The sequence below is a fragment of the Leuciscus leuciscus genome (genome assembly GCF_965113295.1).
Source record: "Leuciscus leuciscus genome assembly, chromosome: 24".
Taxonomy (NCBI): Eukaryota; Metazoa; Chordata; class Actinopteri; order Cypriniformes; family Leuciscidae; genus Leuciscus; species Leuciscus leuciscus.
The window spans coordinates 14,083,034-14,227,212 of NC_138723.1; the positions used below are offsets into that span (position 1 = coordinate 14,083,034).

General features: G+C 40.0%; 1 protein-coding gene across 1 annotated transcript; it reads right to left on the reverse strand.

Annotated features, from left to right (window-relative positions):
• Nucleotides 1-26,146: 26,146 nt before the first annotated feature.
• On the reverse strand, nt 26,147-102,437 carry pcdh1a (protocadherin 1a). Its single transcript, XM_082158178.1, has 5 exons — nt 101,818-102,437; nt 96,933-97,751; nt 94,149-96,335; nt 51,663-51,882; nt 26,147-30,094 (listed from the first exon to the last, which is right to left on the reverse strand). Exons 2-5 carry the CDS (start codon nt 97,722-97,724, stop codon nt 29,721-29,723), a joined length of 3,573 nt encoding a protein of 1,190 aa, XP_082014304.1. The 5' UTR covers nt 97,725-97,751; nt 101,818-102,437; the 3' UTR covers nt 26,147-29,720.
• Nucleotides 102,438-144,179: the final 41,742 nt, after the last annotated feature.

Genomic DNA, 144,179 nt, shown 5'->3' on the forward strand with positions numbered 1-144,179 from the left:
ATTTCATGTTACGCCAAAAACACACCCATTACTCATTAAAAGAATGGTCTAAACCCTTTTAGACCATGCGCCGGACGCGCCGACCATTACCCCCGTCGTTAAACTAGCAAAAGTGGATTCGGACACTCACTAAGTGCACTTGCGCCTCGCGCTTTAGACCATGTCAAGTCAAGTCAAGTCACCCTGTATTTATATAGTGCTTTTTACAATACAGATTGTATCAAAGCAGCTTCACAGTGATAACATGACAATAATACAACAAAGTTTGTTTCTAGAAGAAAATTGCATCATCGTCCACCTTAAGTAAGGCAGATCAATAATATTGTTGAATATTAAATGTCCCCAACTAAGCAAGCCAAAAGCCAAGGCAACAGTGGCAAGGAACCAAAACTCCATCAGTTGACAGAATGGAGAAAAAAAACTTAGATGTGCTTAGATCGTTAAAATAGGGCCCAATATGTTATTATTGCATACTGTTTTATAATGTACTAAAATACTGAGGTGCAAATAGTATCTAACTACTATTTACACTTGTTGCATAGAAAATACTGCTATTTTTACATGGTGTAAAATATAATCTATCGCTATTTTCGCTTAGTGTAAATAGCATATCTCTAAGAAAATACTGCTATTTTCACTTAGTGTATAGCATATATCGCTAAGAAAATATGCTAAGTGAATATAGCCGCTGCCTAAAAATAAAGGTTCTTTATTGGCATCGATGGTTCCACGAAGAACATCCAACAAACCTTTTCATTCTACAAAAGGTTTTTCATAGTGGAAAAAAGTTCTTTCGATTTTTTAAATGATCTTCACACTAAAGCCGGGTTCTAACTACACGTTATCAGCCTGATTTTGTCACGATCCGTTTGACGTAGCAGGGTGTCGTGGTGATTCGTAAATGACAATGGGCGTCGAGACACAAGAATCGATATTTTCATCTCGTATAGTGTAGTGGACGACAACTGACGCTGCATCTACGTCGCTTCACAACATCACGACAGAAAGACTTAGGGGTGCTTCTCAATACTCAAATTGATGCTTTCTCTTTCCTCACTCCTACGTCCTCCAGGCCATGACCCGGAAACTGATCGAACTCAGCCATCTTGAAGGACATCTAAGTTCTCTAATTGCACCGCAATGAGGCGAGGAACAAGGAGTGAGGACGCTTGTGAGGAGTCATGAGCAAGGAAACACAGGTGTATCCTTCCCTCGCATCCTAAGGGGGTGGAGCTAAGACGCAAGGAAAGGGAGCAAGGAAAGGAAATGAAAATTCAAAAAGAAGAAATGAGAAGCACCCTAGTATGTTTAATATATTTTTGGTCCTCCATGACAGGTTCTGAATCCGTCTGTGATGCTAACCAATAGGAGCATAGAGGCTCTTTTGTGCACAGCTTTCAAACATGGTGAAACGAAAACGAGACGATGTTATTGGTAATGCTTGGTGGAATTATGCAACGGAGGAACTCCTACCTATATGATGTTTCCTCAAGGGACCATCACAACTGTGAAAAAGAACAATAGCAAGCACTTCAGCAACCTGGTGAGTACTGGAAGTAGCATTAGGCTAGTACAATCGTTGTTTGTTTACGCTCTTGTGAAGTCAGTCGCTAGTTCCACCTTCTTGATGACATCATGCACGTTGTTAAAGGCGGCTAGCGATGATTGGTCGGGAAGCAACATGGGTCAAGCAATAAGCAATATGTTTTTTGTCCACGACACAAGGAGTCAAAATCACATAATCTGACATTGACTATCGTAACAGACACAAATATTGTGTAGTTTGAACCTAGCATAAGAACAAACCTGATCACTGAAAGGTTCTTTGGGAACCGAAAATTGTTATTCTATGGAATTGCTGTAAGAAAACCTTTTGGAATCTTTTTTAAAAGTGAATGAGAAATAAGGCAGCGATTGCAAGATAAAATGTTATATTGTAAGACAAAGTCACACTGTGAAATGTAAAGTTACACACTGATTCACTATTGTCAAATATAAAGTTGCAATTTCTGGCATCGTTTGTGTACAGATGCTATTTGGTTTGATATTTTGTTATCTTATATAATGAAATTTGTGCATTTTACAAAAGGCTTAAGTGTCCAAATACAGGCCACTGTATATTCCTATGAGCTTATGGAGCAAACAAACACTGGCAAACCAATAAATATTCATCCCACTGTTTAATCCAAAATATTTATATAATCAGGAGAATATCCAAGAAACTCACCAAATTTATCCAACAATCTATGAAATGATCATAGGAAGGTTCAGTAAACTGGAGCAGTGTTTGTCAAAGCTGCTCCTGGAGGAGCCTCAACACTGCGCTCTCTTATCTAACGCCTGATTCTGCTCATTAGCTGGTTTGAAGAGCCTCAATTACCTAAATAGGGGAACATCCAAAATAACCAGAAACACTGAACTATAGGCTAGAAGTGGTAAAAATAAGCTATAAACTCATGTTAAATGTGCCTTATAAGCGGTGAGAAGAATCCTCTCAGTCATGCACATCTGTTACCATGGTGACAGAGTCCTGCTGGGCTTATCGATACATGCAACATGTGTTTGACACACACTGCCATGACCACAATGAGCGCAATTTACATGCAGAGATGCTTAAGTACAGTAGTTGCAATGAGTGGTTTATGTGAATGTATTAATTTGTGTACAGTACACATATGCACTGTGTTGGGAAGGTTACTTTGGAAATGTAATTGGATACAGATTACAAGTGACCCTATTTTAAATGTAATAAGTAGTGTAACTATTTCAATTACTTTCTTAAAGTAATGTAACTGATTAGATTTGATTACTTTTCAAAATTTCTAACGAATGGTTTTAACTGTTAATCATTTTCAAGCATTTTCACCAGGCAGGGTTAACCTTACTCAACACTGATAATGTCAGACTTTCAAAATCATTAATTACTTGAATTAAGATTATAATAATTTAATTTTAAGCACAGACACACAAAATCAGACTTAAGCACCTCGTTTTACTTTGAGATCGGGTTGAGGTTAAATACAGATTTCTTGATGAAATAATCTTTTTATTTTCAGCACTGGAACGCATTTTTATCACAACTCTTTGGGAAATGTTGCTGAGCGATGTTGCTTGGTCACTTTCTCATTGAGATTAGGCAACAGATTTATATCTGGATACTTTAGATCGGTCGTGGGCAACTTTTTGATATCCTCCAATCAGAATGCTAGCAGTCGATAACAGTGGCGGATACAGAATGTCATTAATAGGTGGGCCTGGTGAATATACGGGGGGGCCTCGGATTTTTAAGCTTATATACACGCCCAGTGGCGTAACTTTGCTAAATTAGATATATGTACATTGTACAATAACATTACGATGTCCAGCAATCGATTTAAATAGTAGGCTACATGGTGTTTAATTTGTCGTTTAATGAGATGTAGCCTTATATATTTTGTCAGTGCTGACAATTTTTGTGTGACTAAAATACATAGATTCGCCTATTCAAACAACGTACACCTAAATGGTCCAGTGGTAGAACTTTCGCCAGCAGTGTCAGAGGTTGTGGGATCTAATCCGCACCAGTTTAGTTTTTTTTCTCATCAAAACTGATTATGTTCATCAGTGGTTGTATATCAAGGAGGGACATGTGTGCATTATGATGTGTGATTTCACCAGAACGAATAGAGTATCCGCAACGGATTGAAGCGCGCGTCCGGATTGAAGCACGAGCCACACGAGAGAACACTGTATCAGCGCCACTGATCGCAGCGGCAACGAGCACTTTCATCACTTGATTTAAAAAACACAGTTCAGCGCTAGATCGTCTCTTATTTAACAAACGAACGAAATGAATGCTCTGCTGGTTAACTGGAGATGTTTAATGTATTTGTAGAATTGGTACATTAGTGCCGCGAGATGTTTAAAAAAGTGGTGGGGACATGTCCCTCGCCCCACCCGCAAATTACGACTATGTAACACGCCTGATAAATATGTCAACTATAGCAGATCAGTACTTAGGTAGTGAATTTAACTACCTTGTACTCATGTCAGTCAGCCCTCCCGGCTGCTTTAAACCTGAAGTTCATCTGTCTGTTATGCGACTCGCATGTAGACTATCACAACGTTAAGTCAGTGCGCGCACAGAGAGCGGTGTTGCGTGATAGCATCACTGGACTGACACATGATATGCCGACATAATATTTTTCTTTTGTAGCTATTTTTCGTAGCTATTGTACATAAATGTCCTCAGGAAACTATTACAATGACATTATTTATTAATTCATTATTATTATTATTATTAAAATTAAAAATTAAAATTGTTTTTATTAATCTGATTGGGCGGGCCACCGGTCAATCTGGGTGGGCACGTGCCCACCCAGGCCCACCCATAAATCCGCGCCTGGTCGATAATGTGACTGGCTTGGAGAATTAAGAAAATGTTATATATATATAGGGCTGTAACGATTCCTCGATTTAAGTCGAGTACTCGATTTAAAAAAATCCTCGATTGCAATTTACCCGTGTCGAGTAACCGGCAAAATACCGGAAGTGGCGCATTCCACAGACGAGAGTCCATGAACCGCATTATTACACAGTTTTCTAAGGCTACGCGATATATTTAACTGTTTACAATCATGATATCGTGAAATCACAAAGGCTAAGATTAAGTTAAATAAATATGTGCGCTGTTTTTTTTCTCCCACAGAGAAAGCATGACGGTTTAATTATTTGCATGCGTGCAGATTGTGTTAAAAGTACCTCAGCTCCGTTCACAGTAAACGCTGCTCCAAACATACTCAGTCTCTGCATGTGCTGTTTGTTTAAGTTTCCAATAATGTGCATTTGGGAACGCAAAACCCCGGATGCGTGTTTCATAGTAACTTAGTGTCATTTTATATGCGTGGAGCGTCTCGGGTTTCTCAAACTCCATCTTTGCGTGCTTTGAGTTTGTGCGGCTTATAACGTTCATCTGCACGCAGTCTGCGCAGTTTCACAAGATTCGTAACGCAGCTCATTTATAAATCTTCGCCAACACAGGAGAATACATAAGTATGTTTCTGAATATATTCAGAAATATATTCGCAATCGCATATATTCTCATGTGCGAATTGTTGTTCATCGCGATTTCAAAATAAAAGTTTAACCCTTCCACTGCTTGCATGTTTTGACGTGCACATGTTCTTTTCAAGAAATTACGACAGCTGTTGCATTTCTATCGTACATAAGTGACCAAATATGAAAGATTAAGTTGACATTTGAATTAAATGTTATGTTTATTAGTTATCATATATTTTACATGGTGTATTTTAACAGCGTTGTTCAATAAAACCCATATGATTACTTTGATACTTTATTTGAACCAATAATTTTTTGCTTGTTATTGTTATTTGGGTAACACTAGAATAAGGCTCATTAGTCAACATTAATGTATTAATCGACATGAACTAACATTGAACAATAGCTACATCTGTAACTAACATTTGTTCATATAAATACAGCTGTTCATTGTTTGTTCATGTTAGTTCATTACAAATAATGTTAACAAATACAACCTTTAATTTTAATAATGTATCAGCAAATGTTGAAATTAACATGAACTAAGATTAATAAATGCTGTAGAAATCAATATTGTTCATTCTTAGTAACTAATGAACCATATTGTAAAGAGTTACCTATTTGTCTTTAAGTAATTTTAAAGGCTGTTGTTCACTTGGATCTATTTTTATTACCACAATTTTTTATCCGATTACTCGATTAATCGATGGAATAATCCGTAGAATACTCGATTACTAAAATAATCGATAGCTACAGCCCTATATATATATATATGACATTTCATAACAACAATGTAATTTAAACTATTGAGTCATTAGTAGTGATGCTCCGATTGATCGGCCGCCGATCATGATCGGCCGATATTGGCAAAAAATAGCTTGATCGGCAACCCCCAAAAGCGCCGATCAAAAAAGCCGATCACGTGACGTAAATAACTCGTGCAACTTTTCCGCATGCGCGGCAACACAACAGCAGAGCAGAGCTTGCCTAACAGTGGCAAAATGAGTTCTCCTATGACGGCAATTCAATGGCAATTATAAACGAGCGCACAACTGATGCTGGCGCGCGCGGTAAATGACATTCGCGAGAGGATAACAGATCTACGCGCGAGGAAACGGGAACTCGCGAGCTCATTCAAACCCTGCGCGGGCGCATGACATCTCTGCCCTCGCGCGCGCGCATGATCATTCCCCACACTCTCGCGCTTGATCTCCTCTCGCCTGCTGATTTTGCTCGCTCGAACACTTTTATTTTTGGCAGTCGAGGGGCGGGACTTACTGTTTTAATAACCTCAAATGTCATTGTCATTATTTTATTTTTTGGATCTGATGTAGTTAGTTCCTCAACTACATCCATTGTAGTCTGCCTGACCCCTCTTTGTTTAGAAAAATTATACTGTGCCTTATTTGGAAAAGGTGGCCTACAGTAGCCTTATGTTATCTTGTTTTCTAACTACAATTAAATAAATATTGGTGGTTCTTCAAGATTTTCTTGACTCTATCATATTTCCATTCTGTGATCGGCAGTGATTGGCAATCGGCAGATCATGATTTTGGTGATCGGTAATCGGTGATCGGCCCCAAAAATGCTGATCGGAGCATCACTAGTCATTAGTCATATGCTATATAGTCTAGCATTTTGAAAGAAAAAAAAAAGAAAAAAAAAGATGGAATGTATGCATGTAATATGAATTAATTTATGTAATAAAAATGGCAAATTATAAGTGATACTTATAATTGTTGAAGAAGCCAAGGCAACAGTGACAGCTACAAAAGTTTCAGCATCCATCTTTGGGGTGTCCGTCTCCATGGCAATAGATTTGCTCCTCTCTGATTGGCTACTGCCAACTGTCCGTTGCCCTAATTAGATGCCCTGTGTCTCACCTGGTTGCCCGTTGACAGCAACATTGCCCGGCAACATTGCTCAAAAAGTTGCCCCGTGTATCATTCCCTTAAAACAGGTTGTAGCCTAAAGCATTCAGCAGCAATGTGAATTGATTGGCAGACGGGGTGCGCTGCAAATTCAAACAAGAACAAATCAAAGGCATCAGAATAGCATCGCTTTACTAAACGGCCTTTAAAGGGGTCATGAACTGAGAAATAAAATTTTCCGTGAGCTTTTGACAAACTGAAAACGTCCTTGTTAGTCCAAAAACAGCTCCTATTATAACAAAGCCCAGAGAATGACTTATTGTGGAATGTGCCTTTAGATAGGTGAAAGAAAATCAAGGCCTACTTCATCACTGCAACTTTGGCCCTGCCCACTTGGTGAGATGACAAGGAGAGAACAGACATACAGGATCACTGGACTAAAATAACATTAACTTCCAGAGGATCCTAATGCTAGAAATTTGGTTATTTATTTTCAACAATGTGAATGTCTCAGTTGAGCATTATTTATTTGTATTCAGTACATTTCACTGTGGATACTTTGGTAAATCAGTCGCAATTTCGGCGCAGGCTTTGCAAACAGACTTTTATGAAATGGACTCAACAGGAATCCGACAACATGTAAGTCACTGGGTTAATTCTAATGCCGGATCTGTGACCAGTGATTTCTGATATGTAATGATGTAATGTCTGTGTCAGTAAATCATACTAGTGACTAAAAAGACAACTTTTCATTGTTTCTATAAGTAGGATGAAAATAATCTGTTATTTAAACTAATTCAATTATATATAGAAAGCGTTCAAAGAACGTTCCCTTTACACTTCAATGCTTCCAAAACTTCCGTTATAATCAATGAATCTCTTGTTTACGTCATGTTTGCGCTGTTAGTTATGATGAAAGCATTCGTAAATGTGCAGAAATCGATTTGCTATGACGAGATCACTGCATTCATGCACTCAACAACCTGCAACTTTTCATGCCACGATCTAAATATAATGCTAAAATCAAAACTTTTTTATGAGTAGTTAACCTTGAGATCTGTAATAGTAAAAATGTGCTAAAAGTTTTCGAGAGAATTCCACATGTAATATTTAGCTATTGCATATGCTAAGATGTTAGCCAATCACAGCAGTGGGTGTTTACACTGAAGTCTCACAGCAGACACGCCCCTTAAAAATAAGCATTCACAAAAGCCTTTTATTTCTAAATTATGACCATTTTTGATGTAAAAGTCATACTAACATTATAAGTGCACCACAGGAAACATGATAAACCAATAAACCAATGCAGTTCATGACTTATTTAAATGGCAGGAGGCATTGTGCACATCAAAAACAGGCAAAGCAACAAATTAATATTCTATCCTCCTAGCTTTTTACAGAAAATATTTAGATGTAATTCTCTTTGTAATCGTATAGATTTTCATAAGTAACTCGTATAGATAAGTCATAAGAAAAGGGAACATAATATTATTTTAAAATGTAGTGCCAAAACAAGTGCCAAGATCTTATAAATGTGCTTTTATTATGTTGGTTTTAAATGGTTTGTAAAAAGTTTAAGAAATTCGCAGAAATTTGCATCGTTTTCAAGAAAAAAAGAATAACATATTTTCCTTACACCTTGAATATGTGAGAGTTCACATCTTTGTATTAAAAGTTTTTTGTAACTATATTTAAAAAAAAATATATATAATAAAATAAACAGTTATAAAATAATTATAAAAAACATCATTATTATTAGTATTATTATAATTAAGGAATAATAATTAAATATATATATGTGAGGTATACGATTTTCTTCATTATGACATTAGGACAGTTTTATAACTTTATTTTTTACTTTATGCCTCACAAAAAAGTATTCTGTGTTATAAAAAAATAAAAAAATCCACACTAAAACATGTACCTGTTTTAATTTGATGTAAGTTACTACATGCGTATTTGTGCACACTGAAGTTTGTGTGTCCGAATGCGTCGCTGCATACAGAAGTGTGTGTGTGTGTGTGTGTGTTGCGGCAGGAGTGGCTTTGACGTGCTCATCCATCAGCACAGCGAGCTGAGGTCTCCGTCAGAGCGGCAGGGATACAGTGGGCCGCAGGGAGGGGAGGTGTCACTCTTAAACAGGATATATGGCCTCTCACTGAGACACAAATTACAGAGTAAATACATTATGGTGCTGCAGGACTTCCCCACTGCAACATCTCTTTACTTGCTGCGGCCCAGCGAATGCACACAGTCCCGCATTAGACGGCTCCACACCGCATACGCAATCACATTAGAACGGCCTGCCAACACCCCATACAGTCACATTACACAGTCTCGGGAACTGTCATGCAATCACCGCCGGAATAAAATGAACTCGCTGGATCTAAATGTTGATCGACCCACCACACAGCGAACAAATTTAAGCACCGCATTCAGCTCCCAAAGCATACCGGATTCAAGATGGTCTCCAACTAGAATATATCCCAGTGATGGCTTTCAAGGATACAGTGTGATCCATCATAATCCACCCGGCCTCTGCACTTTGAGGGAAAATTGCCCTGTCTGCTGTATTTTTTCTCCTTTTTTTCCCTAATTAAAAGAATTGCTGGATTCAATAAAATTCAATCGGCAGCATTTGTGGCATAATGCTGATTACCACAAAAAAATTATTCACACTCATCCCCCCTTACTTGAAAAAAAAGAGAAAGACATCTGGGTTACAGTGAGGCACTTACAGTGGAAGTGAAGGGGGCCAATATTTTGGTGTGAAAAACATGATTTTAGTGTGAAAAACATAATTTGCTTACCTTACCATTCAAAAGCTTGGTGTCCGGAAGCCTTTTGCTCACATTTATGTGATCAAAAACACAGCCAAAAACAGTAATTGTGTGACATGTTATTACAATTTAAAATAAGTGTTTTCTATGTGAATATATTTTAAAATGAAATATATTCCTGTGATGCAAAGCTGAATTTTCAGCACCATTACTCCAGTCTTCAGTGTTCCTTCAGAAATCATTCTAATATGATGAATTGATGCTCAAGAAACATTTATTATTATCAATGTTAAAAAACATGTTTTTGTGGAAACTGTGACTTTTCCCCCCTCAGGATTATTTGATGAATAGAAAGCTAAAAAAAGAACAGAATTTATTTGAGGTAGAAATCTTTTGTGACATTATAAATGTCTTTTGATCAGTTTAATGCATCCTTGCGGAGTAACATATTGTTAGTGCTTTTATAAAATACACTTTTCTGATAAAAAACAAAACAAAAAACTATTTACTTCCACTGTGAGGGCCAAGTAATGCTACAAATTATGCATCAAATGCTGTTAAGAACCTGGAATATTCCTTTAAAACAACAACAAACTCCTGTGCGATATCAATTCTGCTGGCCACCAACGTAAATGAACCAGTGTGGCGGTCAGTGCAATCCATTCATCAAAAGCCCACAAGCGCTTCATGTTTTCACCATCTAATAAAGACTGATGTCCAACAAGAGGCTCAGGATTTCACAACCACCTTAAAAAGAAAAAAAGAAAAAAAAGAAAGAATACTACTGTATCATTTGCAGACTGTCAAAACAGAGCGTCTTCCTCGACAATCAGTAAACAATTCTCCATCTATAAAATATGATTTTTTAACTTGGGGAGCAGTTTGACATGAATTATGCCCCGTTTGTTTGAAGCACAGCTATAATTTTCATAACTACACCCACTGATAATAAAGTGCCACGGGTGGCTGTCTGTCACCTTGCTGGCATTCTGTGACAGATGACATCCTGCTTGGTTTATTCCCAGCTCTCTGCTCTCGTCTCATGCCCTCAGCGAATCACAGCAGCGCCCCGCAAAAGCACAAACATGCTCGACGTGAAATTAAGCTTCTTTTTTTTTGCCTCCGCCGCTGTCAGATAATGCGGCAAGGATGACGGTGACTTGTTTTACGACCTCATTTCTCGTTTTCAAACCTGCAGCTTCACTCTGTATTTTCCTTTGTGACTTCGCCTATGAGAACAGACAGGGCAGGGTGTGCAGAACGTACGTAAACAAATGGGCTCTCACTTTCGTGTTTATAGATACCAGAGAGAAACAAAGATGACCAATGAGAAAGAGGGGAATAGGTCAAGCGGAATCTTTAATTGGAGCACCAAAGGAATTCATTTAAAGTTGCGTAAAATATCATTGTATATTATTTGGGAATTACTGCTGACAGGCCACTGTTTGTGTGCAGGTTTTTCTGAGGCAAGGAGCACAGTCCAGGGTGAGCGGACAATTAGATCCAGATAGGCTGATCTGTGCTGAGTTTTCCTCCAATTATCTCTGGTGTAAACCACAGGGAGGGGGTGGGATGATCCTAGCCCTTAGCGAATAATGATGTACAAATGAGTGCAGGGAGGGGAAGGGGGCAGGAATGAGAGAAGAGTCCACGGCGGCTCCATGTGTGAGGCCGGTCTGTATATAGGAAGGGAAAGATCTCTTCCCTCTCAATGGTTTCTCCTAGACAATTACACAATAAATAGTGAGCAAATGGAAACTTCTGCTGACATCTCTCAGATGTGCTGTCTGGGGAAGACAACTCTCAACATCAAAAACTGTGTTCAGATTTGCCAAGATAAGGAAATCTAATTTTTTTTGACGTGAACTCAAACATTTCTCATTAAAATTTACTAAATGGCAAAGCTGTTCACATGTCATTTTTTTCTCTGTTTTGTTGAAACCTAGCTAAGAACGCCATTAAAGGTGCCATATAGTTAACATTAGTTAAAGCATTATCTAACATGAACTAACAATGAGCAATATTTGTTATAGTATTTTTTTTTATCTTTGTTAACATTAGTTAGGCTTAAATTAGGCATTATAGTGTAATAAAACAGATACAACTTTTTTTTATTTTAATAATATATTAGTAAATGTTGACATTAACAAGATTAAGAAATGATTTAGAATTGTTAACTATGTTAACTTAAACGTAATCGTGAAACATACTCCTTAAAATTTATTTGATATACAATATGGAATGATTACATATTCATATTTAACTCTTTCCCAGACAGCGTTTTTTTTTAAAGTTGCCAGCAATCATTTTCACGAAACTTTCCTGGCCCTCAGAATATTTAGTTGTATGAATCTCTGAACATGCATTATATAAAAAGAAAGAACAGAGCCTCTGCTTAAAAAAAAGCATGCATTCTTTTTAAGTTTCATTAAAAAAAAGCAACATTTTGAACAAAAAGCTGAGAAAAACGTGTTTCTTTAAATACTACAAGGTTTTATCGCTTGTTTCTGCTGCTTCTTCTGTGTTTTGATCCGAAGATTATGCACTCTTTCAGAAGATTTGTAATAGCACCCTCTACCGTATAACAGTGAAAACACAGAAAGCCGGAAAATTTCCGTCAATGGAATAACCGACTTCAATGGTGCTGCCTTCATGTCATGTAAGAAATATAACAGCTCCTCAAATTCAGTTAACAAATTCGTTGGTTGGCATAACTTCAGGTATTTCTCACATGACGAACCACAAGTGTGTTCTAGATCAACTTTGGAACACACTTGAAAGCAACTTTCACTCGCAATTGATTGACAGATTAACTGTGTTGTTGTTAACGTCCACCTGTAGTCAATAATTGTATCCCTTAACTCATGTTTGATCACCAAAATTACATATTTAAAAGTTTTTCCCTTGAAAAAACATTATTCATGCCTCAAAATAGCTTGAATGTAACGCTACACCCTTGCCTCGTTTAGTTTATGTAGTTCTATGAATATGCAAATTAGCCTCGCCTCCACTCACTTACACCAGCTCAGAGATCACTGCAGTTTTAAGGAGAAAATACTTAGCAATGGTGTTGACATGAATTTGTACATGGTTTGTCTTAAAGCATATAAAAAAAAACACACATAGACATATAAACAACATTAAAAGCTTGATTTTCACCACAGGGGGACTTTAAATATTTATATATGAATGCCTCATTATATCTGTATACACCTTTTTTCCCACCTTGTGAAAGAATTATAAGCATAGGCCTATATTAAAATTATGGCATCTTTGAACATTTTATCTGGTCATAAGATGATTGAGGCTCTGTATTTGCAATATGGAGAGTAATAGACTCCGTTCATAATTCATTTTTAGGTTTGAATTTTATGGGTGAAAATAGACGAAGCAGGTTATCTCACAGAAAGCCTTTCATTTATGCAGGCCTATAAAATGATGAATTCATCTCATCCCCAAACCCGAAGCTTAAGTGGGTTTTTTCCCTCAAGATCACCTCTTTATAAAGCCGCTGGGAGAGGGTTAGCACTGGACCATTTTCTCTCTGCGCTGTAAGGTAAGAGAGTGTTTCGTTCATGATATGAATCTCATTTGAAGCAGCCGGAAACATTGCTTTGCATGAGTGGCCCTATTGCACGACTGACGCGAGGAACGCAGCGATTTGTCACCCGCTTCCCTTGCTTCTGCAAAAGAGCTCGCGAGTAAACGCTCCGTAACCGCCACAAAACAGCCTGAACCACAACAGGCCATTAAAGTTACCTCACCATGAAGAGAGATTACACCCCCTTCTGAGGAATAAAGGTGAGAGAGATTTCTGCCTTAACTGAAACCTTTCAGTAATATGGCCTCATGCAAGGTAGACGGCTAGACGCCATGTTTAATCTTGTTCTACTGTCTTACAGTGTGTCTGATTTTCAATCTCTAAAATGGTTCACATCACTTTTGTCCAATTTGGAGATACATGGCTCAACAGTGAGGTTTCTTTTTCTGCTTGCCTATCAAAATGATTATTACTAATGTATATATATATATATATTAATGCTGTCAAAACGATTAATCACGATTAATCTCATCTAACATAAAATATGTCTGTAAATATCTATATGCACAGACACACACAGCCACAAACTTTTGTGTCAGATTAATCGCGATTAATCGATTTTTTTACACACACAATATATATATAAAAGGAAGCTATAAAAGGATGCCGGATCACAACAGCATGTCAGCTTTCTGGTCTTCAGCTAGCGTTCTGTGTGACTGTATTGTCTTATTTGGTGTTGTCTGTCTGTTTTCACAAAATCACTCATATTATCATGGCGAGTAGAGAGAAGCAATATATACAGTGTGCGTCCCCTTGCCCTCGCTATTTGAGCGAGGGTGACACACACTCGCTCTGTGTTGTTTGTCTGGGAGCGGAGCATGCACGGGCAGCGCTCGAGGGTGCTGTCTCTGCAAACTGTGATTTGCTGCTTCTCAGGACGCTCCGCTCCCGCCTGGCTTTGTTCGATGAATCAGGCCAGGCTCGCGCTCCCCGTGGGTCGGGACCCGCGTCTGTTGAGTCCGCTTGGGCCCTTTCTCAGCAATCAGCAGCCAGCTCCATTGGTCCTGTTCAAGAGTCGGAAGCCCGCTCTTCATCCGCCCAAGACGAGGACCCGATGCTCGAACTATCTGGCTCTGAGGAGTTAGATATTTTGGGCATCGAGGCAGGAGAGGACTCGCCATCTCATTCTCCTGCCTTCGAGGAACTGCTGGAGGTTGTGACCAGGGAATTAAATGTTGAATGGGCATCAGAGAAGCAGGAAGCGGCCAGAAAAAGCAAACTAGATGAACGCTTCCTGCAAACCTGGTCGCAGCCTTCGTGCCGGAGCCTCCCTTTCTTCACCGATCTCCACACCGAGGTGTCGGTGTCCACGTATATTCCTCCATTGTGGGCTCGAAAGAGAACAGCTATGGGGTGATGCCGTGGGTGGAAGAGACACTCACTTCCTATCTTTCACCCGACGCTGCATCATCCCTGAGAGCTCCGGCGCTCCCCTCCAAGCCCTGCCGTACTACATCGGCCTTGGTGGGGAAGGCATATATGGCGGCGGGTCGGGCTGGTGGATGCCTGCATACAATGGGGTTATTACAGGCATACCAGGCCGATCTCCTCAAAGAGGTGGATGACAGCGGGGAGGTCGCCCTTAACGATATTACTGAACTTCATCAAGTGGTTGACTTGTCTCTCCATGCTACTGAGGAGACGGCCCACGCCATCGACCGCTCCATGGCAGCACTAGTAGCTACGGAGAGACACCTGTGGCTGAACCTGTCGGACATTGGCGAGAAGGACAGGGCCTTCGTCCTCGATGCCCCACTTTTGCCTTCTACTCTTTCGGCGACAATACTGTCGTCGAGAGGTTTCAGGAGGCGAAGCGACAGTCAGCTGCATTTAAACAGCTTATCCCCCACCGTCGTTCTAGATCGAGCCAGCCGCTAGCTCCTTGCACCTGCAGCAGCAGAAGGAGAGTGTTGCCTCTCGTGCTCCCCCACAAAAGGCCTGGGGCCAGAGACAACACTCTTAACCGAAGTCCTCCAAACCGAAGGTAGATCTGAGGACTGTCATTCAGGCGAGGAAGGCTTCGGCGAAGAGAGGCCCTGACGCGATGCGCAGGCCTCTGAGGGCGGTCTCCCCCGCGAGCATCAACATCGCGGAGCCCTCAGGAAATGGATGTTTGCTTCCCGCCGCCGCCAGTGTTTCGGGACGCATTGGTTTCCAGCGAACGCAAATCGCAGTGTCCGCCCGAAAACATTGTGGACCTGTCGAGTTTGCTTCCTCTCAGGAGGCCTGCAGAAAATATGAATCGGTTCATTCCTGCCAGTCAATTGCTTCAGGTCACCGAAATCATTCAAAACTTAGCACCCGAGGCCAGTCCCGAGAGACTGGTCCCCCTAATAGTGTATTTAAACACCTGGAAAGGTCTTCAAAATATATCTCAGTGGGTCCTGCGCACAGTGGAAAAAGGGTACAGAATTCAGTTCGAGTTTTGTTCACCGAAATTCAGCGGGGTGGTTCACACGCTTGTCAGCCCCGAGCAGGGTCGGGGTCATGGAACAAGACGTTCAGTCCCTCTTAGCGAAGGAAGCCATAGAGCAGGTTCCTCTTCAAGAAATGGAATCCGGGTTCTACAGCCGGTACTTCATAGTTCCCAAAAAGGATGGGGGGTTACATCCTATAATAGATCTCATGGTGTTGAATTGGTCTCTGAGGAGATTCAGATTAAAAGTGCCAACCATACCTATTATCGTGAGTCAGATCAGGTCCGAGGACTGGTTTGTCACGATAGATCTAAAAGACGCGTATTTCCACATATCCATCCTTCCCCATCACAGGAAGTTTCTGAGGTTCGCTTTTGTTGGAAAAGCGTATCAATACTGAGTTCTTCCTTTCGGGAGCATTGTCACCTCCCACCTTCACGAAATGCATGGATGCTGCTCTAGCTCCACTGAGACTTCAGGGCATTCGTATTCTCAATTACATTGATGACTGGCTCATTCTGGCACAGTCAGAGGAGATGGCGGATCAACATCGAGATGTTGTTCTGAGCCATCTGAGGTGCTTGCGGTTGAGACTCAGTGTTAAGAAAAGTTCACTAATTCCTCTTCAGAGAATGACATTCCTGGGGGTAGTGTGGGATTCAGTTATGATGCGGGCACAGTTGTCTCCTGCTCATATAAATACCATCTTGACTACAGTCACGAGTATAAAGCTAGGCCAGGCCATCACTGTCAAACATTTTCAAAGGGTTCTGGGTCTACTGGCAGCAGCGTCCAATGTAATACCATTTGGCCTGCTGTATATGAGGGCCCTGCAGTGGTGGCTCAGGACCAGAGGGTTTTCCCTGAGGGGGAACCCATTTTGCACGACCAAAGTAACGCGCAGATGCCATTGTTCTTTGGTCATGTGGAAGAAACCATGGTTCCTGTCCCAAGGCTCTGTGTTGGGAGCACTGTATCAGAGAAAAATAGTGATCACGGATGCGTCCCTCACAGGCTGGGGAGCGGTTATGGAGTGCCGCTACACCAGGGGTCCATGGAAGGACCACCATCTCTCGTGGCACATCAATTGCCTGGAGATGTTGGCAGTATTTCTGGCTCTCAGACATTTCCTTCCGGACCTCAGAGGCCATCATGTTCTAGTACGAACAAACAATATGTCGGTGGTCTCATACATAAATCGACAAGGGGGCTTGAGATCGCGCCCTCTATGCAGACTGGCGCACCAGGTTCTTCTGTGGTCACTGGGCAAACTACTCTAAATCAGAGCAATGTTTATTCCCGGGGACAAAATGTGGGGGCAGACAGGAGGCTGAGGCCCGGGGAATGGAGACTCCACCCCGAGATGATGGAGTTGAAATGGAGGAAGTTCGGTCAGGCGGAAGTGGATCTGTTCGCCTCTCACGAGAACACACACTGTCCGGTCTGGTTTGCTGTTATGCATCCAGCTCCCCTGGGACTGGATGCCATGGTGCAGGCGTGGCCGAGGCTACGCCTGTACACATTTCCCCCGATCGCTCTGCTCCCAGGGGTTCTAGAGAAGGTCCCCAATGTGTTGATTCTCGACGCAGGGAATGTCTCGTTCTGCATCCCTCGGCCACACTTCCTGCGCTCCTGAGAATGACTTGCTTCGACCTATCAGAAGCTGACGCTGTTGTGATCCGGCGCCCTTTTATAGCTTCCGCATCACCGTCACATGCGCCGTCATTAGTTACGTAATGACGCAACACCAATCGAGATTGGACTAGTTCCATACAGGCTTCAGACGCATCACGCTGAAGGCGTTCCCCAATGTGTCGATTCTCGACGCAGCGTCTGAGAAGGGAATGAGGGTTACAATCGTAACCCGAGACGTTTTCACACATATAAATGCTTTTCAGCACAGATTAGTGTACTTTGCAAATAAAATCTTCAATAATAGCTGGAAATTACACAGTTATTATAATTACACACTGGCCAGCAGGTCATGCTTATTGCAAAGCCCTGATAAACATGAAATATAATTATGTATGTTAATTTTACTTCTGTTTCGATTCTCCTTGCCTCTCTGCTTTGAACAGGCTTGGTGAAATCACAAGCAGTGGAATAAAAATATTCATAATTTTGCATTGCTGAAAATACAGAATAGTATTAAACACAGCTCTTTGTACATGGTCCCTTATTGTGTACTTCTAAAAATGTATATAAAATATATATAAACAAAAAATGTTGTGTGTTCTTGTGAAAACATTTTCTCTCTGTTGTGAAAATCACAAAGCTCACAATTTGACCTCCATTCTGTTGCTTTCAATGGCAAGTCCATCTCTGATCGAAACAAAATTACAACCCATTGACCAGACTGTCGATCTTATCCCTCACAGTATCGTTTTCATTTGCGAAAATGAAATATGGTGTCTCTCCTGAATAAGGACCATCGCTATTATCTTGTTCTCTGTCAAAACCTCTGCTTTTTTCTTGCAGAATTATACCAACGCAAACAACAGCAATTGACTGTGGATGTAGCTGCTTTATTCATTTTAATTTTCTGACTCTGTCTGAGAAACCTGGCCGCACTCGTCAGCTTCACTTCAGACACATTCACAATGATGAGAAAGAGAGAGAGAGAGTAGAGCTCCACTGGCATCCTCCATCTCACAAGAACAAAAAGGAAATACAAGTTTAGTCAAGTGTGAAGGGAGTACTCATTATAAAAGTGAAACATGTCAGTTTTGGTGTAAGAAATACATTTAAAATGCATTTGACTTCCTGGTTCTCTCCAGACAATGGAGCACTTACATTACATAATTAGTGTTGCTTGGAAAAAAGGGGCTCATTTTCACACTTTAAAACTCTTTATGAAGTCAACATATCCTCTGGAGAATATTCTCCATTCCATCATGAAATCTTTGGGAGTTCAGCTGAGAGGTTATCAAGTCTCACTTTTCCCCCAATTTCCTCCCCAGAACAAAAGACTTTCTGTCTCCTGGCAACAAAAGAACAAATTTATGGAGAGTGGAAGAGAAGAAATGTGACAGCATGTGGGACCCAAAACATATGCTTTATTTTTTTTTTTACCGAGACTATTCAAAGTCCCTCAACCGTTTCTTCAAAAAACACATCATGCACTGAATAATGGCTTTGAGACTCGCCATTATCTTGAATTCAATGTGTTGTTGTTTTGAGGCACAATCTGCACTATCGTAATTGGACAGCCAGGGCCTAGTGTGTAGTTCTTGTCTGAAAACACAGCAAGTCAGACCTGTGAGTTAGTGAACTGGGAGAGATACTTCTCCTGGGAGAAACGGGGACAGTGGAAGAAAACTAGCCGAAAAAAGTGACTCTGCACTCTGGGTTTCGAGATGGAACCTCCAATTCCACATGGCTTTAGAAGATCCAGTCTGAGAAGCAACAAAGTAGATGGGCTGAAATTGGCTGGATGCCGAGGGAGAGAGGTGTATTGTTAGGGCTACGGCGAAGCCTCGCTGCCTGAGGAGGGAGACAATGATCTTCAATTACCAACAACTCTCAGTCCAATTTACAGCGGACATGAGAAGAGGAAGGACGAAAGAATTGTCTTCAGAGGAGAGCTTCGGGTTCTAGACGATGAAACTTTCGAGAGAGAGCTGCAAACTGAGAAAAAGGTGAGATTTTTTTGTGTGCGGCTAAGTGGATCGACATATAGAAAAGTGAATGGGAGCCTGTTAATTAGATGACGGACGCAGAGAAAGGGTGGTTTTAATTAGGAGGGAATCGATTGCGAAAGGAAGAAAGTTTTATTCAAAAGGGAGAGTGGAGGAAAAAATGTGAGCTTTAATGAGACTACAAGATCAGAGCTTGAGCGAGAGGGAGGATAGCACGTTTTTTTGTTAAACCGAGGTAGATGGGAAACGACATTGGGAAGTGCCTGTCATTAATGGCTGTGGCTGTCATTAAAGCTGTAATGTATTTTATATCTCTTTCACTATAGGTCAAGAGGCACATGCTGGAAGTCGAACTTCAGCAGATCTGAGAAGGAAAAAAAAAATCAAAGAGTGCGCTTCACAAACAAAACATTGTAAGGCTTCATTGGTGGAGTAAATCAAAAGCGATTTGCATTATCCACGAGACCCACTCGCTTTTCTCCCTAAATCACGTGCATCCAACCTAAGATATAACCGCAGACTTAGGCTACGTCTACATTAATCCGGATACATTTGAAGTTTTAGTTTTAAAAACGCTCTCCGTCCACACTAGCGGTTTCAGGCAAAATGCTAAATTCACCTTACTGCGCATGCGTAAAACCCTTACAAAAGCTCACTGAGATGATACAGACGGAAAAATAAATAAAAAAGTTATTGCGCAAAATATCTCACCATTCACTGACGCATCCTGGTCGCTCACGGTCACCATATGTTTGGTATAAAAAATTCTGCAACTGCTGTCATGTTTTGCAGCAGGACAGCAAATGTGAGTACATTTTCTGTCATCTTTGCAGGACTGTGATATGGAGAGTGTGCAAAGTAACATTTTAGCAACAGTGTGAAAGTGAATAGCACATAACAGGCACAATGAATATCTATTGGTGCTGCAATATGCTTCACTACTAAATTTACAGTACCTAATCGTTTTTTAAATACCTATGTTTTGACAGTCCACACCACAACGTGGAAAATGGCGTTTTCAAATTTATCCACTTTGGAGAGCGTTTTCAAAAAGCTTTGTTTTCATGAATAAAAACGCTGTCTCAGTGTGGACGGAAGGCCAAAACGGAGAGAAAAAGATGCGTTTTCAAATGAAAACGTATTAGTCCAACAGAACGGCAATTATACTTTGATATGGAAGGATTGAAAGAGCAGAAAATGAGTGACTGGGGTTGATCAGAGTCTCCCATGGCTAAGATCAGCTGATGCCACTCAGCCACCCAGGTGTGTGCTTAATCAACACACTTCTCCTTTAGGTTTCACGTCGGACAGAAGGAGCAGGTCCGCCGGGAGACCGCCTGTCAGTATTCATCTTCTAAATGAGAGCCCTCTTCCCCACTCCATCATGTAGCCTGTCTCTTCTTCTCTGGGATCTGCCAGTTCTGCTCTCCCAGCAGCTACAACATTTCTCAACAAAACGCCGTGTTTTCCAACTGTACCCTGACTGTCTTTACAAAGCCATCAAGCAAGTGCAGGAGAGCCGCCTCTGCACCCTTAGAGGAAGAGGAAGAACTAGCTCACAGTGCCTGTAGGGCTCATTCAGGTGCATAACAATATCCGACAAACCTCCAGAATAAATGCAAACAATGTTGCCGCACAAAACGGCATCGAAGTAATCCGGCCCTACTCGCGCAAGATAAATATGTAAAAGCGGCTCTGATTAGGCTCTCAACTGAACTCCTTCCCAAATAAAGCACTTCTCTCTACCATTAGCGGCATGTTTTGTGTACTAACTCCGTATGGCATTCAATAAAATCGTTCGGAGCAGCTGTACACATGATGTTTAATTGCACCCCCTGTGTTTACAACAAAAAGATCCATCTTTTCTTTGCTCTCCGTTTCCTTGCCTTTACCATCGTACCTCATGAGCATCTGCTTCTATCCACTTTGTCTGAGTAAGTTTCTCATGGGAGAATCTTCATGTTGCAATATCGAATCTTCTCTTAATTTGAAAAGTTTTTATTTTCTCTAACTTTCCTTTTAGGTTTCAGTTGCATACTGAAGAAAAAAAAATTTTATTGCCTGACTGGACCCTTTTCCCATAGGATTTGAGGAAAAAAACAAAGGCTGCCCACAAGTGTAGATGCAACGGAGGAGCCATAGATGCAGAAATACACAATGTGCTTCTGGAGAAGAAAGGTGTTATCAAACACCAACTATCGTCTAAATCATTTTTTTTTTTTTTTTTTTTTATAAAAAGGATACGTCCTTCGAGATTTGAGTTTGTTTCCTCTTTTTTCAGATTAGAAAGGAAATCTGTAAGTGTAAAGGAATTTTCCACTAAAATGGCAAAAAAAATATCAGAGGAGGGTAACGATGTGATAAATGACATAAAGTAAGTCAAATAAGAAATAAACATCAGTTTGCAAATAAAAGCCAAGGTGTAAATTGTGATTCATTAAAATTAATTAACACCTGTAAGCAAAGCATTTTTTTGTCATGCTTAATGCGATGTGTCACAAGTGCGATGTAGTAAACATAAACAGCTATCATATTTGCTAACCTGTCTAAATGCCAGGATATTTTAAATCAATTTCTGCCACACGATAAAAAGTGTTTATTGCATAGTTCAGTTTTGTTTTCTACAGGGTGTCAAGGCTTTGCAGACGCTAACCAGACCTTTTAATGCAAAACGTCAGACAAGCATCATGATACTATATGCTATACATTAGTCTAAATCATGATGATCAGCTGGAGTGGAATAATTAATATGGCTGCACTGTGAGGTGATTGAAAGTGCCATGATAGTTTCTAGGAAAACTTAATGGAGAATGGAAAAGCATAATGCACCCAGATGGTGTAGTTACCATGCCTACCAGTAGGGGCTAACCTAACAAGCCAAACCTTCAACCTTTGTTAAAATTCCACAAGATTGTCGGGCATTTGTGGATTTCCATCATAATCAGTGGATTAATTTGACACAAATTATGGTTGTTCACGGAGACAGACAGCATCACTTCCATAATTGGCCGCATTGCCCCTAGCTGGTGTCAGTAGATGTGCATCACTTTCAGTCATCACAAGCCTGAACAAGTGACAAATACATGACCAGGACCCAGTCTCATCATTACTACAGCACAAACTGCCTCCTTGTGAAAGGATATGCAAATGATGTTTTTATTGAGGAGCATGGTCTGATAATCTACCCAATCAGTGTGAGAGGAAGCTTATATATATAGAGCTGATTTACCTCTATTCCACGACAGTTTTTCCAGCATCCCTCCTCCACCTCAATTCCTCACTCTCGATTATTCCAATCCCAGCTCTGGGGGAGTGTTCTGTCGGACCAAATTTCAAGCTCGGAGCCCTCTTCTTGGACAGCACGCCAAATACACATATTTTATACTATATCTGATTATATGTAAGTCTGAACTCGTGAAGTAAAATTCATGCAGTACTAAGTTGTATTTATTTTGAATGTAGTAAATGTTACAATCAAAGCCGTTAAATCATATCAAGATACAATATTATTAGACTATGTGGTGATGTGTCTTTAAATGGATATTTCACCCAATTTTTTTTATTTTGTCATAATTTACACACCCTCATGTCATTTACAAACCTGTCCAAAGCAACATTAGACTCCCATGTGTACTGTATGTATTTTTTTGAAATATCTTCTATGTTCAACAGAACAAAGAAAATCATACTGGTTTAAATGACATGAAGGTGATGACAGATTTTTTAAAAATTGTTATCATTTTACATTTGTATTTATATACTGTACAAAACACCATCCCCCGGATTCACCAACAAGGCTTAAGTCTAGTCCCTGACTAAAATGCATGTTTGAGCTGTTTTAACAAAGAAACTATCCTGAAATATGTCACTGCCATTGTTTTGTCTCAAGATGCACACCAGTAATGTTTTTTTTTCTAAGGTAAGGTCTAATCCTGGTTTATCTAAGCTCTGTCTGTGAAACCAGGCCTAAATATTTTTAGGATGCATTTTAGGATGTTAATTGGAACATAGTGATTTGAAATAAACATCATCATCATCATCATAATTGTTTTTATGTTGTGTATTTAAATACCTTTTGCACATCTGACATATTTAAATACTGAATAAAGTAGAAACTTTTTTTTTGTCTGACAAAAACTTAGATTATCAGTGTCACAATCAGTGTCACTTTACAATAACCGTAACAATTACACACATTATATAATGCAATATAACAGGTAGCTTTTGTGTGATGTCACAGTTTCATAGATAATAAATTAGAGTTTGCAAGGTGCAAAATGTTGTTAGAAATCTGTGACTATCAACACAGACATATTTTTTTTCATATAGACATAAGAGCTAAAACCTTGAGGTACAGAACATAAATATTCATACATGCATATAAATACGTGCAGCAGGTGACTCAGACATTGTTGAATGCGTGTATGCCAGTGGATTGAAAAGCTGTTTTAATTCCATTTGGCCAGAGACTTGCAGTAAATTAGATTAATGTTAAAGTGTCATGTTTCCAGGATTAGAAAATGAATTCAAACGAGTCTCTAGGTGTGATGCTCAGCAGGTGGGCTGGGAAAGTGTTGAGCTACCTCTCTTGACGCCACCGTTGATTCGCCGCTCTCCGCCGTGTCTTTGCGATTTCAATAATCCCGTTTTAACAACCCGACAAACACGCGTCAATAAAATATGACTTTTAATAGTAGCTCCTGTTGGACTACTCCACAAATGTGACTCTTATAGTACACTATAACTCTCTCTCGCTGCCAGGCATAAGCTATTGGCCGTTTTTATCAAGCAGAAAACCACAGACGAGGCTGTGAACGAGTGCGAGAAGGACAAGTAGTTATTCAGAAAGTGATTTTCCACTTGAACATACAGGAGAAGCCTCCTGAGGCCTAAGCAACTGTGGAAAGGGGGCGTTTAGGCCCAATGAATGGGTGAGGAGGAGGCACTACTATGAGGTGTGGCGTACGGTCGCTGTGTTTGTCAGGGCTGATGGATGACTCTAGGCTGTTTCGGGATCATAGATGATTGGAAGATTGAATCCAGGTGGGACGTAATCGGGTGTTAAATGAGACAAAGAGACGTTTTATTGACACAATTGTGCAACAAAGGAGTATAGTAGCCTACCTTGCGCAGACAAAAACGGTCGTGCATGTGTGATGATGCTGTTTTGATGTGCACTGTTGCATGTGCCCACGGTTCCCAAACATTTCCACTGTGCTTATTGACTTAGCACATAAACCTTTTTAATGATGATGCTGTTTAAATTGCGCCATTGATTTTAATGCGCCAATTACATCTATAGTGTATCAGAGTCGATATGTAGGACAGCAGTACAAATAGCTGAATATGAGAGGGCTTTAGTCCAGCAATTTTCTATGAGTCTTAAGTGCCTGCGATCTGTGAAACGCCTCACTTTCCTGAAAAAAATCTGCAATCAATACTGTGGAGAAAACCTTTTTAAGGCTCGCAGCTACATGTGTTTTCTGCTGAATGAAAAAATAATCAAGTTTTTTAAGCGCCTGCAGGAAAAACACGACGCCTTTAGCATCATTATGGAAAAGGCCGTGAATCCGCGCGCCATAGATCTACGCGCCTGCTTATTTTGGCACGATTGTAAGTATCTTTTCGTTTAGAGGCGCGAATGTGTCGTGTGATAGGAGGGGACGGCGGGAGGCGGCGGGTTGAGATACGGCATTATTTGACAGTGTTTAATTGGAGAGTACATTTGAGAAGCAGCCGTCCCCGCCGCTGGCTTTGCTTCTAATTGCCAGCAGCACTGCGCTTAACGAAGCGAGCGAAAACGAGCGTGGGTGAGGGAGAGAGCGGGGAACAGAAAGAGAGAGGGGCCAGGTTTCCACGGCAACAGCAGATCAACAGTAGGCAGTAGCCGAGGGGGTAGTTTCATCTTGAAGAAAGACCCTCTCTACTTAGACTCCCTCTTCAACAGGAAACAAATGCCCCAGCCTCACGTAAACAAAACACCAGCGAAACGGCTCCTTTTAAAGCTCAGCCTGCAGAGAGCGAGGCGAAGCGAAAAAACCTATCCATTAGAAGGAGATTAATGAAAAAAACTCAGTGGGTGCTCCCTTCGCAGCCTCGGTTAAATAAGCCGCTACGAGGATCCCTGTCTGCGAAATGTGCTTCTATGTGGTCAAGAACCACTATCATCCCTGATCTCAATTATTATTCATGCAGCTTTGCTCGTTTCATCCGCCGTCCTCGGGAACGTGTACACTGTAGGTGATGTCAACAAGAAGCTGAAGAACACCAGCAATCTGATTCATTAATCCTGACTGTTGAGTATCTGGTATTAAATGCTAATCCTTCGCCTTGGTGTAGTTCTCCTGAAGACCATTAGAGGGCAGTTTGGCCTTCTAAACTATCCTGATCTTACGCTTGCTTGACAGTGTAACGTGTTTTCCCACAGTTGTCTCTTTACTCACAAATACTTGCTCTTGAGTATTTACCTCACTTTCCATCTTGTACGTTTGATATTCTTTTTAATTTGTTTATGACTCTCGCTTTTTCCCAGCGTTTGTTCGCTGGCTCACATCCATTTATTTTTATCTGTGAAAGCTATCATTTCAGAGATGCGCGAATTACGTCGTGGCATATCTATAAAGACAGTGCACCAAATGAAAGCCGGATTGATTTATTGTCTTTCATCTCAGCGTTATCATCTTTATGGCTTCGTCTTTATTGTGCTGTCGAGTACTGGGAGGTCTTGGGTAACGGTTTAACTCCTTGTAGAGGAGAGAATTAGGTTTCAGAGACTGAGAAAATTCAGGGTCTTGAGTTTTTTTGATCATTAATATTGATGGACAGCTTTTTGTGAAGTGAGAGCTTCACATTACTAGATCTCACATTCGCTATTCTGTTCTATTAAGTTCCTGTCAGTCTGGCGGAACTGTAACCTTTTCCTCTTTCTCTGTTTACACAGGCGAAGAGACCCAGAGAGAAAAAAAAAAAAAGAGTCTTATATCTTTGTCAGATCAATTTGCTTTATTAATGAAAAAGCTTTATGGAGAGATCACAGTCCCTAGATTCATTCTTAAACAATGACTCACCAAGCAAATGTATTTCTTTGTTTTTTTTCTTCACTCATTTTATTACAAACTTTGCAAGGACTTATTACAAGGGGTTTGTTTTCAACATGCGGAAACGGAACAAAACGAAACACATGGGAATCAAACAAACAAGTCGGATCGGACAACCCACTGTTCACAATAAACATAAAATCTGATAAAGCCCTCGGTGACAGGAGCCAGTGAATGACTACGGTGCAGGCATACGACGGCCACATTCACACTGACTCGGCAAAAAAGATCGATCCATCCAAGGCATGATGTGCACATCTCAATAAACACTTTACGATTTTTATATGCCATCGGCTTTTGTTGTAAGATTTAAAAAGCTTCACTTGCATGTACATAAAACTGTACAAAAACAGATCATCACAAGCATTTTTATTCCTATATAAATATAACCAACAGTTAAGGATAACAAGTTTTGAACTCTCCTGCAAAAGACATACTTTCAAGGCAGCTGTCTTCAGTTTGGGGTGAATGGTGAAGATGAGTTTTGTGCAGTGAACGTCGCTTTTGTTCTCTTTTGAATCGGCACTAACATTTCAGCAAGAACAGTAAACGGTTTCTACCAATTATCTTTGGAATTCATGCTCAACTCGTCGCCTGCTTGACACCACACACGGGGGGATGTGGAGAGCTATGTACAGAACGCTTTCTAAGAGATGTTTACCACAAACACCAGTTTTCGTTATTCTATGAAGAAAAGTCTCGCTCTAAGGACGAAGAAAAGACTCCCTCGTTCGATACGGTCGTCTCGTCACATCCAGACATCTAACAGCAAAGAGCACAAATCTAAACACCAGATTAAAAAACAACCACGAGAAGTGGACATTCCTCCGTCCGTCCTCCGGCATTTTGGCCGGAAGGATTCTAGGAGACTAGCCTTAGAATTACTAGGAATAAAAAAAAGCCAGAGGAGTCGAAACCTGCAATTCAGACTATCTGACTCAGGCTGGCATCGGAGTGGAGGAAGGTCAAAGCCTGCTTCACTCAGAGTTTGAATAGATGAAAGCCTTTAAGTGGTGGTAGAGTTTTGTGGTCATCTCTATCTTTTAGCCGTGTTAAGTCCAGGTCAGCGATCTCACACGTTCGCCTGGGCAGAGCGTGGTTTGCAGTGGAGAGGAGGGAAAGCGAAGCTGGGCTAATTACGCTATATCATGACTCTCGTTGGATTTTTTTTTCCTCCCCTATCAGAGTCACTAAATGGCTTCGAAAACAGCATAATGTGCTTTCTTTCCTTAGGGCGGGATAATCATTCGCCTTATTTAATCATGGCTACGTCCAGTAATTTCCATACGTTTCAGCCTTAATTATTCGGCGAGATGTGCTGAAGGCATTCGCGATGAGGTAAGTGCAGTGAAAAAATGCGACTCGCTTAAACAATTGAAGCGTTTGGACTGGGATCTTTTCCGTGATCTGTGCTTCCTTTGGGGGGGGGCTGGAGTATTCGCATATGCCAACTGCACTACACTCATTACTCACCCCAATTAAGGAAATGCCCATTGCAGTACACCTCTTCAACCCTCCCGGCAGACACACGCGCTCGCCCGAGCACCGGGATCTGGGCAGGGACAGTGCTGCAGCAGGTGAGGAAAAAGTAGCGATGTCGAGGCGATGCACTGTGATGCAGTAGTAATGATAATGTCCATCAGATAGATGGTCCTTGAGCACAATAGATAGTCATTGTCAAAATGGTCCCCCAGAGATTCTCTCAAACATGGAGGGAGACACAGCTTTAGAGCAGGTTAGATAGTCAGCACAGTGTCAAAGAAAAAAGAAAAAAAAGCCCCAAAAAGCAACCAACCCGAAGAAATACCCAATTGATGGTGGACAGAACATTTATGTGAAAAAAGACAAAAAAAGAAAAGTGGCTGAAAAGATGGTGATGTGATCGTTTGTAACATTTGTCTTTTTTTTTTTTTTGATCGTGGAAAAAAAACATGCACAATTGACATGCGAAAGACAAGACAGGATTATCAGTCTAATTTGTCCATTGTGATTGTTATATACAACTGTTTTAAGGCATTAATACATTTGTTCATCAAACAAAGTCTAAATAGGACACAAAGGTTTCATTTAAAACGGTAAAAACTATGTAAACCAAGGACTGTGAATATGCAATTTGATGGAGATGAGGCGCGTCTGTGGACTTCACATACCATTGAGTTAACGAAACGATACTGATAATTTGAGGGGAGGCAGGTGGTCTCCTCCTCGCTGAGGCTGTGCTGTGTGAGCCGTAGGCGTCTCCGCGAGTGCCAGGCAGCGTTTGCGCTACACCGTGGGAGTTCAGGGGAGATTCACAGTGCCAAAAAAACACAAGTTCTGCCACATGACACAAAAGTATGCACGCAGATTCTCATCTGTTGAATAGCGTGTTAATGTGCCAGAAGCCACATGTGTTACTTTTCGTGACAGTAGGTCCCCTGACGCACAAACGCACACACCGGCATATGCTAAGGTCTGTCATAGCGAGTTAATCGCTGTTAAACCCACCGCCCTCCCTCGCCAAACGCACACTTACACACAAACTATACACCGGTTTCAGTGTGCACATGGACACACAGCACCGCAGGTGAGGATCTGGGTCCTAGTCGGGCACACCGTCAGGAAATCTTCCAATCCAACTCGTCTAATCACGTTCCCATCTGGCCATTACAAACGTTCAGACCCTCAAAAGCAGCAGTAAACACACACTTCAGGTGTTCAGGCTGATTTAGATGTAACTTTTGACCTTTTTTATTGTATTTTTTTTTTTTACTATTTTTCAACTCAAGCCGGATAGTAATATTCATATATACACCATACAAATGTATTTACAGCGTTTTACATGTATAAAGACTGCTCTCCTCTGAGGACAGGATCAAGTAAAGAGTGTTAGACACTCTATGTGGCTCAAGATCCTTTTACAGCAGTATCTCCTGCCCACTACAGCACTTGGTAATCTAGTAAAAGAACCCATGAACATTCCGTAGGCTAGCGAAGCTAAAAGTCGGTTAGTCACGTAAAAGTATTTATCGGTTGTTTTGAATGGTATGCAAAAAAAACAGTACAAATAGTTACAAAAGAAATAACGTGTTAAAAGTGATAATAAATAGATGGATGAATGAATGAATGAATAAATAAATAATAAAATAAATAAATAAATCTACTCTGATGACAATAGCGTATTTTTCCACTATTCAATTGATATTTTATCCTGTCGCAGATCCGATGTTCTCTTTTTGCAACCGTGTCTCTGTAACTTCTGATGTGTGTCAATCACAGATGGTGGGTGTGGTTATCTCACAGGTATATCTCTCTTTTCGAGGCGTGATTGGAGGGGGGGCTGGTAGGCGGGAACTCTGATGTCACCCTCAGAGGAACCTCCTCTAGTGGGGCGTGGTCACTGGGGGTGTGGTCACTACTGGAGTAGGCACTACGGGAAGGTGGGAGGCGTGGCCTGTTCTCCTCTCCTCCCAACCTCACGCTCCCATTGGCCAGGCGTCCCAGGCTCCCCCTCTCCTGATAAGGCACAAACGTGGACAGTTTAGGGGGGTTGCGTGTCTTGCGGACGGGCGAAGGCTGACCGGGCATCCAACAGGCATCTGAGTGACCAAGCTCGCTGCACTCCTGGCTGCAGTTTCCCGTCATGGCAACGTCAGGCAATGAGCGAATATCTGCAAGAGGAAGGCACACACAAAAAAAGCAGTCTTTAATGATCACAGTAAATTATTTTAAAGAACAACAAATCAAAACTTGTTTTGATACGCTTGAGTTCATCTCTACTGGGTGAGTCACAGAGACACTGCAGTTCACCTAGCGTCAAATGCAAGCAACTAACAGGGAATACACAAAGAGCTGCCAGTGGTTGCTATGCACTGTGGTGTGGTTGCTATGTGAGAGACAGTTGTTGCTATGCACAGTGCTGTTGTTATGTACTGCACACTGGGATTTCTTCAGTGGCTACTGTGGGTCAGATTCGTCTGGGTTGATGTGAATGAAAATGGTTTCTTCAAAGTGTTGGTATGTCGATTGACGGCTGCTACTCTGTGTGAAATTATTTTCATGATATGTCATCACAACTTTTTTCTTTTGTCAAATCAACTTAGATAAATTATGTGGTTCAGATAAAATAATATTTTGAGTTTCTGTTAATTAAACCAATCTCCTTCGTATTACCTAAAAAAAATTATTTCAAAGAACTCAAAATTTGAAGGTATGCCCACATACATAAATGGAAGGGTGAAAGTGTGAAAGTGCAATTAACTTTTCACTGCATTTACGCCCCTTAGACTGCAAACCCCTGATATACATGTCTTGAATATTTATGTACTTATACACATACAGGCACGCCTGCATTCGGTATCCTATTTCAACGCTAAATGAGACCCACCAAGGCCCCTGAAGGAAAATTCAGTGCTAAGGCTTATTGATTGGCAGGTCTGAAATTAGTGAGCCTCTGATTGCTATTCATTTTCCATTCCACTGTTCCCTAATTAATTAAATAGGGCCGAGACCCAGTGACCTCATTCCCAGTGACAGAGCCACACACAGAGCTACATTAACACACACACCCTGTAATCCACCAACCACATGCGCTCTTTCTCAGGAGCCGTTCGCTCTGTGTACATGTTCCTCACCCCTGTGCTTTCACACCAGAGGTTCTCAACCTCACAGTCTTTATTTTATTATTCTGTAATTGTTTCTCTAATATCAGGAGAGTTTAATATTACCGCGACAGGTAGAGATCCATCCGTGTTAGATATAGATTTGTGTCGCTAAAGACCCGAATATGTAATAATGATTGGCGAAACATTCATGCATTTAAGGGATAAAGATAATATTTCAGATTTTTGTTTGTATTTTCAATTTCTTTGGATAAAAATCATTTATTTTTGTTCAATAAATCTACTGTCATTTAGACTGCTTGAAGGAGATCCCATAATAATTTAAAATGGCTTTACACTAGTAACCAAAAATATTACATTTTATTATATGATTAATATAAAAAGATTCATTTTAGAAAAATATTTATTTTTTAATTATCTCTAAGGGGGACAACTAACTTAAAATTGTATTGATCATCTAAATCTAAATATGGAAAATGGAAAAGACAGATCACTATTTATTATAATGCCAATTATTGTGCCTTTCCACTTTCATATTGATATATTTCCACATTCATAGTGAAACACGGATGTGTATGAAAGTGCTGCGTAGAGTTGATCTAGTGGTTTAGAGGTAGCACTATATTTTACAGTCCTGTTCCCCATGTACATAACTGGGTAATAACTAGATCCTAACCCGGAACCTGCCCCTAAACCTAACATTAATGTCACAGTGTCTGGTTTGTGTATTCCTGGTGTCCACTAGAGGTCCTCTTCCCCACGGTGTCATCCACATTATGAACTGCATTCCCCACTATCCTTGTCTGTACCAATCACTGTTCATTGCACTCAGCTGTTCCCCGTCATCATTGTTCCCAGCTGTTCCCTGTTTCATTGTTAGTTCTGTGTACATATATATACCCTGGTTGTTTCAGTGTTTGTCATGGAGTCCTTGTCTATTATCACACCACTTCCGAGTTCTGCCTTGTTGCCTGTTTTGTATTGTTTCGTGTTTTGGATTGCTTCGTGTTTTGGATTGCTTCGTGTTTTGGATTGCTTCTTTGGTTTTGACCCCTGCCTGGACTGGATTTACGATTACGAACTACCCTAATAAATGCACTTGGATCTTACCTGTTTCCCGTGTGTGGATCGTGACAATTAACCCATGTAGTTACCTTATATTAACCAGTACTTTCTTAGGTAAGTATACTGTAAGTACACACAAATGTGCGTACTTAAAAATAAAGTGCAACCAGTTTAGATGAGAATAAAATCAAATGTGCCTTTTTCTCCAATCTGCCTTTAGCACAGTTGTATCCTAAAATTAAGGTCAGTTATTGAATTGCATTACAACACCTCTAAAAAGTGAAAACTAAAACATCAATTGGGAATCAAATTGCATATCTTATTTATTTACAAATATTTATCGTTTATGAAAGCAGAATCCTTGAGAAGCCTCAGAATCGCTAAATTATATATGGTTCCCATCCCTATTCACACATATTTTGGTTGAAAAAATAGGTTGCGGAACGTTGAGAACCTCTGATCTGCACACTCCTGCCTGCCATGTTACCTATCTTGCCACTTTGGATTCATTCTCGCCACAGCTCCAAACTACTTCATCTTCCAGAGACAGAGAAAATAAAGAGAAAAGTAGTGGAGACCCTTAAATGTGCAAGAGATCTACAGATGGCAGCCCTGAGGCAGACGTTGGAGCCCAGGGGACGTACCTCCACTGGCCTTGAACATCTATGCAGCTTTAATGCACTCATTAAAAAGAGCTCTGTAAGGCTCCACAGGCACAACATAACTGACAGTTCTCTCCGCACGAAAACACAGCACTGACCCCACCAAAGAGAGCGTGCCGCACAAACGTAGGCTTCAAAAAAACTCCCAATAAGCAGGAGCCGACATGGTCAATACATCAAAGAGGTCTGGAATGGTGTAAAAGAGGGCGTTTACTGGAGGAGGAAAGAGGCTTTATATCTCACCAAGCGGAATAGATCAACTCGCCCCTCTGGAACAAACACATTAGAGTCCTGCAGTCCTGTTTGTGTGTGTGTGTGTGTGTGAGGGCTGAAGTGTGTGGGAGAAAAAGTGTGTGGTGAACTCGGAGAATAATCAAGTGTGTGTGTTAGAGGCGCAACGTTTGTGTGTGCGCGTGCGAGGGATAGGAAATGCGTAGGATCGTGTGCATGTGTGTTAAATGGCGCTACTGTCTGTAAAGTAAAAGTGTGTGTGCATGTGTTTGTGCAATAGAGATGTGTGTGCTACAGATGGTGTTTGAAAGGTGAGGCGTTGTGTGAAATGTGTGCGTGTGATGTTCTTGTAGGCAGGTGTGAAAACAGTTTTTCTTTCATCTTATTTCTTCCAATTATTATTATTAAAATTGTAGAATAGCCAATCACTTGTTTATAAATGCAGATTTAATTTTCTAATCTTTCTGTAGTTCTGAAAAGTGGAAAAGAAAGCATGAATTTCTCGTAGATGTGAGCATGTTAAAGACGACATGGAATCAAAACTTTCCTAAATGTATCTGTTCTTATCGTGCATGATTGATCAGTACACATCTTTAAAGACATTTCTTTGACTATTTCATCAAAACAGCATAATACTGTAGCTTTATCTTTCTTCAAGTTGGCAGGGAAAAATAACCAATAGTATTATATTTCATGATCCAACCCTGCCCTTCTTGCTTTCATTTGGAAAATGTTAAATTAAAGAAGTATCTTTTATAAAACAAGTTCTGATTGGATGAGCCACATTTGAAGTTAAACGTTCATACAAAACCTACAAATCAGGTAATTAATATGCTACAGTACATTAGGTATTGCACTAATTTTCATCATTCGGAATAAATCCAATCTGATTTCAGATTCTGAAAGTTCTGTTTATGAACCATAAATGCTGCAATCCAATTCACATATTTGTTTACATGTGGATTACATGTATTCCGACATAAAACTTAAAACGGCATGTTTGAAACATCACAATAATGCTTCCGGAGCTACCGTGACTATAATTGTTGTTTTTGCATTAATTACACATCTAAAAAGAAAGCAGACATATTTGTCAGAAGAGGTTTTTGTTGTTGTTGTTGTTGTTGTTGCAAATATGCAGTCTCCTCCAATGACCAAGGCATGAGTGAATAAACATACAGGTTTGTAACCTTGTCTACACCGATTCACTGATATGTAGGCTATCTTAATTTAATATCTTAATAGCCTACTTACAGGACCATATAGCCTACTGTTTTATTTAGGTTTAATGGGCATAGTAATAATAATAATAATAATAAATAAAGACACAATCAGTGAATGGATTTAAAAGGCAGTGGATGGATAAAAATGTTTTCTTGTAGGCCTATATTATTTTTGTTCTTATATATTCTTACTTATGATACAATCAGCAAGTATGTTTACATGTACTTTACAGGTTTTATTCAGCTGGACTAAAGCAATAATTATTATTTTTTTAAATGTCAAATAAATGCTTCAGTCAGACTGAAAATTACAACTCACAGACCTAGATTATGTGATTGAAGCTTGACTTTGGCATTAATTGTGAGATGATGACTGTAGCTCGATTATTATAACTGCCCTTCAAAGTGTACTTACTGTAATGCAAAGCTTCAACTAGTTCAATTGTTACTGCTTATATAGCTTACTGAAATGACATTCATAAATGTCATTTCACATCTTAAAGTGGTGTGTGTTTTGATGTTTACTGTGGTTGGCATTGCGTATGGGGTTTGGACCACACTTTGGTATTCTCTCTATGCAACAAAAGCTTAAAACCATCCAGGTTTACAGCCTTAATCACAGCACACAACCTGGAAGAGACCAAAGGAAAAGCAGAAAAAAGGAAAGATGAAAGAGCACAAAAATGGTAAACTGCGCGCTACAGGCGCTTCGCCGTGACCACCTTAACATGCAAAACTTGCCCGTCCTTTCATATTAAGACGTATGTAAGGGTGGGTTTGCAGTGTTCTTGCATCAGGGAACCAGTGGGATGACTGGTCCCGTGGATCTGTGGCAGGTTTCCTCTCTGTCTGATCTCCAGCCGAGGGGTAGTGGGGAGGGGAAACGGGCATGTTGCTCTTCCTGAGATTTCACAGAACACCTCCTGTTTGATCCAGCATGCACACTTTCTAACGTACCCTCAGCCTTTTGCCCTCTCTCTGTCTCTCTGATCCTCTTTTTTTTCCCAGTGCTTTTGCCCAATGACTCTACCTTGCTTTTCTCCTTTTATTCTCCCACCCCTTCCCTTTCTCTTTTACTTTCTCTCCAATCTGCCACATTTTTCTCTCCTTTCGTTACCCTCCCTCCATCCTCTACCTGCTGCTTCTGAGTGCGCCGCTGTGCTCTAATCAGCTGGAAATTACAGTCCAGTTCACGGAAAAGCAGGGCAGATGAAAAGAATCTGCCTGACTCCCAGATTGTCCACGGTTTTAATCAAATGTGCAAAATTCTCAGGTAATTATAAGAATCTATTATCAGAAATCAGGTGCCCTGCGGTTAACCACGAAAGAAACAATGATGTCTGTATTTCTGTAATAATTTGTGGCAGCCGTCTTCTTGCCGAGGGAAAATGACACAGCTTGGTTTTGCCTGACATGCTGAGGTTATTATCAGACACAGAAGCTCCTCTAACAAGCTGGCACTGCTGAGTATATCATGTTCCTCTCTGGAGCAACCAGGAAAGACAAAAGAAAATGAGAGAAATCAGCCGAGAAAATAACACAAAATAAGACAGATCTTTCACGTAATGGCAAAGGCATTCCAGGAAGGATCCGTATTTAAGAAGCAATGATGGCAAATTTTCAGGTGCTGAAACCTTATGGATGTCTTTTATCCCAGTTTTGTTTCAGTGACAAGGACATTTCTGTTTCTCCATGACGGTTTAGGTCATTTCTCAGTTACACAACTCTTCGTATTTAGAGCGAGAGGGGCTTTTGAGGGCACAGCAAGTTGCATTTCAACCAACTGATCATGTCTACCCACCCTTCAATCTCTACCGCCTCAGCGTGGGGCTTTTGTTAAGCTAATCTCGGCCTCTAAATTTTTCACTCCAGAAAGTGCAAAAAAAGATTTCAAGGAAGATTTGATTCATTATTGAACACAGCACTACTCTATTTTTGTACTTGTAAGAAAAGTGTGTTGATTGCAGCTCGGAGCGTTCGGGTTCCAGTTGTATTCGGTCTCTGTTTTCCTCCTCTAGTGTTCGGTGTGCCGTGACAAACCTTTCCGTTTGAGAATGAATAGAATGGATGAGAAGATTCTTTTAGAAGATCCTTTAAAGAGAAAAGAAAGAGAGAGAGGTTGGGAAGTGGTGCGGCCATTTTGATGAACTGATTAGCAACTCGCTTCTGCCAGGTCCTCCTGGTGGGCAGCAATTTTTGGGCTAGGGATCATTTTCCTCTTGGCGCCGGAGCGGCGCTGCTTGGCTGTAGCATGTCCTGGGTTTTATTATGGTGATTGCTGGCATTTGTATGGTCGTATCTGGCTTTGATGCAACCCACTTTGGCACTATCAGTTTGCTGTTGGATTATGGGGTAACAATTAAAGTCTGGCTTTCTGATGTGTGACTGTATAATCACAAAGCATTAGAGCATGGAGCGAATGGGCATTGGTGTGTATGGCCACATCAGTAAGTGCGAGGGGAAGCGAGCGTGTTTTTTTTTTCTGCGGATTTACGACATATGTTTGACTGCAAGGACCGTGTTGCCTTCGGCTTGCTGGTGAAGATGGAGAGCGGCCGCAGTGGACTTGCTCCTCTCAGCACTGCTGAAAATAAGGAAGTACATGTCAGAGCCACACAGCTCCGCTCCCTCTAGTGCCATCCATCATGGCAGGCCAGTTCAGTAGTTAGAGAGCGCTTCGCTGGCTCTCTGTATGTATGTGTGTGTGTGTGTGAGATGGAGGTATGAGCCCCAGGGCCTTTTTTGCCTGTATGAGCAGCCCAACTGGGGTGGAAGAGGATTTGGCCGCAAGCCAGCAGTCTCTCAAAAGTGCCCTTTGCTCTACCTGCTCTAAGAGAGCTTTTCTGGGCAAGGCATTGCGGTGCAGAGGTGCGGCATGGGTTTCGATGGCGCCTAACCCCTTCTTGATCATCTAATGCAGTGCTTCTCAAACCTGTCCTGGGGACACCATTGCACATTTTGGATGTCTCTCCCATCAGACACACCCAATTCAAGTCTTGCAGTCTACTAATGGGCCCTATTTTAACGATCTAAGCGCCTGGTCTAAAGCGGCGCACTTAGGGCGTGTCCGAATCCACTTTTGCTAGTTTAACGACGGGAAAAATGGTCTAAAAGGGTTGTCCCTATTCTCTTAATGAGTAATGGGTGTGTTTTGGGTGTAACGTGCAATAAACCCATCAAAGTCTCATCTCCCATTCCCTTTAAAAGCCAGTTGCGCTCGCGCCATGGTGGATTCGCTATTTACATGGCGGAATTTGCAAGCGGAAAGACTGAATGCGTTTCCAGAGAGGAAATGGATCTGCTCGTGCGCGAGGTTAAATCGCGCAAGCAGACCATCTGCGGGACAAGCCGGATTCCAATATATCTTTATGTACACAATAATAATCTTTTACATTGTAATCCTTTTATTTTTAATATTTGGCATGTTTGTGTGGTGCTGCGCGTCCCTGTGTGTGTAACAAGCAGAGTGTACGCGCGTTGTGCACCCGCCTATAGGCGCATATTACTAATGCGCCCTTTAAATAACAACATAAATATTGCGCCATTGACTTTAGGCCAGGTTTTTGTTGGTCAATGGCGCAGTCTATTTCAGTTTCCTCAAAGTAGTGACGCGCCAACAATGCGCCTGAACACACCTCGTTTTCAGACCAGCACACCCATGGGCGCACAAATGGGCGGAAATGCATTTGCTATTTAAACAACGTGGCGCAGGACGTGAAAATAAGAAATGCATTGGGCTTAATCTAGCAAAACACACTTGTGTCGCGCCTGGCGCCACATTGCACCGGGTGTAGGATAGGGCCCAATGAGCTGATGAGCTGAATCAGATGTGTTAGATGAGGGAGACATGTAAAATGTGCAGTGGTGGGGAGTCACCAGGACAAGTTTGAGAAGCACAGATCTAATGGACCATTTTCACATTTCACTGGGTTCTCAAAAGAAGAAATCGTCATAGTTGGGTAAACTTCCATGGTGGTGAACGGAAGCTACTGCAAATATAATTCTTGAGTTCCCATTTACTGAAATAGCAAAAGAGAACATTTATGATGGCGTTTCTCTGACTTTACAAAACAGGTAAAAAATATTGAGAGATTGATTGCATTGGTCAGAAGAGAAAAATACATAAAATTTCGCACAGCAGCATTAACCATTTTTTCTGTAATTTAAAAGGATAATTCACCCAAAAATGACTGTAATCACATCACTCACCCTAATGTCATTCCAAACCCATAGGACTTTAGTTAATCTTATAAACACAAATCAAGATATTTTAAATGAAACATTTCTGTCCCTCCTTCAGGTAACCAAAACTTCCAAAGATCCAAAAAGGTCATAAAGGTGTCGTTAAACAAATCCATATGAATTGAGAGGTTTAATCAAAGTCTTGTGAATAGATACAATCACTTTATTTGATGAAAAGATTTCATTTTTATGTGTGTGTGTGTGTTTTGGTTACTTGGACTTTTTAAATGGAGAGATCAAAACTCCTCAGGCTTCATTAAAACATATCTTAATTTGAATCTAGAAGATTAACATAAGTGTAAATGATGACAAATTTTCATTTTTGGGTGAACTATCCCTTTAAAGCCAGGGTAACACAGCACAATTGTAGTGTTATAAATGAAGATTATTTTATTTTAAAATTGCTAGGGGTAATTGCATAATCACAGCCTGTGAAAAGGGTCCATTGGTTTTGGACTTTGGACTAACCCACTAACAGCGACTGCGGAGCTCAGATATGTTGTTCTTTCCTCTTTGTTTCGAGCTAATCCTCTTTCACCTCATCACATCCCATCGGCCAGTGTCCTGCAACGTCAGTCTCTACAACTGTGCATATACAAAAACTGTTGAGTATTTTATGAGCTTTCTTAAAATTATCCCCCGCGTCTCTATAATGTCTAACAGTTCCCCTCACTCTTCTATATTGTCAACTTCCCCAACTTTGCGTGTTATTTATTGGGTTATGCTGTGCTATGTGTATTGTAATGTTCTCCATCTGTCAGATCATCAAAGGTGTTTATTGTGTGAGCAATCCACATGGCAGTATAATAAGTTTCACTTCTGATTAGCATACAGGCACACACACACTCACAAGAATACATCCTAATGTTCCCAGAGAGCACGCTCAAATCGACCGCCCACAAAAAGAATATTGAATCTATTGAAACTCGCAAAAAACTAAAAAAAAAAACTATTGAAGCACCAACATTTCAGCTTTACTGATGTTTATAAATTAACTCATATCTCACACCCATTAAATAAATCATAACGGAATGATATATTATTGAACTTTCACGCTGGATTAAACAACTTCTGGCTGGGCCACATGAGCAGATCAAGATGAAATTTGGATCAGAGATGAATTATATGTAGCATAAAGATGAGGAATCTTGCCGCAGTGAAAGTGTGCTTTGTAACACCATAGTTCGATATACAACATCCAGCCAGGCCTGTCAGTCCACATGATGTAACTTAAGGGAAAAATTGGGCGTTATTTGCAGGAAAATGAGCGAGGAGCAGGCGAGAGGTTTGAAAGGGCTTATTTGTGCTTTATTGTAATGTGACATGATGAGGGTATAATCAGTTTCATTGAGGCGCAAAACGAAGGCTGATGTTGACGTTCCGTGAAGGCGATAATCATCTAATTTTTATCTATGATCAGCTCACATTGCCGAGACCCCATCAAGCCCTGAACCCACCGCTGTACTTTGAATGATCCACTTTGTCCTAATGACAGATGTTATCTGCACCACTTGGGCCAATCGCCTCGTAGTCATTATAGACAATCCTGGGTAAACGTCGCAGCGATGTGTAAAGGGAGGGCTGAGTCAAAAACGGACGCTTGGAGAGGAGGAATAGAGAAGATGCACCTGAATATATAACGCACATCAGATTGGACCACAGATGCTCACTGTTTATTTTAGAAAATAAACAGCTAAATAAAATTGAAATAAATTACTTTGTTGAAGTCATTCATATCTACATCTTGGAGTATTCCTTTTATTCCGTTACGAGCTGAAACAAAGTTGTATTGAGCTGGAAGATGCCCTTTGGTTTGGTTTTTAATGCGTTGAGCTTTCAGAATAAAAGCTTTAGAAGAGGAAAACTGATTAAATAAAGCAAACATTTCTTTATTTTTTAAAATGAAAAACATGTTGAAAAGTTAGTCTTCAAACAATTCCACCTACATGTACAATAAACTAATAAAAAAACTAAAAGAAAACAGCAGTGAATACAAGCATTTCTTACCAAGCAATGGTAAGAAAATGTGCATATCTGCAACAGACTTTTCAGTCCTATAAATACCTATTCATAATCTACTGCAGATATGCATGTTTAGATGAGTGTCTTATCAAGTGTATTCATGACTTTCTGTTTAGCTATTTTATTCAATTTGATCTATGGCTTTCTTTTGAATGTAAGAAATGTAAGTTCTTGTTCCATGGAGTATGCAGTGATTAAAATAAAATATCATATTGGCACCTCATGCCAACTGGTTACCAACTGCTGGTCTAGAACCAACACAGAGCATGAACCATTTATGAACATGTTCATTTGCATTGTGCAGAGATGAGTTCCAAGTTAAGCTGAATTAATATACTATAATGGCATGCTCATTATAACAGAAAATCATTTAGACTTTTCTGTTAAAAGATAATATAAAATTATTACTATGAATAATAATTAACAAAACTACAGATACAGCCACAGTTACATGACATTGGTGTGATAGAATAACTAACCAATTTTCTGTGTAAAGTTCAAATCCAATCTTTTAACTAATGTCATGACCACACAAGGCTGGAAAACCCTGCGCTTTCCCATAAAGGCCCGTTCACACCAAGGATAACTATAACAATATAACTCTAACTGTTACATTTGAATCACTGCTCTAATTCTATGAGAATAATGAAGTCCACACCACAGCTATAACGATAATGACACAGAGAAACAATATCAGTGGAATCATTTTCAGAACGATTTTTTTTTTTCAGCTGATGAATGATAAAAAACATTCAATCAGAATCCATCACATTTTAAAGACTTTGAGCATTTAAAGTGGCAGATGTGCGTTTTCATTATAGTAATCTTTATAGTTACAACCTTTAGTGTAGGATACTATAAAATTACTTTACACAAAGAAAAATTCTTATATAAAAATAACTAGATCTGCCTAGAACAGCAGTCTCAATTGTTAAAATTGTTAAAATGTGTTTTAAACATGGTCTGCACATTTTTGCGTTTAATCACATCACAGCCTCATTCACTTTTCCTTAAAAAAAAGTGATGAGTTGAAACTATTTTTTTAACCAGAACACTCCTTTAACCCTTAAATGCAAGAATGTTTCGAAAATCCGCGACCCGGATCTATATCTAACACGGATGGATCCGTATTCGCAATCTCAAACATATTCTCAAAACTATCATTTTCAACATCTTCAAAATCAATATTTTGTTTGCTGACAGCTTCTTCACCAGATCCACCATCAAGTGACAGTGACACTAATATTTGATCGTGTTCAGTTCTTGCTCTGCAATAAATCGCTGGACCATTTCAAGTTTTGCTGATGATGCTTCCTATTCTTTTGTTTTCTGCCTGCGGTAACTATGAGTGAAACGTCACTTCATCATTGTGTATCAGACATTGCCACCTTGTGGAAAAAAGGTGAATTGCACGTATTCAGTCATCAAAGATTCAATTATTGTTGTGCAGGAAAAAAAAAACATACTTACACTTTTACACACCTCAGGTCGTTAGCGACCCTATACAATTTGTAAAAAAAAAAAAAAAAAAAAAGGGAAAACTGGCATTCTTTTATAATTGTATATATTTTTTCTTGTTATATTGTTTATTTGAGTAATACTGAGAAGGTTGATGTCTAACTTTAAAAAAAATTATGAGGAGGAGGGTAGTGAATGACGTCCCGGGTCACTAAATACCCGAGATATGCGTTTAAGTATTAAACTGTGCGTGACCCACTCTCTCGATCTTTCTGCAGCCTGTTTGCATTCATCCAAAACTCTGCAACATAGATACATCTGATCCCTGGTTGGATATTTTTTTCCTGCCACAGCACTGTAACTGTAAACGGCGTGGTACAGAACAATAAAGAGGGTAGAATTGAATGATAGCACAATGAGCACAATAGCTGTGCTGGAACCTACTGGCATTAAGGCCAGCGAGCCACTGACAGCTCACCTCTGGAGGGTAAACAGAACCAGGACACATTGTTTCACCCCTCCCCCCTCCACCTGAAACAACCACCAGAAAAAAAAAAGAAAGAAATACTGTCCGAAAAATCCAGAGCATCACATGCGCCTCTCTCGTGGGGAAGGTTGAGCATAGAGCAGAGAGCAGAGAGGCTGGCTCGGGCCTCTGCAATCAATTCTACTAACAGGCAGGGACTCTGACAAGGCCCAACGCCATCTGTCTGAACAGAGCCGTGCCCCGCGTCGTCACGCCACGCTGGCACCCGGGCAACAGCCCAAGCTGGCACCCACAAGACAAACAAGCCCCCTCAGACTAACACTCTGTTCTTCAGTCTGTCCCTCTCACTTCCTCTCTTTCAACACACACATTGTCACATACAGAACAAACAAAGACATGTCATCTTTGGTACACCCAACAAACTAGCGAACGATCACACATAAACACAAATCACTCACAAAACAAGACCGACCGCCACAGCGGCGCGAGATCTGAATGCGTCGTGCGATTGAACGTGCGAAAAATGAGCTCGGGACACAATGAAAAATGATTTCATTAAAATCCAGCGCTTGAAACTAAGAGAGAAGCTGTCAGCGGAGTTCAAAAGACATGTTACATTATTAGGACTTCATAAGGCACTGAAACATCACAGGAACAAAGAAGAAAGAAAAAAAAAAAATCACACAGCATTGCTAAAGTTCCTCATCATTATGCAAATGCCATTTTATTCCATTTTATCTCTGTCTCTTTTTCCACTCTGGCCATATGTGCTGTGGCTCATGTTGGGGCTTCAAACGGAGGCTCAGCCAGGCCACATGCAAATACCCCCATCTGGGGATCAAACAACCCAACCTGATCGTTCGACACGCTGTGGGCCCTGAGATCTGGTCAAACGTCACCGTTGACCTGTGTAAAACTCCCAGCGAGCTCTCGGGGAGGAAACCTGTGCACTTTACTCTCCCTTTGGGACCGTACACTTGGCGAGTGAGTGCTTGTCTTAAAGAGTACAAAAGCAATCTAACACAAGTAGGACCCAATATCAGTGCCTTAGAGACCCACCGTTCTGACAATCGTGTCTAATGAGCCTTTAAAAGCGTTTCTGAGAGTCAAATTATTCCAGACGCACGCAAGACTGGATTGTCGTTAGAAAACTGCGATGTTCGATACAAAAAAAAAAACATGCTTGATAGTTCCTTCATAAATCAAAATTAGCAGCCCTAATCAGAGTCAAACAACCACTTATCAGGAAGGAATGATTCATCAGCATCAATCCCTCCTCTTTTTCCTTCTCTCTCGAGTGGAGGAAGTGAATTGGAAGCTGCAATAAAGAGAAAATCAGCATTCGCGAGCATGTCATTGTTCGCTGGCTGTCACTCAGATTGCCTACATAAATGAGTTCTGTACACCTGGCTCGTCCAATCAAACGAGTCCAATTAAGAGAGAAGATTAAAACTCTGAACCTGTTATGGAAGACGTCCTCACCGCTAGCGCTGCCAGTCTCGAAAAATCAAAATCAAGCCTTTCAGAACTGGGTGCGCCTGTACGCATTAGTCCAGAAATCAGTATTTTGGGTGGCCTCTATGTTGCCATACTAATAATACAGAATAGCATCTAGAGTAAAGCACAAGCTGTTATAGTACACTGAAATTGTGTTGTCGCCACTGTGGTTTCTATACAGGCGAGTTCATTTGTAATGAATTTACTGTAACTCAAGCAGATGGGGCCACATACGAACACACTAACAGCTGAAAACAACCACTGATGAGATCTGCAAGGAAAAAGTGTCCCGTCGGATTCTGTAGACTTTTGATTTCATGTTCATTTTTCATCATAATGCTAATATGATACTAATAAGCATTAGCCAGCACTTTAACTAATGATGCTCATCAATTCTAATAATGTCCACGATGATGACAGATTTATTGAAAGATTGCATTCAATACAACTAAAAAGGCTGACAATCATTCAGTCCAAGGGAAGTGACGACTTTTTCCTGTTTATTAACTATGGAGTCTTAAATGATTTGTAATTAACATTAATCTAATTATTATACAGCACTGTATCATTCATCTGCCTACATATGGTGATACAGCAATGCAAATTACTCATCGCTACATAAATATGTATGGCTGCTTGGGCAAATGTTCATTTAACAAAATCAATGCTTTTCTACAGAGTTGGTTAATGGGAAGTCTTTAGCCAGGCTCTGAAGCAGGGCACAGCAAAAAAAAAAAGTAAAAATACATTTGCACCAAATATTTCTTAGTGTACTTCACCTCAAGTGACTCTTTAAAATGTTCAAAACAGTTGCTGTGATCAATTGCAAATGTATGCAAACATATCCCTTACCATCTGCCTTCTGTAACTCCTCTGGTTCTACTTGCACCGTCCACAACGAGCGGGATTCGAACCGGTGTTTCCGGCATGGGAGGCAGGCATGCTAAAAAGAACCCTAAAGACTCTAGCCTCAGTTGCTAGTGTGCCTCTTGAGGCCAAGGGAGTGAGGTTTACTCACACAGCTCTTACTAGCTGGCCTCCGTTACACTCACCTCCCTAACCTCACTCCCATCCGGGTCACGGCACCAATTTAACCCCTCAGGTTCTACTTGCACTGTCCGCTCCGAGCAGGATTTGAGGCGTTGTTTCCGGTTTGGGAGGCAGGAGCGCTAATAAGGACGCTAAAGACCGCAGGCTCTAGCGTCAGTCTCTAGTGTGCCTCTTGAGGCCAGGGAAGTTTACTCGCACAACACTTACTAGCTGGCCTCCGTTACACCCCCCCCCCCTCACTAACTCACTAACATCCTGGTCACAGCATTAGGTGTTTCCGCCATGGAAGACATGAGCGTTAAAAAGTAGTTTTGTAAATAATGCATAATGTATGGTAACACTTTTTTTTACAGTGTCCTTGTTACATATTTTAAATGTACTTACCATAATAGATACAACAGTATATTATGCATAATTATATGCCACTTACTAACCCTAAACAAAATCCTAAAAACCTAACCATAAGTACACATTGCTAATTAATATTATTCAGTACTTGAATGTATAATTACACTGTAACAAGGACACCTTAAAATAAAGTGTAAGCTAATCTATTTTAAGCCTCATTTAAATAGCAATGAGTTGTGTTTACATAGAAAAAGAAGTATGTTTCTTTATTTAAATACAGTGCCGTGCTAGTTTAGCGCCTAGTTAAACTGGTTAGCGGGTGGTTAAAGGGATAGTTCACCCAAAATGATGTTGTGTTTGGCTGAAAGAAGAAAGTCATATACACCTAGGATGGCTTGAGGGTGAGTAAATGATGGGCGAACGAACCCTTTAATGCAGGTTTTTGCACTTAAATAGTGTGCACCAAAGTTTTTTTTTGTTTTTTTTTGTGGATTTGCACCACAGTACTTTAATATAAGGAAGATCAGGGAAACATAGTACAGAACAAAAAGCAAGTGCAACCTAAAAACCAGAGCTAATGTTAACGCCAAAATGAGAACTATAGAAATCAATAGTAAAAGATCATGTTACATGAAAATCAAATTGTGTATCACAGATCTCAGGAAGCCCGTCTGAGCCTTCTCTCTAAGGAGAAAAGCCTTGAGCAAAAGAGAGAGCCAGATTGAAAGAGAAGAGAGACAAAAACGAGATCCAACAAGGGGAAGACAGAGAGCGATAGAGAGACAGAAAAAGATACACAGACTCAGCGAGACAGGTAGACAGACAGAAAAAGGGAGGGGGAGGGGGAGAAAGAGAGAACAAAACAGAAAACATTTTCCTTAAACTAAATCACTGAATCCCAGAATTTAAGACCATCACCCCTTCTCTCCCCCACCATATACCACCAAATTACATCATACACTTCAATCTGATCCAGGATCAAAGGGGAATTGCGCGGGTGCCATGGAAACACACTTCAAAGACTTCCTCTTCCAGCATCCAGTGTAAACCTCTGCAACTGACTGGTGTTCGCACAGAATAGACGGCGGGTTTTGTTGACTTCTTAAGAATAAGAATATGTCTGACAACTGCCTGAGCTCAAATTTGATATTTACTGATGGAACGATATAACTCTGCTGCAAACTGCATAATGAGAACTGTCAAAAGTGTAAATTCTTGAATTACGTTGATGTTAGAGAGAAGTGTGTTTTCTCTAGCACAAAATAAGACTTGATTAGCATGGCATAGCACTGTTATAATTCACAGAAGTGCTGGTTGTGATGTCACAAAATGGCGTCGGCTTGTCTCGTGAATATGAATTAGGTTATGCACAAACAATTTAACATAATCTTGTACTGTTTTAAAGTGGTCCACTCACCTCGCCACATATTTAATCTGATCTGCCACTGTCGTTCCTGGGATTTTGCAGGTCAGTGGATAAGTGCAATGATCAGCAACTGAACAATAACTGACTTTATGGTCCAGTATTCTAACTGTGAGTTCTAATCCACACTAATACAACTTTTTATATCAGGACTGGGTTGACATTTGTTTGCATTTTCTCTTGTGATGTCACTAGAATGGATGTAGCGGTTCGCTGAAAAGCAACATATTAGAGTGTGAGAGGTGTATGCTGGAGAGAAAATGCTGCTGTCACTTTCCACAACTGATAAGAAACACAACCAACATACAGCAGTAAAAATAACAAATTCCAGCACCGTATTGCCGCTCATTACAACACACACTAACCAAACAAATCCATACTGAAGAAATTGGAGATGTGTTAGATACATCCCTGCCACAAGCTTTCATAAAGTTGTGGAAACATTCAAAAATCGGCATTGCTTGGAAAATGGAAAAACAAAGCAAAATGCAAACCGCATAAATTATCTCTGTTGTTTATTAAAGCTATAAACCCTGTGAAGATGTGGTTTACAGTGAATTTAGAACAGCTAAGGGACGTTGTTAGGTGCGAGAATAAGCGGAATGGCTGCCAAGAAACACACAAGTGCAGTGGCGCAGTAATACTGATGTAATGAGGTCACATGTGTATGTTTGTAAAGTAATATTCAATGACTCTGAGCCCCAATGGCATCCAATCAGCATCAAGGACCGGAACTATCCGTTTTATTATATTTTTTTTATATTTTTTTATACTGCATTAAAGGAATGTTACAGCTTAAATAAGTTACTCTAAAAAATACTGGGTTGTTTTAACCCATGTTTGGATCAAATATGGATAAACCCAACCGTTGGTTTACATTTTTTAATTACATTTTACCAATGGTTGGGTTTATCCATATTTGACCCAAACATGGGTTGAAACAACCCAGCATTTCTTTTATTAACAGCATGTATAATTTTATTTTTAATTATAATATATTCTAATATTATATATTTTGATTCAGATCATGTCAACTAGTGATTATACGGAGGATATAATGCGAAATTACCCATAAAATCTGATTATTGTTTCTGACTGGCTGATTATCAGTGATTTAGTGACACCTTGTGTTAATTCCATTTTCATTTAGATTAACTAAAATAACTAAAACTAAAAACTAAAATGTAATAAAAAAAAACGTACAACTAAAACAACAAAAGTACAACTTAAAATAAAAATGAAAATGAAAACAGAAAATATAAAAATAAAATCTAATTCAAAATATTAACAAAAACTATAATTATTACGTATATAATATATAAATAACATGTATAACACTGCTTTGTTGCTGGATAGTGCAAAGTTTACTTTATTTTGTAGTATTTTGCTACGGGACAATTCAAATATTTAAAGTATTATATTAATGACAATATAAAAAAAAATACTACTATTATATTATTATAATTCAGTATACATTAGTACATAATATACTGGTCACCCCACTCCTGAAAAAAATAAAAAAAATAAAAAATAAATCTGTCGACCAATAACGTCAAACTGTGTGATCGAAGGTTTGTAGCTGTTGTGTTGAAAGCAATGCACTGTATATGCATATTATAAATCACTAGGCTCTCCTATGTGCTGTGTAACACTGTCAAGATGACACCGATCAATCATTAGTCGATTGACAGATGAGAGGTGTAGTGACAGGCTGAAACATTAGCGGAGCTCTTGGTACGTCAGTTTGCGGTCTTATGGATGGATTAGAGGTATCATGTATTTTGCACTCTGTATTGATAGCAGCTAACAATGGTTGTTGTGTCAAATATCCCGTGAAGGGCATGTGAAATATTACATCTGCCATTTGCTCAGCCTGAGAGATGGACGATATTCGACACGTTGTCCAGGGCTGGAGAAACGATATGTTTAGAGTTGCAGACAGTCGTTCACTGAATTGGTCACAGGCTGCAGGTGTTCACTGTATATCTAAAATAGGCAAGAGAACAATGCATTGTGTTCCAGGACTGTCATTGAGAATTGAGAATCTACAGAGGCGGTAACAAAGGTCAGAGCAAATCATAAAACACCATCGTTTCCTGCATGAAGGGGCCAACATCAGCAACATAAAAAAAGGAGACTTTTTATAACCAAAGGCCAAACTGCTTCTGGGATCCGCAGTGTCATTTCTGTTGTGGGCCACAGACGCACAGGAACGGTGTGTGTGTGAAGTTCACATATTGCTTTTCATCTAGCTTAAACGGAGTGACACACCGAGCACTCCACCCCCCTCACCCCAACCCCCCACCTGTCAATCAGCCCAACGGCAGCGAACAAAACCCTCCACCAGCCCTGCTTGTCACCCTGTCACTCAAATCCCACCGCAAAAATAAATAGGGGGCAGGAAGCAGCACCGTACGGTAGATGGCTCGAGGGGTGGGGGGAGCGGGAACAACAGCCTTTTTAAAATCATTTTCTCCTCCGTAATCTCCCTGAGGTGAGAATCACATTTTAATTAGGTCTACCTCTGGTTAACAGTTCCCCTCCCTGCCTGATCAGTGTACGTGGCCACCCGCCGGTGCTGTCAGACTCGCTCACTCTCAGATCAAACTGGATCAAATCAAAGATGCCAACAATCCTCAGTCCTTCTCACTCTCGTGACACTACCCCAAAACACAACGCAAGTTTGTGCCACGTTAGTCTTTAAAGGAGTTTAAAAAACATAAACATTTTGTGATTTTCTTACTCACCCTTATGCTTTTGTTGTTGCGCCACAGAATACACACAAAAAGCGTATTCTGTGTATATACTATATATATATAAATATATATATATATATATATATATATATATAAATAAATGTATATATATATATATATATATATATATATATATATATATATATATATAAATAAATTTATATATATATATATATATATATATATACATTTTCTTTCATTTTTATTATATATATATATATTATTAAAATTAGTAATAATAATAACAATTATATAAAAATAACTATATTAATATTTATCATAATTTTTTTGGGGGGTGATTTTCCTTTTATTGTGACAGGACAGTAGAGAGATGACAGGAAACAAGGTGGGAGAGAGACGGGGAATGGGATCAGGAAAGGTCCACGAGCCGGGACTCGAACTCGGGCCGCCCGAGCGCAAAGGCGCTGCATGTCGGCGCACTGACCACGAGGCCATTGGCGCTGACAATATTTATCATTATTATTGTTGTTGAATAATCATATTCTATGGGTTCCATTAGAAAAGTGGCCTGAAGAATTGAGATTTAAACTTGATTTTAACTCCACATTTTAAAGCTCTAGGGGTCACATCTTTGTCACCTTTTGCATCTCTGAGTTTGCATCCCTGACTGATAATGCTTCTTATTTGATTTGAGACCCACGGTGTAGATGAAGATTATCAGTGAATAATGACTTACATTTCTGTTCATCATACAAACCTATTGAATGGCTTCAGAAGTTTGATAGTGCAAAAGTTTTATGGTAATTTCAGTTCTTTTCAGCCCTATAAAAAAGTCTCAGGTTACGTACAGTATGTAACACGGTTCCCTGACAGCAAAATTAGGTCATTAGCTCATCACCATTCGAAAGGGAATCTCAGTTTTAAAAATACCAGAATACAGATTTTGAACAACATGAGGGTGAGGGAATAATCAAATAATATATATATATATATATATATATATATATATATATATATATATATATATATATATATATATATATATATATATATATATATTTATTTATTTTATAATTCATATTCTGATTCTTATATTGTTTGGGGTGGAATATTCCTTTCAAAGGGCCTTTATTCACATATTCCCGAAGATATTGGCCAAAAACCATCATGCAAAATCATGCATAACACATCAGACATAGGTGAGACCCACAAGGCAATGTACAAACAGAAGGTCATGTGTTCATTTGCCGTAGGATTTTCTCTGCAGAACACAGAGCCAGTCACATGCGGTGCTGACATTTCACTTCCTAAACGGTTCCCCTAGAATCCGATGCATGTCTGTGGGTCTGGCAGACACCCCCTACACGTGGAGTAGGTTCCCATTGTGATATCAACAGGACGTTGTGTTTCACAGAGCATGTTAAAACACTGATGTGAGAAGACTGAAGTACATTTCACAGCTAAAATGTTAACACAAGCTCACAGAGGCATCCAGAGGAATATCAGCATGTTAATTCAGAACAACAGCCCAAATAGAGAAAAACTCTGAAGGAGATAGGTGCGAAAAAGTGGTATTATGGAAGCATTGCTGTTGTAATGAAGATTAAATTGAACAGGGACAAATTTGCGAGGGCAACATTTAAAATGGCAGCTGCTGAGAGGATGTTTCTGGTTATGAGAACGACAATATAAATGAATTACAGACAGCATGTCTAGTACATCTCCTGCGGAATTTAGTAATGGCTGAGCGGTATTGACGTTAGACTATCCTGCTTAGTCCTTGCGTTTTCTTTTTTTGGTTTCGCTTTCCGTCTTATTGTTTTATGACCCCAGCAGCTGCTGCGAGAGCAGTTTGGCTTCAGCAAAGAAGCTGTTTACAATCAGCACACTGTTGTCTGGGCAGACGTCAAAGTGCAGATTTATTTGGAGACCAAAAGCTCCATTAGTCTGAGTTTTTAATTAGCACACTTGTGTGAGAGGGTCATTAAGAATGATTTGCTGTTGTGATTGAGGGCTTGCTGATGGGCAAGACACAGACCCTGCTGAGTCTGCTTCTGACCCCAAACGCATAGATCTAAATGCGGCCAAAACAAAGCAGTGTTGACGAAAAAAAAAAAAAAAAACACTCGGACTTTGCACTGGATCCAGTGCTACCCTGCTAAATGAGATGTAACAGAAGTCTAAGATCCTACCAGTTTCTGGGTGTTCCATCTCTCCGATGCTGCCATCAGGGGTGGTCCGTTCGTAGTGGTCCTCAGGCAGGGCGAGGGGGCCGATACGGGGTCCTGAAGAGCTCTTGCTGCTGGGGGTCTCGGACTCCTCCAAGCCACTGTCATAGTAACTTTGCTGAGAGGAGTCGTGCTGATCTTGCACGGGATTGGCTGTGGAGAACGTCACTCTGCGATGCGGGAGCTGCAATCGAGAGGAAAGAGGGGCCTTCAGTCACACAACAATCTAATTATAACTTTAGGCCCCAAAACTAGGCTAATTGACCACTAAATTTGTAATATCACACTTCAGCAGACGGGCATTTTCAATATGTAATTTCCAGAGGGGCGGCTAATGAGGAAACGTTTTGTTCAAATTGAGGGGAAATGGTAAAGAGGGAATCACTTATTATTAGTATCTCTTGGCAGAGGGGGGAAGCATTATAATTCTCCTTTGATATCACTGCTTAGGTGACCACATTGTTTTTCACAAGGCCAATGAGGGCAAACACTCGGGCTGAAATACAGAAGCGCAGAGCTCATAAAACAGTGGAAATCACAGAATCCTGCAGAAAAAGCCTCCATTCCCAATTCCGTGTGAGCTCAAAGCTCAACAACTGCAGGGACGGATCGATAGTGCCAGGCTGCACACACGTACAAACACACACTCAGACTGGCAAACAGAACCATTTTAGAGTAGGAATTAGGGCCATTAAGAGAGCAATTTCAGTTCATATAAAAAGCCCATTAACAAGGCCATTTAAAACATATAGAGAGGCCATTATTAAGGCTATGTACTTCACATCCCAAAGTTGTGAGGCTTTCTTTTCCCCCTTCTAATTCAGCATGTTTATTTATAAGCATTCATCAATTTGTATGCACATTATTTTCTTGACTTCTCCCGAAAACTAATGTCCAAATTGTTTAGAAGTGCATTGCACATACAAATATTGTTAATCTGTACATTTGCATAGCAAGTCATGCAAGGTATTGCTCATTTACATTCATGACAGGGTTGCGCAGTATATCCGCAGCACAATTCTAAAAATCCAACACCAAGAAGAAAACGACATACTCTCCAAACAGTGTCACTGATGTTCACTTCAAGTATAGACAGATTTGTTAATTATAATGGGAGTGATTTTGTTTGGATGTGTTGCATTGAGCTGCATGCATCAGGTGTAACTGTATATATATATATATATATATATATATATATATATATATATATATATATATATAGGCTACATAAAAATATGCACACACAAACACACATTAATGTTGTATGTAACATATTAATGTTGTGATATATATTATAATACATACAGTATATATATATATATATATATATATATATATATATATATATATATATATATATATATATACATTTAGGGGTTGGATTTCCAGCAACATTAACTATATTGTGATATACTGTATACTATTACCATGATATACAATTACTTGTACTGTGATACAAGGTCTTGGTCATTCGGCCCATCCCAAATCTATTCACTTAAATACACATCCCCTCATTTCATCATACATGCACTTCCACTGAATATTTGTACTTTGTGCTCACTCTTTACTCTCTCATGCTCATGTGAGTTGTAGGCCTGTTCTTCGTGTGCTCCCTTGTGCCCTGGTATTTACGGTTAGTGAGGCACTGAAGTGCGTAGACGAAAATCCTCACTGCACAGTAATTACTTCGACTTCCTTAGCAAACTCAGACATGGACTCGCAGCATGAGTCCCTCTGTTGTCAAAGCTTTCATTCAATGAGTGTGTGCGTGTGTGGAAGAGAGAAAGAGATACAAAGGAGAACCATGGGTCTTTTTGTCTTGGGGCAGAAACTTTTTAATGTATTTCCTTTTTTAATTTTCTTATTAATTTGTAGTCTTTGATGTGCAAGGGACTGCATGCACACCATTCTTTGGGTGGCACATGTTTTAGTCACTGTTTTATCTTTTGTAAAATGTGCTTATCGTGCTTTGTAGAAAATGCAAATGGAACTGCTTGATCACTGTAAAGGGATGTAGTGATTACAAGGCCACATGTAGTATGCAAATTGTAGTGTTTGATCTACAGTAAGGGACTTTGAAAAGAAAAATCCTCAAGTGCGGTTTTATTAGGGAAAGCACATTATAATGGTTATGATATTTTAATTGCTAATATCATTGCCATCCCAGGTACCATCCTGGAATAATTCCATTCTCGGTGACTGGAATTGTACTTCAGACACGTTGCTATTTAAACCTAAGAGAGGCATTTAGTTATTTAAATATGGATTCTTGCTTAAACTGCTCCTACAGGCATTGCTTGCGAGTCAGCAGTTTTATCCCCCCTTAGCGCTGGAAGCTGCAGCTCTGCAGTTCTGCAGATGGGATATAGTCTTAGCACCAAGTCCAGTCTCTCTCCCTCCAGGGGGAGCACTGCAGATCTGGGAGGGGGGTTGTTGTAGTAGGGGTCTCAGCAAAGCAGGACCAAGATAAAGTAACAGAACATTGGCTCTCAATGCAAGAAGGCCAATCTCCAATCTAGCTGGCTTGAGTTTTGCACTGATGCCTGGAGTAAAGTGATCCCTGATTAGAATCGACCTGCATGGATTCTGATGACTGTGAATTGGATAAGTGGAGTTTGGTACTTTGGAGAGAGAGGGTCTCATAATAGAATGGATTGGAAGAAGAGCTGGAGAGAGAATCTTAAGATGGTAGAGGGACCTGGAGTGGGTAGAGTCTTGGATTGGAGAGTGAGTGCCTTGGACTGGGCAGAGAATTTTGGACAGGACAGAGAGTCTTGGATTGAAGATGGTCCTGGTTTGGAGAGAGGGACTTGGACCAGGCAGAGAGTCTTGCTTTGGAGAGACATCCTATAACTAGGCAGGGAGTCTTGGATTGGAAAGGGTTTTGAATTAGAGAGAGAAGTTTGGACCAGGCATACAGTCTTGCTTTGGAGAAAGAGGCAAGAATTAAGCAGGGAGCATAGGATTGGAGAGGGTCTTGGACAGGAGACTGTAACTGGAGAAGGTGAGTGCTAATCTGCTGTCTCCAGGACAGATATTGAGAATTGTTAAAAGGGTTACTGGGACTGGCTGTTAAACTGGACTTGAAACCAAAGAAAGGTTAAATTACCTTTTGCAAAAATGACCCAACAAAGTAGAAAAGAAAGACAACGAGGCCTTGAAGGAATTTGAATTTAAAAAAAAATGGGAAAATGGAATAATAAAAACATGCAAAACTGAATATAGACTGAATATAGAAGAATATAATCCCCGCACAGATATGACATCAAAATGAAGTCCAATGGACAGAGACAGAGGGATAAAATGGCGTTGCGGGGCTTGGGTGTTGTGCCTCTGAGCGGATAATGGAGTGCGACCTGATTTCTGTCTTTTCATCATGCACAAGGTGTGGTTTTAGGTGAAATACTCCACAAATGTATAGCCAATACACAGGGTGGTTTAAGCTGCAGGCAGGGCGGCGAGGCTGAGCTTTTCCTACCAGTGATTCATTCAGCCTATTACTCCTGCATGCTGTCATACCAAATGGCGTGAACTATGAGATTTGTCATTAGAAGTGGCAGCTCGATCCCCTGTACTCTGCGTTCGGCCAATGCAGGCTTTTACTGTGTCAGTGCTGTTGCAGCTTCAAACCCTGTACCAGTTTTAAACATTCTGCTTTAGTAGTGCGGCTTTCTAGGCAGGGAGGGAGATCTATCGAGGGAGAAGCTCTCATGTCTCTAATGCACAGAGGGGTTTGTATCTACCGAGCTTTGCTGGTGCAATTAGCCACTAGTGAATGCTAAACAAGTATGACAATAGCTTTCTCCTGCCTTCTCTCATTTCAATCACCTGCTCTTCTTCTTTTTCTTGGTTCATGTCTTGACTTTTTTCCTCTTTTTCGCAACTACCCCCTCCATTCTGTTTTATTCTCCAACACATTTCCAGAGTGCCCCCTCCCCAACTCAACATTTCTCCCTCCCTGTGTCTCTTTGATAAGTCTGGACTCTTTGAAGACCCTCGTGTCACACTTCTTGCCTCCAAGCTATTGCACCTACAAAAAAAGAGAAAGAAACACAACTCTAAAAGATGGAAGAGGAAAGAGCCAAGGAGGTGAGAGTCGGATGGAAAATAAGAACGGATCCTTATGTGCCTAACACCCCCCCCGCTCTCTGTGATTTTATGCTGGCTGCATCTCTTCCGAGGTGCACTCCTTCATTGTCATGTTTGTTTGCGCAGCTCATTTTTCCTCTGCTCTACATGCCTTCTGAAGCAGCGGCTCATTGATCCTCGCACACGCCTGCAGCCCTGCAGCCTGAACGCTCGCTCAGATCCCCTTTGACTAACGCATGGCGGCAAGAGTTCACCCACCGACTTTAACCAAGCGAGAGCACAGAGGTTCACACTACATCTCCTACTCAGTGTGGGTGCACAAGGGCAGGAAAGATCTCTAAATTAACCATAGGACAGCAGCTGAGAAAACAACCTTCAATAGCTACCACATAATATATCACAGCAGACAGCACAACAAACCTTTCCAGACACGTCATTGAAAATCCTATACAAATAGTTGGTTTTAATGCCTGAAAAAATGACAAAAATAAAACTACAAAAAGTCAAATAAAAACAGCAGTACTTCAATGGTCTAGGGCAAAAGTTTTAAACCAGGGACCACTATTCTACCAAATAATGGAAACAAAATTTCAGCAGATAAAATCACTCATGTTTGGAGTGATTAGGAGGAGATAACACAATATTATACAAAAACCTCTACAATCACTACGCTATGCAATGAGTGTGTGAAGTGAATGAGTATAAACTCTGAAAGTAATGAGCGCAAATCAAACAGCTGTGGCCAAGCTTGGCAAGAGTAATATAATCTAAAATACTTAAAATACTAATCTTATACATTTTCTACTATTTCATACAATATGTCTATTTAAACGATTTAAACCTTGTATGATATGATATGATACACGAATGAATGAAACAAGCATAGCATGATCACAAATCAAATTGCATTGCTTTGCCATCTCTGCGGATCTCTCAGAAACCAGCTCTTGGTCAAGAGTAATATCAACTAAGATACTGAATCATACACATTTCTACTTGCTACTTGATATGTCTATTTAAACATTTTAAACCTTGTACAATATGATAGGCTACATGATATTTATCGTCTCACTCTCTCTCGGAGATGGCAAGCATTTATTGTATTCTTTATCATTTGTTCTAATTTGCATTTGTTTGCATCTTCCATGTCCTGTATGTATTCTGCAGAACACAAAATAAGATATTTTGAAGAACTTTCGGGTGAATGTGCTTAAATAGTACATTAATTAACTTGTTATTTCTAGTCTTATTCACAAAACTCAGCTCTATTTGAACTGCACTATTACCTCCCACAGAAAGGCAGGTTGGAAACATAATTTTATGACAAAGAAACGTTAGTGCACATTTTCTATTGATCATGGCAGCAGTTGTTAATCAATGATGATCACATTATAAAGAGAATGATGCCTTTATGCTTTACATAATTCTTAAGTGAATTGACCACTAAAAGAAGACAGCACGGGCAATTAAATGGCGCTAAAAACAGACACAATATATTCTTAGTGAATTTTCCTGGTGTTAATTTTTTTTCTTTTGCATAATGACAACATGATGATTAAAATACTTTAATATACAAATACTGTTGATAAAACCAGGACAAGAAAACAAAAAAACATTGCAAGATATTATTGGACTTGAAATGTTTTTGAGAAAGAAAGAAAATAATTTTTAACGGATATTTATGTCTAAAGGCAAAAACTGACAGCTAAAAAAAGCTATAAAAATCGTATACATTATATAATGTAGCAAGGTCTTAATTAAATTGTTCTTAAACAAATTAGTCTACCTTTTTTATAGTGTGTCTCTGGGATGAAAGAGTCTATGTGAGGGATTTGCAATGTTTTAAAAGCAATGGTCTAGACCAACTTTGGAATGTCATTGTTGACCTTGCTGTGAACCCATAACCTTTCAAACTCTTCGGCCTCCTGTCTATCAGTGAGACGAGATATAAAACAAACACTCCAATCTTCACACCTTATAACACTCTCCCATCTCACCTTTACTTTCTTCACACCATCTACATTTTAACCTTTCTCTACTCCCAGTTCCTTCACACCCTCTATATTTTACCTTTCTCTCCTCCCTTTTCTCACCTGGCATCTGTCACTCCCTTTCTGCCTCCCTCACAATCTCTCTATCTCTCCCCCAGCCCACCTCTCTGGAACTGTAGGCCGCCATTTGGGATTTGGAGGAAATTGAATTGAATTATGAAGGAATTTCTCTGCAGTTCGATTGGCATCATTTCCCCCCTCACAATAGAACATCATTCTCATATCTCTTCGTGTGAGAGAATGAAAATAGGCCCGGGCACCATTCTCTCTCTCATCCTATTAAATTGAATTTTTCATATCAGAGGGCACCCGAGACATCTGCCGATTCTTTTAATGCTGGGGAGAAAAACCCATTTCATAACATATGAGAGGTATATACCTGCGATTTTCAATGTAAAAATCAGACTTCCTGCGAGAAGAGTGCGGATCCTTCACAGGATAACATAAAATAATAACACCGGTCTCTTTTACAACATTAGAAGCGGAGCTCTGTCAGTGGTGCGTAAGTGTCAAGTTTTCTGAATATTACCATTTAATCCGGGTGGATCAGGCAGCTGCATTTCTGCAATAAGTCTTTATCCAGAGGGATGCACTGGTCGGCCCTACTGCAAGTGTTTGCATTCAGAGGTAGGCAAACACTTGGGCTTGGTTTCCTAAATTGCATTTCATTTGGGCTGTGTTCTGAAAGTCCTTGTTTTGAAAATATTGAGTGACAGTGGGAGAGGCAGTCGGAATATTAAACCACGATATGGAGGTTGAATGGAAAGGAGAGAGGCACAAAAAAGAGGGAGAAAAGCACTCGAGAAATTAATCCTCAGTATCCACTCCCAAGTGGACACCTTTTTCCTTCTTAAACCTCCATTTCAGAGTTAATATCTCAGTCCCTAAAGCTCCTGGCTGGAAGGCATGCATGGAGCTCAGCCTTAAATTGCTTTAAGGACCTGATATATAATGGGATTGTGGGGAGAGATGACAAAGCTCTCAAGCTTGCGCTAGACTTTAGGAGTTCCCTCTGGAATTGTTTTTGCATCACTATTAATAGGCTATGATGGAATAGCTCGGAAGGTAGTTCACAGTTAAAAATTATGCTACTAAAGACAATTGCTGTATTACAGTGGTTCTCAAAATGTGGGATGAGTATTGTAGAAATGCTGTAAAGGTGGTGTGGGAGACTGCCCTAGTTCTCAAATCTTGTACATTTTTACACATTTAAATCTGACGCATTGACGATAAACATGAGAACCAATGAAAAGTGGGCACGGTTTCTCCTCCTCCTATGGTGTAATCAAAGACGTTCTAGCATGGATCATTAACTCTATAAAGACTGCTGTATCATATTTGATACTTAAATTTGTTGTACACAATCTATTCCATGCCTTCTGTCATCAGATTCATAGTTTATACTAGTTTAGCAAGTAAAAGGGCCCTCAGTATCATTCTAAAAATGCACTTTTTTTTTTAATGTGAAATCTTTAATAATTTGTTATAAAATCAGCATTAGAATGTTAGTAATATTTCAATATAAACACTAAACTGGATTGAAGCAACTTAGATTTACTTGATTAAAGTCATGCGAAAATGTGAGTATCAAATATGATCAGGCATTTTGAGGAATGTTTATTTACACATCTCTAAATCATCATTGTATTGCATTGCATTATAGTTTTTGCCCCCATAATAAAAACTACAGAGTTTTGATCATAAAACTAAGAATTTAAATATCATCTTACTAGGACATATTATTGGGAGATTTGTGAAAACTGATATTTAGCCTGTATGCATTTTATGTAAGTAATCTGCTATACTTTTATAGAATCTCAATGATGTGCATTACAAGCTATCATAATTTCCTATTTTTGGCCACATACATATCAGCAATTGCACCAAACTGCATGTGTATGCTTCTGAATAAAACTGAGATGTTTTTCCCTCCCGAGAATCATACTACTGTATATGAGCCACAAAAACCTGATGTATAAATACAAATATGATTTTTTATTTATTTATTTTGTTCAATAAACGGTTCCATTAAAAAACAATGTTTGGACTATTATTTCATTTTTACAGGGATAACAAGGCAGATTGAAATGGTGGAGGGCAAGATTGGCAGTAAACAATGACTTAAATTCTGGTCTGTTCCTCACACAAATCAATACCAAAAATGAGCACCACTGCTGTAGATCTATACATTTTCCGTACATTCTAATTTAAAAAGAAATGACTAACCACACTCTGAATTTCCTCAACATATAAAATAAGAGAGACTATATTAAAGAATAATGTTTAATTAGAAGCCAGAGAGCTCTTTCATCTCTTGCTCAGAGCTCTATGCCATGGCAATGGAACTAGGACAAAATTCCTTTATTGATCCATTTGAGCAACCCCGTGGTTTGGCAGCTGCCTAACTGTGTTCAATCAGACGTAAAAATGACTCTTAGAAAAATTCTTTATCTGCAGCGAGGCCGGCTCACTCATGTGATTTCTCCCTTCGCTTCCGAAATCAGAAGGATGTCTTGTACGGAGTTCTGTTTGCAAATATCAAAGGAATTGATGGAGTCGATGATTCTGCTCACATCTCATCCTTCGCCCACTTTAGCCAGTGGGTGAAACACACGGCGGAGAGCTGATGAATTCAAAGCTCTGTCCTCTTAATGAATTAAAAGCTGATTACAGATGGGTGAGTATAGCTCTGGCTACAGCTGGGCCTGCAAGTGAGCTGAGGGAAGGAGAGAGAGAGAGCGAGAGAGGTAAGTCTCTAAAGAAGAAAACAGTGCGGGATAAAAAAAAAACACTGCCGTAAGCCAGAAACAAACTATCTTGTGAAGCCTGGTAATCAGAAAGCATTGATCCGACATTTCCAATTAAGTGAGGACGCATGTAGAGTTGAGGAGTTTGTGATTACGCATTCATGCGTGTGCGTGCAAGGCAAAGTGTTTGTCTGTGCTTAGTGTGGTGTGATAATGGCTTGAAAGTCAAGACATTCTCTCGCTCCCCTCTCTCTCTCTGTTTCTGTGCATTATCTGAATTCAAACTAAAACAAGCGAACCAAAGTTTTACACTGTACCATGTAATAAATGAATGTGGCAGCAGTTAATGCATACAAGAGCACCCATGCAGGGGATGTGCAACAACAGATTTCCTCAAAAATGTACTCGGATTTCCACTGAGTTCAAACGGCTATCAAATTCTACACATCAAACAGATTTAGTAGACTTAAGGCATCTTTACACGGCTGAGTTAGGGCTGCTCTGTGTTTGTTTGTAGATGTAATGCTGCATAAAAGCCTGACTTAATTATGCCTGCTCTGACTCACTTCAGCCTCTAGTATCAAAGTATATGGTTATCAGTGTTGGGGAAAGTTACTTTTAAAAGTAATGTGTTACAAAATTGCATCACTCCATCAAAAATAACTTATGAGCTATGTTACTTTTGCATTACTTTTTCTCACCTGGGGCTGGGCTTGCTTGTTTGTTTTTTAAGAACAACAACAAAAAAAGTTATATTTTTGGCAAAAGTAAAGGCCCTTTTACACCAAATAAATATCCTCAGGCTGAAATAAATGCAAATTCGCATCTGTACAGTAGAGGGCGCAACTCAAACAAACCTTTCAGCTGTGCAAAAGAATAGTACACAGAAGAAGAAAGTTTGCATTTCATTGTTTTTATTCATTTTGAGTAACACTGAATGTTTTGGTGCAAGTGAGATGAGTAAATGCTGACATTTAGTCTAGAACTACAATAACCATCATGTTTACACAGTGCACACAATGTCTCTGCACCTTACTTCCAATTTGTCAGTCAATAAATGGGAAAACAAAGTAGGCTACCTTATGCTACTATCAGTAGGCTAATTATTCATTAGTTGTGTATGACACATTTTGGAAGTAAAATAAAACATTTTCTTACTTGCAGAGCAATACATATTAAGTATTAAGTGTCTTCTTTATTGACTCGTGCTGGCTACTTGACAAGTCATAATTCATAAATGATGTCAGACTGAATCTCCTGTGTATGTGTGTTAATTCAAAAGATTGGCTAATTTGAAAATGCAACCTTTTCCACAAGCATTTAAACATAATTTAACTCTAAATAAACAAATTCCACAGATTTTCTCCCAGCACAAAAAGTGTGAGAAAGTTTGGCAGGTGTTGGCCTACACAAGTATTTTATCAGCTTTATTTTATCATCAAGAGGGCCAAACTTAGCAGGTTTCACAACATTTCAACACTTAGTTTGCTAATTAATATTAATATGCTTGAGGGTCCTGTCACCTGCTCCCTCAACAGTGGATAAGACAGGGATTGAAAAGTACCAACCTTCTGGGGACTAGAGTTTTCTTTTGCAGAGGAACTCATCTCCAATTTTTTTGTTTGTTTTGGATTTGGTTCAAAGATAGCCCGTCGTTTCTCATGGAAATTAAGTGAGTCAGCTAGTTGGGGATTAGAATAGCAGATGGGAGAGAAAAGGAGGCTTCTCCAAGCTGCAAACTTAAATCTACATTCATTTTATTGGAGATGTTTTCAGCCAATCAGTATGTTGGGATTTGAGGCAATGGCTTTACTAGGCTTTATAGGGGGTTTTGTAGGTCAGTGGACTAATCGGGAGCCAGAGGTGATATTCTGCAGCGTACATTGACCTCCATTACACTACTGCAGGACATAAGAAAGAAATAGTGAGAGAGAGACAGAGATACCCATTAGTCCCATGTTAAAGCAACTCATTTCAGTACATTTCTGACCACAAACTCCGAGGCAGATTGGAAGCAGTCTGGCCTTAGTCTGTATGTAACACGGCACTTCCGTGGCCATAAAGCTCCAGGGACCTTATCAGTGCAGTGATCGTGTCAAATACACAGAGCGCTTTCAACTCTTCTAAAACATCCACAGACTCACACTCCAACTGTAACTGGGATAGACATTCACAATTGGCTTGGAAAAAAGAAACAGAACAAAATCATAAAAAGGACCTGACACATGGTCTCGATCCCTGCGGACACATGCAGGCCACGCCACATTTTCCAGTCTGAAAACCTGGGCAACAGTGTGTGTTATAACCACTTCCAGCTAATACGGATCAACAATTACAAAAGCTACAAGCTACAAAAATTTACAGAAAAGCACCATAAAGCTTTATAGTGTTATTTGCTTAAAATCTCGCCTTCTATGATATATCTGGTTTAAATATATTCAGATATGACCAAGATGCTATTTTGCATGCTACTATAAATTTAAAGTCATTTAAATCAAATTTGAGATATTTTCAAAAAGTAGTTGACAACAACTACTTAATCTTTTTGAATGTATTACTAATATACTAGAGCATTTTCATGGCAGACAAACATGTAAACTAAGTTTACTGCTTAAAACGAACTACTGCTTAAGGGAGAACAAAGTGTTTCTCGAAAAAGTTACTTTTTTCCCATTAAAAAACAAAAACAACTTAAAACGATTCAAAAAATGTATGTAAATTAGAAGTGCTGCTAGTTTTAGTTAATTACTCCTCAACAATGGTGCCAGGTTTAACATCAATGACATCACACATTGTGTATTGACGCATCTATATTGAATGTACACAAATACAAACAAGATTTAAAAGCAACAGCATCAAGGGCATTCAGCTATACTTTGTTCTATGGAAGAAGAGAAAAATCACATGGTATTGGCAATAATATCATGACACAGTTTACATTTTTTAACTATATTTATAAATCTTATCAAAACCAGCCCAATCTAAAACAGGTAATGTGCACCACAAGATTTTGGTCTCTTGTAGGAAGCATGAGAAAGATTTTTTTTCACCTAATACTGTTATTATTATCATAGCTGAGTCTGTTTTGAGTATGTGGGTCACATGATTTGGTTCAAATTTTTTACTTTTGTCAGCCTGACCTAAAACCCACACATTCGTCTGTGGTGCTGTACGTTCTGACTTTGTGGAAAGTTGTTGTATATTAATTACTTTGCTTCAGTAAAACAAGCAATGTGAACAATGTGAACATTGTCTTAAGAGGCTTAAAAAGAATATTAGGTCATGCAGTTCATGCTGTTATTTAGCACATTTTGAAACATCCGTATCCCCCGAGATACATTTCCAGATTATAGGGTAAGAAAAAAGGTTCATCCACAATATTGACAATATGTATTTAGGGTGTCCAACCCTGTTCCTGGAGAGCTACAATCCTGCAGAGTTGAGCTCAAACCCCAATCAAACACACACAAACCTGCTAAAAGTCTTCAGATGTAGGCCTACTTGTAAATTACATGCATGTGTGTTTGATAAGGATTGGAGGTAAACTCTGCAGGACAGCGGCCATAAAGCCAGGATTGACCAGCCCTAAGGTTGCAGATGAGACAGTTCAGTAGTGCAAAAACACAAGAAATTGAAATGCCTCAATTTTAGTACACTTAGACAATGCAGCATATTTTGCATATTACATATTTTTGCATCACATAAAACACTAAAAATATTGGTGACCTTGGCAACTTATCCTGGGACTTACAACTCCAAAACATATAAAATATTTAACAACATTTCTTTGAATTTTTACCTGAGTCTAGATGATATAAAAAATGACACAAAATGAATTTTGGCTGATCATTTCCACTCTTATTTGTTTAAGGGTTAAATTCTAAGAAAAAAATGATACATTACATAATGTATATATTTTTAAAAACGTACCACTCTGAAACGTCCTGTGAAATACGTACTTGCAAAGTCTGTGCATGAAATCTGTTCAGCATGATCATCTTGTTCAGAACCTTTTCAGGGTTTGAATCGGGTTGAATTGGTTTGAAATTGACATTAATATTTACACTAGAGAAGAACTCACTCTTATGGAGGGGAGGGACATTTCCCAAACACTAAGCTAAGCTGTGCCAATCACAACACACTGGGCCAGCTAACCAATCACAGCACATTTCCTATTTCGGAAGGAGGGGCTAAATCGAAAATGACTGTTCAACCAGACTGGGGAGAGAGGTGCTGTAATAATGTAAAATATGTGAACAATAATGTGTTTTTTGAACAATCAAGCATGAAAACATATTCTAGTACACCCCAAAAACAAACTCATGACTTCGTAAAAGGGAATAATAGGAACCCTTTAACAAAGCTATAGAGACATATATTATATATATGGTATACATAATCTCTTATGATTAGATATGTTCATACAATTTCCATCACTATTTTTTAAATCCTTGATATGCAGGTTTTTCCAGGTAAAATAATTTACATTTTTAATTTACAATCTTATTTACAATAATATTGTCTTACATGTATTGAGGCTGCATCTACATTAATCTGGATACATTTGAAAACAGCATTTTTATTTCAAAATGTTCTCCTTCCACACTAGCGTTTTCCAAAAGTTTATCTTCCACACTGAAACTTCGGAAAACGTAAATTCACCTTACTGCGCATGCATAAAAAACTCACTGAGATGATATAGACGGAGCAGACATAATAGAGTTTTCTGGGAGGAACAATATATTTAGCAAAACATCTCACCATTCACTGATGTGTCTATATAGAACGTCTCGGTTACTTATGTAACACTTGTTCCCTGAAGGAGGGAATGGAGACGTTACGTCAGAGACTGACGAATGGGGGTTTCGCTAAAGAGCCCTATCACCTTTGAGTTATTAGAAAACGAGCCAATGGTATGAAAATACCATGGGTCTGCGGAATTTGCATCGCGAACTGTCCTGCTGAAGCCCCAGCTCCTTGTCGTGAGGCTAGCATGAGTGAAGGGCCAGGCTAACGCAAGAATACCAAGGTACACTGGGTAGCATATACCAGATGGAATACGTGACACAGCGCCTACCCGCAGGGAGGACTTAAAATTCACATATATATGATCCGAGTATGGGATGCATATGGAGAACTCAGAGGTATCCAGCCCGCAGGGTGGAATGTTTCAACCTCGATATGGCAAGAGGGGTCTTGCCGAGGGAAAACACGTGCTCGGAGGAGACTTACCGTGGAATATACATATGTGGGGGTTGCCCAACCAAGGAACCATGCACATGAAGGCACCTAACCGATCACGAGGGCTGACCAACCGGGCATGCACTCTGGTGATGGCATGAACAGTGCAGGAGGAACTCAGGGTCTATGGAGAACTCATATGAATAAAAAAGCGCACATATCCAGTCCGTGGAGTGGAGTGGTGCATCAAGCAATGACACCAGGCAGGTCCTACTTACTGGCCACTGGAAGCGAGTACATGAGAGGACACTGGCTCTACACGGAGATTATAGAATCTCGTGAATCTTGGGTACATATCCAGGCTGTGGTCTCAAGATGACGTGAGAGTTAGCTGGCCCGAAGGCATGCTTCGTCAACCGAAAATGCCTGCAGGTCCCCTACCCTCTTGATGGAGGCCAAAGCAACCAGGAGCACCGTCTTCATAGAGAGGTACATAAGCTCAACTGAGTGCAATGGCTCAAAGGGAGCTCTCTGCAGAGCAGATAGAACTACTGCGAGGGCCCAATAGGGCATATGAGGGGGGCGGGGAGGATTTAACCTCCTGGCCCCCCTAAGGAACCTGATGACCAGGTCATGCTGTCCTACCATCTTAGACTCTGCAAGGTCATGGTGCGCAGGGATCGCAGCCACATAAACCTTCAGAGTGGAAGGAGACAGCCTTCGTTCCAACCCTTCTTGGAGGAAGAAGAGCACAGACCTGATCGGGCATTTTCTGGGATCTTCTCTGCGAGAGGAACACCAGGTGATGAAGAGATTCCACTTCAGAGCATAGGCGTGTCTCGTGGACAAGGCTCTAGCTGAAGTGATGGTAGCCACCACCTGAGGTGGTAGGGAACTCAAACCTTCCGGGGGCCAATGAGGCGCAACCAAAAGTACCTGCTCCTCGTCCTCCCTGATCTTGCACAGGACCTGTGCAAGAAGGCTCACTGGGGGAAACACATACTTGCGGAGGCCCCACGGCCAGCTGTGCGCTAGTGCATCTGAGCCGAGGGTCCCCTCGGTCAGGGAGTAAAACCAGCGGCAGTGGGAAGTGTCTGGGGAGGCAAACAGATCTATCTGTGCGTTACCAAACTGTTCCCAAATCAGCTGAACCGTCTGGGGATGGAGTCGCCATTCCCCGGGATAAGGCTTTAGTCGTGAGAGCTCGTCGGCTGCACGACACATGTGAATGGCTCGAAGCGACCTCAGATGCTTCTGACTCCATAGGAGGAGATGGCGTGCGAGTTGCGACATACGGCGGGAGCGCAGACCACCCTGATGGTTGATGTACGCCATGATACTGTCGCCATGTTGTCTGAATGGACCAGTACGTGCTTGCCCTCCAGCAACGTTGGAAAACGGTGCAGAGCTAGACGTACAGCCAGCAACTCGAGGCAATTGACATGCCATAGGCGCTGGGGTCCTGTCCAGAAGCCCGCGACAGCATGCCCACTGCACATGGCACCCCAACCCGTGGTGGAGGTATCTGTTGACACAACAACATGCCTGAAAACTCGGTCTAAGGGAACTCCGGCCTGTAGAAAAGAGAGGTTTGACCACGGGGTGAAGGTTTGATGGCAGGCCCGAGCGACTAGAACCCGGAACGTGCCCTGTTGGCATGCCCATCTCGGGACTTGATCGCGAAGCCAGTGCTGAAGCGGTCTTATATGAAGCAGTACGAGCGGCGTGACTGCCACTGCGGACGCCATATGCCCCAGGAGCCTCTGAAAAAACTTCAGTGGAACCGCACTCTTGCCCTCAAATTGACTCAGCATAGACTGCGCGCGCTCCGAGTCGATTTCCATACCAAGAAAAGAGATCCTCTGTACGGGGGAAAGTTTGCTCTTTATCCAGTTGACCCAAAGGCCCAGACGGGAGAGGTGCCGGAGTCCCTCGGAAAGGTCCCACCAGGTCCCTGTGTTCGCTAACCTGGCCTCGAGAGTGTGCTAGAATCAGCCAGTTGTCGAGATAGTTCAGGATGCGAACCCTGTGAGTGGCACAAGGGCTGCATCGACGACACAGGGCTAACCCGAATGGGAGTACCATGTACTGATATGCCTGCCCCTCGAAAGCAAACTGTAGAAACGGTCTGTGTAGAAGAAGAATGGAGACATGAAAGTACACGTCCTTCAGGTCGATCGCTGCAAACCAATCCAACGGACGAACGCATTCGAAAATGCGTTTGGCTGTCAACACAATGAACAATGAAGTGCAATGTACAATGAAGTAGGGTCTGTAGAAGCCATACTTCATCTCAGCTGGAGGGATGGTCTCGATCGCACCCTTCACCAGTAGGGTGGCGACCTCTGCATGCATGACAGGGGCATTGCCACCCACCATGGTATAGCGGACTCCCCAGTGGGATGGAGACCGTGCAAACTGAATCGCATAGCTGAGCCAGATCGTTTATGCGAGCCAGGGGGACAGATTGGGAAGCTCTAGCCAGGCTTTCAGTAGGCTTTGGCCACGAGAGTGCACTCGATCATTGCTCTGATGAAGGCGAAGGAGAAGCACATCTCACATTTTGCCTCCGAAGCAGAAACATAATGCGAGATTGCACTCGCGGATCCTTTTATACCCACGCGGTGGGGCGGAGTTTGCGATGCATTGCACCATTGGCTCGTTTTCGAACGTAACTCGTGGTGACTGACTGAAAGGGAACTATAGAACTATAAAACATAGAACATCTATAGAACATAACAGGCACAATAGCGGTATAAACATACATATCTATTAGGGGTGGTTAATCTGTCTGATTTCCCGATTCGATTCGATTACGATTATTGAAGTCCCGATTCGATTACAGTCGATTTTCGATTATTAACGATTCTCGATTAGCGATTATTGATTTTCCATTTCACAACAGTAAACGAAAATACACTACAAAGTGATTGCAGTATTAAAAAAAGTCAGCTGCTGAATTACTTAACTCTTTTATTGAGTAACAACAACTCAAAGCACTTTCTGTGTCGTGTAGTTATAACTTCAGAATTATTTGTATGTAGCTTATGTTCTGTAGAACACAGAAATGAATACATCACATTGTTTTGTGACTCATCAAGTTGAACTAAACAATAACAAATAAATGAAAGGCTTATTTCCTTTAGGAAGTATAGATCAGAACCAACATACTGTAGAAATTGGACAATTTTCTTCTAGAAAGACAAGGTGTTCAGGTGGAAGAAGACTGCAGGTTGCAGTCGAAACATGTCAAGGTAAATAAAACGTTTTTTTCTCCACCTGAACACCTTGTCTTTCTAGAAGAAAATTGTCCAATTTAATCATTAAGAAGACAAAATGAACATTTTTGAACAACTTACTGTAGCTTCAATTAACATACAAAGCCACTCTTATACACAACTAAATAATAAAGAGTTATGACTTGAAATGTTTGCTGTATACTACAATCAAAAACAGCTTATACAAAAAAAGTGAATGAACATCTGCAGAGAGCACAGTCAAAATGTAACTTTTTGTGACTGAAATTGCACATATTGCAGTATACGTATAACAGATCGGTTTACACAGTGTACTGATGTGAAAACTAAACAATACAGAAAGCAGCTCTCATACAAAAATACTAAATAGGTAACAATGAAATTGCCAATTTTGCATACGTTAGCTTTTAACGAAGAAGGTGCCGTTCGAATTTGGCGCTCAGCCATCATGAGTCTTATGTATGTGCGCGACTCTGTTATGTGCGCGTCTCTGTTGTGCACGCCACAGACTGTCCGCGCACTGCACGTCCGCTTATAGTTCCGCCTTTTGCGTTCCGTCAACATTACGTTATTAGAAAAAAAATATATATATATATTTTTTTTGAAAATCGATTTTTTGACATTTGTGAATCGATTCAGAATCGTCCACGTCCGCATCGCGATGCATCGAAGAATCGATTTTTTCCCCCACCCCTAATATCTATCGGTTCAATAAGCATCACATGACTAAACATGCATCAGCGTTTTCAAATACCTCCGTTTTCACAATCCATGCTACAACGCGAAAACTGTGTTTTCAAATTTATCCACTTAGGAAAGCGTTTTCAAAAAGCTAATTTTTAGCAGGACAATAACGGTGTCTCAGTGTGGACGAAAAAGATTTTCAAACGAAAGCATTAGTGTAGACAAGGCCTCAAACGCAGGTTAAAGATCCTTGTGAAACAGAATTATTCAGTGCTAGTTTTCAGGAGACACTGTTAGCACCAGGTTTTTTTTTTTTTGTAACACACTGTACTGTAACTGTGTGTGCTGGTTCCTAAAGAACACTCTCTTTGATCACACATTCACATTGTCCGTTAATGCATTATAATACATTAACTTACTGCAGTAGCCATTGCTCCTTTGAACTCCAAGCATCAACTAAAGCTATAGGCAGCTCTGGGAACATAATGAGTGGCCGTTATAACTCAAACCTTTTCAATAATTGAAATTCAGTCTGACTTGTGATGAAGGCGCACACATACTGTTGAAGTGCATAACAACAAAACAGGCTTTGATTAAAGATACATCTATGCCAACTTGGAGATAAATCACAGTCTTTATGCTGGCAACAATCCAGTATGTTCATTCTCACCCTACGCACATAAACATTTGCATACACTAAAGTTGGATCAATACCAACATTTTAGCTTCATTACTATACCATCCTCTGTTTCTTCAGTACTGATACTAAATCAATACTTTATGCAACAAATAAACAGCCTCGGGCAACCGATGAAATTAAATTAGGGCTCTGAGCAGATTCAGTCAAATGTTAATAATAATTTAATATTAATCTCAGAATTTTTGTAGATAACATTACTGTCTTCAGTTACTTTTTAAAGAAAACAAAATGTCCACACAATTCATTTGGGTGACAAACATAGCGGAATAATTCTCTTACATTAAACCGTAAAGGAAATGCCAACACTCAATGCAAATCTGCTCTAATTAGGTAATATAACAACTTTTACCACACACATCTAAAGTAAGTGTGAATTGTTTTTTCTGCTGCTGCTGTATGATGCTGCCGTCTTAATGTTTTACAAATATATATTTCAATGATAATTAAATTCCACCATAGAAAGAGTGCAAATGACTTCACTTTTCTAAACATCCCATCTGGATTTGATTCATGGATAAATTACAGAATGAAACAGTGATAATGTCAAATCCGCTAGTGCAAAAAAACACATTTAATGAATCTCGTGGGTAATCACATTAACATACGCTTCAACGTCACACTTCCTGCACTGCTGAACTGTGCTGAATAGCGGCACATTGTCATCCGCCTCAGGTTCCGAAATTTAAGCGATATTAATCACAGTGAAATTGTGGTACTGCGGTACTTTTTAGTAATGATATGCCATGGAACTCTATGCATACACGCACACATACATACTCGTAGCAAAGCCGTCACATTTGAGTGACTTCTGTTCATATTTCCGTGAAAGTGTTTACTCATTGGTCGAAATGAGAGATTGATTGAAACTTGAAACCACCTACCAAAGAGACACTCAATCAGGCTGAAACATTATTAAAACATCAAACGACTTCAACACTCCTCCCCTTTTATTCAACTTCACACAAAGGCAAAACACAATTCATTTTCTCTGCATCTCTCCCACACATATGCTGACGTACACCCACTGCCCCCATCTTCATAGTTAATACATCAAACAGCATTAGCTCACAGTACTGGAAGGCCTCAGACAGACATGTTTCTGACAGACCATGATCTCTCTCCCTTTCATACACACAAACACACACATATACACAATGTGCTGCCAGTGTGTAGATTGTATCTGTGTTACTAGGCTTGTGTAATATCAAGTTGAAAGTGATGTGCTGTCTTACCTGCCAGTATAAACTGCTGTAGGAAGAGCCAATGAAAAACAAACTGACAAGCATCAAGATCTTTAGTTCAAATTTTTGAAAGCTCATATGAATCTATAAGACTTCATTATCATCACTTATTATCACTGTCCATCAGGGACGGAGAGAAATGCGTCAGTGTTCACAAAAGGCCTCATTATCCGGCTTTACATATATGGCTAACACATCCATATTCATGAGTGTATCTTTTTATCCATTTGTAATGAAGGTTTGGATTAGAATGCTCCTGAACAAGCTTTATTGGCTCTTAAACCCATAAAGGCCTTTGGCGTCTAATGAAATGACCAGGTGGTCCATTAGATTTCCCCTAAAAAAAGACATTAATTAGTTCATGAGCTGAATAAAACTCCATGTAATTAACACTGATGGACGGAGCTCTCGTCCATTTTCCCTTTTCATGGAAAATAGCGCATGGTGTCCGTCCTCTTTTATTTCATCAGCGCCGTAATTATGCTATTGATATTCATTATTAGTTTTCAAACAAGCCTTTGTAAACGCTGCAGGGTTGTTAAATCTAAGTAGCCAAAAATAAACAAGCCCCATTGTGGACCCGCTTCCACGCTCCACCCAAGTCTGGCCTCGGTTTCTTATTTTTCAGTGTCGATTTGCTATATTCAACTTCACATGCAAGAATAAAGGAGATATTTTCTGTGTTCCACCTCAGCCTTAGCTCTCAGTAGGCATTAGAAAGGAATACCGGTGCTCTATGAAGTCCTAAATGTGCCCTGACAATCTGAGACCCACTTGTTATGCCAACTTGGTATTAGCACTGACACGGTACTATTTGGAAGCTGAAGTGGTGTTATCTTCAATTACCTGATCATTCTCTGAGTGAGCAGGTAATCCATGGAAAAGAGAGTTTGGCTTTAAGAATAGAGAATGTGTCGACAACGTCTCTATTTTTTCACTCTGTTTTCCCACCGTCCTCAGTGGACACGTTTCATTAGCCTAAACCAGCTGCGGTAGGAAACTCATTGCAATGACGTTTAGTAGATGGATTTCTCGTGTTTGAGAGCCATCCAGAGAGATATCCAGAGAGAGTTCCTTCGGCCTTGAACATGGGTGAGTGGGAGTGATTTGGAGTGTAAATGCATAAATGCGGCGGTCGCTTCTGAAAAGCGGGGACCAAACAATCACATCACATGACTGCACTTTGGTGTCTCTGAAGCATCTGAAAAAGAAATGAGTGTGGGCCATTATCTTTAACCCTCCAACAGTGCAGACACAACATCTTCTCGGATATAACCCGCCGAAGTCCTTCCCCCAAGACTGTGTTCAATAACGCAGCTCCTAACATCAGATTAATGAGGCCTGCCTGGCATGTGCACCAAACTCTCTCTTAATAACAGCACATTTTTTTGTGCTCTGCAGAACAACGCAGACCAATTTAGCAGACCTGAAGCTGCCTGAATTCTCCATAAATCTCCTCCGTCATTTGGGCTGTCACCGCGGAATCTTTATGGGGATGCCGAGATAGCCCGGCGAATCTCCCTGGACCTATTTGCGATCTACTCAGCTGACTAAAGGTGTTTCAAGGAGCGTGTGCATGTCTGACTAGGCAGCGGGTTCGCCTGCCTGTCTCTCCTCATTGCCACCCACGAGAAAATGTGAGGCTTGATTTAATTTCCACTTTGTTTTCGGTGATCTGTGTCATTCCAGTTAAAGATGTCGCATGTCTGCGGACCCATCTCACCTCCGGCAGCTCGGTGACATTTTCAGAGCTGCTTTCATCAGTGTCTATCTGACAGGCTTTCTTTTACTCAATGCTCTCCACAAACATATAAGGAAAATGTATGAAAAGACACAGCCCCTTGCGCTTTACCAGAGTTCCTATCAAAGAACCCCACATTAACTTGTCAAGCTGAAAATAAATAATGTATTGAATTTAAATAAAAAGGGCAAAGACGCCAGTGTTGGCAGCTAGTGTGGCAGTGCTTTGATCCACTTCATCAAATATAGAGCGTTTCGTTCCTCCTCTTCCACTCTCCCTTGCATTCTGTCTATCTATATTGAGCCTGCGCTCTCTGCATTGTTTAAATGACAATCCTGGAGAAAATAAAAGGTTTCGAAACCGATAAAGAAAGAAATGCTTCTCCCTCGTCTGAATCTGGCTCGTTTTTTTTTTTTTTTTTTTGCATGGATGTCTGATGTGGGTATAAGTCACATGAAAGGCAGTGGCATTTTCAGGTGAGGTAGATAATGAAGAGGATGTGAAGAAGGGCTGCAACTGCCAGCATTTTCCCGCTATGAATGGCGGTCCGGTGAATAATGCTTCCATTTCCCTGCTGGCATTTTAGTGGCATTTTGATGTGAGTGCGTGAAGGGTCCCAGGAGAGAGGGGAGGAGAAATCCAATAGAGATAAAACTCCCTCTTCTCTGTGTGCATTTATAGTTATGACAAACATCAAAGATCAATATCAATGCTTGGTCTTCAGTTGGCTGATGAAGGAGAAAGACTTCTAAGAAAATCTGATCGATTGTGATGCATAAGGTTCCATTTGCACTCTTTGTACCTACCTTAATGCTTTCTGATCGTGTGTGAAAATAAAGTGGGGGCTAATAATTTGGTCAGTTCTCTTAGGATGCTCCTCAGGCCTCTGAAAAGGGTTTTTGCTGGGCTTGTTTTCAATGGTTACGTAATGGGGATCGAGCGATGCCGTGTGACTTCAGAAGAGAGAGGAAGAAGAGAGAGAGTGAGTTAAAGAGAGAGAGGTTTCCTTCCTCCCCTCTTGCTTTATTTATGAGGGCTGCTGTTGCTCTCGTGGCTCTGATTCATGAATGGAAAGGAGAGAGGAGAAAAGAGCAGAAGAGAGGAGTGAACACCATGAGCCACTCCAGAAACTACTTCCGAGCTCATCGCTCACACTCCACTTCCCTTTACTACACAGCCAATTCAGGTATGAGGATTTGCTCACCTGATGATGCTTTCGGCTTTCGGTGAAGAGTTCCTTTCGTTTGCCGTGAAAGTTGCTTTCAGAATTAAGTACTTGGCATACAAATTTGTCAAAACTATGTTTCAGGAATATATTTCAAAACAACAAAACAGTCTGACAACAATAGTATAATAAATCTCTTCAGCTCAAATCATGCACAAACAATTGTATTGTTCAGGTTGGTACCTTTAATGTGCTTGCACACTCTACAGTAAACAAACTCCATCAAAAATGCAATAGAGTGCAACAGTCAGGTTCTGGAAGTAAAATTCTTCTTCATTTTCTCCATAGAGAAACTGATTTTCTGTATAAACCTTTCAAGACAGACCCACCTTGAGCTTCAATGTTATTAATTTTGTTGAAGCCATCAGTCAACTTTTGATTTTTTAAAACATCGTATTTAATAGCCTTATTAACATCGTATTTCTGTGTGTGTGCATGTGTTTTTACTGGGCAAAAGTATATTTTAATATATTAGAAAATGTGATTTATTCCTGTGATCAAAGCTGAATTTTCAACATCATTACTCCAGTCTGCAATGTCACATGATCCTTCAGAAATCATTCTAATATGATGATTTGGTGCTCGAGAAACATTTCTTCTTATTATCAATGTTGAAAACAATTGTTCTACTTAATTTTTTTTTTTTTGTGGAAACCTTGATATACTGTACTACCATTTAAAATGTTGGGGTAAGTAAGATAAAAAAAATAATACATTCAGCATTAATTTTATCAAAACTGACAGTAAAGACATTTATAATGTTACAAAAGTTGTTATTTTTTAAAAAAATGTATTACGTTCTTTTGAATTTTTTATTCAGATGCAAAAGCCTCTAAGTGCCATTTGAAATTTTCTTCTAGAATGATCATTTTTATCAAGCTCGTATATTTAAGTTCAGTAATTTCACTTAAATTACAATTAATAGGTAATTTTCATTGCCATTTAAGTGAAATTACTGAACTTAAATATACTAGCTTGATAAAAATGATCATTCTAGAAGAAAATTTCAGATGGCATTTAGAGGCTTTTGGATCTGAACTCTATAATTTCACACTATTGCTGTTTTTATTGTACTTCTGACAAACAAAATGCAGTCTTGGTGAGCATGAGAGACTTCTTTCAAAGACGTAAAAAAAAAAATCATAATGATTGCAAACTCTTGACTGGTAGAGTATACATTAAGAGAGCAACAAATATAGTAGTCTGCTTTTGGAGTGTTTTAGAATGTAATAGTAGGTTTGAATTGTTCACCCCTCCATTTCTTTTTGTCACTGACAATTCCTGCTTGTGAAGCTGTTTTGGATTCATTTTATTATATATATATATATATATATATATATATATATATATATATATATATATATATATATATATATATATATATATAAAATCCAAGTGTCTCTGGCGCTTACTACACAGATGGACTTCTTTGTCATTCGGTAAATGGGACCGTTTCCAAAGTGGGTGCCGCCGGGGAGGCCGAAGGGACTCTAAGGTTTGTCTTATTTCTCCCTCGGCCTGCTTAGCAAAATGACAACCCTGACTAAAACTCACATTAAGGAGGCAGAATCTGTCCGAGCAGCCTTGTGGCAGCGAGCTAGCCAAACACACTCTTCCCTCATCATGACATCTTCATCTCAACAGCCTCTCAAATAGAAGAGTGACTTGTCTTTCACTCTCTTTGACTCACTTCCTTCCTCCAAGTCTGTATCTCTCTCTCCTTCTCTCTTGGCTCTGCAGTGTGCATGTCACTCACTGTCGGCTGGGTGGAAGCTCATGTCTGACATGCTTCCATTAGTAGAAAGACTGTTCAATTACCTCAGCTCACGATGTTTAAACCCTGCCAATTACTGATACATCTTCCATCTAAATTATGCATACACAGGGCTGGGCTGCTGCGTGTAATGATTTTCCCCTTTTGACACCGTGCTGCGTCGAGACCAGCGCGCCTGCAGTCGGAGGGAAGGTTTATCCAGATGCCCGTGCTCGCTGGTGTGCCGGTAGATCCCAGTTTAGTATCTCGCTTTGGTGTATCTTGTGCTCATTTAGTCTGATGCCTTTCACAACGGCAGCTTTCTGAAATCACTGGCACAAAGCTTGCCGTCTTCAAACTGGCACACTATCTCTCTGTATGTGCTCGGCACATCTCTTCTCATCCCACTGTCTCCTAGCAACCTCGGCTGTCTCCGGCCCATGAGGCTCCCTCGTATCTTCACTCGGCATGACTTATCCCCCTTTATTCTACCCTCCACCCCCTCTGCTAGTTGACCTCTATTCCGCTTTTGGGATGTGACCCCATCTCTTGCATGAGTACTCTCTCTGTACCATCTCAATCCAAGGCTACTCTAACCTCTCTCTTCAGTCTGCTTGTTTCTTTCGTTTCACCGTTTCACTCCATCTCCGACTATTACTCCTTCTAAGGCACCCTATAGTTAATCTCTGATCTTGAAACCACCACATATATCCAGACCCCAGTGTTCCTGTAAAAGACAACATGAAACGCCATTCGAGATGCATTTAACTTCTGTAACATGGCATTTCTGAGTAAAGCCCGACATAGGTTGAGGGAATAAAGTAGGGCAGGACTTTATTTTATCCACTGGGAATAGATTGGATTGTGAAAAATGGGTGTTACATGTCAGAAAGGCACCAATGAATGCAAATTTCTTTCAATGTCTTATTAATAATTTATCTACTGGTTAACATTATCCAGTAGCCCACAAGGCTGAAAAGAAAAGCTGTTTCAGAGTTTGATGAAGGCACTATGAAGATATTTTGTTTCTTTGGAACAATATGCAATGAATCATACTTAATTCTGCCAGAAATGTTCATTAAGAAAGTAAATAAAGTAAATTTGGTTGATATTAAAGACATGATATTGCATTTGCACTGCATTTACCACTCATAATGTGACATATTTCTGAGTGAATTACAATTCAGAAAGAAATAATGCAAGGCAGGAATAGTTTGAATCCATCAGGATTAGATTGGACCGTGATCCCTAGGCTGTTATATTAATGGTTATTTTTCCCACCTGTACAGCCATAGTTATATGAGCAGAAAAAGTGTATTACATTTTTATGAAAGCAAATGTTGTGAATGAAAATAAACATATTTCTTTAGAATAGCATGACCCAATGAGTCACGTATAATAAGACTAGTAACAATTAAGAAAGTAACTATAAACGTGTCCGTCAAATCTGATCTATAGGACCAACAAAGCTGATCCAGGAGCATGTTTGGTGAACTTCTTGTACTCACTTTCACCAACATGGTAGCATTCTTATAAATTCCTTCACTTTTCTTTCTAAGTAATTTTGACTGTGAGGCAAGCAAGCATTATTACCAGTGGAATCAAGGAGAATAATCTGAATTACTTTCAAATCATCTAAGTTCCTCATAAGTAATTGTTTCTGAGTCAGTGACCACGGGCATTGGGGTGGGGGGTATGTGGCCAAGTGATGGCCTTCAACCAAATAAGCCTGCAGCAGTGCTTGCAAGTGCATACTGCCCTATTATGGACAAATGCACAAAGAGCTTGGATTAAATTACATTAAATTCAGACAGACTTCATCACACAGCACCCCTACACACAGCTAATACAGGCCATATCAAATGAGCTCTGAATCACTTCCAAATCAGCACTCTGATTAAATATGCTTGCTCTATCGATAAGCAGCCGCCTTAAATCAAACACAAATGCGCATGGTGCTGAGACTAAAGACACAGACTTCAAGGCAAAGATCCCCCCCCAAATTAAAAGAACTTGTAAAGAATAAAATACAGAATTTTTTTTTTACAGAAATCAGACAACTATCAGAATTATTATAAAATTCAGGTTAAACTTTAAAACACAAAGTCATTATTAAATACACAATAGCTTTTAATAGCAATATTGCCAAATTCATTTGTTTTTGTTTGTGAAAATGAAATTAAAGAGCCAAGAGTAAGCTTTTTAGTTTTTCTTTGAGAAAATAGAACAACCAATCAAAACATTTCAAACTCATATTATGTCATTCAGAAAAACAGAAACTGTGGCACAATCTTCATAGACATACAGAACATTACTGACCATTTCTGGATTCACCAACTAACCATCCACTGAAATTCTATGGGGTAAAGAGGGGTTGGTTTGTCCAACGATTGCTAATAGGGGACAGAGAAGAAAATGTGGCTGAGGGTAAAAAAGTAAAAAAAAAAAAAATCAAATAGTATGATACTTTTATATATATATATATATATATATATATATATATATATATATATATATATATATATATATATATATATATAAAAAAACATTTCACACAATACTCTCTCTCTCTCTCTAATAATAAGAAGCCTTTTTTGGCTAATTTTACATTTGGTGCTATGACAAATAAATGTGCAAATGTTTCTATTTCCTTTACACATTGGCTGATGCATCATCACCTTGCACATGCAAAACTTATTTATGTCATAACAACTCTCGGAGTGATTGGCATGGTAATGGGTATGACAATGTTGTATGTTTGGTCTTGGCGGAATAGATCTGCTACGCTGCTGCTGCTGCTATAGGTTATTGCTGCTGCTGCGGGACTTGCTACTGCCAATACATACATGGCACGCTGCTGTGAGCAAGTAAGACATGCTGCTGCTGTACAATAGCGTACATTAATTACCCGTAGCAGATCTATACAGGTGGAGCTGGGGAAGGTGGAGGGTTTCTGAAAGCGCGCTGCACTGCTAAAGCAAATGCTACCCAAGTATTTGAAGGTTAAGAAGCTGGCTCATTGGCTACTGATACGGCAGGAACCAATCAGCTGTGCCCTATAGATAACGATGTGATTATGAACAGGTGAGTAAAAGGACCTACAGTATTAGCCTGCACCATCTAGAGTTTCATGCCAGAACTTTGTATATATCTTAGATAAATATTGAAAAAGCAGGTTGTTCGAATAAGCACAACTGGCATGAGAAAGATTAAAATGGAGTTCAACTGCAATCCAATTATAATATTGTAATGCATTGCAATGTATTGCATCGAAATACACTTATTGCAATGTGTACTTTATTATGAAGTTGTCTACACTACCCTGCCCTAATTCCAACCATACCTATGGTTCAAAACATACCAGTATCACTTTGAAAAAGTATTTCAGTGACGGTTAAGAAAAACAACAGTTGCAAATAAAGATCTTTCCTCCACGAGCAGCGTTTTAAAGATTAAGAAGGGAAGCTCATTTCATATGCTGCGTTTGAGGTTCTCAGTCACAGTCAATTCAGGCGGATTGCCCTAAGACTTGTGGAGGCTCAAGCTGTGATGCTCTGGCAGAGGTGGTATAGGGGGCTGCTTCCCTCCCCAGCTGTGCTTCCATTGAGATGGGGAATGTAGAACACAGTCAGGGCAGGCTGGTTAAAATCCCAGCTGTGCTGCAATGGCAACAATCAAATGCAGGACAAAAGTACTACATACTTCATTTGGACCCCAGCTGGGTACCAGGGCGATGCCGGAAAACAGGACAGCTCAGCCCACACCCTTGCGAAACCCCAGCTGTGATGGAGAAATAAAGCCGAGGGGTGATACAGATGTGTCCCCCTAGCCATGTACTCCAAGCTGTAATGGAGGGCACAGGGTTCCCCTACACTGGAGCCAATCCATGCCTCCGTAATGATGCCATCTTCAACAACAAAGCTCGAACACAGAAAAATGGGCCAGAGTGTGTTCTGCCAATATATCACTGATATGCTACTTTTTCCTCTTTCCACAAGCCACAAAACTGGCACAGAGAGGTTTTTAGAAAACACGGCCAAAGCGACCAACGAGTTGAAGCTAATAATTAGCTTTATCAGACAATGACATGGGTCGTCTAAGAGGGCGCATCTCCCTCTTTGGTGAACAATAGCAGACAATATGTTCCAGCTCAGAAGAAATCTCCAGCGGGGATTGCCTGCTTCATATAATACTTGTCAAATCCCGGTTGACACTTCATATGGACTGCTAATCAGAAACAATCCATCCCTGGGCGAGACCCTGCAGTTTCCACAAATCTTTTTGTTGTAAGCACAAAAACCCACAGAGCTGCAGCTCGGACTTCACATTTCTGGTCTTTTGTTTACTCTGACATTAATCCAAAAGGGAAAGAGTGGGGAAGATATGAATTTCTAAACAGGTATTCAGTGCGAAGAAAGCTAAATGACTGCTGAAAGACTGCAAACAAGGATAACGAGAGTACGAAAAACTGGTAAATAAAACAAATGGAAATAGACTGTCTATTTTCAGGACTGGTGCTCCAGAGACTCGTGCCTCCGCACTGCTTTCTCTAGTCTGATATTTTTAGATGGAAATTGGAGTGCGAGTATGACATTGTTTCGCATACCTAACAATTATGCCTTGGGAAGTTTGCCACCCAGTTAAGGTGTGAGTAGTTCCCCATCTCCTGATAAGCCTTTAAAAATGTCAGACTTGGGAAAAAATAGGCATGTGCTGCACAGATTCCATTTGACATGAATGTTTTGTGTACAGCTGGTCCACAAAATATTATAGTTTGTGCTGTACAGGGGTGTTTTGTAAATATGAATGGGGTAGCAGCTGAAGATTAAGGTACGGGTACAAATTTGATTAGAGATTGTGCTTTCTTTTGTGATTGCCATCAAAAGAAACCAAAAGACAGTCATCTGCTTTTAGAACATGATTAAATAAGTATAGCAATTCAGACCAATTTTGTCTGAAGTGTTCATGTATTAGCAAAGTAATGAAAACATCTGCCTCTCCAAGGTCTTTAAGGGCTGCAATAAATGCTGAAGAACCATGATAGTCTTACAAACAATCTAACACATAATTGCACGCCACAGTGAACACTAGATAATTTTAAAAGCTCGCTGAAACCCCTCTCAAAGGGGCCGAATCCAATCTCCAAAACTCTCCCATTTCATGCTGTACTGCATTTTGGTATTGTTAATTACCTTCTATCATCCTTTTGAAAACAGCCAATATTATTTATTTATTTTTGCAATCTACCACAGGCTATCTTTAGCTACCACTCTTTTAGTGTGGCGGTTATGGATGTAGTAGTCTATGCAATTGTGTCAGGGTTCTGTCACTCCGGATGGTCTGGACATTCATTCTTAATGTTTTGTCTTTTGTTGTGAGCATGCAAGTTGAGTGTTCATTCCCTCACCGTGTGCTCTTGTCAGGGCTTGGGTGTATTCTTGTTTTGTGTAGCATGCGGCTTGTGAGGGTTTAGGGTGGTCATGTTTTCTGTGAGCACATGGTTTCTGTCATGTTTGTTTTACTATGTGCTCCCCTGTCTTGACCCCGCCCTCCTTGTTATCTTATCATTAATTTACCCACCCTGTCCTCCCTCGTTATCCTCCTCATTTGCTTCCTTATTTATTGTCCCTGTGTTCTCGGTCTTGTGCTAGATGTTGTCGAATCCATGGTGTTTCCTTATTGTGTCCTGCTCAGCCCTGTCCTGCTTTGCTGTGTTGGTGGATCTTGCGTGTTTCCCTACAGAGTTTTTTTTTTTTTTTTTTTTTTTTTTTACTATTTAAATAAATCCCATCATCTCCTGTGTTTGAGTCCTGGCCTCAGTCCTTACACCAAACCTGACAATTTGGAGCAGAGACTGGTGTGCTGCTAAGCGAAGCGGTTGAGCTGTGTGACGCAGTCGTGTGTTCCTGGTTATGAAGTGTAGAGGCTTTAGCGGACTGGCCCATCGCATTAGCGTTACCACAGTGAGCATGGAGAGGGGGAGATAGACAGGCTCAGTGAGCATCAGGGTGGCCCTGCTCTTCTCTTCTTATCAGCCTGCAGTGCTTGCAATCCAAAAAAAAAAAAAAAAATTGCAAAGAAGGGAGGGAAAAGCATGAAGTGCAAGAGAGAGAGAGAGAAAGAGAGAGAAAGAGAGAGAGAAAACAAGTGCAGATGTAGCCAAGCAATTAATAGTTGCCTTGCCTGGCATTTCAATTCAAAACTCAAGCAAAAATATCTATTATAAGGATGGTAATTATAGATAGAAAAGAGCTTCCTCACCCAACCTCTTACCCCAAACCTAAAATCCCATTTGACCATATTATTTTAAATACATATTAAGAAGTCACTGCTGGTATCAGAATATGTAATACAATATGCTCCATTTCCATTTATTAATTGGAGTCTAAACTGAATTAAAGGTTTCTTGTATCTTAGCTCCATATTTAAGGCATTAAGGAGATGATACACAGGGTAACTTTTTGGGCAATGTTGCTGGGCAGTGTTGCCATCAACGGGCAACCAGATGAGACAAAGGGCCCATGACCGATCTAAATTATCCAGATAGAAATGTATTGCCCCTTTTCAATAGGAAAGTGCCCAAGCAACAATCGCTCGGAAAGATTGCCCAGCAACATTGCTAAAAAATTTGCCCTGTGTATCATCACCTTTAGGGTTTTTGAGCATCAAGGCCATTATTATTATTATTGATAATAATAACTTAATTTTTATTAAGAAAATGAATACAAATATATTTAGAATTTACAATAATTTTATAGTTTGTACAAAAATATTTCACATACAAATTTCTGGAGGTGACATTATTAATATAAAAAACATATAAATTCAAGAAATGCGCACAACTCTGATTCAGACCTATTTCTGAATTAAGTGATTAGTGTTACTCATGCCACACATTGAAACCTTGCCTTGAGCCATTTCTTCAGGGACACGCTGAACACAAAGACATTTCAAAAGAAGCAGACAAAGACAATATACGTTGGAGACGGAGGGAAAAGAGTGACAGGGAGAAGGGAGGAGGGAGAAAATAGTGTTAACGAGGGACAGCACTTGTAAGAGAAAAGGTTATGGTTAATTTGTCACTGTCCGATTGGTTTGCCTTTTCCTTATAACAGCAAGCATGAATCCTTTTCCTAAACCCCCACACTTAGCATACTCTCTAAGCCTGAGGAAGAGCTTTATAGGATATCCTCTATCCTGCTCTACAGAGCTTCTCGAGGATCCTTTTGATTATCTTTATCCTGGCCGAGTAGTTTATTTAAACTCGATAAAACAGAAAAGATCTTTGTTTTTTTTAAATGGGAGACAAACCTCTTAATCTCACAAATACTGAGCCGGACAGCTGACCCTGTCATGCTGTAGTGGAAGTACAGGACTATGGATGGGCCAATAGGGTAGTGAGGTTGGCTGTCTATATTTTTATATACATGTTGTTAAAGTCCCCTTGTGTTGAAAATACAGCTTTTAATGTTGTTTATACGTCTATGTGTTGTTTTTAATATGTTTTAAGACAAACCATGTTCAAATTCATAAGTCAACACCATTGCTGAGTATTTTCTCCTTAAAACTGCAGTGAACCAAAGACAGTCTCATGAAATCACTGATGTTTCTGACGTCACAAACTACCTTGTAACCAATCACGTCAACGTGTGATCGTCAACGAGTGGATCTCTGAGCTGGTGTGAGTGAGTGGGGGTGGGGCTAATTTGCATATTCATAGAAAAGCGTATACTAAACGAGGCAAGGGTGTAGAGTTACATTTAAGCTATTTTAAGGCATGAAGCATTTTTTTTCAAAGAATAAATATTTAAATATGTCATTTTGGTGATCAAAGGTGAGGTTTAAGGGATAAAATTATTGATTACAGGGGGACTTTAAAATATTTGCGATATACAGGACTAGGTTTTCTTCTTCTTCTATGAAACAGAGGTGGTAACAGCTAGAAAAATATTTTTTTCTTACTCGCTCTCCCTCCCTCTGATGTTCTCTTACAATTTTTCTCTATCCTGCTGGGACTGATATGGCTGTAGGATGTGAGGAAGGCCACAGCTGAGGTAGCAGTCCAGCATGCACAAACTCATTTATTGGTATTGTGTGTCCACTCAAAGAGCATCACTGTGTAATGAATGGTAGAGCACAGCATCTGCAATAAACTCTCTCTCTGTGTCTTTCAAATTCACTTCCAATGGAGCTTTAATGGTGTGACTGTCCAAACTACAATATTACCAATGCAATGTAGAGCAATTTCTGAATATAACACAATTATTTCTACCTCACTTTCATGGTGCACGGTCAAGCAGGTGACCCGCAGGCTGCCGGTTCAGACTCCAACTGGGAACGAATAGAGTGTTTTCCAGCAGCTAGATAATTAACCTGAATTCTTCTGTTTATCCAAGCGCATAATGGACAACTGAGAGCCATGTCAGCGACTGCAGATAAGGGCATCGGCTCTGCATTCTGATTACAGTCATAGAAATAACGCTGATAATGATGTGTTATTATCATCAATTATCTTCTCATATTATGGAAACAGAAAAACATAAGTAAAAGAGATTGGATGTTTGTCTAATCTATGCTGACAGTGCTGCAATTGCGTGTTGTCTGTGTTGCCGAGGTTCGTGGCTTGAGAAAGCGAGGGCAAGAAAATCTCACGCGAAACATGTCCGCCATGGTGCGAGATGACAGAGCTAATGATGACAATCATCCTTTCCCTAAAGGACCACCATCTGTGCATCAACTTCGTGGTTTTATCCCATTTTCTGGCTTTTTTAAAAGCCCTTTAATTGGATTTCATCATCCTGACAAGTGCTTTTGGAAAGATAATTATCACTGGTGCATTGTCCAGTGCTATCTCTGCCTCTCTTCTCAGTGGCCTTTGTGTTTAAACATGCCTTCTATCCAGATAAGAGCGTGAGACTGCCATGCAAATAATCATCTCTGAACGCGCTTTAGAGCACTCACCCGAAGAATCTCTTACCATGGGAAATAAAGGATTAGACTGCAGTGGACGCTCTCTCTGCATGTCTCGTCTCTCGTTTTCTCTCTTGCTCTCTGTCACACCAGTTGGTAGTTATTAGTCAGACAAGGGATTCCAACATTGTGGAAAATATTGGATCTGGATCAAGTATAGCCATGTTATTCAACACCAGTGACCATATCTGCAGGGGGGTGGGGGTAAAGCTTCCGGAATCAATGTTGTAAGAAATATCATCCATTTAAATAGAAATCAACACCCCGTACACAGACCAATATAAAATTACAAATGTACCGTTCCTTGATCCCAGGGGGATTTGAGCATGTTTCACCACATCGTCAAGTTGAACCTAAAAAGTTTATCTCGCAGACGACTACAACTGAAGACTGATTCTGCGGGGCACTCGAAGAGCCGGCTTGTGTCTGAACGCATTCAATGCTCTTTTCTTTTCCCCCTAATCCTGGAATATATTCGGGTTGACGCTGTTGCTTTTGAAACTACTACAATGAGGCGCATCAGAACAATTCACATTGTCAGAAGCTCTTCTTTCTCACCCCATTTTATAGACTTATGCAATTAAGCCTTGTTCCTTTTACTGCCAACATGAAACAGCAGCAAACATAATTTCTGCCACTGCCAAAAAGCCAGAGAGAGCTCAATATTCATGAAATATTCTAATATCCTACCTTCCCAGTGGGGTGAAGACAGTGAGAGAAATAATGATCACTGCTCATGTCAGCCAGCAAAAGCAAGAGAGAGAATTATGCAACAGCATATCTCCTCTGCACTTTTTTGTAGTTTCGCACTTTTTTTTTACCAGTAAGTGGATTATTCTCCAATCCAGGACACAAGAAAATTAATGTTTTCCATCATGACTACGCATAGTTTTGAAGCCTCGGATATTAAACTAGGCCTTAAACTGAAGATGTGGGTTGAACAATTTCAGCATAATTGGTTTGCTGGTTTCTCTAAAACTGCACTATGTAGCAGTTCTCTTCAGGAGTGGAGATAAAGAGAGGAAGATGTTATTAGGACTTGCATTTTGACGGGGTCAGGAGTTGAGTCTGCTCGTTGACATCTCAGTACAAGCGAGGCCGTCTTGGGGCTGTCGAGGGGCTTGACTGACAAGCCTCTGACGATGAATGCTGGATTTGAAGAATTGATTTAGTTGTATCTTCTTGTTTGTTTGTGCCAGGGTGTGATGCATGATTGAGTCACTGACAGCTCAAAACCAGAGAATTAGAGCACCACGTCATGGCTGCAGGTTTCTTCATTTCCTGCCATTCTTCCTGTACACAAAGCATGCCCTGTTGATTTCCAATGCAAATTGCAATCATGATAGGATTATACTTGCAGTAAGGGAAATTAACAGGTTTATAAAAGTAAAGCTTTACCAAGTCTGCCTCCAGGCGATTTTTCTGCTGTGACACGTATCATGTCCAAATATGAAACCGCGTTTTCTCTTGGTAGTTTGTAACTTGCATTATATATGAATGAAGCGTCTGAATAATGAAACTTGATTGTAAGTGTAACAACACACCACTGCAAGGCTGTTAAGGTGCGAATACGTATGTGAATGTATCCCTCTCTAATGGAACTTAATGGATTGTGTTCAGATCTCTACCACTTTAATGGTGTGAGATGTCTGAGAGGCCTTTGTCCTCGCTTCACTCTCTGCAGTTGAAACTTTCCTCCTGACCCACAGGCGAGACTGGAGCCAGTGTCCACTAAACCGATTCCTGTTGGATTTAGAGAGTCAAAAAGCAAGTTTCTTGAAAATGCAGTAAAATGGCTGCCATTTTGGGGGTTTCTTCTTCTCTGACAAAAGCATCTTAGACTGGCATGAGTCTTCAGGTTGATTCATGCTGGTTTTGTGCTACTCAACCTGGTTAGTTTAGCTGGTCAAGCTAGTTATGAAGCCTGGTGGGAAGGTCAACTTCCAAAACATATATTATCCTGGTAGTTTCCTCAGCGCTTGCTGAAATGAATTATTGTTAGCGAGATGGCAAAACAAGATCTTCTCAGTCTGTCAAATATGAAAATCATATTAAAGAAATGGAAATATATGAGACTCGGGGAATCCTCAGTCTTCGGGAGACTGTTTGCCTTTTTATTTACAGTGTCTTCCATTTTAATATCATCAATACTTCCACATAAGCCTCAGCAAATGCAGAGCTGTTGCCCATTTCTCCATGGCAACAAATCGAACGGAGAAATGTGCTTCACAGTTATCATGCAAAGCCCATGACGAGTCAATTACATCATGCAAAGTTGATTTTTCATCACACCGAGAGAATGAGTCACTTCATTACTGACACCTCAGAAATCTGATTGGCCTTGTTGGCCTTTGAATGAGCAAAATAACTTATATTTGCATAGTGAAAGATAAAGCGAGACAAAGGCAGGGAGATAGAACACAAAAGACAGAAGTAAAAACTGAAGCAAGAGTACATTGTAAAAAGTAATTATATTTTATCTAGCATACAGTGCTTATTTGAATCACAGATACTAATAAATGTGAATTTGTTTGAATCTACATTAAAACCCTGACAATTTCCCCTCAAATGTTGCCCCAACTAGCCTGAATAAAGTTGCATTCACAAAGAGTTTCCTATTGTACAATAGTGTCAATGATGCATTTAAATGCACATCAGAGATGTTTCTCTCTTCTCAGAGACAATGTTGCCAGATTTCACTACAAAAACCCAGCATCTAAATATGGGGGAAAAATGCCTCAACAAAATATGTCTAAATAATACAGTACAGCCACAAAACACCAAATTATGGTTAGCACTGTGACTCATTGCAATTTTGGGGGGTTTTATATAAAACACACACACACACACACACACACACAGAGAGATGTAGGAATTTAGGTATGAGCTTATTTCTTCAATAAATACTCAATGATTGTTTATTTTATTTTATTCCTGACCCTAATTGGGGTTATAAAAAAATAAAAACATGGTTGGGAGGGAGCATGAAGATTAATTTTCAGACATGAATTGGTATCAAGAGGGGCATACACTTTTGGTCAAGATCTTGTCTTGACAATGCAAGAGTCAAGCACTCTGTAAAGTCTCCTCCAGCACATTCCAAAGACTTTCAATGAATTTAAGGTCTGGACTAAGAGGTGCCAATTCATGTGTGAAAAAAATTCTTCATGCTCCCTCCCAACCATTCTTTCTCAATTTGAGCCTGATGAATCTTGGCTCCTACATAATTATCATTTTTGGGTGAACTATCCCTTCAAAGACAATTCAAGACATTTGTTGACAGAACCTAAAAAAGAAAATAACGTTGTAAAAAAAAAAAAACGATTGCACCAATTGCTTTTTACACTGTATATCTACCAATGTTAAGGAAAACAAGTAAAACCACTCAGATGGTATAGAGGAAGACTGAAAGAAAGAGAATCATCTAAGAGTTACAGCAGTAGGAGAGAAATGGCATAGCACATTATTGAGAGGAGCATTGGTGCTAAGCTGCTTATTGATAAAAGCACTAATCTGCCTGGCGGAAGGTAAAGGAGGCTGGAATGAGCAGTGATAAAATATTTGAGCTAAAGGCAATGCCATCAGGAAGCTGAGCCTCTACATAGCTTTACCTAAAGGAGCTTCTCATTTTTTATTAAGTGCGATTCTGACCATCGGTGGCTCACAGAATGTGTTCCTGTCAGCAGTGAAATGAAACGGGGCACAGAATACAACTACCACTGCCTTTCATCTGCTCAGGCAAACAGCTAGAGAGAATTTCACTGTCTATAAGCCTGTCACGATTAATACATAATTAGCTGATTGTGAATGTTGTGCACTTTAAATTCCAATCACATATGACCATCCAAATTTATAATAAGCCAATGTAGAAATGCCATGAAATGTCTTTTTTTAACGGTACTTTTTATTAATATATCACCATAATGTATTATCCAGGTTGGCTGGGTTCCTGTGTTAATGAAAAGTGGACTATAATCATCGCTATTATTTGTATGACAATTGTTCATAATTGTGTCAGCCCACCCTATCTATATTCATCCTTATTGTAGCTTTCTCTTCTCATATTATAAGCAAGAATGTAATATTTTGAAATCATAGATGCTGTGCCTCTGGCGCAGTGAAAAAAAATGACATCGCTTCGTAAACACCCATGTAGAAAAATGCTTCTCAGACAACATTCGCATAAATTAGGCTCCTTGTGGTTGTGTGCAGAAATATATTTGGGAGGAAATGAATCTGACTGTGAACACTTGCATATTACCATAATCATTATCATTATTGTCATCCTCGTCTTCGACGACACTATCATTAGTCGCACATCTGTGTGCTGCTGTGGTGCACTGCGCTTCGCTGTCGAACGGCTCAACAACATCAGCCATCTCCTTCGGTGACAGAGACACAGTCTCCTGCCAGTGAAGCACCTCCTGGGTTGGGGCTATAATCCCATTTAACAGGTAATCATTGGGATGTTAGATTAAAATCGCCAACAAAGCATATAAGGACTGGACCAGAGGCATAAAGATTTACGCAGGCATTTCCACTACTCAAATCCCAAGTTTTTGAAAGAGTTTATGTCCTTTTGAGATTTAGGTAGAGGGGAGAGAGAGACAGAGAGAGATGATCCAATTCTACTGTGTCAGCTCTGCAGGTCCCATCCCAGTGTGCTTGTCAAGATCATGAGAATCGATTAGCCCAAACTCAAAATGTCATGTCGGTCTCATTTATTTGAAGTAGAGATCCAACAGAGTGGTGATATCTAGTGAATCAGATTGGCAGAAGAACCGGCTTGGACATACTAAAATTGGTTGTTGGCCAAAATGTGGTTTGACTACAAAATGGCAAAGAAAGAACTGTAAAGAACTTTGTGGTTATACAGTCTTATCACTACCGGACAAGATTACTCATTTGGAATATGTCTGCCCAGTGCACTAAATCCCTGAGCACTTGTCTAGGTCAATCGATTCTGAAGTGTCAGCCAAGACCAGTCAGTCCATAAGTGCCTGCAGAGACTTGTTAGTCCCAGAGAGACCCTCTCGTGAGACTCTGTACAAACAAGAATGCATATCTGACCCTTCCTGTTGTCTAGATGGCATCTGCCGTGTTGACACAAGTGCACCAGCTGTAGTTGAAATGGAATTGCCTTATTGTGCTAATTTCCCTCAGTATGAGTGATCTCAGTAGAATATCATTGCAAAGTATTCCTTGATAATTGCTTAGTTGTTTGCTCCTGCAGGCTGGGGGAAGGGAGGGTGCCTTGAAATCTTGAATTTCTGTAAGTGCAGCAGTTGTCTTCACGCTGAGCATGAGCCTGTGAGGCCTTCGCACCTGACAGTAGATTGGTCCACCGAGAGGGAGCTGAGTGCCGGCAGTATTGTGCTCTAATGAGGAGCAGTCTGAGGGTATTATGGGCTGTATTCACTGAGGGGAGATCTGAGAGGGTGGGCGCCAGGTTTGAGGTTTACGGCTGCATTCTGCTATGGATATTAGCCAGAGCTGGGTTGAGCAGATGCTCAAAATGTGGGATTCTGGGAAGGGCCTTGAGGCAGCCTCCATAAAGGCAGGGCTGCCTCACATAGAGAATATGTGAGCAGGAGATGAGCCATACAAAGAGCAGGGGGCTCTAAATGTACTGAATATATCTTGGTAGTACCAGGGCTGATTTATGGCCACGTTGGACTCGTTATATAGAGTGCATAATGTACTAAAGTGAAGAAGAAAAAGGAGAAAGAGAACGAAAGAATGCTCTGTAGAGATGTAACATTTTTTATGGTAGATCCTCTTATCTTAAAGCTTTGCTTGCCAGAGAATATGAGACGTGTGTGGTAGACATGAAGATAGGGAGATGGAGTGGAGATAGCAGGAAACGGCTTGGCTTGGAGCTATTTTTCAGCTACAATGCTTTGCTAGCCTTCACTTCACTGCTTAGTTTTGCAATCCCCTGGATGGTAAAAGCAGTCTTGACAGAGTAAGGGTGAGCTGAATCTTATAATCTTATATCATAGTATGAGACATTTTTATAACATGCTATCTGTATTGTCTGACTGTATCGCAATACTTATTTTTGCTGGGAAATCAAATAAAAAATGGATTAGTGAATTAAAGGTGAAGTGTGATATTTCTGCACCATTAGCTGCATCACACATAATTGCAACCGGTTTAAGTGACCCGACTGGCCTGGATATAATACAATGGCTGAACAAATACGTTTGGGAGAGAAGTAACCCGTTTGTCCAACCAGTAAGGCACTGTTTTAAACTTGTTAAGGGCAAACATTTTGGAGTTGTGTTTGAATAACACAACAAATTCTTAACATTCACATTATGCAAATTATTGGTCAATGATGCATTTAAATGCCTCGCTTGAGCTGTGTGAGCTGAAGCTGACCAGTGAATCGATAAACTGAAGCGCTTTGTTAGAGATTTGACCCAAACCCCAAACCATCCTACACATATTTACAACTACTGTAACATCTTCATGTAACATCTTAGTGAATTTGAATTGCAAGTCAGAATGTGAAAGTCAGTTGTGAATTTAGGAATTTTTTGTAAATTTTGTGTTTAGGAAATTTCATTTATAAAATAGTTGTTATTTTCATTTACATAAAAAAAAAGTAAAAAAAAAAAAAAAGAACAGTGCAACACTGGGACTGCATCTAGCTCAATTCTACTGCAAGTAGCGACACACAAAGGGAATCAAACAATCAAACTGTTTTGAGTGTACTTTCAACACACTGGCTCTTGCAAACTTAAGAGATGTGTTTCCCTAATTAAAGCACACCCTAAAATCCAACCTGAATCCCTACCTCCCAATCCTCCTCCCTGCAGTTTGAGATGAAGGGCAGCCCATGGTAAAGAGAGGGGAAAACGAAGTGTTATCTCCATCTAATAAGGCATTTTAATTGTATGGATTTAATTTAAGCACAGATTTACAGCTTCACAAGCTCTCATCACGCCCACTTAAAAATAACTGGGAAGGCCTCTCCCTTGATCCCGACTGTGCGCTAATGTCTCTCACTCAAGGCTGTTCCGGAGAGAGAGGAACACGTCACTAAAAAGGTGTTAGATCTTTGCCATGACCAAGCTAATTATCAGCACTGTACGGGATAAATCCATACAGTCCCCTCGGTAACTGTCACACAGTCTAACACATTTAGAGGTTATAGGGAGAGAGTTTTGGGAAGATCTATGAACTGTGAAAGACACATGCACAAACACACCACACAGCAACACATTTAAACAAATCTCTCCTCACGGAGTCAGGCCATGGCCCTGTGAATTGAGCATTGAGGTTTTCACACCTCAGGATAAGTCTTTCCGAACAAACAAACTCCTCTTAATGAGTTTTTTTTTACGGACCAGGAAGGAAAGCAGTGAAGCCAGTCATCACGCTCAATCCTCACTGGCAATAAACGGCAAACAAGGCCACTGTGTTTACACTCATCAGAGCTTAAAGTGGGAGAGCTTGAGCCGAGGCTGTCACACGCACCTGAGCACATTGCCACACGCACGAGTCATCGGTGAGCGTATTACCATTCGTTCTGTCATGCTCCACTCAGCACATCTGTCACTCAGTTTGGCTGAGATTTAAATTTTTTATTTTGGTCAATCTGTTAAGCCTGATGTGGGTTTTGGATGGGATGTAGGGGGTTTCCTCACGAGTTCACATCTGCCAAGAGATGTCACATGAGTCAACATCTGTCCCTTGTTTATATGCCTATCAGTTAACTCTCACAGATACAAATATCAATTTATGTAATGCATGTAGTCAAGCGGGAATCCGATCAAATAGGCTGACTTGCTGAAACCAGTCCACACACAGGAACCTCAGCCCACATTCACACAAACGGATTACATGAGTGCATGCAGAAACCTAGAAGTACACACACACAAACAATACACAGCAATGCAGCACACTCTCCATAGCTGGAGTCTATTGTCACTTCCATGCCATATGCTGTCCATCACGGTGTGGGAGATGCCGTGGGTAACTGTTCTCCCCAGTCAGTGAGTCTGCAAGGCCTGCACTCACCCTGACTGTCATCTAGCATCTGCTGGCTTTATCAAACACCAGACTGGTACTGACGGAGTCAGGACCCATGTGCCCTTGCTTTCCGTCTCCTCTGCCCAGTAAACTTTACTTACACTCTCACCGGATATTATACTCAAATTTAAATTTCTCACATTTCCCCTCGCTCCACATCATAGAAACAATTGCTTTACACAGAAATTAACATGCTGAATGGGTCAGATTGAAATTCCATCTGAGCCAAAGAAAATGGCTTCAGACTTGTTCAATAGCAGCAGGTCAGATGAGCACCTCTCACTGGGTAGATCAGATTACATTAGAAATCAGAGAAAGCATGAGCTCTAGCAAATATGGACATTTTACACTCAACCACACTACACTGTACATCAAGTGCAATGAAATCATTTCATGACTGAACCTTTGTAATTGTCTATTCACAAAGTAAATTGAAGTGCATTTTTCAGACAGTGAATTGGTGACCAGAGTATACAGGGAACATGATGTAATACAAGAGTAATTTTTGACATCTTTCAAACAGACAGATTCTTGAATGCCAGATGGTCTTTTCACATTATACACTGGGAATTTAGCGAACACACTTTGAACAATTAAAATGAGAATAATATTTAGCATTTATATATATATATATATATATATATAAAATAAAATTTTCATATATCAACTCCCACTATTTTAGCACAAGTACCATTCCCATAATAGTAATTGCAAAAACCCATTTTTCCCCATCACCGCATTATACATATAAAATCAGAAAAAGATTGGTACCGTTTTTGTGCTGTATTTTGGTGGATTGGTCTTGTAGCTGTAATCCGAGTACTGGTCTGAGCCGGTGGAGTTGTCATCACCGCCTGTTCCCACAAAGGTGTTGGCAGCAGGGAGCTCCTGGACAGCCTGATGCTTTTGGGAGGCAGATGGGGACTGGGCCTGGAGCTGGATGGAGGGCAATGGGGAATTGGAACGGTAGTGCCTGCCTAGGTCAGGGCTTCCAGGCGGATATGTCAGAGGCAAATGGATCCTGGGGCTGTCGTTGACCCCATCAAGGTTAAATTTCAGACTCTTTTGAAGGCTGACTTCCTCGTCCTCTCCAAGAGGTTTAGGTGACTTTGGTGGCTTACCTTTTTTACCCTTTCTCCCCTTGCCACTTTTTGGCCCTTGCTTGGGGGCATACAAATCTTTGGTCTCCTTCTTGCCAGCCTGATAACCACTCTTTGCTTCTCTTTGAAGGCGATGCCTGATGAAGACCACCACAACAATCACAGTGACCACTCCTGCCACTCCTGCTAGACTGCCATATACAATGTTGCTTCTCTGGGCAGCCAAACCATAATCTGGGTCACCTGCAATGTCCATGTCCAGTGGGGTGTACAAGCTATGCCCCACAAGTGCCTCCACATGACTTACATTAGCAATGGTTTCATTTACATAAATGTGTACCAAGGCAATAGCATGGCGGGATGGTTTGCCTCTGTCACTCACTTTTACCACCAGTCGATGCAGACCACTATGTTTTCGAGTTAGTTCCTTTGTTAGTGTGATCTCGCCATTAGATGGAGAGATGTAAAAAAGGTCATGTGGATTTCCCCCAGCAATGCTGTATACTAGCTCAGCATTGGAACCAGAATCAATGTCCTCTGCTTCAACCACTTCTACAACACTGTCTGGAGCAGCCATGGGAGAAAGACGCATAAAGGATGAGTTAGATGGTTTAGTGACAACCGGTGCATTATCATTCTCATCGAGAACATTGATGGTCACTCCAACGTATGATGACCTGGGTGGGTCCCCTCCATCTACAGCTTTCAACCGGAATGTGTAACTGCTCTCTTTCTCTCTGTCAAATGAGATACTGGACAGAATAGTGCCAGTACCATTCTGGATCACAAATTTGCCCACATCCGGTTCCACAGAAAGTTGCACTTGAGCATTCTCACCCTCGTCCATGTCCTGTACTGTTACCATACCAACAGGGCTAAGAGGTGGCATGTTCTCCAAGACTGAGAAGCTGTAGCCACTCAGCATGAACTTAGGATCGTTGTCATTCCGATCAAGTACTTTAATTACAACTGTGGCAGTACCCCTGTGACTCGGAACCCCTTTATCAGCTGCAGTAACACGGAACTCATAGCGCTCCTTGTGCTCGCGATCAAGAGGGCTTCGAGCACATACTTCGCCTGAGCTGGGGTCAATCTCAAAAAGCCCCCTTGTTGAAGAGTCCGCAATAATGCTGTAGACAAGCTCTGCATTAGTGCCACTGTCTGCATCTGAGGCAACTACATCTACCACCTTTTCTCCTGGTTGGTTCTCCTCAGCAAACTCTACTTCAAACAGGGTTGGTGAGAAAATTGGGGAATTGTCATTTGTGTCAGTGACTTGGACTTTCAGCGAGTTAGTGCTGGACAGAGCTGGATTGCCTGAATCCACTGCCACTATCTCCACCCGGTAGTCTCTAACTCTTTCATAGTCCAGGGGTGTTGTGGTCTGCAGAAAGTACTTCCTCTTGTTGTCAACTGATGAATCACTGGCTGGCCGAAGCTGGAAGGGAACATCACCTGCAACCACACAGGTCACCACGGCATTCTCTCCCTCGTCCTTGTCTGAAACCTGTACCAATGCCACTGCTGTGCCAACTGGCATATCCTCTGAAATATTTGCTACTCCATCACTATGGGTCACAAGACCAATGCCTCGAATCTCCACTGCTGGTGCATTGTCATTCTGGTCCGTCACATCAATAGAAACATACGTTTTAGAACTTTTGGGTGAGGGACCTTTGTCTCGCGCAACGACGTAAAATTTCAAATTGTTGATCTCCTCACGATCCAACGGGCCTTTGACATATATGATGCCCGATGAGCGGTCTATCCGGAGCAGTTTTGGCACAGGATCAATGGCCTGATGTAATGTGTATTCTATCTCGCCATTAGGACCCATGTCTGAATCATTAGCCCTCACCTGCAATAGAAAATATGAAATAAATCGGACTGAAATAAATGAGAATGTAAAACACTTAAATAAAAACAAAACAGATTTTACATAGTCAAGAATTTACAAAAATAGGACAAGACTGCAAAACAACAATCATTAGACATTGGGCATTAAATATTGGGTATTTGAACACAGGGAATCTATTTATATCACAAAACTGGGAACATAGTCAGAGTATTGCATAACAGGATTTCTGGGGCATATGCTATCTATAGAGAGTGGGGTTCCTTAAAAAAACTAACTATACAGATCATCAGATCATCTCAATAATCTCTTTCAAATTAATCTACAATAGTTTATAGTAATTTATCTACTTGTTTATTTTTTTTAACAAAATGAGTGTGTTATGTGATGATCAAAATTAATTACTCTAATAATTTAAGAAAGTGAATGTGGTAAGTTTGGCCCCGATCCATTGATGTAAAGCATCAAAGTGAAGAACAGACAGCTGGGAGGTTGGGACAGCAGTGCTCATTAACATTTCACACTCAGACATGATGCAATAGACAATTTATCTTGCCTTGTTTGGATCTAAAGGTTGACTTAGCATGTTTGCCATTTTACCTGTAACACGGAGTGTCCGATTGGGCTGTTCTCTGCAACCTCTGCTTCGTAGGAGGATTTTTCAAATGTGGGTGCATTGTCGTTGGCATCAGCAATGACAACCCTCAGCAAGGCACTGCTGTAGCGAGGTGGATTGCCTCCATCCACAGCTTTGATGGTGAGGTCATAGGAGTCTTTTAGCTCTCGATCAAGACTTCCCAAAACAATGAGTTGAGGCAATTTTTCACCTCGGTCCTCTGCAACTTGCAGACCAAAGAGTGCTACAGCCTCTGGTCCTGCCGTTAAGGTGTAGTCAGCTACTCCATTCCTCTCTGTATCTTTGTCAGTGGCCAGTGGAATTGAAAAGAGTGACCCCATGTGGGTGTTCTCTGGAACTGAGAGGGTAAGGACAGGTGAGGGGAATTGTGGTGTGTTATCATTGATATCCTGCACTTCAATCCTTCCCTCTATCAGCCGTGGACTCTGATTTTGAATAAGGTCTGTGACGGACACCTCAAACTCCAGAAAGCAGGGCTTGCCTTTATTACGACAATCCTTCAGTGTCTCTCTGTCTATGGGGATCTCAGTGGTAAAGATATCTCCAGTTTTGCCATCCACCCGCAGATAGGGAGCGCCCACCTCCAGTTTGTACAGGTGTCCAGTGTCTGGTAGCCCCTGGTCCGCTGCCAGACTGCCAATCAGTGTGCTCGGAGGCTGTTCCTCATGCACGCGGTATAGAATGCCACCCACCGCACCACTCAGCAAGTCCAGTAACAGTCCCCACAGCAGAAACAACACCACAGGGAGATCCATGGGCCCTCGGAGAGGTAACACCTCAGTCTGCAAAACAGTGTGAAAAACATGTTAAATCATAAACAAGTGTGTCACGCGGTACTCTTTTGAATAAACAGAGAAAAACAAACAATCCTTTTTTTCTTTTCTTTTAACTTACTTTACTGTTAAAGGACTAGCCATGGGTTAAAAAGAAATCACACAGCACACACTGTTTTGTGTACACATTGTGAGCACTAAATCCAAGGCTAAGAGTTGTAAAAGCTCTCCGGAAAATGGCTCTTCCCCCGACACCACTAAAAGCATCCTCTCTCATTATCTTACATTATTTATCATCCTCATTTTTGAGCAGACAATTACTTGTATGTGACGAAAGGCCTACTGTACAAATGTTGTTCATAAAGGTGTTTGAAACCATGTTAATGTTTTCAACTTCAGCCAATGATTTAGTAGCATAACTGCTACAACAATGCTTCTTTGCTTAAATCTGGAAGTTAAATCATCCCTATTAATACCACACAGGAAAATGTTAATTAGCACCCTTTTGAATGCCTGTCCAAGCTAAGCTGCTTTTGAAAATTAATGATTTAGAACACGTAATAAGACACATCTTAATGGGCTTTTTAATAAGAAGGTATGGGTTACTGTTAGGCTCAAAACAACAGCTCAGCAAGCTTTATACTATTTGCAACATAAATTAAACCATCTTATACGTAGTTTATAATGCACTTTCCTCAACATATCCTTAATCCAATACATATTCACAGTCAGTGATGGGGCTATTATTTTGGATGACTTCCCTTTAATGAAGGTTACACTCATTTGATTGGCCCATAACGTAAAATAGGCAGTTTCTCAATGCAAAGTGCTGATGAGACAAAAGGTACTAAGAATACTGCTAACACAGCAAAGGAACCATTCAGCATCACAGAAAGTAGGCTGAAAGATTCCCCTCGGAAACACTGGTATATTAAGATGCTGCACTCCCGGGTCACAGAGCACCTAAAGGCCAGCCCTTATCTCAAAGTACAGATTTACTCAAGACAGAGGAAAAATATCTTTCCTATCAAGGCTCACAAGTTTCAGGCTAATTTACACACTGTAATGCTCATGTTTGATTTTCAACCTGCTAGGCCTCCTCATTAATCACTATCCTGTAGTTTAGCATCTGCTTTGATCTGTATTCTCCTGGATCCAGGTTTCTCTCCTTTTTAAGCACTGAATGGTTTTAGAGTTTAATTATTTCCTGAGATGTTGTGCCTTTAAAGGACAGTGGACAGTTTTTTGAGCTGTGGCACTTAATGCTGTGGCCTTTAGAGACTCTATGTTTATATGCAAAACATCCATGTAATGTCTAAAATGGAGCATGAGTAAAAACAGAATCAATACAGGCTTTGCAAGCGGCCATGATCCAAAGGAAAGTAAATAAGTGTTATACAAAATAGCTAAACACAAGAATGCATAGAAATCCAATCAGAAATCCAATTCCTCTGTATCTGTTAAGATTGGGAGTGCAGCGTATTGATGCACTAATTGCCCAGGTATTGATGTGTCCTCTTTTTGCATTTGCAGGGCAGCCTCCTGTCGATGTAGCTGTGCTGATAGTGTATAGGGTAAAAACATGATTAGGGACTGTGGCATAAAGCACTGCCTCTGAAGGCCCAGGCAATAACTTGCACTCATGGCAGTGGGAAGGTGGACCCTAGTAATGTGGTAAGACTTGAGCATTGAATCTACTGCTATAGAAGTGTGAAAATACTCATAACGGTTAATATAATTATGTTGGCCCATACGTTATGTCCTAGAGAATAAAACACCATTTTGCAGCTTTTTGGTGCATTGTTTCAGAATTCCAGAATTTATAACCTTAAAAAGGCTTTAAGTATGCTGCTGCGAATCATTGATGTAATTATTTGTAACCAAACAATTTAAACTGAATAGAAATCCACTGACGCTGCACTGCCCTACAAAGACAAAACACAATAACAACACATTTTGTCAAAAGTGGGTTATGACTGAAATTGGGTCTCTTAGTCTATGATCTGTCCTCTGACAGACAGGCTTGGCTGAACTTTCCACAGATTCATAGAAAACTGAGTATAAATATCAATCAAAAAAACTTTGAAGCTATTTCCTCAGTTCCAGCATTGACATATTGCATTTTGCATTTGTAGGGTGGTTCACAGGGAAGTGAGAACATTTTGTAGAAGAAATGTGTAAGGGGGAGGGTCACTTGCTAGCTTGCTTCCATTGACGAGTTGTAGAAGCCATTGTTTTCCACTCCCTCAACAGCTACAACAAATTGACACAGATTCATACATGAATCCAGCAAATTATAAAAAATAATATTTAAAATGTAACACACGGCAACGCTCTTTACATAAGAGACTCTTCAAACACCCCAAGAGCATAAGCACTTAATCTCATCCTGATATGAGTCTACAAACACTCAACAAACTATTTAAGGGCTGTTGATTTTCAACTCAGAGTGCCTCATGAACAAAGGGTTGTTATAATAGCTCTGAACTCAAGTGTAAGCACCAGAAAACATGTGGATGAAAACATTAAATATACAGTCTGTTTCAAAGACATCAGCTGGTTACATGCTGTGGAGAGGCAAAGAACAGAACATATGCTCACTGTGGACTGCCTCCCTAGTGAACGCTGGTACACCTAAACAATCTAAGCGGAACCAGCCAAATTTAGCCAGTGTATCAATCTCACACAGCGCTGAGAATATTCAAAGGTCTGTTGAAATTACAGAACAAGCACTTTCAGACTTGTAATTCCAAGCCTTGCTTACGCTGCACAATATACCTGCAACAATTTCAGAAATTAACATGGGCGAACTCCACCCTAAACAAGTTCGGAAGTCATTCTCGCTCTGCTCTTGAGACTGATAGTTCATGCAGACATTTCATTTTCCCTTAAGTATTGTGACCTTTAATTTTTCAGCAGTGCTGTAAATCATCTGTTATCACATTCATTCACGTTCAACAGGTTTAGCATTTCAGCTCAGTCCAATTAAATCAGTAACCCATATTTGTCCAACCTATGGACAAATGCTGTGCGATTTTACAGACAACTGAATTCAGTAATGACTGTTTAAGATCATACACTATTTTTTTCTTCTTCTTTTTGGAAGTTTTGGACCAACACAGATTTTTTTTCTTTTTTAAATATCATTTGCATAAGGTAATTAAGAATTGATTGATCATTTCTTATTTGATAACTGCAAAAAAATTAAAAATAAAATAAAAAAAATGTTATTGATGTATGTAACACAGTATGCACAGTTTCTAATAACAACAATAATAATAATTATTAATATTATTATCATCATCTTCTTCTTGGGGATACGAAATAATTCTGTATTTATTTATTTGTTAATTATTATTATTTTGTATTTTAAACCCCATTTTGTAGATACACATCATCCTTTCCTTCGAGCTCAGAGAGTGTTGTGGGTGGAGATGGTGGAAGGGGGAATCCTGTAATCAGCCTTACAGGGATTTGACCAAACATTGATCCTGCTGTTGACCCAGCCAACCCAGGTGGGCGCTCCACTGCGATTTCCTTTATATCTGCAGCCTTGTTGAATACCCTGTGCGGCTAGATGGCGAGTTTTTAAACGACAATAATGTTACATGACTTGCAGTTGCGCGCAGCAAACAGTAGCCTGCATTCAACTGGTCGTTCGTCAACTATCTTTATCGCAGCTGGATTACGAATAAATGTTCTGCAGCTTAAAATGCGTAGCAGAAGATCTGCAGAACCGTTTACTGCGCTATTTAATAAGATTCCTGAATTCGCGTCGTGTCGACTAAAGCGGTAACAAACAAGTGCCATTTGGTTATTTGTGTAAACATAAGCACTCCGATTGATTCTGCAAAATATAAACGCCATCCGAATGTGGTTTAAATATCGAAATAATAAGGGCTCGCGCACAAATCACTGACATCAATAGGCTACATTATCTTTCAAAACGCCTGTAGTTTCTGCAATGGCATATCGCCGTGGTGTGTCGAATATTTAAATGTGACCCATCGACATATCGAACCTTCCCCTCAGCTTTATTCATTTTTCAGTGGCGACAATAAAGTTCGTTGCCTACCTTCGTCGATCACTTTTTTTTTCTCCTGCCAAGAACGAGGCTTCTCGTCTGAGGATCAACTACAGCTGATGTTTCCTTCGAGATTACACGGACCCCTAAACACCTGATTTAAAGAATCCACACATCAAGAAAACATCAAATCCTTCCGTTGGAAAACAATCCATAAGTAGCCGCGCTGTTTTCCACGCCATTCCCACGACTCCGCGTCAGTTTGATAACGTCGGCACTCATTTAAGTGTTAATGAATGAGAAATTACGGCTGATGATGGCTGTTCAAATGTCTTTGCTGTTGTTTCTCAACACAGAAACGGTTCTAAACCGAGCAGCTTCCCCCCGTTTCAGTCCATAAATCCTCAAACACTCGTTTTAGGAGAGTGCAGCTTCTCACAAAATTTGATAGTGCTCCTCGTTATTCTTTACCGAATGATACCATAATCTACCGGAAATAATGTAAAAATGTCACAGTACATGGCAGAACGTATGGATTCGGGTTTCCCCCCTTCGCTTTCCTCAGAAGTAGACTATCAACGTAGTTTTGGCACAAGGTTCTTCTCCGCACAGGGTTAATCCTGCATTTCTATGCATGTGAGAGAGTGAGTGGAGAGATTTCTCAGCACCGCGCGCTGTTCCCCTCTAGAAGCGCGCGCAGGCGAACGCGCAGAGCGAGAGGAGGTGGGGCTCTCGCGCGCCACAGGCTGTTTGATGAAAAAGGCACAATTTGGTTTGGAAAATAGTATAATTGTTGATAGCCTAATATACATGGCACATATCTGTTGTGTGTGTGTGTGTGTGTGTGTTTCATTGCTTCCTATTAGAGGGGTTTTTAGAGTCGGAATATTTCAATGAATTGTCTGAACCGGTTCACAAAACCAGAATCTGACTGAATCGGTCGAGCAGTTTAAGAGTCATTGAACTTTGAACAGGGATCTCGCTCTTTGAACCGAGAAATCATGTGGTCTGAGCTTTGGACTAAACTGAAGATTTGACTGATGGGCCTAATTAAAATGAGTTAGGCTACTTGCTAAAAATCAAAAATATTAAATGCAAAAATGTAAATTGGCAAATGCATTTTTCTATAGCCTATTTTAATGAGCTGAGTTGGCTGTAAGAAACTGAACTGGCACACACACATAGATAAAAAAAAGAAAAGAAAAAAAGTTGGTTCTATGGTTATGCTACACTAACCATAGTTTAACCATAGTATTTGCAGTGAAAATGTGGTTATACTAATGGTAGCCTAATCAATCCGCCCAAAAAAAACATGGTTAGCCTATACTTTTTGAGCCGGTTCATTGAAATCGATTCGCGCAGAGATGAGTCGGATCATTTTAGCAAACGTCTGTTGTATCTGTTTTTCATTTAATGAGTTATTAGTTTTAAAGGGGTGGCTTCAACGTTTTTACGCACCGAGACCTTTCCAAGGGTTACCCACAGAGCCCTGCTCGTTGTGTCGTTACTTTCTCGTGCATGGATCATAATCTTGAGCAATTGGGTCGTAAAATGTGATGAGTATTGATCGAGTTGGAATCGCATCCAATGAACAAATACAGTTTGATGCATTCAACAGTTGAGAGCTGTGCGCTCTTTGCTCTTTTGGCGCCACCCACGGGCGTTCGAAAGTACACACTGCTGGCAAAGCGTGTTCACGTTTCCCCTAATCTACCCCATAAATCCACTCCCCCATCGCCCCCGCGCGCGCGCGCACACGCACACACACACACACACACACACACACACACACACAGACACACACACACACACACACACACACACACACACACACACACACACACACACACACACACACACACACACACACACAGAGAGCCGCTGTTGTGTTGTTGAAAACAGGATGCAAGATTGTGTAACAGTTTGTGTGAAGAGAAAGACTGACCTCATCCATGAATATAGCCTACTGTATAAAAATGAGAACATATAAATGAATGGCGATGTGAATGGTTCAGCTGCATGAATGAAGACCCTCTGCAACAACAGATTGGAAACATCTACTGCTGCATCTACATCATGTAGGCCTCTGTTTATTTCTTGTTTAAATTGGGTGAGTGGGTGAGCTGAGCTGCATGCATTTACATGCAACCAAATGAATCAAATACTCGCTCAGTCGGATTAAAAAGCCTTTATCTAAACACCCCAATCGATCCAATTGAGCTCGATCTGAATGGAAATTCTTTGGATTGAAATGTGTGGTGTAGAGTATGAAATAATCTGATCAATAGGGAACAAATTAAGCATGCACTTGAACCTGAATATCGGATTTATAAACATCTTGCACGCTGTTACGAACTGCTCCGAGACACGAAGGTAGAGATCCAAATGCAGCTTTAATGAGGGGTAGTCCAAAGACGAAATCCAATAAACAGGCAATGGTCGAAACACAGGTAAGCAGTCCAAACAAACAAATAAACAAACCAACAAAACAGGCAGGGACCAGAGGCAAGAGAGTAATCCAGGGAACAAGGCAAGATATCCCAAAAACCAAGAAACAATAAAACCAGGGAAAAACGCTCAGAGATGCAGTGTAACACAAACAAAACTTCGCAGTGTGTGAATGAGTGAACATGGTATAAATAGGTTGAGACTAACAGGGTGATGAGACACAGGTGAAGAGACACAGGTGAATGCAATCAGAGATGAGTCCGGGCAGTGAGTTATGGGAAATGTAGTTAGTGAGTGAATAGGAGAGTCTGGTGTGGAGTGCCCTCTGGTGGTTCTCAAGGGCACTCCAGCTGGTGACCGTTACATAGCCCCCCCTTTAAGGAGCGGATTCCAGACGCTCAAAATTCTCCAGGAGGGAGGTGGAGCGGAGGCGGACCTGGGGGCGAGATGGCGGACCTGGGGGCGGGATGGCGGGCCAGGCCCGTGCAGCGGAAGAGGACCTGAAGACTCCGGCAGGGCGGAAGGCCAGGGCGGAGCAGGCTCTGCAGGCGACCAGGGCGGAGCAGGTTGTGCAGGCGACCAGGGCGGAGCAGGCTGTGCAGGCGACCAGGGCGGAGCAGGCTGTGCAGGCGACCAGGGCGGAGCAGGCTGTGCAGGCGACCAGGGCGGAGCAGGCTGTGCAGGCGACCAGGGCGGAGCAGGCTGTGCAGGCGACCAGGGCGGAGCAGGCTGTGCAGGCGACCAGGGTGGAGACGAGCCTTCAGGCGGCCAGGGAGGAGACGACCTTCCAGGCGACCATGGCACAGGAACATACACCGGCTCAGGAACAGGAACAGACACAGGGACAGGAACAGACACTGGCTCAGGACCAGACACCGGCTCAGCGGAGACCATCTTGTCCGGAGACACTGGTTCGGCGGTGGCCAACTTGTCCAAAGGCACAGGCGTGGTTTCGGCCATCTTGTCCGAAGACACAGGCGTGGAGTCGGCCATCTTGTCCGAAGACACAGGCGTGGTTTCGGCCATCTTGTCCGAAGACACAGGCGTGGTTTCGGCCATTTTGTCCAAAGACACAGGCGTGGTTTCGGCCATCTTGTCCGAAGACACAGGCGTGGTTTCGGCCATCTTGTCCGAAGACACAGGCGTGGAGTCGGCCATCTTGTCCGAAGACACAGGCGTAGAAAGAGGAAGAGGAACCGATTCAGGCTCAGGCTCAGGATCAGATTCAGGCTCAGGAACAGATTCAGTCTCGGCTGGACGAGACTCTGGATGGGCGGACGTGACGTGAAGCTCTGACTCGGCAGGACTGACGTGAAGCTCTGGCTCTGGCTCGGCAGGACTGACGTGAAGCTCTGGCTCTGGCTCGGCAGGACTGACGTGAAGCTCTGGCTCTGGCTCGGCAGGACTGACGTGAAGCTCTGGCTCTGGCTCGGCAGGACTGACGTGAAGCTCTGGCTCTGGCTCGGCAGAAGTGACGAGAACAGTCTCTGGCTCGGCATAAGTGAGGTGAACAGTCTCTGGATCAGGATCAGCACGCTCTGAGCTTGACGGGACCAGCAGCGAGGGCTTTGAGCTGGGTAGGACCAGCGGCGAAGAGGATTCTGAGCTGGTTAGGACCAGCGATGAAGAGGGCTCTGAGCTGGACAGGACCAGCGGCGAAGAGGGCTCTGGGCTGGACAGGACCAGCAGTGAAGAGGGCTCTGAGCTGGACAGGACCAGCGGCGAAGAGGGCTCTGGGCTGGACAGGACCAGCGATGAAGAGGGCTCTGAGCTGGACAGGACCAGCGGCAATGAAGAAGGCTCTGTGCTGGACGAGACCAGCGGTGAAGAGGGCTCTGAGCTGGACAGGACCAGCGGTGAAGGCTCTAGCTTGGCGGGCATGTCGCTTGCTGTCTCAGGCGCGGCGGGCATGACGCTCTCAGTCTCAGGGGCGGCGGGCATGACGCATACTGCCTTGGCTTCGGCAGATTTGGCGTGAAGTGCGGGCTCGGCTGGACTGGCGTGAAGTGCAGGCTCGGCTGGACTGGACGTGACGGCCTTCCTGGCAGCACGTGCAGACATTAACGGAGGATCGGCCACGCTGGAGATCGGTCCTGTACGGCCATAGACTGATCTGGTGGCTGGCCTGATTGCTGGCAAGACGTGGAGCACGGTCTGAGAGGACACTGCGGGTTCAGGGAGCTTCTTCTCCTCCTCGCCCACAGTAAACAAGGAACCGCTCCACAACAGGGCCAGGTCAACGTACCTTTCTAAAGACCCGAGCGGATCAGGTTCGGGCATCAGTGACCGGAGTGGTTCCGATAATCCCCCGCGGAAGAAGATCATCAAGCACTGGGTGCTCATTTGTGCAAGATGTGCCAGCTCGAGGAATTCTGCGACATAATCCTCGATGGCGCAATTCTCTTGGCAAAGACGGAGGATCTGGACATCAGGACTCCAGGTAGGCATGGCTGCTGGATCTAGGTTTGGCGAAGTTTTCTGTTACGAACTGCTCCGAGACACGAAGGTAGAGATCCAAATGCAGCTTTAATGAGGGGTAGTCCAAAGACGAAATCCAATAAACAGGCAATGGTCGAAACACAGGTAAGCAGTCCAAACAAACAAATAAACAAACCAACAAAACAGGCAGGGACCAGAGGCAAGAGAGTAATCCAGGGAACAAGGCAAGATATCCAAAAAACCAAGAAACAATAAAAAACCAGGGAAAAACGCTCAGAGATGCAGTGTAACACAAACAAAACTTCGCAGTGTGTGAATGAGTGAACATGGTATAAATAGGTTGAGACTAACAGGGTGATGAGACACAGGTGAAGAGACACAGGTGAATGCAATCAGAGATGATGAGTCCGGGCAGTGAGTTATGGGAAATGTAGTTAGTGAGTGAATAGGAGAGTCTGGTGTGGAGTGCCCTCTGGTGGTTCTCAAGGGCACTCCAGCTGGTGACCGTTACACACGCAGTGCAATGATGCGTATACTGTATACATATTGTACATTTTACGATCGTGCCTATGTTTATTTTTGTCTTTCTTCTCAGGAACTGGTAAGTGGAGAGGACTTAAAGCTAGGGTAGGCAATGTTTTTCATAAATACTTTTTGTCATACAGGTTGAAACTCTCTTCACATCCTGATAGCATTTAATAACAGAAGTGGTCTAAATATAAAACAATTGACATATACCTTGTGTGGAAGTCTCAGTACCAACCATGTTCGTCCAATCATTGCATTTGGTCCGAATGCAATGATAGTATGTTCTACCTGCCTGTCAACATATGTCTTTGCATCCTTCCCTCCACGCACCCTGCTCATGCAGACTTCACATGTCATCAGCGTGTTCCATGAGTCTATGCAGAGTTGTAGACACACAAGTAGTATGTCTGAATTCATAGTATTCATAAAACAGTAGGCAAAAAGTACCCAGATGACCTATTACTTTCGGCGAGATTCTGAAGTGCACATTCGATGGGTACTTTACTTTGGCCCTGTCCCAAATGGCACCCTAAACACTTGCAGTCTTACGAGTCTGCACCTTTTTGAACAAAGCTTGCTTCAGTTCATCTCAGCAAAAGTGAGCATCGAGGGTGCATATCAAACAAAAAGTGGGCGCCCTCAAGCACCCTCCTGAAACCGGGCGGCCACAAGACCATAAGTGAAGTGTGCCATTTGGGTAAGGGCCTATCCTATGAAGCCAGGGGAGAGGATTTAAAGCGACAGTAAAGCGACACAACTGACACCATAGGTCACATGACAATGACAACATGGCAGATGTAGTATGTCCAAATTTAATTTATATCACACACATTCATATAGAATGTACTTTTTTAAAGAACAAGTTCGGTATTTTACACTTAAAGCCTGTTTTCAGATCGTTTCTAATGAAATAGAACGGTTAAGATTGAAATTTGGACACAAGTTTGGAAAGGAGGGTGGGGTCTTATGCTTTCAAAGCTTCTATTGCTAACCTCTACGAAACTGCACTCCCTAGTTTTAATTTTTATTAAATATTTGCTGTAAGAAGCTCTTCTGATATAAATGTCAGCTTTCATTTTAGACGTTATTGCAGCGGTTTTCACAGATTTTGAACGTGTCGACTGAATCAGATTCTAAAGTTTACGATTTATAGAAACAGAACTTATTTTTTGAATCTGAAATCAGATCTGAATTCCAATCGAGGAATATCCCCAAATTCCGACTGAGGAAAATGAGTTAATGTAAATATAGCTAGTGTCTAAAACTAAGTGTTTTGTTAGCACAAGTGTTATATTATCATTTAAAAGCCATAATAGTGAAAGAATGTCATGCAAATATCAGTGATTTGGTAGTCCTGATTGTATGCTGAAATTTAGTCCTCTCATCTTGGAGTTATAAATGAACATTTGTGAGGAGCATATTCATTTAATCCTGTCAATCACAATGTAAAATGACTGTATACAGTACCTAACTTTCTCTGTATTTCTACTCATTTCTATTATATATTTTGTATTTAGGCAGTCAGGAGGACAATTTAGTGATTAAACAATGTTTCATGCTCAAGCCCTTCATTACCGAAAACAAGCCAAGGCCCAAGCAGTTTACAGTAGCTTCATCTCATTCAAGCATTATATTACGGATCTTGTGAACTCTCATTCATCCTTAGTTTGCCTTTTATTTAAGGTTATCATTCACCTAAAACTGAACATTTACTGGCTCTCATGTCTTTTTAAAACTTTTGTATTACACAAAAAGAGTTATTTATAGCAGAATTTCCAAGTTGCTCTTTTCTATACAATATAATTGAAAAATAACTGAAGCTCAAGCAAGATTTTACACAAAATATGATATCTGAATTTAGTCTGAGCACAAGTATGAACTACTTTTATGGTGCTTTTTGTTCTTATTGCAGCTTAACATCTCCTGGTCCCCATCCGCTTTCATGGTACAGAAGAAAATAGCTCAGACATTTTGCTAAACATCTTCTTTAGTGTTTCAAAGGTTTACAACAACACAAGTGGGAGATAACAATGTCAGAATTTCCAATTTTGGCAGAACTATCCCTTTAAGTAGCGAGTCTGCCAAGGCCTTTATTGATTGTCATGAGACCAGCGGAGTAGAAAGTAGAACCTGCTATGCTTAATTCAGAGTTTACATTGCAAAACTGAGAATTCAACTCGATATCTTTAGCCCTGTATGTTTTCAACACGGTAGATGTTTCCAGCGCTGGGTGTAACAGCATGCCACCTGATGCTGTCTGTTAAAATCAAGCAGCTCCCACCAGCCGAGGGGAGGTCTGTATGAAAGAAAGACAGCAGGCAGTTTGTCCTTCGGAAAGAGTGTAACAGACGTTTAAGATTTGGTTGGAAACTACACGTTTAATTATTTCCACCATGCTGTGGGGGGTTTATATAACTCAGAGGGGAAGAACAATAGAAGTTGGATTTCTGTAGAGAAAAAACTTGCCAAAAATCCAATTTTTGTCTGACCTAAATCCTAAAAATGGTTCATTGTCTTTTCAAGTCTTCTTTATATAGTCATCTTTTATGAAAGATCAATACAAACTTGTTAAACCTAATTATCACAGACACAGCAAAGCTTTGTCGAGCCGCATCTCCCTGGTCTCTGTGCAAACATCAAATCCGATCCATGGTGAACAGCGTTGACAGAACCCAGGAGCTTCCAGAGCGGCTCACTGCAGCAGACCCCGAGCCCAGCCCTTAGGGAGAGGTAGGACTTCTTCTTTTCTGCCAGGCGCTCTGAAGGCAGCCTCTTTCAAAGAGTTCCAGTGTGTGAGCCTTTCTCTCTCCTCTACCAGTCTCTCATTAGCAGCAAACAAACAGCTGTCGGGTTACCTCTCTTGGGCTCTCATTAAGCGCTGCCAATCACTCATAAGCCTGTCGCCAGCCAATCAAAGCGAGGCTTCTACCCACGCTGTGCCCGCCTTCACGCAACAGGGAGGAGGTCAGAGGTCAGCATGTGTATGGGCAATCTTTTGCTATATCTTTGTGTATCGTGAGCAGGGCTGCATGATTTATCGAAATAAAGCCAAAATCGCAATATGACCAGTGTTACAAATAACGTAATCAGATTACTTTTTCCAAGAAACTAATAAAGTAACGCATTACTTTTAAATTTACAACAAATATCTGAGTTACCTTTTCATATAAGTAACACGTTACTCATTTTTTGATTGACATCTTTCCTGTCCCCATTGAGAGAAATCAGGAGTAAGAGGCCGAGGTGTTTTGTGCACTATGTGAACATTGATGGTTATTGTAGTTTTAGACTAAATGTGAGCATTTACTCATCCCACTTGCACAAAAACTGATTCATGATTCCTGAAAATAAAAACAGTGAAATGCAAATTCAGAATATTACACAAACCTGCAATAATTAAATATTACATTTAACAAATATACTTTATGTATTTAATCTCACTTTAAATAACTAGTCTTTGCTGCTTACCTTTGATGATCCAATTCAACCATACTAATAAGCAAAATTGACTTTAGATAAACATCACATTTGTATAAAAAAATGTTCAGTATTATTTTTATTGTGTGGAACACCCTCTACTGTAACAGGCTTTTTCATTTCACTTTTGGTGTAAAAGGGTCTTTACATTTATTTATTTATTTAAAAACAAACAAGCCGAGACACAACAGTTGATAATTCCGCGAATAACTGCATTTGCAGATTTCGAAAACAGAGATGGCGGCAAAGAGGAAAAACTACGGACTGCAGCTTTAATAATTAGGTTTTTGTTGCTGTTGTTGTTTTCCTCTTGTTGAAGTAGCATTAGAAACCAGTAGTAAAAACATCTTTTACAAAATTCCGTTAAATACTCCAGAAGCCTACCTCACAAAAGAACGTCTACATCCAAGTTTTTGTATGTCCTGAAACCTGTTCTAATGAAAGGTGAGATACTTTAAAATCACCCGTCTTTTGTTCTGTGATTGTGTAATAGCAGTGACTCATTCTTCACACAGTTTGCGATAATGACACCCCCTACTGTCAATCAGTATATTCAGAAATATTCAAAGAGGATAAAACTGCATAATGGCATAGGAAACTCAGAGGGGGATGCAGAGGAGTTGCTTTGGTTAGTGCTCTATTTCACAAGCAAAGCAGTTTGATTATTCCTCTCTTTAGAGCATGAGATGGTTTTGACATTTCCACACAGTGACTTCACAGAATATGCATGCTGATGACATACGCATTGTTCTTCTGCGGCTGAAACTCTCCTTTTCTGTCTCCAACTATCGCGCCGATGAATTAAGTAATGAATGGAAAAGCATAATGTGTGTGGGCATTTTTTTGGTTTCCAGAAACCGTCATTTACACATTAAAACGACTCCGTTTCAGAGAAACTCATGTGAATTAATGCTTCAGCCCTGAGGCTGACTCACGTGACAAGACCGCAGGGAACAATTAACTGGGCTTAGGAACGAAACCAGGCAGGAACCATTTCTACACATTTCAGGGTCAACAGCTTTATGACAGCATAGAGCCAGTGTATGAAGAACAAGACATTCCCGCCCAAGGAACCTGCTAAAGTTGCACCTTTCAAACGAAGTGGTGGATCCAGCCTTGAACACGGTACAGGGGAGTAATGTTAAGAGAAGTCACTTTTAGCTCTGAATGTAAGAGCACATTGATATTCAGAGGGTTTGTTGACCTTATGTAAAAGCTATATTTTGGATGACCAAACACTTTCAGCTCTGCCGGCCCCTAAAAAACACCACTTAATGTCCCATTCACACTGACAGCGATATTATTGTTGGAGGTCACGGGTCGCTATACTGTTGGTTGCTACTTTTTGCTGCTGATATGCTAACATTATTGGTTGGCTGCATAACTAGCAAAGAAATTCAACTTAGGTATATCTATCTATCTATCTATCTATCTATCTATCTATCTATCTATCTATCTATCTATCTATCTATCTATCTATCTATCTATCTATCTATCCATCTATCCATCTATCCATCTATCCATCCATCGTCTGTCTGTCTGTCTGTCTGTCTGTCTGTCTGTCTGTCTGTCTGTCTGTCTATCTATCTATCTATCTATCTATCTATCTATCTATCTATCTATCTATCTATCTATCTATCGATCGTTTGGCTTATTGTTCAGTCTGTCCATCTGTATATAATGCTTTCTTTCATTCTGTCTATCTTTCTGTCGTTCTATACATTGTTCTCTCTGTTCAAGAACCCTACAAACATTTAAACTTCAAGGCTTTTTAAACTTTTTTCCCCCCAAAGCTTTTATCAAGCTAACATTCAGAGTTGGTCTTGGCAAAAATTGCTTTTCTTTTTGAAAATCAAACACAATTTCTATATAATGAATCTCAGTCCTTTTTACTTGCATTCAAATTTGAATTGCAATTATGCGTTGTGTTTGCTACCTCTCTTTATTTTAAGAAACTGATTTTGAATTTAAAAAGGCATTCTCTGTTCAATTGTGAATGGAGATCAAACATGCTGATCTAAAATGAAATTACAAATATGTTTGCTAACAAAAAGAAAAAAGATTTCAATTATTATTCTATCTGAAATCTGTTTTCTTGCTGCTCAAATTTCATTCTGGAGGGGAACGTGTTGGTATATAAATTACAGCAGTGCATAATTCATCATATCATGAACAAGATGAACAATTATCAATGCATGAATCAAACTCAATGCTGACACTTTCTGACACAGTTTCCATGCATAATTATATCACGCCATGTGAGCAGAGACAAATCATATGGAACAGTAATATCTTTCAATCTTTCATAGACAGATCACATGAGCTCCGTTGCTTTCAGACCTATTGGTAGTTGCTGCATCGAGTTGCTGCACATTTGAATAAAGTTAAACTTTTATCACCTTTGTCACATCGCTAGACACGCCCACAACTGCCGCCATCACTCACGTTGGCAGAAATCACAAACTCTCATTGAAAATGTATGACTTCTGGTTGCTTCGTCTCTGCAAATCACTGTCACTGTGAAGGCCTCTATACTGACTGGAGATGTTGTGCTACAATAATAAATAATAAACTCTCTGCAGAATACATACACTCCGTAATGTTTTATTAGACTTCTACAGAACACATAGTGAGTTGTCATGACTGCCAAACCTCTGATCTTCACCTGAAAGCTTTGAATAAAACAGAGCAGAGCATAATGATAGAAAACTCAGCAAGTTTGCTTTTCAAGCTAGCTCACTTTATGGAAGGAAGCTTTACATGGTACAGATAACACTTCCTACAATACCATCAAAAACACTATCATCTGAAGCCATGAAAGTATAGAGTATAGAGACATTGGCTGTTTCTCTGTGCGGGATTGATGGCTTTACTGTGTCAGAGTGATGAACAGTTTTATGCCATGTACAGTAGACAAAAATCACTGAGAATGCAAAAATACTATAAACATATGGGCAAATGCGTACTGCCTTCCAAGGCAGCATTCTAACTGAAATAGAACCTCATAAGTGATTAATTTAGGCAGCAAATTAAATCGTTGGGTCATACAAATAGCGAACAGCAAGACTCAACACACAATTGATTTAAATTAGCATGAAAGGAAAGACACAATACTTTAATTAGCATAAATATACATTGCATGCAGGACAATTGGGCTAAAAATTATTTAGAATAACTTATAATATAACTTGTTTATAATCAACTTTGTTCATTGCAGTGCATTCTGGGATTCCTTTCTCTGTGAAGGATACACACGATGCTGCCTTTTAATTTTGAGCAAAAGAAGCCAGCATAATTAAAGGGATAGTTCACCCAAAAATGCAAATTAGCCCATGATTTACTCACCCTGAAGCCATGTGTAAATAACATTCTTCTTTCAGACGAAAACAATCGGAGTTATATAAAATAAATTCCTGGCTCTTCCAAGCTTGATAATGCCAGTGAATGGCTGGATGACTTTGGAAATCCATCAAAGCGCATCTATTCATGATTAAAGTGCTCCATGCATCTTTGGGGGTTAATAAAGGTCTTCTGAAGTGAAGCGATGCGTTCGTGCAACTGTGCGTTCACACCGCCGCCAAGACCAAAAAAGACCAAGCATTCGATCTACGTCAGAGCGTCCACGAATCTTTCTACGGCGTCGTTGGCAGGGCGACGGGAGCAGATTTTGCCGCTCTCGCCACCCTGCCAACGACGCCGTAGAAAGATTTGTGGACGCTCTGACGTAGATTGAATGCTTGGTCTTTTTTTAACTTTATTTAAACGGGCCGCAAAGCAAACAAGCATGTTGATCGTTATTTGTGTAGAGTAGACTGACCAAGTAGGGTATAAGTTAACCTCATGGAATCTTTTAAATGTAAAAGTAAGAAATTGATCGATGGAAAGAACTTAATTATAGTGACATGTTTGCTAACGAAATAAACCAATTAAAAACCTGTGTGGTGTGTCTTTTGTTGTCATGGTTAAATCCTAATCTAATTTGCATTTACGCTGAAAAACAAGCGTTCTAGCAACAAAATGTTGCCTATAAACAGTGTTGCGCGCCTTCTTATCAAATTCACATGATCAACCTCTCCTCTATTTTGCTTGGGAACTAATGTGGTCGGAACAAAAGTTTACTTAACTGCGTTCTCTAGAATCCTCTCAAGTGGAGGACTTCTACATTCTGATTGGTTGCCACCAGTTTTTACATTTTTTAATTTAATTATTTTTTATATATATATAACTCCGATTGTATTCGTCTGAAAGAAGAATATCATATACAGCTAGGATGACTTCAGGGTGAGTAAATCATGGGCTAATTTTCATTTTTGGGTTAACTATCCCTTTAAGTTTAAGTTCAATAAATTACATTTTGTAACAGTCATCAAGTCGAGAGCGTGTACAATTCTGAAGCTCACTAGGTTTTGGAACAGAGCTGAAGTCTTGGCTACCTCAGTGGAGGACTAATTTTCACAGTAGCTCAAATTGCTGAAGCAATGCTTGAAAAAAATGTAAATGAATAAATAGTAATGACGATTATAAACCTTTAGCTTTGTTAAATGCAAAGACAAGGATTAATGTGCGTGGCGTTCATCCAAAGGAACATTAGCCAACACAATGTAAAATTGCAAATTCCTGCTTAGAGAACAAGCTAAAATAATTATTTTTCATTAGAGTGCCTCAGACAATGCTGCTTGGAAAAGAAACTGCGCTGGTTGCACTATGTTTCTACTGTTGGTTATAAAACAAATCCATCTCTTTCTTTTCCCCATGTCTTATCATAATGACTACATGATGTCCTTTCCTTGTGTTGTGTCCTTCTTCAATACATCATTCACTCTTAAAAATAAAAGAGGGTTTTAGGAGGGATGCCATAGAAGAATCATTTTGGGTTCCCAAAGAACCTTCAGTGATTAGTTCTTAAAATATTTTTTTTTCCTTAATGTGATAATCTGAGAAACACTATGAAGAATCTTCAGAAGCTGAAACAGAAGCTGTACTATTTTGTCAAAATAAATTTAAAATTAAACACAGAAAAAACTAAAACCAGATGTTTTAAATGCAACAAATGAATTTAGACATCACAACATAATACAATATGAAAACCAGATAACCGTTTTGAGAAGTGTAATCTTGTGAAATTATTGATGTTTTTAAATATTGAGACAAATGTAATCGAAATGTAAAAATAAATGCCTCCATAATTAAATGCATCTAAAATCTCTAATTCTGGTTGAAAACTAATGCTACTGGTACATTGTGCGTCTTTAAAGGGTTAGTGCACCTCAAAATGAAAATTGTGTTGACTCATGTCGTCCCGAACCCTTAAAACTTTCATTTATCTTCGGAACTCAAATTAAGATCTTTTTAATAAAATCTGAGAGCTTTCTGTCCCTCCATTGACAGCCTACGCAACTACCACTTTCAAGACCCATAAAGGTAGTAAAGACATCTTAAAATGAATCCATTTGACTCTAGTGGTTTAACCTCAATTTAACGCGTGTTGGAGATGTATAATATTTTGCAAATAAAATTGTAAATTACGGTTGTTGTCTTTTTTTTGTGCACTCGTAGCTGTCTGTGGCTTGAAAGTGCTAGTTGCGTAGGCTTTCAATGGAGGGACAGAAATCTCTCAGATTTAATTAAAAAAGATCTTCTTTTGTGTTCCGAAGATGAAAGAAAGTCTTACGGGTTTGGAACGACACGAGGGTGAGTAATTAATGGCAATTTTCATTTTGAGGTGCACTAACCCTTTAATTACACACAACAAGTTTCATGTTGCTCAAAATTGTAGGCAATTCCTCCTCCCTTTTCCACATAAACTAAAAGATTGAATCAGCTTCAGGACTTGGATTGAATATGTTTGTGTACATAATACATTTTTATGTAACAGTTTGGAAGTCTCCTTTTTCTCCAATGGCAAGTGTGCTATTTAAATTAGCCAGTTTCGCCAGAGGCCAGTATTTGTCCTCACTAAAACTGAGCAATAAGAGTCCTGGCAGCACGTACAGGTGTCATAATCCCCTCGACTCTATATTGTTGAAGTCTAACCGCCACTTTTCTGTGATCTACCCCTGCGAGACACAGAAATTTCAGAAGCAAACACTAAAACCGTATGTGGCCATCGAACGGGCTTGAAGACTCCATAATGCCTCGATCTCTCTAATGAGAGGTCTCTTAACTCTATCCCCCGCAGGTCTCTTTCAGCTCAGACTGACCAGCCACTGCACAAACAGGTCTAAATGAAGTCCTTCATCAAAGGTCTGTCACACCTCAATGCTCTGAGGCGGCGCACGCCCCCACAGATTGTGACAGAGGTGGATGGCGTGGAGGCCTTTTATCGTATTATAGTGTTCAATATGGTATAATAACCCCCATATATCACAGAGTAATTATAACTGGCTTCTACTATATGTCCATTGTAAATCAGTGGGATACAATCTGTAATGGGAACGATTAGAAATTTCACAGTAACAATGGTGTACTGGAGATGAGTGATTATGTGTCTATTCTTGTAGCAAAAAAAACAGAAGAGAAATTGATGGAACAACATGCATTATAGTCATCATTGTCTTTGTTTTGGTCACAATGGGATCCTGAAAACAGAAGAGCTCATTTGCATAGCAAGTGCTACTGATTGCATCTAAAGTGTCTTAGTTGATACGTCCAAACAATAGAATTGAATATTGGAAGAGTAGCAAGAACATGTTAGGCCAAATCAGGTAATGTCTTTTATTGTGTTGTCATGCTTGAAGATGTATTCTTGATGACCATGATTGTAAGGCGTTGTTGGTGGTTACCAGGGCATTGCTAAAGGTCTTCCAAATGGCTCTTATAGAATAGTATATACACACAATAGTATATAAAATGTCACTATGTGAAAAGTTACAATGTTTATTTTGCTCCAAAGTTTAATGCATTGCTGCAGTGATGGCATATTTTTGTAGGCCAACACGACTCGGTTCACTCAGCAAAAACCCGATTGGATTTTTCCTTTGACTTTTGGATTATTGAAAAATCGAAAATAAGCTGTGACCAGCAAAAGTTTGTGATATTTACACATTTTGTTCATCATGATAATCTTCACAAATGAACACAACTTTTATGAGTTTTGAAGCCTATACAATCGCCAGAAGTAAAAAGCTGGTGCTAGGTGTAATGTTCAACAACCTCTATTGTCCCATTTAGCCACTTGTCATCAGCCACCTTATTCAAGGCAAGTAGAAGCTTTTAATTAGGATAAATAGTATATAAAAATGTGAAAAGATTCAGTGTTTACTGCACAATTCAAATCAACAAGACACCAAGTGCTGCAGTACTCAAATACAAGCATAATTAAACGTAGTCAAAATAAATAAAAAAGCAACCGAAGAAACGAGAACAAGGTAAACAGTCATTAGATACCCTGAATACAATGAGGCATTGAGTGGACAATAGACTTTAACAAGAGAAATACAATGAGTGTTCTTAGGAGGCGGAGCAGTGTCACGCCAGTGGTTCCGTGAGTGTGAAAAAATGTGTAATTTAATCTGGTTTAAAACGAAATACAATATAAGATAATTAAAGCTATACCGCCATAGAGATATAGTAAATAAATAATTATAGAGGCAAAATTAACTCTGTGTTGATAAGACATTAATTTGCAAAAGACTTATTTATTAGTTTATTTTTATTTTTTGTTACCTTATCTCTCATTTTACAGGTAAAATTATGACTTCTGAATGTAAACAAGTTATCAGCAAAACCTGTTTCCATCTGAGGCAAGAAAGTGCAATTTGATTGCAGTTCCTTCAACATCGCTGTAGTATTTGATTTATGTAATATAATTGCTTTCTGTTGGTCAGTCTCCACTGACATCTATTAGATAGTTGCTCATGTGATTCTGTCAGTTCATATTGTATTTGTTTTCGTGTTGTTGATAATTGTGTTTGGCCTTTACGTCTCAGAGCAGCAAAACTAAAAATGGTGTGTAATTGATTTTCTTCCTGTTTGAGAGACATCAGCATCTTATTTGCTTTGAGATGCTATTTCCACATCGATGGGGCTATTAGCTATCCAATCTGACATCTCAGATAGGTTTGGGAAAGGAGGAGGGGTGGGTGTGGGTGTGTGTGTGTGTGTGTGTGTGTGTAAACCTGATTGACAGCTCAAAGAGTCTGGTGTTTTGGCAGTGTTATCAACCTGCTTATCGCAAGGAGCCTCTACATCTTCACCACCCTTCTTCTCTATACACATACACAGATTTGGTTAATAAATCCGTCAAACATATGGGCCTTTTATTTTTCACTTTTAAAAGAAAGCTTCTGGTTCTGTCAGGAGCTTCATATATAAAACCTTTTAGGGGTTCCCATCACGGGATCATTTTATGGATTTAGTTTAAAATGATTTTTAATCAAATTTGAATTAAGCAACATATTTCATCACAAGAAAAAACATGAAATGAGCTGTTAAACATTAGACATAGACATTTCTCCTTAGATCATATTTACCATACATCATCATATATGTTGCTACTTTCAAACCTTTTAATGTATAGATTTTATTGTTTATTCGTATAGACTGCATTATTAAAATATTATTGCATTTTTAAAGTTTTAATGAACAAAGAGTGGAAAAATGTCTTCAACAACAAAAAAATTTGTCCCCATTAAAGTTCAGATGTTAGTGTACTTGGTTACCATGGAAACAAAACTGTCAGTGGACAGCCTGCTTGAGAAGAAATATGAGATGTGAAAATTTCACAATTGTCAAATTATGCAAAAAGTATGAAAATATTATTCAATTGTGTGTATTTCAGATACATAATATGCTAGCTGTGACATTAGCCTTAGGAAAACTGTCACAAACAGTTGCATGTAGTTCAAAGATGACAAGGAAGATACGATAAATCCAGTCTTTAATAAATTGACGAGAATCCAAAACCAATTATAAAGATATTCAAGCAACTGATAGACATTAACAATACCCAACAACTGAAAGGAAGACAAGCATGAACTTAAATACTCTTAGGAACTGACGATAATTAACAACAAGCACTTGAACTGAATGACAACCTAATCTGTAACCATGACAACAATTAAAACAAGGGAAACAGTGCAAATTGAAAACAAAGTCCAAATGGTCCAAATTTTATTCCAATTTTTTTTAAAGATGACCTTATATTTTCAAAGTCTGCAAAGTTACAAAATGCAAAGTCACTCCAAAGAGAGTTATTCTCTATATCAGTATAAGCGCTGTTTATGAACGAGGCGATTGTAGTCTTGAGTTTTCTTCCGGGAATGAACATATCACAATATTCCTCATTTTAATAATTCCTGCATAAGGCATATGCAAAAAAGGGTGAATACTGGTTGACTTAGTTAGTAGTGTGTTGAAACTCGCGCTTATGGTAAGCATTTCTGAAACATGCTCAAAGCAACTGACCAATCACAACACAATGGTCCAGCCGACCAATAAGAGCACATTGTGCTTTTCGGGAGGAGGAGCTTCAATGAGACAGGAACTAAACAGAGCATTACAGAAAGAGTGGAAAGAGAGGTGCAGCAACAATGTAAAATATGTGAAAAATAATGTGTTTTTTTAAACATTCAAGCATGAAAACCTATTCTTGTACACTCTAGTACACAAAATCAAGTACTTTGACCTCTTTAACATTTCCGCCATTCATTTCCATCCTAGAATGATATTAAACACAATACATGATTTGAGATATTATGGAAATGTTCTTGATTTTGCAGGGGGAAAAAATCACAAATTTCTCCAATGAAATATGAATACCTACTGTTGAAATTTGTTATTGGACAAGTTAAACTAGCGAGAGTGTGAAAAGTTTGTTTTAAGAGTTTAGTCAGGGCCGAAGTGCCCATAGTTGAAGAAACACCTTTCCTTATAAAACATATAAAGTCTCTATATTTGCTTCCTCCTTGACTGCGGTTAAATATACAGCGCTGTCCTTGTATCATGTACATTGAACTTATACACTATCTCTATTCTAGTGTCCAGAGGAAGCATCTGCCCGGGAAGTCATGCTCGAGGCAGCTGTGTGTAGGCGATGCTGAAGGCAGCTGGGAAGGAGAGGTGATGAAAGGTTTAGAGAAAAACGCAGCATGCCGAGATGGCTAAAAGCGGAGAGACTGTGGGGAAAGAAACAGGGGCGACTTTTAAGAAACCTCTTGTGTGAGCAGAGCAGTGCAAAACTTTCTCGCTCTGCTTTGTAATATCTATTAAGTAGGTTTCCTCTGGCTGCTGGTGAAGCCTCTACAGCAAGCTGACTACTCCAGCCATTTGTCTTGTTGAGTAACACCATGCCAGCCCAGCCAGATGAGCTTTTAAATGACTGTCACTTCACCCTCTATTTCAAACAGCCTCATGTTATGGCATCCTATAGCAATTTACTTTATTTACGCTTCCTGCCTCTGGGTGCTTTCATTTATGGGCCGGATACAAGTTTGGTCAAAAACAGTGGAGAAAGGTTTGGCCTTGTATTTTTCTCAGCCAGTGTACAGTGGTTATTTAACTCACAGAGGAGGAAAAACAGCCTGTAGGAAAAGAAAAATCACAAATGGGATCTTAATATCTCTATTGTTTCTCCTAGACTTCAATAGGATTAAATGGGAAGGAAATCAAGGCTAAAGAAATAGAGGAATATTGTGGCTTATATAATCGACGGCATTTATGACATATTGATTACCACAAAAATGAATTTCGACTTCTCCCTCCTTTTCTTAAAAAAAAAAAAAAAAATCTGGGTAATAGCGAGGCACTTACAATAAGTGATTGGGGCTAATTCATAAACATGGAAATATGGCCACAAGACATAAGCAATATGCATGTTAAAGGGGTCATATGATGGTTCTAAAAAGAACATTATTTTGTGTATTTTGTTCAATGCAATGTCTTTACGTGGTTTTAGGTTAAAAAAAGTCATTATTTTAGACATATCGTACATTATTGTTGCTCCTCTATGCACCGCCTTTCTGAAACAAGTCGATTTTTACAAAGCTCATTGTTCTGAAAAGCACGGTGTGCTCTGATTGGCCAGCGATCCAGTACATCATGATTGGCCCAAATACCTTAAGCGTTTGACGAAAATGTCACGCCCCTTACCATATTTGGAACATCAGCTCCCAAAGCAACAAGGACGGGTCATAATGATTAACTACCTTATCAATTCGAGCCCGAATCTGATCCGGAAAATGCAGATGACTAAGCTGATCGATCAACTTTGCCAGCGCGACTGGACCAGAACGTATCAGATTGGTAAGGTTTTATTTTATTGGGGACATAATTACTGATTATAATGACTTATACTCACTTTTTATGAGAATAAAAGTTACGCCTCTTTCTATGCGTATACATTTGGGCGGTGTTATGAAACTCTGCCCCACACACTGACGTAGATTTGTGGGGGCGTGTTTGAACGAAGCGTTTTAGGAAGGTGTGGCTGAGCCTTAACTTCTGCAAAGAATATCTCTTTGCGTTTGAGACTTTGAGCTTTGTAACTCTGCAGATCTCACATGCACAAACAGCTACATAACACACTAAAGAAAAAGGAAAACAAGAAATCCCATCATATGACCCCTTTAAAAACCAATTATTAATTGTGGAAGAAATTGTATCTTTAAGATGTGTGTGACCATCATAAGACAGTAAAAGAGCACACACAGACCTTATTCTAATATGGAACTGTATTGGAATGATAAAGAGCGTTGGTGACAGGAGGGCCTCCACTCAAGGATAAAATATGATGAACAAGTCTAAGAATGTTCCACATAATAGTTAAAACACCATCATTGGCCTAGAAAGATAACATTCTGGGAGACAAAACTATAAAGGATGAAGGATGCCCTCCCTTCACTGTCACACTCTGCAGCCACTCTGTGTGACTGTATGACCGCTGGCCTTTTCTTGCAAGAAAATAAACCTCATCAAAGACTTTTGCAAATGTTTGTCTCTTATTATTCAGCGATATAATTTTGTTTGCCACCACATAACCTTTACTAATGTTGTTGGCATGACACCGTGACAACATAAACACTAAACTTGACTGTATAAACAGTTATTTACACATTTTTACAAAAACTTTGCTGACTGTTGAACACAATTTATGCCTTCTGTCATCTGACTGATAGTATATAATTTTTTTTTTAGCAAGTAAAAGTCCTTTTAGAATCTTTCTAAAACTGTTCACCTTCGGGTCATGGTACACGTTTCTTTTCTGCTTTGAAATCTTTAATGATTTTTTATTAAAGATTAACTTATATATCGTTAGTTATATTTAAGGATGAACACTTACTGAAGCAATGTACATGTCCAACATCATTTTTTATAAAAAAATCATGTTAAAATTTGAGCATCAAATATGATACATCAGGCATTTGAGGAACGTTTATTCCATTATTGCATATAACGTATTATATACGTTATTATATTGAGGAGATTCCCCCCTTCCATGTAAAGCGATTTGAGTACCTAGAAAAGCGCTACATAAATGTAACGAATTATTATTATTATTATATATGTTATTAGATATATATACATATATATCTCTCAATCATAAAAGACATATTAGAGAAATTACATGAGAGAAATGTGACAATTGATATTTATATGCATTTTATCTGCTATACTGTAAAAAATATCTCATTAATTTACATTACAAGCTATCAGAATTTCATCCTACCCTTTGGCCATATAAATATCAACTGCATCAAATTGCATATTTTTGCACAGTTTAGGCCTCTGAATGTTTTTTTCTCCTTGAGTATGAGCTCCATATTCTCACTATATGAGCCATAAATGCCTGATGTATCAAATAACTGATACAAAGATTTTTTTTTTTTGATTTTTGAAAATGTTTTGTCTACCTACCAATAAAAGGGTATGATGAGTGAAAATTATGTTTGTGATAATCAACATTATGCCACAAATGCTGTCAAATGAGCTTGTATTGAAAACAATATTCCTTTAAATGTAACATTAAAATGCACAGTAACTTTTTTAGCCAACCAATGCGAGATGGGGGAAACTGCTCAGTTATTGTATTTCCCAAAGGAATTGTAGGAGAAATGTCAATGCTGATACTGAAACATATCTTTAAAGTCTCCTGTGTTATGAAAGACCCTTTGAGCCGCACGGTTTTCCTCTGGAGGAGAAAATCATCTCCACAGACCTATTTCAGAGGTGATGAGCTGATTAAAAACACATTATAATTTAATGAGCATGAGTAATAGAGTAAAAAGGAGGAGTTTCTGTTATGAGGGGGAGGGGCTAGTTACAGTAGGTTTTAGATGGAGTTGATTAATTTGGAGAAAAAGAGAGATGGCTTAATTTAGAGAGAACAAAGAATGAGCCTTTTTTTTTTTTTTTCGGGGTGACAATTACCAACATGAGCTGTCAGCCCCTCCAGAGCACAGTAGGTCAAACAGAACATTCTGTGTGTTAATTAAAGAGCTAGTAGATGTAAGATGGGTAGTCAGAGCATATGTCCTGTAAAGGTTGTTAAAACATGTCAGTGGAGACAGAGGGCATATAGGGATTTTTTTTTCATTTTTTTTCACAGACATCTATTCTGACATTTCAGCCTAAACTTTAAGCTCTGTGAATTCAATACAAATTCAAGCCCTTTTATATTATTTATGTTCCACTGTGTGAAAAAAAACAAATCTTTTTTTTTTTTGGACTTCAGCTGTAAAGCTTTGAATCTTTGGGTGTCAAGCAGAAGCCTGACCCTCCTCCGGCTGGATTCAGGACATGACCCACCTTGGTTCTCGTCTGGAGGGGCAAACAGGGCCGAAGCTGTTTGTAGGTTGTAGGACAGACAGGAGAGTTTCACTTATGAATTCTGTATGTCGTGACTTTGTGCTTTAGGCTTCGGGCAGCTTTGAGAGGAACTTGAGTGCAGACAGAATAACCTCAGTTACACTGTGTCCTCAATGTCCAGTCTTGGAGAATATTACTTTTTAGAGTAAACTGTCACATTATTCTTGAATAGCAGTGTTACATTTGGCTTGCAGGTGACTGCAATTAAAATTTTAAGTGATGTTGTTATCTATTCATTTATTTGTTTGTTTGTATATAACTGTTATTTATTCATATATTTCTATCTTGTTTATATTTTTTTATTATCGGGAATTCAATTATTTTTCATTTTTAGGGCGAACATTTTGTCTTTTCATTTTTAGGGAGACCTTTTATTCTGGGTTTAGTTGATTCGATTTAAAATCTGATAAAATTCGGAAAACTTGGGTCCACAAAAATGTTGGAAATTTCATCAAAGTGCAATATTATATTATCCTGCATTTCCAAATGCATGTTATAAGTGACATACAGAGATGGAGTTTGTCTGGAGCAGCATTTATAGTGAATCGAGCCGTTCTGTGACACTGAAAACAACCGGATCATTTACTGCTCGTGCTGCACACAGTGCCATGCTTCACTCTGAAACACGCAGCGCATCAGACAAAATTGCAACATTTTGTGACTGATTTGATCTAATCTACGCCATAATAAATAATATGCTTTAATTAATTGTTAGTTTTAATCAACTTTTGAGCTACAGTAGGCCTAATTTTACCCCAGAACTGCAGTCCTGCACATCACATAGTCCTACTGCTCATGTCCTCTAAATAGCAATTACCACTGAGTAAACAGGAACAATACAGCATGTCCTAACATGTCTCCACTTGCATATCAAAGTGGTTGGAATTCAAATTAGTCAGCTTACTTGGTTTTGAGTTCTCTCTTTCTCAGAGATATGTTTAATGTCTGTGTACATGCTCCCAGCCACGTTTCACCTCTTTCCCTGCCGTGCTGTTTACTCCTCCAGCAGATGCTTGTTTTCCACCTTCTAGGCTATCTGCCATCGGGTTGTTTAGTGGGATTACATCTGTGTGGATCTGCGGTGGGGCTCTCGTCAAACCGACATGGCCAACAGTGATAGAGCTCTGCTTTAATGTCTATCATGCTCATTTTTTACCCACGCACCAAACGCAGAGAAGACAGCCGGCAAAGAAAACAGCATATTAAGCCTCTTAATGATACAGTGGTCTAATGAAACGGTTTGTCAAAAAAAAGAAAAAAAGAAAAGAAAAATGCTTTTGAATCAATATCACAGATTTGAGTGGATTAGTGCAAACGGTGTCTATTTGCACATTTCTCTAGGTTTGGTATCGTTTCAAGCTGCTTTTTTCCATTAGGATTAATTCTGCCCCTTGGAACGCTATTAATTTATGATTACGGTGTGCGTCTAATTAGTTGTTAACAATGGACTCTTTCTACAAATCCTCAGCTGTTGATACGTTGTTACCCTTTTGTATTTTGCAAATACATCACACCTAGTTTTACGGATTATCAAGTTTGCGGACGTGTTTTCATCTGAATCGCATGCCTCTCCTAGTCTCATTTGTCAGCTTATCACATACACACTCTCAGAAGTAGCTAAATGTCAGTCCGGACCAGCTTTGAAGATATCATCCCATTTCACTGCCGGAACATCCTGATAATATACAAATTCTCCGATTCCAACTTTGCGGCATTTAATATATGGTACATGTCTGTTCCCAGATGCGTTTTGTATTTCACAGGCATCCTCATGTACATTGTATGTACCGTTGGATGTTCGCATTAATATTCACAAATGCGCTCTGAGGAATTTCATTGTCTTCTGGCTAGGAACAAAGAAAACATTTCCCCAGCAGCCCGAGTGCAGTTTTCCGAGTCGAGGAGGGTGGAAAAACAAAAAAGCACGGCTGGCCCTATTTGCAGAGTAAATGCAGGAATCCACGGTGTTTGAAAAGAGAGAGGAAAAGGGGGTCAGGGGTTAGAAACATAAAGTATTCTGCTTTGATGTAATATGCTCTGTGTTTACATGATCTGTACCTCTTTGATGTTGTAACGGAAAGTGTCGGGAGTGCAGTGTCAAGGTATTATCTGCCGCTGAAGGAGTTACCTTCACCTCTCCGTGAGCAGCACCTTAAGAAAAAGGGTATCCTGAACACAAAATTTCACCTGAACTCTAACCACACATTGTATTCACATTAAAATTGATTCAGATATGTTGGGCTATCTTGAGCCATAGTTTAGCAGTGACGTTGGCACACATTGGCATTGTTCACACAGTCAGTGTTCAGGATTCAAAACTGGTGTGACACTCAAATGGTCCTGATCAATATTCATGAACAAAAAACCAAAGGTAAGTAGCTTTTCTATTCTAAAGATAAGTATGAATATCACCTGTAACCATATAGCAGCAGAAATTAGAGTAAATACCGAACATAGTGACTCCAGAACACTCTAAATTCTTATCGCCATTGACGTGATGTTAATTAATTGACAAGACTAATCGAGGTGCGAGTTCATCTGTCAACACTTAATTAACCAATTTGAATGCTGTAGAGCAAAACACAAAACTCCCCTTGCTGTTTGCAGCCATTGAGCCCTGGCACTTATATGGGAAATGTGTGTTTGAATCTGATTATCAGCAATTTTCTTTTTCCCTGTCGTTCTTTTACTCCTCAACTGTTTTGTGTGTGTAGACATCATACTGGGGAAAAATTACTTTTTAATGAGCTTTTAATTTGTTGTTTTTTATTTGTTTTTCGGCAAAAAATATCCCAAAATCATTGAAACAAGATACATTTACTTGAGAAGCAACACTGCATAAGGTATTATTGTGTCTTTTGTATCTTCTCTTACTGCAGTGGTGGATTTTTTCACTTGTTTGTAACTTGTTTATACATTTTTAAAAAGAAGAAGAAAAAAGAAAAATCTGCCAGTGCAGTCAGATAAAATACACTTGTTTTTATATATATATAAAAATTATCTGAATGTTGTTTCCCAAGTATTTTTTTTTTTAATTTAAAGAAATAACTTGAAATAAAAAGATGAATTAGCACGTTAGTACCATGATGTTTGCTAGCATTTTTCAACACATTGCTAGCATGAATTAGCATTTTCCCAGCATGTTTTAACTGCTAACTTTAATTAAAGCCCCACTAGGTAAGATTTCCGTTTTGGTCAAACAACGACCCCTAGAGTCGCTGTGGACTACTTGTATTTAACGTTACTGTCGTAAATACCACTCACGCAGAGCAGTCTCTTCACTCACGGCCTGATCCCCTCCCCCCTGTATACCGGTCCCTGTTCAGTCGGATGGAAGCTGTAACGAGTGGAAATAAGGTGTGGCCCCTTTAAGAGCTGCGCGCGCCCTGTTTAACTGTCGGCAGTCTGTATTGTATGTGTGCCTCGAACACCCCGTAAGCTGGTTGTTTCTATTTGATGCTCATTCTTGTCCTATTTTTGTCTATCAAGTAATGCTGTGGACGGTAGAACGTGTGACAGACAGTTACACGAGTTCGATTGGGGAATAAACACAACGCGTTACAAATCGTCGGACATCGAACAAGCACAGCTAGCCTCCGAAGATGTCTAAGTTACTAATCCATCAACAAGAACGCCAGGTGCTTTTTAGCTCACACCAACGAGTGAAAGCTTGTCCGAGTGATATACAATATAAGCAATATACTTACAAGTCCAACAGCATGTGAGGACGTGTTGGGGGAAGTGAGGTAGCCTATGCCGTAAAGCAGTCGAATTTTGTAGTTCTTTTGTGTGTGCGGGGGTTACTACCCGAACCCCGAAGTTTAAAAGTACGATTAAAAACGATACAGACCCCGTCAGGCTATGGCAGACATGTCATTCAACCTATTGTAAGTCGATGTACCATCACAAGAGTCTTGGAAATATATTATGAAGGTTGAAAAGTTACCTAGTGCTGCTTTAACATGTTGCCAACATGATTTAACTTTTTTTTTTTACATGAATTAGCATGTCTTAGCACATTACTAGCATGATTTAACATGTTGTTAACATGTTTTAACATATTGCTAACATACATTAGCATGTCAGATAACTGATAACAGATTACACTTCTATTAAAAATACATTAGGCTATGTTGTTTGCCAAGTTAATTCCTTATTTAAAGAAATAACTTGAAATAAAAAGATGATTCATGTTATTAGCATGAATTATCATGTTACTAGCAGTAATTGGCACATTGCTGGCATGTTTTAGCACATATCATTTTTTTTAACACATTGCTAGCATGTTTTAGCATATCGCTAACATTAATTAGCATGTTGCCAGCATGATTTAGCATGTTGTTAACATGTTTTAGCACATTTCTAGCATGATGTAACATGTTGCTAACATGTTTTAGCACATTCCTAGCATAAATTAGCACACTTGTATTAAAAATACATTATCTGAATGTTGCTTCCAAAGTAAATTTATGATTGAATGAAATAACTTGAAATAAAAAATATGTTATTTAAGGTAAAACTCTTATTTTAAGGATTTTAACTTGAAAATTCTTCTGTGGAACACAAAAGAAGACATTTTGAAAGTCAATGGGAAGGTGTTGAACATTCTTCAGAATATCTTATCATATTCCACAGAAGAAGAAAAAAACTTTCTATTTTAAAAGCTTAGTATTATACTTAAAAAAAAACAGACACTAACATGTCCGTGTCCTTATCCTCACCTTCCTGCAGCAGTCTAAACCCATGCAGGACACGGCCAGATGTGCCGACCCCCCCTTCATAGTGCCTCCTCAGACACACCCTGCGGCATGAGGGGGATGTTCACCCAGAAGAATAAGAGGTGAACAGACCTTACCGTGAACTGTGGACATGCTCTTCTGAAGACACTGGTTACAGAGGAAGAGGATGTACACTGTAAATATTCCGTCTGCTTACGGTTGGAGAAAAGGCCATTAAGACTTGGCAGGGGTTGGGGGTCAAGAAAGGCTCGGAGCTGCGAGAACCAAATATGGAAGCATTCTGACATTTAAAGAGATTGTTCATAGAGAAAATATTTGGAGCACATGAAGTAAACAAAGCCATCATAATTACTCACAGCTAAAAGTAATTGTGCGCCACAACTAGAAAACCTTTAACTTAATTTTCTGTGATAGTATGCAAGGACGCATAATTGTATTGTAACTAAAACATGACATTTTAAGAACAAGCCTGTTCCACCTAAAACAAGATCTTACAACCAAATGAGCTGCCTTAAAGGAATAGTTCACTTAAAAATGTAAATTCTGTCATAATTTACTCACCCTCAAGTTGTTTCAAACCTGTATGCATTTCTTTCTTCTGCTACACACAAAAGAAGATATTTTGAAGAATGTCGGTAACCAAAGAGTTGATGGACCCCATTGACTTCCATAGTATTTTCTTTTTTCCTACTATGGAAGTCAATGGGGTACATCAACTGTAAATTATGACAGAATTTTCATTTTTAAGTTAAGTATTCCTTTAAAAAATAAAGTTTGTAAACCTAGACAATGCTGTATGTAACATTAGTTCAATGATGCAAATTACGGTTTTGTAAAAATTATATGCTATTTTGACAGGAAGTAACATTCGTGACCACCTAACAGTTTTAAGGGCAAAGAGATTTCAACTGATTTGAGTTTTGATCCTGTGGTGAACTTTAAACTTTTAAAGTTAAAATGTTTGACTTTTTCAGAGTTTTAGCAAGTTTTGTAATTGCCGAACCTTTACAACCCTGTAAAAGTAGAGACTCATAAACCGTAGACAATGCCGTTCCACCTAAAACAAGGTTCAAAATTGCTGGAGCTTATAAAACACTATAAAACCTTGTAGTAATTTTCTCATTGAGGAGAATATTTGACATATTGTTTGAATAGACTCATTTTGTGAAAATGGCCTTTAGTGGATCCCTTCTAAAGTTATGAAACTTTTCACTAAACGCAGTCGATTTTAACAGCGTTTTGAGAACTCATTAAAGGGTTAGTTCACCCAAAAATGAAATTGATTGCTCACCCTTTTACTCAATCTTGTTCCAACCCTGTATACTTTTGTTCATCTTCGGAACACAAATTAAGATATTTTTGATGAAATCTGAGAGCTGGCTCACCTCTCCATAGGCTGCTAGGTAATCAATATCTGCCATCCCAGAAAAGTAAGTAATCGTTAAAATAGTCCAAGTGACTACAGTGGCTCAAAGTTTATCAAGCGACGAGAATACTTTTTGTGCACAAACAAACAAACAAAATTAACGACTTTATTCAACTATTCATTTTCTTCTGTGTGGGCCTCTGAATGAGTTCACGTAGTGTAACAGCGCAGCGCTTCTGGGTTGTCCGTCAGAACGTAGGCTCACTATTGGCCAGCATCACACACATGACCAGCGTCAGCCAATAGTGAGCCTACGTTCTGATGTACAACCCAGAAGCTCTGCACTGTTACACAGCCTATGAAGTAGTGAGCCAGCTCTCAGATTTCATAAAAAATATCTTAATTTGTGTTCAGAAGATGAACGAAAGTCTTACGGGGTTGGAACAACATGAGGGTGAGTAATTACTGACAGAATTTTCATTTTTGGGTGAACCAACCCTTTAATGGCACTTGTAGGGTTTTGTATAATCAGGATCTGCAAGGAATTCGTGTCTGGCAATTTCTTAGTAAAAAATCCATGAGATGCAGGAGCTGTAGTATCAGAAACTAAATAACTCTACAACACTTTACATTATAGATCCCATGTTGCTTATGCTAATTCATTATTTCTAATTAATATGAATAACAACAAAGTGTAATTACAGACTGTTCCACGACATAATTATACACATGTAAAAGAGCATGTTCATTATTTTTACTGGACACTTCTATATGTAATTACACTGTAAAGCCTGCAAAAGTACTCAGGCTGGCCATGGGCACTCACCACTTATCATTGAAGGGCAGGAGAGAATTTTCTCTTTGATGAAGGAGGTTATAAGCCGCAGTGGGAAATTTATCCAAGGTGCCAGGTTATCACCCTAGCTTTCCTGCAAGAAGTGCCCTGGGAATTTTAATGATGACAAAAAGTCAGGAAAGATTTCTTGAGTTATCTTTGCCCACACTTGCTTAGCCTCAACAGGTGTTGCTGCCATCAGAACACCGACTCCACTAAATGCTTGTAGTCTGATAGCAATAAGATTTACTTCTTGATAAAAAAAAAAACTTAAACTAATGAAGTTCATGCACAAATGAATTGATGAAAATCTTGCAGAATAGCTCAATTAAATATACGTTTTGTATTCTTTGATGTATAACGAAATGAAGTGTAATTTCATTCTTTGACTGGAAAGAGAATATGGAACCCTAGAGAGAGCGTTTTCAAAAATCTCATTTCATAAATCATTTCAGAGCTGTCAAAAGACACTTCAAAATGCCAAACTTTACACTTTAATAGAAATGTTATGTCATTAGAAGTGTTATTTTTGCATGCCTGCAGTAAAAAAAATCACATACAAGAGCTTTGATTTATGAGCAGTTTTTCTCAAGTGAACAAATCGAGAACAAAACAAAACAAAAAATCTAAGGAAATAGCAACTGAATACAGAGCCAGAACTGAATAAAGAAATAATATGTTTCTTTTTACCTTTTTTAAACTTTCTTAAAGGGATACTTCACCTCTGGAAAGATGAATGTGTATTTAAAATGGGTCATTTATGTAGAAGAAATGTGAAATTATTTTTGAATTTGGAGCTTTCTAGACTGAGAAAAGCCAGAACATTTATTTTTGGCTTATGTGGATGAAAGACAACAACTTCCAGAATGCACTTGCTTCGCTGCCCTAGGAGGCCACTCCCAAGCCATTTGTGCATTCTGTGAGTGAGATCCCACCCTCTATGGGAGGGTTGAGAACATGCGGGACAGCCCCTACTACTGGCTGTAGTCTTTAGCCTCTGGCCAAAAAATCCTCTGATGACGCAAAATGACGATTTTTGCGTCATCAGAGGATTTTTTTCAAACAAAAAACACATAAATCTCTCGTCTCAGGGGGATATGAGGGTGGAAAGCACGGTAATTCGAAAATACTACAGGTTTTCTACTAATACAAAACTTAATGCTAAATCCTGAAGTATCCCTTTAATGTTGCTGTTTGAGCAAGAAAAAGGTCTGCAATGTTACAAAGCACAAAGTCACTCCAGAGGCTAAGCACTAGGGCTGCTAGATTAATCACAATTAATATGGAAATCGCACTTAACCGATTTGGATTATCATGATTATGAAATCACAAAGGCTGTGATTATTTGTTATGCGCAGCTCGTCATTGATGTACGGCTCTGTAAACGCTGCTCCATCTGAAAGCACTGTGAGTTTAAAGTACTGTTTCTGAACTCCCTGAAATGCCTCAAGTAGTCTTGAGTTTTCTTCCAGGAATGAACAAATCACAATATTCCTCGTTAAAATAATTCCCTAAGGCATATGCGCAATAAAGGGGACAAGTCCTGGTTAAGTTGTGTTAGTAGTGTGTTGAAACTCAAGGTTATGGTAAGGGGCATGACATTTTCCAAACACACTCGAAGTGGCTGAACAATCACAACACATCCCAGGTAGCAAATTGGAATAGCTGAATCTGGTTGAATTTCAGCTGCGAGTTTGGCCCACATATCACATGGAATTACAGTCCGAGATTGGCCCAAAAGCTACTTGCCGAAAGCAAACCAGATCCATGCCGAAAGCAGACCAAAAGTCATAACTGGCCCATAACAGTACCAGATTCCCCAGATGTCAGCCAGAAACTGGTCAAACTGCCACCAGCTTTACCCCAGAACTCACCCACAAGTGGACCAATATAATGCCAGAATCCCCAAAACTGCACCAGAAATAATATTTAGCTGACCCATCAGAGCACATTGCACTTTCTGGTAGGATGGGCTTCATAAGGACTGTATATACACACATGCCTCCGGATTCACAGACAAGGCTTAAACCTAGTCCCAGTCTAAAATGCATGCTTGAGCTGTTTTAACTGAAAGCAACATGCATTGACGTAACTTCAAATATGTCAGTGCCATTGTTTTGTCTCAAGATGCACACCAGTAATGTTTTTTTTCTAAGGCATGTTTAAAAAAGCTACTTAAATGTCCTAATTGAACCAATGCCTAATCCTGGCTAAATCAAAGCCCTGTCTGTGAAAGCAGATGTATGTATGTATGTATATTTATACTGTATGTGTGTGTGTGTACCTGGTATTCCCTATACATTATCGGGACCAAACGTCCCCACAAGGATAGTAATACTAGTAAATATTGACCCTAATGGTAAATTGTTTTGGCCCTCATTAGGAAAACAGCTTATAAATCATCCTGAATTAAGTGTTTTGAAAAAGTAAAAAATGCAGAAGGTTTTCTGTAATTGGTTGGTTTAAGGGTAGGGTTAGGGGATAGAACATACAGTTTGTACTGTATAAAAATCATTATGCCTATATGAAAAGTCCCCATAAAACATAAAAACCAGTGCATGTGTGTGTGTGCATGTTTGCGAGTGAGGTCTATAAGAAATAAAATCTTGTTTGTGGAAAAATGTGCTCTTAATGTGAACAGGCCAAGTCAGTCTTAGCCAGGAACCCTCTCATCCGAGTCCCTGTTAGGCCCAAACAGCTTAACTCTAGTGGATTACCAAATAGGAGTTGCAGGGTTTTCAGGCTTTTGTTTATTTAAAAATACATCTTTTTGAAAGAGCTTCACAACAGGCCGTCAGTGACGGCTAAACGTAGAATTGTGAGCCTGACTGACATATTTCATTCACACTCTGCTGCTTGTTTCCCCAGGTGCTTTTCAATACCAGGTCATGACATCACCATTCTAAACAGGGAAGTGGGACACTTACCTGGATGCTTCACAGCAGGAGTGCATTCACCTGTTCACATAGACGCGGCTGCACTTAAGGCCCGGGTGTGAAAACGCCTCAAGGACGTGTGATTTTAAAAAAAGTGTCCGTGATCGGGACCATTGGGCTGCACGCAAACCCAAGGCAAAACCCAATCACGACGATGAGCCACTTCTGAGGATTCCTCCTTCCGTCGCTTTGTTTGTGCTAAGTACAGTGTGACAGGCAAAGAGGCTTAATGAAAAGTAAAGCAGATTGAAGGAATGACAGAACTGACAGGAGTTAATAGGTTGGTGATGAAAAGAAATGTAGAGCAGAAACAAACTGTCGTTTTAACCTAATTTAAATGTACATCTTCCCTTTCACTATTCCCAAAGGGGGCACAAACGCATCGACTCGGTTGCCTAGATACATGGCAGAGCAGATTCTGCCAACTAAAATGATTGTACAAAATAAGCAAATCACTCAAACTGATTTGTGATATTAATTTAATGCGTGTCAGACTTGATTCCGTTCGGTAAAGGTCACATTCATTCTTCTGCGTTTCAGGATTGTTGCTCCTTGTTTATTTCTCTAAATAAAGATCTCTGAGCGAGCGAGGATTTGTAAATGTATCGGCCCACGTTTGCGGCGGCTCCTTGTCTCAGCAAATTTAGAATGTCAAACACTGACCTGTGATAAATAGAAGCTTGAGTGAAAATTGCTCTCTCTTTTTTCTCTTATTTTCCAAAGGGTAGAGTGCTCTCCTCCAGATATTATCTCAATTGTATGAGTGCGTTCTGTTCGTTTGTTGATTTAATTCATCCAGCAATGGAAATATAACTTGATTAATGCATAGCCTACTAAGGTAAATTATTCTTAATATTTATAGAAGCTTTTCAGAATCAAAACCACTGTAAAAGAAGGTGTGGTTGTTATCTTAAAGAGCTATTTTAACTGGATTTAATGCTTTGTGTGACCAGGTGTGAAAACCATCTTAAACCAGACTAACTGGTCTCCCAGGCTCATCTGTAGACTGGTTTTAGAGGGATTTTGGGAAATTTTCAGCTGGTCAGGCTAGAACACCAGATCGAGCTTAGTGGTATTTTAGCATTATTTATATACTTTTAGAGTATTTGTTAATATTTTAAATGATGAAATGATCATATTTTAAATATTATTTATAAATTTTTTAGTTTTCATTGTCATGTTACACACTTTCGGCATTTTTATTAGTTTTTGTAAAAGCTGCAGTCCGTAGTTTTTCCTCTTTGTCGCCATCTCTGTTCGAAATCTGCAATTGCAGTTATCTGCGGAATTATCAACTTTACGTGGGTTGTACATCGGCTTGAAACAGCGCGGATGAATCCAATGTTTTGAAGAGAGTGTGCGGCGGTCAATCACTGCGCCGGTGTAGATACGGGCATTCAGAATCACAGATGATACTTTTTGGAAGTATGACCAATTTTAGAATTTTCTACGGAAAATGACGTCTGAACAAGTAAGTAACATCCACTTTTGTTCTGATCAACTAAGGGGAAGAAAAGCATTGCAGTAAATCGCGCTGATTAAATCTAACGATCGCTTATCATATCATGTCAAACCGTGCAAATCATAGAAGAGCAGTTATTTTGTACAAACAAATAACAATCATAGTGCTATGAAATAAACGGTGTATGAACGGAATCCCTGTTATGCATAAACGTGTTATAATAAAACATAATATAAACATCTTACGACAGGAACATTACATTTTTCACTTTACCGATCTGATTCAGATCCATACTTGACAACAGAGGAGGCGGGTTTGATTTTCTTGGAGTAGAGGTGAATTGCTCCCTCTCATAGCTAGCACAAAATAATTCATATTTACCATAATAGCAAAACGAGAAAGGAACAACAAAGGAAACTCCGTAACTGTGTAAATTAAGCGAACAAGTGCGCTACTGTTACGTAATTGAACTATTGAAATGTCTTACCTGTCTAGCAAAAAAAAAAAAAAAGCCATCTCTGCGTCCGTTTTGAACCCCTTTAAAACACAGAGTTCACGCCATCTTTCAAAAGCCCTGCCAATGTTTATCCTTGTTTTCGCATGGGCCCGGTTGCAGTCTCTTTTTTTCTCTAGCCACTCTGAAGTCCGAAGTCTTTTGGGTTTTACAACTGGTGAATCTCCAGTTGTCACTGGTGATTGTCGTTTGAAACATGCTGGATCCGCCATAAGTTTAATTATATCAAGTGCTGTGAGAAAAGGCTATAAATCTACACCTCGAACATCCTCACACGCAATATAGCCTACTAGCCGAGACACCTTCTTTATGTGTACAGATGTGACGTAATGACGCAAAGACATGCTCGAATTTCCCGCGGAAATCCACCAGTACCACTGGAATTAAAATCATTATTAAAAGCTAAACGATTTGAATCAAGCTAAGGCAAGCATATATGTTTTTTTTTTTTTTTTTTTTTTACACAAAAGAGTTACGGACTGCAGCTTTAATATTTCTATTTCGCTTTAATTTATTTTAATGTTATACTAGTTTAAGTCATTTTAGTATTTCAACTTAGTCATTTTAGTTTTTCATCTAATATTTATATATGATTTGATTTCAACTAAAACATTTTGTAATATTTCTAGTTTTAGTTAACAATAACAACACTGAGGGCTGTTCCATAAAACAAGTTTACCAAATAAGCCAGACTTTTTTCAGATAACCTACAAGGACCTATAACATACAAGTTTTCTTTTCTTACTGACAGTTTGAATGTATTGTGGTCAACATTTAATTAGATAGTTTAAAAATGTATACAGTTCTCTCTGGTTTTGTTTAAGGCAGCAGCAGTAACTTTTACAGTTATTATTAGAACATTACAATCTAAACAAAATAATTGTTTTCACAAAATCACTAAATAAAAAATGAAAATAAATAAAAACAAAAGCACAGACTAAATTTTAACTGGTAAGAGGAACAGACATTTGCTCATCTAAGCTCAGTAATTAGCCTACCCAGCAAACACAGAACGTTGGCACAACGTAGGCTACCCAACCTTCTAACAACATTTTAAAAACACAGCCAAAATATTGCTATAACTACGTTGTGTGGTGAAAGTTGTTACACCGTTGTCACAATGTTGACATTAAACCACCGTTCAGGCCCATTTCTTAAGGTTGTGCCGAGGGTGTCTGGACAACCACTGGACGATATAAGTACTCGTCGCTGCCCTGAAGCGCGAAAATCAGCCTTTTAAATTTCAACCGCCCGTTGGGCTCATTGTGTTGACTGATCTTCATCGAGCAAGGATACGTGAGTATTGCTTTAATTTAACCTACCTCAGCTAAATAAGATAGGCTACGTAAAACACAACCTACAACTTCATTTTCTTATGTGACTAAAATAGCCTCGCTCGCACTGTTTAGTTTTTCATTTGATTTGTCTGCTATTTAGTCTCATTCGTCTACCGCTGAAAGCGGGCGTCGTCCAGGCACAGCTCCTGGAGCAAGTGGTGAAACTCGCCAAACTGGGTACGCCTCTGGAGGGTCTGGTGGACCCAAGTACGGCGACGATGACCCTAGCCGCTGTTCTGTTCTGCTCTCTGTTTCGCTTCAAACGTTCGCTTTATACGCGCGAGTGGATTCAAAATGTTCAAGTGTCCAACTAGACGCGATAGAAGCGAATTTGACGCTCAATTCACGTTCGGTGTGAACGCAGATTCAAATTATTTACATTTGATCAACATTTTTATGTAGAAACAATCTATCACTGAAATGGGGTTGGCTTAACACTTCCACGGATATTCCCAATCATAGCAAGCAAAGCATCTCAACTGAAAAAATGCTCTCAAGCGCCCGCAGCTAAGCGTTTCAAGCAGAGCGCCTGACATTTTCAGCTGGCTAAAAACGCTTTGGTGGACACACGGCCACTGGGCTGCTTAACGAATAGACCAATTTTAAGCCGACGTCACAGTTACATCACGGCGTTAGCTGGTGGCAAAACAAAGGGAAAACTGGAGGCGGCCAATACAAACCAGCACAGATTTGGCTACATAATAAGGAGCTACATAATATTAAATTATTATTATTGTTTTTAAATGTCATCTTGTTGTGTTGTTGGGTGCAAGAATTGACGGAGTAGCCTACAGGCTCCAATTTGAAATTTTATCGCATAACGTTTTCTAAATGAATGCGATTATTTGTGAATCATCTATGATTGTAGGCTATACATTGTTTTGATTGATTCTGACTAGACTTTTTGAAGAACATGGTAAGAAAGGGTAATCAAATACATAGTTAAAACATGAATATACTGTATCTGGAATTTTTATTTCTAGAAAATATTCACATCATTAAAATTGCACCGAAATGTCACTCTTTACATTGTCGTCTTCTGTCTGGCCTTTGCGCTGGCTAGGCAGAACTGCGGATCGTAGGCTACCACACAAGTCTTGTACGGGACAATTAGTACAGTTCTAAAGATTTATATGCCCTCAGTTTCTCTTTATGCTCAGTTTCTCTATCAGGTAGGTGTAGAAGTCAGGCCACTCAACCGGAGGTAGCGTAAACGTTTATTCCTGTCAGATCGTCCATCCATTGACTGAGCTTGTATGGGTCCGCCAATCTGGGATGTCCGTTAAAATTAACTTTTGTAAATAACAATCGCGGTCCTGGACAGTGAGTGACCTTGCACATTAACATAAAATCAGATTTTCTCCAGTCATTATTAAAAAACAAGCTAACAAAACTTGCAAACTAACGTCAGTGAAGCGGCCAGGGGGATCGTTCTGCCACCACCTAAGCTCTGCCCACAAAAAAGTCACCATGTTTACCAACTGAAAAGAGGTCTATAGCGTGCACATCAAATTATATCATTAAACCAGGGTCAAATTAATGGGTTGAGTGAACTTAAATTGTCCTTTATGGAACCGGATTAGCCCCGATTGATTTGTTAGGTTAATTCAAGTCAGGTTTTGTACTGTAATCCCCAATGTTCCTAACGCACTTTATGGAACAGGCCTGCAGTCAGACTGGTACACCAGTTTAAACAAGCTAAGACCAGCAACTCAATTTAGGCTGGATTAATCATATGTTTTCAGGGATTGTTAGGCTAACTCATGTAGCCTACATTAGTGTTTTTATATTATTTTTACTTCAATACAACCAATTATTTATACAGCACAATTTTGGTTAGCATTTTTTTTTTTACAGTATAAACATCAAGAATTACTTTATTAAAAATAATTGTTATTTCTAAATTATGGAGCCTTAATTATATGTTTATTCCTGTCATATCTCAAAATGTACTGCACAGAACATAGGTTTTCTTTATTAACATTTTTGTTTCTCTCTGAAACATGACAATAGCTACTATCATGACTTTAAATATGAAAAAATATAAATCAGATTAAATGTTATTCAGTATATTATTTCTGCCACATTAGCCTGAGAGGTTTTAATGTATTGCATTATAAACTGGCAGGAATTCCGACAGGAGCGCTGCAAGCCGAACACTCTGCAAACAAAGATGATGAATACTGAAGAGAGCACGAGCGAGCGATAGAGAGAGGAATAGAGGTTCACATGTGTTCCTTCGGTCCATTTAAGACATGTCCTGTTGGGCAAACCGCACTGCTCTTTCAAGCCTGCCTCACATTTCCATGGCAACACGCAAACCCCCGCTGGCCTCTGCCAGACTCACTGCTCTCGCTCTCTCACCTTCTCCTTCCTTTCGCACACACCCAAACATGCATGAGCACACACACGTTACAGTAGGTGACACCGCACACAACAAACACACTTCCCACGTTTGGCCACAAAATGGTACCACAGAGAAAGTCTAATTAGCATTCAGACGCAGGAAGCTTTATATGTCACAACCAACACACTTATGGCACGGTGATAAGCTGCATTAATTCCAAGGAAAGCAGAAACCTTGGAGTCATGTGTATCTAAGCATGCAGATCTGGCAAATGGCTCAATGCGGAGATAGAATCAGGGCTCAAGGGGGGATCATGCAGACAGGCAGCCGATCACAAGCCCTTCCCTGCGGGGCATAACGGCTTTTTCCACGGATGAACTGGGCTGTCGCTGCTCTGTTCGGAGACCCGAGAGAAGGACAGACGCAGTGTGACAGTCTACCACCTTCTGTAGTGGATGAACGAACTGTGAACCAAGTTGTGTCGCCATTAGTTTTGTACCGAAAGCACATAAAACAAAGATTGAATCACGCCCGCTGATTACATTGTTTATTTGCGCAAACCATCTGCTTTGTTTTAGAACCCAATTTACTAAAAAGGGGCCTAAAGTCGGCAACAGTTGTGCTAGTCTTTTCTTCCCTATTACAATGTGTTATATCTGAGTGAAATAGCTTCTTGAACAAGAAAAGATGTAGGGCGTGACTTGATTTTGTTCATCGGGAATTGATTGGATTGCTTTGGTTTGCTATATACCTTATGTAGCCCCGCCCCTTTTTAGCTCTGCACACGTTGTGTTCTGTCTTCCTGTTTTACACATATATATTCCTGTATTTCCACAGCATGAAGGTAAAATCTTATGGATTTATGAATGAGCCGCTCGTTTTAAAATCTGACATTTGACATCCAGTAACAAGTAAATCAACTTCACCAGCTAATCACTCTTCGACAGTGATGGCATGGAAATAGCTACCGCAAAAACGGAAGTTTAGAGATAAAATTGTAAAGATGGTCAATTGCTGTAATCAGTCAACATATCATCAGAGATGAGAAGAGGGAGGGTAATTTTTTTTTGCACATGAATAAAAAAATAAATAAAAAAAAGATGTACACAGATAATTAATTTATAATAAATACTGTTATATTCCATTAAAAACATTGACAACATTTTTGACATGGTGACATTTACAAGCATTTTTGTATATTGTATACAGTTTTAATTTCAAGCCTGGCATAGAAACATAGTATGATAATGTTTATTTTTTCTAAGCACATATTTTTATTTTGAGATAAAAAAATAACTGGCAGACCCCCTGCAGTATTGTTTTCAACCCCCTGTTGAAGACCTCTTAACTAAAAGAATCATGCAAATCAGGTACTGTAACAATGGAAACACGGATTGCTGAACTCAATTTGCATGGCACTGATTTTTTTGTAGGTTGGAGTGCAAGAATGCACCAGGCTTGCAATTTGGCATAGTTTTCTGTTTGTAGACCACTGCCCTACTACTGCGACCCAGGTACACAAATCGCCATCGGTTCTTTACAATGCCCCAAGTATGCTGGTTATTAGGGGTGTAACGGTACGCTCTCAGAAAAAAGGTACAAAAGCTGTCACTGGGGCGGTACCCTTTCAAAAGGTGCACCTTTGTGCCTAAAGAGTGCATATTAGTACCTCAAAGGTACATATTGGTACCAAAGGTGTACATTAGTACCTTAATGGTACATATTATAACCCTTGTTATAGGGTACCATCCCAGTGGCACCTTTTGTACCATTTTTCCTGAGAGTGTACACAGAAGTCATGGTTTGATTTAACTCGGTTTTGGGGTCACGCTTTGATATGAGTTCGGTACATCAGAAAGAAAAAGAAAAAAACATCCTTTTCATTTATTTTGAACAGACAGTAGTGCAAATTATGGTTTGTTCCACCTAGTGGCATTTAGTTCCCCCTGAGGTAGTTGGTACAGCACAGCCTCCTTTAGTGTATTAAGCACTAAGCAGTAAACAGAATGCTCTCTTGCATCGGTCATATTTTTTTGTTGGGCTGATAAAAGGTTTTTGGTTACAATCAGCTACAAAACTGAAAAGCATCTCTGTATCATACAAGTACAAAATAAATAGAATAATGAAAAATAAAACTTGTGCAGATATTCGTTTTTGCAATCTGTAGTCTTTGTTCTGCCTAGCTCCGGTGATTGGCACGTCTGGATGATGTCATCTGATATGTGTTAGCATTAACAGCACTTGCGGCTTTCCATTTTCAGGACATGCAAATTTCATCACTGGACTATAGTAGCGAGATTCCACGACACAAATCGGCACAATGCCAGATGATTTCGTCTCATTATAACAGCGGAAACAACTTAAAATACTCCCATCATTTATAGTCACAGAGATAAGAGTAAGACATTATTCAAGTTTATCCTCACAATAAAAAACAAAATATTGTGCTTTTGTAAAATAAAGAAAACAAACATGATGCCACTTTCTGCCGTCCCGGTTTCCTTTCAGTTAAGTTTGTGGAGCGCACCACAAAAATGAATGGAAACTCAGCGTATCGGCTACTAGCAAGCTTTTGCATGCCGTGTGAACTTTTTGAGTTGGTGCCATAGACTGTAAACAAATATGGGCATGGTGTCCGTGACATCACCCGTAGGTTTCTGAAGAGCATTTTTAAAGAACAAAGTGGGCAGAGCCGGCAGTCGCCATCTTGGCAGCACGTCACCGCGCATCACTCCCGGATAAACGAAAATGGGCAAAGAGGCGGGATTAGCTGACTTGACGTGGCGGCTAACAGACAGCAGACAAACGGCTAGTAGTGACAGCAGCGGCAATCCACCTGCCACTCAAGTGGCCACTCCCTTAATTATGCAGACTTTTGCAGAACTTTAAGGCTTAATATAATTTAAACGGATGAGTTATACAAAAATTCACCCCCCTCACAGTTGTCACGAAGGGCAAAATTAGCTATATAGACCAAAACCACTTTTTGGACCAGGCTGTAAACATATTTTTTTGGTGATCATACATGATGTATCTAATTTCTAAGTAGTTAAACTGATGGTTACAGTTCACCCTGTTACACCTACCCCTGTATGCACCCTCATTACTGCAGCCATGATCGCTATAAAAATGTCAGTTTTCAAAATTCTGTTTACCAGCTATTTTTCGTCAGCATTAATAGTACACTGTTAAAGTCAGCATGAAACGGAAGTTGCGATAATCTTTCCTCCCCTATTGTGACGCAGATCCGAGTGAAAGGCTTCTCGAACAAGAAAAAATGTAGGACGGAATATGATTTAATGGGGAATTGATTGGATGGTTGTGTTTTGTCATTGCTCTTGCTGCGATCTGCTGGTGAATTTTATTGCATCAGGAAAATAGAACTTTTGTGAATAATGCATGCATAATAAACAAAATTTACATAGAAAGGAGGCATGTTTGCACTTTAAAGAATGACGTTTATTTATAGCTCCTGTTTCAACTAGATTGCAGGAATAAGACCCAGATCTTGTGAAGTGGTATCTGAAAATGTAAGCATAGAAAAGGGTATTTACATAGGAAATGTTTACACAGAAAGATTTTGTGGAGAAAAGCTATATATCGGAAACATATTTAATACAGATGGCTGGACGCGCGACGCTTCCTTTGCGCTCCTCTGTTCTTTCACTCGTTCACACCCACCGGTCCTGCTCCCCACCGCTATAGAGAAGATGAAAATGATGTGAGCTCGTTAAATTAACAGTCCCCAGTGCAGTCTAATTAGCATGTAATAGGACACCAAATCCAGTGCAGGAGGCTTGTTATTTAAGGATAAAGCTCATCTCTCATTTGAATGCATTTTTCATTAGCTGTGCTAATTAAGTTTCATTAGCATTATTAATTAAACATGAAAAGTTCCTCATCCCCTCGCTATGATTATGTCTGCATTAAAGTGGGGCTGAGTGACAGCACTCTATGGGGTGGAGAAGGAAATGATTAGTCCCAACACTCAGCATTCGAACTGGTCAAAAGTGCCCCGGTGCCTTTGCCACCGACAGTTCTCTCCCAGCACGATGACTCAGTTTTCACGGCAAGCGAAACGAATCATGTCGTCTGAAGCTCCGGCGCTCCAGTCTTATGAATGTATTTAGACCATTTGAAGATTGATTTTTCCCTGTATATGAATGGAAAACTTACGCAGGT

Excerpts from the sequence above, each read along its gene's own strand:
- pcdh1a (XM_082158178.1), bottom strand. The coding sequence starts at position 97,724 with ATGGATCTCCCTGTGGTGTTGTTTCTGCTGTGGGGACTGTTACTGGAC. Across the intron at positions 51,883-94,148 it reads CAAAATACAGCACAAAAACG|CTCCCGCATCGCAGAGTGAC; the intron begins GTACCAATCTTT and ends TCTCGATTGCAG. Across the intron at positions 30,095-51,662 it reads GATGGAACACCCAGAAACTG|ATATTCGCTCATTGCCTGAC; the intron begins GTAGGATCTTAG and ends TTCCTCTTGCAG.